This window comes from Haliotis cracherodii, unplaced genomic scaffold, assembly GCF_022045235.1.
Source record: "Haliotis cracherodii isolate W230 unplaced genomic scaffold, xgHalCrac1.p SCAF_6, whole genome shotgun sequence".
NCBI lineage: Eukaryota > Metazoa > Mollusca > Gastropoda > Lepetellida > Haliotidae > Haliotis > Haliotis cracherodii.
This window is the reverse complement of record NW_027266319.1, coordinates 29447272-29591450: the sequence shown is the minus strand read 5'-3', so window position 1 is coordinate 29591450 and position 144179 is coordinate 29447272. Positions and strand designations below refer to the sequence as shown.

At 41.6% G+C, this 144179-nt stretch overlaps 7 protein-coding genes and 2 pseudogenes across 7 annotated transcripts in view; 7 read left to right on the top strand and 2 right to left on the bottom strand.

Moving 5' to 3' along the window:
• LOC139446168 (uncharacterized) overlaps positions 1 to 1276 on the top strand; it is a 4544-nt gene extending 3268 nt beyond the window's left edge. Inside the window, exon 3 of the mRNA XM_071227471.1 lies at positions 384 to 1276. Coding sequence (XP_071083572.1) covers positions 384 to 1276 — 893 coding nt within the window. The remainder of the gene's footprint in view (positions 1 to 383) is intronic.
• A 13276-nt stretch (positions 1277 to 14552) lies between these two features.
• LOC139445598 (uncharacterized) lies at positions 14553 to 18627 on the top strand. The gene is made up of 3 exons (XM_071226758.1): positions 14553 to 14621; positions 16498 to 16654; positions 17012 to 18627. The coding sequence occupies exons 1-3, from the start codon at positions 14562 to 14564 to the stop codon at positions 17902 to 17904; spliced, it is 1110 nt and encodes a 369-aa protein (XP_071082859.1). The 5' UTR covers positions 14553 to 14561; the 3' UTR covers positions 17905 to 18627.
• Positions 18628 to 25808: 7181 nt separating this feature from the next.
• Positions 25809 to 26555, top strand: LOC139446356 (uncharacterized; annotated as a pseudogene).
• Positions 26556 to 45023: 18468 nt separating this feature from the next.
• Positions 45024 to 67373, top strand: LOC139445518 (protein rolling stone-like). Its single transcript, XM_071226660.1, has 5 exons — positions 45024 to 45975; positions 61467 to 61606; positions 62834 to 63065; positions 64198 to 64308; positions 65132 to 67373. Exons 1-5 carry the CDS (start codon positions 45939 to 45941, stop codon positions 65497 to 65499), a joined length of 888 nt encoding a protein of 295 aa, XP_071082761.1. The 5' UTR covers positions 45024 to 45938; the 3' UTR covers positions 65500 to 67373.
• Positions 67374 to 84108: 16735 nt separating this feature from the next.
• LOC139445626 (uncharacterized) lies at positions 84109 to 84788 on the bottom strand (annotated as a pseudogene).
• Positions 84789 to 86667: 1879 nt separating this feature from the next.
• Positions 86668 to 97768, top strand: LOC139446354 (antifreeze protein Maxi-like). Its single transcript, XM_071227693.1, has 2 exons — positions 86668 to 86713; positions 97203 to 97768. The coding sequence occupies exons 1-2, from the start codon at positions 86668 to 86670 to the stop codon at positions 97766 to 97768; spliced, it is 612 nt and encodes a 203-aa protein (XP_071083794.1).
• On the top strand, positions 90229 to 110214 carry LOC139445169 (protein rolling stone-like). Its single transcript, XM_071226289.1, has 5 exons — positions 90229 to 90351; positions 100969 to 101118; positions 103144 to 103381; positions 104341 to 104451; positions 108313 to 110214. The coding sequence occupies exons 2-5, from the start codon at positions 101023 to 101025 to the stop codon at positions 108687 to 108689; spliced, it is 822 nt and encodes a 273-aa protein (XP_071082390.1). The 5' UTR covers positions 90229 to 90351; positions 100969 to 101022; the 3' UTR covers positions 108690 to 110214.
• Positions 110215 to 112441: 2227 nt separating this feature from the next.
• LOC139445214 (equilibrative nucleobase transporter 1-like) lies at positions 112442 to 131450 on the bottom strand. Its single transcript, XM_071226351.1, has 10 exons — positions 130951 to 131450; positions 125316 to 125362; positions 123129 to 123205; positions 120861 to 120953; positions 119671 to 119812; positions 118633 to 118848; positions 116641 to 116742; positions 114915 to 115104; positions 114404 to 114518; positions 112442 to 112757 (listed from the first exon to the last, which is right to left on the bottom strand). Exons 1-10 carry the CDS (start codon positions 131367 to 131369, stop codon positions 112647 to 112649), a joined length of 1512 nt encoding a protein of 503 aa, XP_071082452.1. The 5' UTR covers positions 131370 to 131450; the 3' UTR covers positions 112442 to 112646.
• A 10419-nt stretch (positions 131451 to 141869) lies between these two features.
• The window catches only part of LOC139445576 (meiosis expressed gene 1 protein homolog), a 4668-nt gene continuing 2358 nt past the window's right edge, over positions 141870 to 144179 (top strand). The window contains exon 1 of the mRNA XM_071226733.1: positions 141870 to 142031. Within this exon, the coding sequence (XP_071082834.1) occupies positions 141894 to 142031 (138 nt within the window). The 5' untranslated portion in view covers positions 141870 to 141893. The remainder of the gene's footprint in view (positions 142032 to 144179) is intronic.

Genomic DNA, 144179 nt, shown 5'->3' with positions numbered 1-144179 from the left:
CTCGTCATGCGGAAGACCTGGGTTCGATTCCCCCCATGGGCACAATGTATGAAGTCCATTTCTGGCGTTCCCCGTGATATTGCTGGATTATATCTTTAAGTGGTTGAAGGCTTACTCGATCACTTCAAAACAGATAGTTAAAAATACAGGTAACCTGGCCCTACATTGAATGTTTATCTCCTTGAGCAACGACACATTCCATTGCGTTCGATGACACACTATCTGGTAACACTAAACTGGTAACACCTAGTAGCCACACGATCCTCATTTGTCGGTTCATTACACAAGGATTTGCTACATGCATGTGTGACTTATTATGCCCCGGAAGCCCCTACTGGTGAACGATACATTCGGCATGCTTTATTCAGACGTGTTTGTTGTAGACGCTGATGTCTACGATATAACAGAACAGTTCAGTGGTGGAGTGGGATGGTCGGTGCTAACGTCCAATATTGAGATTCCAAGAGCGAGCGCGGACCTGTACACTAACGATGCAATGACGAGCTTCATGATTCTATTCGAAGGTGTGACAGGAAACCAAACAGTACAAGGAAATGAGATTCGATTTCCCTTGGGTCAAGATTTTTCTTACACTCCCGGCGAGCCTCTGGACATCGTAGCACAGTTCGCCCATGGGGACGATTATAACATTAATGTAGAACGGGACTTGAGCTGGGTCTTCTTAGGTATTGATAACTACCGCATGACGCCAGTGCTAGAAATTGCAGCCAGTTTCGATCCTATTGGTCGTCGTTTTGTTCCATTTGTCAATACAACTCAAGGCAACGGCTTTACCGAAATCTCCGCTACAGTGAATCTGACGTCGCAGGAAGGTGTAGTCTTTATTCATGAAGTTGTTTATTTTGATACCAGACCCGACTACTTCAATATCTTTATCACTGATGGATTCTACATCCACCAAGAGGGTCACCCGGACATATTCCCATCGGATTTCATTGGTTTCTTTACCATTGATGAGATATATGGAAGAGGAAAAAACACAAGGTGCCGTGAGAACGCTAGCTGTTCCTTCGAATGTAATGCTGTGGGGCGGGAAATTGAGTCAGTTGTCATGCGCAACACCGGAAATGGGCGTGTCGTGGCTCCAGTCGAGGAAGTAAGCCAAGGTATGATATACTGGACATCATACAAACTTGACAACTTCACTCGGGCGGACCAGGGTAATTACACATGTACTGCCACTAGTAGGAATGGCCTGACAAAGGAACGGATGATCTATATCAATATCGAGTTGCCACCAATGGGAATGTTCTGACAAAGGAACGGATGGTCTATATCAATATCGAGTTGCCACCAATGGGAATGTTCTGACAAAGGAACGGATGATCTATATCAATATCGAGTTGCCACTAATAGGAATGGCCTGACAAAGGAATGGATGGTCTATATCAATATCGAGTTGCCACCAATGGGAATGTTCTGACAAAGGAACGGATGGCCTATATCAATATCGAGTTGCCACCAATGGGAATGTTCTGACAAAGGAACGGATGGTCTATATCAATATCGAGTTGCCACCAATGGGAATGTTCTGACAAAGGAACGGATGGTCTATATCAATATCGAGTTGCCACCAATGGAAATGTTCTGACAAAGGCATCGATTGTCGATTGAGACATCCGAGATTCGAAAGGAATGAAAATCTGAAGACGCTAAACATACAAAATGTCATTCAGTTGGCGAATTTGCAGAAGGTGGTGGGCAAGGTGGGCACGGAGAAGGTGGTGGATAGTCTCTCATACATGACGGACGACAATCCCCGATAACTCTTAAGCAAGTCTACAAAAGTTTGACAAATCTAGATTTCTTCAGTTTCTTAAAGTAAAGGTATTCCCTGGACTCTTTCTGTGATATTTTAAGATACTAGGTAACTAAATCGATTTCCTAAACAAAATTTGATTTAATTCCAGATGTGTTCTACGTTACCATACATTTGGTTGTTTGATATTGGCTGATAAATAATTTGACAGTTTTATGATTTTAGCAAATAAAGTACATATACTGCAAAAGGAGAAATGAGTTGTGTTTAAAACTTTGGACGTTTGACGAATCCTATGAGCACGTTTATGGTGCTTACAGACCACGGATCATAATTCTTGCAGATTAGGGATTCGAACACATGACCGGCTGCAGCAGATCCTGGCACGACCAAAGGCCTGAACAGTACCACACTAATTGGTGCGTTCAATGTGTTGTCATATGAATACATGTGGTATGGTCTCTATATTTAAATGATGTTCGAATAGACACCTGGTTTGGGCGATGCTAAATACTGCTCACCTTTGCGCATGTGTTCATTTGTACAACGTGTGCAACCCTGTTTTCCTGTTTCACATTCAGTAATATTCAAGCTGCATGACGGCGAAATATAAAATCGAGCCTGGGCCAGACAATTCAGTGATCGATATTATGAGCATCGTACCATGACGTCGGGGTACAATGTCACGTAATCAGTCATGTCACCGAGCCTGACCACCCGATCCATTTTGTCGCCTCTCACAACCTGCATAAGCGTCCTCTAGACCAATCCTAACCGGGAATCCCGGCTGTACCTTTGGGGTCAAGGTCAGCATTTTAAAGCAGTCTCGAAAGAGATTCTGCTAAGTTAGGACTTGTACTTTATGCACTCCTCTACGAGGGTTAATTCTGCGCGTTCCTCACGTTTATACACTCTCCAAATACATACTCAAGTGGATAAACTTACATGTACAACCATTCATTCATACACACAAACACAAACACATCCACACAGCCATATCCACCCATGCTTACATCCATACCACAACCAGTAGGTGTATCGTGAAGACATCTGACAAGAGATGGAAGTTACCGATCGATAGAGACTTCTCATCTTCCATCTGTCATGGATAACAACTTGCTTTCCACATCAAGCTGCCCAGGCCTGACCCGCGGATTGTAAACTTTGCACCGGATAAGACAACAAAGAAGGAAGAAAGAAACTCAAGAAGCCACCTTTGGTTGGAATGCTGGAATGTTCGCCCATGATGAACGAATTGACAGTTGATCTCTGGAATGAGTGATGTACGCTTGTTGACTGCAAGATAACATCGCTATGCTACAGGAGCTGATCAAACACAAACCAGATAGCACGGCGTCGGCTTTACTATCATTGACTCAACGCTCAGAAAGTTAGAACCTGGCAAGGATGGTATGACTCGTCCCACTTTCTTACACTCTGCTTCACACAGGAGGTGAAGGACCTGTTCTAGGTTTACGACCAGCTCCAGACCGTCATCAATAGGATCAACAGTGAAGTACGGCTGCTACTGCTTGGCGACTTCAATGAAAGAATGGGTACTGACCGTGAATCCTGGCCATATTATCCGGAACAATACGGAATGTGCAAGATGAATGAAGATGGACGGTTTCTCGAGCTGTGTCAGCGCCTTTGAACCCTCGGCCATCACAGCCAACCTCCACACAAGATCGGTTTGGAAACTGTTCAATCTGCTCCCCTGATGGTAAAAACCAAAACTGGAGGACGGGACAACACTGAAGTGCTTGGGGACGGGACAACACTGAAGTGCTGGAGGACGGGACAACACTGAAGTGCTGGAGGACAGGACAACACTGAAGTGCTGGGAGACAGGAAAACACTGAAGTGCTGGGAGACAGGACAACACTGAAGTGCTGGGAGACAGGACAACACTGATGTGCTGGGAGACGGGACAACACAGAAGTGCTGGAGTACAGGACAACACTGAAGTGCTGGGGGACGGGACAACACTGAAGTGCTGGAGGACGGGACAACACTGAAGTTCTGGGGGACAGGACAACACTGAAGTGCTGGGAGACAGGACAACACTGAAGTGCTGGAGGACGGGACAACACTGAAGTGCTGGGAGACAGGACAACACTGAAGTGCTGGGAGACAGGACAATACTGAAGTGCTTGGGGACGGGACAACACTGAAGTGCTGGAGGACGGGACAACACTGAAGTTCTGGGGGACAGGACAACACTGAAGTGCTGGGAGACAGGAAAACACTGAAGTGCTGGGAGACAGGACAACACTGAAGTGCTGGGAGACAGGACAACACTGATGTGCTGGGAGACGGGACAACACAGAAGTGCTGGAGTACAGGACAACACTGAAGTGCTGGGGGACGGGACAACACTGAAGTGCTGGAGGACGGGACAACACTGAAGTTCTGGGGGACAGGACAACACTGAAGTGCTGGGAGACAGGACAACACTGAAGTGCTGGAGGACGGGACAACACTGAAGTGCTGGGAGACAGGACAACACTGAAGTTCTGGGGGACGGGACAACACTGAAGTGCTGGGAGACAGGACAACACTGAAGTGCTGGAGGACGGGACAACACTGAAGTGCTGGGGGACGGGACAACCCTGAAGTTCTGGGGGACGGGACAACACTGAAGTTCTGGAGGACGGGACAACACTGAAGTGCTGGGAGACAGGACAACACTGAAGTGCTGGGAGACAGGACAACACTGAAGTGCTGGAGGACGGGACAACACTGAAGTTCTGGGGGACGGGACAACACTGAAGTTCTGGAGGACAGGACAACACTGAAGTGCTGGGAGACAGGACAACACTGAAGTGCTGGGGGACGGGACAACACTGAAGTGCTGGAGGACGGGACAACACTGAAGTGCTGGAGGACTGGACAACACTGAAGTTCTGGAGGACGGGACAACACCGAAGTGCTGGAGGACAGGACAACACTGAAGTTCTGGGGGACGAGACAACACTGAAGTGCTGGGAGACAGGACAACACTGAAGTGCTGGAGGACGGGACAACACTGAAGTTCTGGAGGACGGGACAACACTGAAGTGCTGGAGGACGGGACAACACTGAAGTTCTGGGGGACGGGACAATACTGAAGTGCTCGGAGACAGGACAACACTGAAGTGCTGGGAGACAGGACAACACTGAAGTGCTGGAGGACGGGACAACACTGAATTGCTGGGAGACAGGACAACACTGAAGTGCTGGGAGACAGGACAACACTGAAGTGCTGGAGGACGGGACAACACTGAAGGACCTCCTGTACGGCTGACTCAAGGGCACCTTGAAATACGCAAGCAAGCGGGACGGAGGTCACTGGATGTTCAGGTGGTGGGAACTAGACGAAGAGCAAAAGGCAAAAGGATACAGTTCGATAGTTTTTTTAGTTTTTTAAAAACATAAGTTAACACCTGTATATATTGAAAAGAAAATTGAGCTCTTAAACATTAAGAAAAAAATGCTGATCTCCAATCTGAATCCCTTCCCTTTGAAACAATACCTGCAACGTCATATCATCCGCTCACGTGACAATCTGGCCCAGCTTCCCGGTTCTTGCCTCCGTCATCTACAAACGTCAATAAACTATATATTAAGTATTTTATATACCGTCCTTTAATCGTCAGGTAAGGGTAGCACTTTACGACTGCTTTGAATGACCGCCACCATTACATCTGCACTTATTGGTGGTGGTTTTCTTAAAATATTAAACAGAGACCCAATATTCCGAACGTTTTAGTCTCCATCTCGTTTATGACAACCTCCGTGGAGATACAGGGAAGTAAATTGTACCCAACATGGGCCGTGTTAACAACCACTGGTTTGACAAAGCTGTTGATTTCGCTTTAGATGACCCTTGCGAAAGTTAAATATCACCATAGTTTAAAAAGACATCAATCTTAGAAAATAAATTTATGTACATCTGAGTTAATTACATAATTTCGATCGTAGACTTTCAAAATGTACTTAGTTATGTTTTGAAGCCAGTCAGAGACGTGAAATGTTTCAGTAAAGTAGTAGATGTAGCTGAAACAAAAGCTGGTCTTCATACAAAATAAAAGTCCCCCGCCCCAACCCCCACCACCCCACACACCACCTCCTCCTTTCATGAATATTAAAAGTCGGTCCCTAAGTACTGCACCAAGGTCTGCCAGATGGTCTTATTTCTGTGCAGGGTGCCAGGATCATGTGTTACCTCATCTCAGTAATACCCTACCCATGATGGAAAAGTGAGTGACTGGGTAGGATTTTACGCCGCTTTTAGCAATATCCCAGCAATATCACCGGGGGGTGACCAGATATGGGCTTCACACATTGTTGTGGAAAAGAATGCAAGAATGCTGATAATGATCGTAAATAAATGATCGTACCACACCCCATGCATGTGGTCATATGAATCGAATTTTTTAATTATCATTCAATTGGATACACGTGGCTAATTGACGGCTATTACAACCACTAAAGATATATGATTCATCCGATAACGAGGTTAAATCATATTTAATGTTATAACAAAAGCTCCCGTTGGAACATGGCGTATGGACCGACTGAAGATAACCGATAACTTTATAGCATGGACTCAATGAAGAAGAAGGGAGGTTACTTAAGTTTGCCAGTGTAAAACAAGATTTCTTTATTGTTCTTCCCCGAAATGACATTTTCGTAGTTTTGTGTAAATAAATTTAAAATGCCACTAAAAATCAAGAGTTATCTTTCGCCTGTATTGCGTTTGTCATTTGTTATTTACTTGGTGTTTTTTTTGCAAATTGTATGAAGCAGCTGTCAACAGGGATCGCACAATGCTCAGTTGGTAAATATATTATTGCAGTTGGTAAATCTTAGAAAATTCTTTGAAAGGTGGACAGTAATATCTACCACCTGATTAGTAAATAGTACAAGTCTACGACAGGCCACCTATTCTAGTTTAGGGGGCACGGGTGGCCTAGTTGTCTAAGGCGCCGCGATTCGCTGTGCAGAGTTGCGTGCCTTGGGCACGCCAGAAACCTATGATTGTGGGTTCGAATCCCGGTTCGCCCCAATTATGTTTCTAGGTTTGTCAGCACCATACCCGTGCTCGTGGGTTTCACCGAAGTGGTAAACGTCTTAGACTTCGGGCTTTCCACCCACATTAAGCTGACACACCGTGATATACCTGGAATAGTGTTAAAAGCGGCGTTAAACCTCACTCACTATTCTAGTTTAAATATTTAAACTATTGAACTAAATATTTACCAACTGGTCAGTAAAAACTATTCTGTAATGTTCCATGGTGTACATGTTTGCTGGCCACGGCTAGACGTCGACGTTACTGGCGGCAACGAAGTTCTGAACAATTTGGGCCGTGTGAGGTCTGACGTTGTCGTGTCGGGCTGCTGTTGTAGGACAGGTAGGACGACAGGATGAAGGAGCGGTTTGTTGAGCGGTTCGTTTCCATCAACGGTGATCGGTAGCGTCCTCTGCTCGCCAAAGATCCCTCCCCACACCACGACACTCCTTCCACCGAATGGTACGACCTCCTGTTGTATGCCATCAGCCCTATACAAACATAACCTGCTTTCACCAGCCGATGTGGTACGACCTCCTGTTGTATGCCATCAGCCCTATACAAACAGAACCGGCTTTCACTAGCCGATGTGGTACGACCTCCCGTGTTCACTTCTGCGACGGTAAAATTACACACTTTGTCTGCCATCAGCCGATGTTCAGCGGTCAACACGTGTCCTCTGTAGAGTCTGTATGCCATGTCATTGTCCGCAACCTCCTTGCCACTGTTTGTTGGCTAAACATATGACCCGACGCATTTGCCGCTGTTGACGACACTGTGAGGAAGCGATTGCGAAGATGTAACCAATCTCATGAAAATCAGAGGTGACTGACCTTAGTTCTCGCTACCGCTAAACAAAGATCTGAGGACAACCATTAGGAGTCACGTCAGAACGACCTTTCATCCGACCAATCAGTGCGTCGCTTACCAGAATGTGAAAGTGACAGTCGGAATGTGATTTCTAATCATGCAATCTTGAAAACTTCAACATGGGGTATTCAGAACGATAGTTACGGGTTTAACGACTGAATCTTTACAATCTAGACCATCTATTAGCCATTCCAGAATGTTTTTTGTTCAGGTTTCAAATTTGTAATCGAGGATTTGTGAAAAAAGGTTTCGAAGCGAAGTCGCCAATTTGAAAACTGTGCCATAAAGCACGAGAAAGCTGCCTTTTGATTGGTCATTCCATTGGTCGGTCAAAGTTCGCTCAAGGTCGATCTGACGTGACCCGTAATGGGATGTCCTCAGATCTTTGTTTAGCGGTAGCGAGAACTAAGATCTGATTTTAAGGAGATTGAGATGTAACGTATCGGCCTTAAAACACACACACAAAAAAACGAACAAAAACCGGTCCTCCCGGGGCGTGGCCAATCTTTGTCTTCCTGTCCAATTCTGACCCGTCTGCCTGTACCGTTGCCTCAAGGTGGTGACAGGTACACGGGGACGGGCTACGTGGGTGTGTGTTGCACCCATCTGCTTCATACCAACTGCTCGCTTGCGTTGTTCGGGTTCAAGCCGTGGCATTATTCGTGTGTTCTTTTTATCATTGAGGAGGTATGACATGACTACTGTATCCTTTGCTTAGCCTGTTCACGTGCATTTTCGTCAACCTTTCCAGCACGTGATTTACGCTTTTTCGGATTCTAGAAAAATCTGTTCCACGCACAGGTATCGCTTTCAGCATATCACTTAGCTGCGTATGGGCTATGGGTTTCCGATTGTTTGTTGTCCATCTTGTCTATTTTATCTTATAATAGTGGGATGGTCGGGTAGCCTAGAGATTAAAGCGTTCGCTTGTCACGACGAAGAAGGTTCGAATCCCAACATGGGTACAATATGTGAAGCCCATTTCTTGTGTCCCTCGCCGTGATATTGCTGAAATATTGCCTAAAGTGGCGTAAAACAATGCCATCCCATGTGGGGAATCGAACCCGGGTCTTCGGTGTGACGAGCGAACGCTTTAACCACAAGGGCTCCCCAATCCCATCCCACCCCACCCCACCCCAACCCCCTACTGAATGTCAAAAGTGAATGAAAAAGGTTATACATGACAAGTACCTTGAACAAATGTAAAATTGTGATATTAGTTACATTATTTAACAACATGATTGGTACCGGCTTCAGGCAGAAGGCGTACACAAATTCGGAAAATACACCCTTGACCCCACTAATCATCAGGGGTCACCTCTATTTTTGAGCTTAATTTGTTCATGGAACCACTTCCTGCGTGGGTTGTCGGGAAATCTACCAAGGACTGGTTACATTATGCATAAGCGACCGGAAACGTTCCGCTGAAAGCCGGAATCGAACTTCTGGCGCCCCTCCTCTGTGATATTGCTGTCACTCGTTCACTTGCTCCCCGAATCTCAGATTGTTGACACATCACAAGCAGACGACGGACAGCGGCGAGAAGGGAGAGTCCATCTCGCCACAATACCCTTAGTCAGAGACCATATATTGGTATATGATATCTGGTTCAATAAGATAGGTACATACGGGATTATATTCAATATCTCCGATAACTACAACAGATGTACCTTGATTTAGTTGAAAACCTAAGAAAATACAGTGGGTGCTGATTTAACACAAACTATGTGTGATGGAGCGCTCTCGATAAGAACAAAATCTCCAGAACACACTGGAAAAAAGTTACGTTTATACAGTCTTTGTTGTTTGTGTGTTGAAGGCCGATTGAGCAGAATCTCGTTTCTGTTACTGCTGCCAGCTAAATACGAGAGGAAAGGATGCAGGTCTAAGACGTTTACGACTTTGACGAAACCCACGCACGGGCATGGTGCTGATAAACCAAGATTCATAATCAGGGCAAATATACGATTCGAACCCACAATTAATTGTCTCTGTGTTCCAGCTAATTATGAGAGGAAAGGATGCAGGTCTAAGACGTTTACGACTCTAACGAAACTCACGCACATGGTGCTGGTAAACCAAATATCATAATCAGGGCGAATATGAGATTCGAACCAACAATCAGCGGCTTCTGGCACGACTGAAGGACGCACCTCTGCTTTGAAAATTGCGGCGCCTTATGGGTCAACCGTGCCTTCATCTATTTAAAATAAACTATACACTTCATCTTACGGAAGGACTCGAGGGAAGTTTTTAAAAGTTTCAAGTGTTCAACGAACGTTGTAATTATGACAAGACCAACATGTTAAGAAGTATTAATGAGATAGATGGTTATGATTATTCCTGGAAACGTTCACATTGATTGATTGATTGAGAAAACGTCCCTAAATTATCAGACAATAATTAGGGGTACCCACACCCTGTTGCCCCAAGATACCTAATGAAAAATCAGTAAAATCAGATCGTTTACTCCGATGATTTACGTTGACATGGAGAGATATCGTACCGGAGTGAAATATCTTATTTGAATCAGATTGCTGACTCCAGGTCTTGGTGGACGTGTGTAGCTTTGTCTTCATGTCGAATGTAGGACGGAACTTATCCATCTATCGTAATGCTATTGCAGCCATTGCGTATATTGCAATGGTATCGCATGAACTATCACAATACCATTGCGATAGATAACAGGCCCTCAATAGTCAACACAAAACGTAAAACTTTATGTACAACTTCTCATTTATAACATATCGCAACGTTTCGATGCGGATATAAATGCAGCAAGTCTAGATTTTCCACAGGTTTCGGTTACAATCTGCCATCTCAGTGGGGCTCAATTTAAATGTAGTTACTTGTTTCTTTTAAACTAATATATTCCCAGAGACTAAGCGTTCGTCTAACCTCGCAACTGAAGTGAAGGTTTACTAACTGAACATAGCGTTGATACCAGCAGCACAGCTACAGCAGAGAGCGGCGCCATCATTACGGTTCCCAGGGTAACCTTCTATGTGTTTAGGGGCTTACAACTCGACGTTATATCCGGCCATTTCATCAACTGACATTCAGCGGATCTATCCACGAAAGTTAAATAGAAAACGAATTTCAAACTTTAAAGTCGTGCATGCCACATCTACATATGACACTGATCGCATTTTGATAATAAATGTCTAAATTACCACAGGTCATCGCTGAACCGATGGCGCAAGGGGACTGTTCGCTTCTGCAGATGGTTGTAAATACTGAGTCATATCACATGATGCGAAGAAACAGTTTGCTATTTTTTTTTATTACATCGATTTCATGTTTCTGTATTCAAGAGTTTGTCGCTTTGTAAAGAAAAACAAATGTTTCGCCAGAATGTGAATACTGGCTAGGGTTTCCAGAAATAACTGGTTTATTTGAAAACTTGTTTCCTGGCGTGTAGTATCACTGTGCGTTTTTATACATAGGGTGTACAGTTGACTGAGGTTTTATAGATTTCCTAAACATTTGCTATTTCCTGCTGTAACGATTTAATACCAAAACAGACCTGTGCGTGCATATTAATTATTATACTACTGACATCTGACGTTTTTACTTTTCATATTTCGGCTCAATACAACTAAATATTTGATTTCTCCGGCTACAAAACAGCTTTAAAATAGTACTATAATATGGAAAAGTACCAAGTGTTTAAGTGCACATTTTGTTCCTCATGATTAGAATATGAGATCGTTGTTCACGTCAGTCTGTTTTGGCTGACGAGGATATACAAAAGAAAGATAAATAGCTTGTTGTAAACAGTTGTACGTGTCCGATAAATTGTCTGTCACGTTCACATTTCACATTGTTCTGTCACCACCATTTACACAGTACTTATGCACATTTTTATCAAGTTGGGTTTAAAATGAAACATCCTTGCGGATTTTGTTTTGAACTTGTACCAAATATTTCCTAATGTTTGTACCTGTGAATATGCAGTGTGTTTCTTTCCATTCTAAAACTGAACATTCTCACGGATTTGGTCACAAGTTCGAATATGTACTCATGTATCGTTTGAGGTAGTAATGTGATGTCATCTGCCAAGCCAGCAATGTTCCAGCTATGTCACGCCCACGCCCATTTCTGGTCATTAAATTGTTTCGATTCTACACAATTACTTAAATTTATTAAATAATATGAACGTTGCTGTAAGGCATACAACACTGGCCGCCAATGGCAGTTTCTTAGTTTGTACATAAATGCCAATGGAGATACCCCATTCCTACCCAAAGGGTATTGGAACGGCACAGTTCGTTCAGAATGAGTTCCTACGTCGGTTATCCAATAATTCAATTCATTGTCATCATTTTGCTGGAATGTATGTTATGGAATGAACAAACCCATCAACACAGTCATGCCTTGTACATCTTGAGGCAATTCGTTGTGCAGAGTTGCGTCCCTTGTGCGCACAATGATCCTATTATGATCATTAATCGGCACCAAAACCAAATTAAAAACATCTGTTTAGGGTGCTTTACGGGGCGATTTCCAAGGTGAAAGCAAAAGTTAACCCCAAACTCGGTTCATGCAGGACCAAATTGTGAAATCAGGGACACACAAGATCAATGAATAATCCACATCTTATATTTAAACACACAGTTTTAGGGTTACAGTCACAAAACGGGCAATATAATAGGTCAAACATGGGGCAGCAGCATTACATAACAGACCTTTTAATATAATAGTTCACTAACGAATGTCCAGAGTGTTGTCTTATATGCAGACTCTTAGACTCACTCAAAGCATTTTCAGTGAGCATTTAATACATATTCAAAGGGGCCTTTAGTCATTTGACATGCTGTCGCTGACATGGCGTACATTATGTATAAATGAATGATAAAACTGACATTATGTTATAATAATGTTATAATAATAATAATTTATGCATTTGTATAGGGAAGCATTCACTGTGCATAAGTGCTCTGTGCGCTACAATGAAACTTATAGTCAGTGGGGGTGTTTTTTGAACAGGTGGGTCTTGATGGTTTTTTGAAGCAGGAGAGTGATGAGGAAGTCTTTCTGGAGAGAGGGAGTTCATTCCACTTGGAGCTTGCTGTGTAGGCAAAGGATCGCATGCCGAATGATAATGTCTTCACGGGTGGCACTGTTAGAAGGAGCTGGTTTGGGGACTGCAGAGAGCGCACATTCTTTAAGGTGGAATCAGTTCTGTCAAGTAGGCTGGAGCTAGGTGGTTGACACATTTGTAGGCAAAGAGAAGGATTTTGTAGTCAAGACGTGCAGGTATCGGCAGCCAGTGTAGGTTCTCTAGAATCGGGGTTATATGTTCACATTTGCGGGTTCTTGTGACAATCCTTGCAACAGCATTCTGTAATAGTGACTTCTTGTCTTTGATGACGATAGCCTGTGTCCTTTCTGTCAGGTATGAAGCAAACCACTTCAGAACATTGCCTTGGATTGTACAGCCTAAGCGTGTCAGCAGGATGGAATGGTCTATTGTATCAAATGCGGCTTCAGGAATTGTATATTGTCTTTGAATTTAATTATTGTTATTATTTAATTGAAAATATTTCAGCCGTTGCTTCATACATGGACTCAAACATGAAGTAAGGACCTCTTGAGTTTAATTTACACGTTCTGATGGCCTTGGTGACAGTATGCCAACTACTAGTGGTTTTATTGCAAAAACTGCTATCAAAGAGAGAGAAAAATAAAGGGCTGAAAACCCGGAAATATTTGACAAACTACTTTAGATTCACTGTACAAAATGTGTTTTGGATGTCAACACAGACAAGACATGTTCAGCTGTAAACATGATTAGGAATGTGTTTAAATCCTAAACGGAATACATATTTGGTGTGTTCTATCTAAATGCATTTAGGGCTAAACACATGAAATGAGCTATCGTCTCACAGCCTAAATACCACATGGACACAACATTCCCATAATCTAAACATGTGCAGAATTTAAACACGTTAAAATATATAGTTAGATTTTTAAACATGTATAAATTTTAAACATGTTTAGAATCATTTGAACACGTTTAAACATGTTTCATCTTAAAACATGTTAAAACATGTTTCAAATATATACATGTTTCAATAAAGTGCGTATCATTAATCAATAAGACAAATCAATCAAATACAGATAAGATGTAATATTTATATTGAAATTAGATGTGCAAATCCAATTCACAGGCACCTGCATAACACAATATACCACTGGGGCTTACAACGCACAGTATTTACCTAATAATATGCAACTTAACCAAACCTGGTTTATATGACTTGCAAAATTGACTCTTGTGACGACAATGGTCTCCATAGCACAGGTGGTAACGTGAAGGACAATGAATCAGGAGATTGTAGGTTTCCATCCCGCCGAGGTTAAAAACCTATGTGTTCATGAATGTGTTGCTGTATGGCGTTTTCTCTTATACATGAAGCTCACAATGAATCATGATTCCCACTACCCACTCACCCCAAATTAATCCATTTACACTGCTAAAATAGCTTTAACCATCCCCACCCATCCCCACACACTCACTTCTGTATCCCCATTAAAAGCTAAAAAAAACCATAGGAGCAACCATTTTTAAATTACCTACAATGGATTTCAAGGTGGGTATGCACATTTAGACTCTAAACACGTTCAACTGTTAAACACAACCCTTAACATGTTAAGACCTAAACATGTCTAAATTATGGGACAAGGGACGTGTTTAAGTTTGTGTTTGGGATCAAAAACATATCTCATTATTACTATTATCTATAATGAAGGATATAATCATAATGATAGGAAGCAATCACGCATGCTCCGATCAGCGGTATATAACCTATTGTCTAAAGGGCAGTGCACAGACTGCACTGGAGACGCGACATGGCGGTCACAATGATCGTCCACCTAGTGTGCGCCGTACTCACCACAGCCCTCTGTAAAGTAGGTATAGTGTTTCATCTCTGTCAGCCACTTAATGTCAGTACCAGTTCTATTGCGACTTGTCATGTAGTCAACTGATTTTCTCACAAAAGTCTTCTGACACAGCGTCAAATGGGCGAACGTTTTGGCTGACAACTTACAATCCCGAAGACTAAATCTGTTTGTTGTTTAACGCCGCACTCAGCAATATTCAAGCTATATGACGACGGTCTGTAAATAATCGAGCCTGAACCAATCTAGTGATTGGCATCATGAGCATCGATTCATGCAATCGGAATACGATGACATGCATCAACCAAGTCAGCAAGCCCGACCACCCGTACCCGTTAGTCGCCTCTTACGACAAGCAATTGACGGAAAGAATGGTTTGCTGTAGACCTATTCTAGCCCCGATCTTCACACACTGGAGGTCTTCATCTATATTTCAATGGAAATAGGTAGACAACTACACAAAAAGTATATAATAAATCTCGTGACGGGGGAAAGGAGATTTATATTAAATCTCGTGACGGGATAAAGGAGATATATAAGAAATCTCGTGATGGGGGAAAGGAGATTTATAATAAATCTCGTGACGGGATAAATGAGATATATAAGAAATCTCGTGACGAGGAAAGGAGATATATAATAAAACTCGTGACGGGGAAAGGAGAAATCTGTTATAACCTTTCTTTATGTTTCAGCTATCTGTTATAACAGTTCTTTATGTTTCAACTATCTGTTGTAACGGTTCGATATGTTTCAACTATCTGTTATAATGGTTCTATATGTTTCAAATATCCGTTATAACAGTTCTATATGTTTTAGCTATCTGTTATAACGGTTCTTTATGTTTCAACTATACGTTATAACAGTTCCATATGTTTCAACTATCTGTTATAACGGTTCTTTATGTTTCAACTAAACGTTATAGCAGTTCAATGTTTCAACTATACGTTATAACAGTTTTATATGTTTGAACTACCTGTTATAACGGTTCTATATGTTTCAACAATCTGTTATAACAATCTACATGTTTCAAAATTCTGTTATAATGGTTCTAAATTCTTCAACTATACGTTATAACAGTTCTATATGTTTCAGACATCTGTTATAACAGTTCTATGTGTTTAAACTACCTGTTATAAGGGCTCTATATGTTTCAACTATCCGTTATGATGGTTTTGTTATGTTTCACCAATCGGTTATAACGGTTCTTTATGCTTCAACTATACATTATAACAGTTCGATATGTTTTAGTTGTCTGTTATAACGGTTCTACATGTTCCAACAATCTGTTATAACCGTTCTATGTTTCAACTATCTGTTATAACAGTTCTATGTTTCAGCTTTCTTTTATAACGGTTCTATGGTTCAGCTATCTGTTATAACGGTTCTATATGTTTCAGCTATCTGTTATAACAGTTCTGTATGTTTCAACTATCCCTTATAACAGTTCTATATGTTTCAGCTATCTGTTATAAGACTTCTTCATGTTTCAGCCATCTGTTATAACGGTTCTATATGCTTCAACTATACGTTATAACAGTTCTATATGTTTGAACTACCTGTTATAACAGTTCTTTATATTCCAACAATCTATTAAAACAGTTCTATATGTTTCAACTATCTGTTATAACCGTTTATGTTTCAGCTATCTGTTATAACAGTTCTATGTTTCAACTATCTGTTATAACCTTTCTATATGTTTCAGCTATCTGTTATAACACTTCTTTATGTTTCAACAATCTGTTATAACGGTTCGTTATGTTTCAATTATCAGTAAAAACGTTGCTATATGTTTCTCGCGTTAAAATTGATGGAGAAGTGCTGAACGTGGCGTTAACACAAACTCTCTCATCCCCCGGAATACATACTATGGTACCTGTGTTTTCAGGGAAATCCCACCGACCCGGGCCGGCTGAGGGTGCTCAGCATCTCAGCTGAACAGGAGGAGGGATCATTCAAGTACTCCGTCAAATACAGGAACTCGATCCAAGCAAACACTTCCTGGGAGGTCGCGCATAATGGAGGCTTGATTGGAGGTGTATTAGGTAAGATTACACTCTGAAGTACTTCTGTCGAGAGGGAGTGGGGAGTCGGGTGTAGGGGGTCTGGTGCCTAAAGGAGGCTTTACATTAACGAATATTATTATTTTTATTAGATCTGTACCCAATAAAACAGGTTAACCCGAATGTACAACTCCACACAAACAGGGTACGATGGCGCAAGGGTGACGTACAAAGTAAAATAAACTATTCACACGCTGAATTTATTACAAGCATGAGCGCCTATTTCTTCCAAAATTCCAAAAATGACATACTGAGAGATGTTTATGTTATGTAAGAACAGCGTTCGGTTGAATGATAAGAGGGTGTACATTCGTCTTTATTCAGACGTGTTTGTTGTAGACGCTGATGTCTACGATATAACAGAACAGTTCAGTGGTGGAGAGGGATGGTCGGTGCTGACGTCCAATATTGAGATTCCAAGAGCGAGCGCGGACCTGTACACTAACGATGCAATGACGAGCTTCATGATTCTATTCGAAGGGGTGACAGGGCACCAAACAGTACAAGGAAATGAGATTCGATTTCCCTTGGGTCAAGATTTTTCTTACACTCCCGGCCAGCCTCTGGACATCGTAGCACAGTTCGCCCATGGGGACGATTATAACATTAATGTAGAACGGGACTTGAGCTGGGTCTTCTTAGGTATTGATAACAACCGCATGACGCCAGTGCTAGAAATTGCAGCCAGTTTCGACCCTACTGGTCGTCGTTTTGTTCCATTTGTCAATACAACTCAAAGCAACGGCTATACCGAAGTCTCCGCTACTGTAAATCTGATGTCACAGGAAGGTGTAGTCTTTGTTCATGAAGCTATTTATTTTGATACCAGACCCGAATCCCCCAATATCTTTATCACTGATGGATTCTACATCCACCAAGAGGGTCACCCGGACATATTCCCATCGGATTTCATTGGTTTCTTTACCATTGATGAGATATATGGAAGAGGAAAAAACACAAGGTGCCGTGAGAACGCTAGCTGTTCCTTCGAATGTAATGCTATGGGGCGGGAAATTGAGTCAGTTGTCATGCGCAACGCCGGAAATGGACGTGTCGTGGCTCCAGTCGAGGAAGTAAGCCAAGGTATGGTACACTGGACATCGTACAGACTTGACAACTTCAATCGGGCCCAGCAGGGAAATTACGCGTGTACTGCCACTAATAGGAATGGCCTGACAAAGGAAAGGATATTCTCGATCGATCTAGAATTGCCACCAACGGGATTGTTCTAACATTGGAGAGGATTATCTCGATCGATCTCGGGTTGTCCATTGACACATCCGAGATTCGAAATACACGAAAACCTGATGACATGAAACATACAAAATGTATTGGAGAAATTGCAGAAGAGGCACGGAGAAAGTAGTGAGTGAGTATGGTTTTACGCCGCTTTTAGCAATATTCCCGCAATATCACGGCGGTGGAGACCAGAAATGGGCTTCACACATTGTGCCTATGTCGGGAATCGAACTCGGGACTTCGGCGTGACGAGCGAACGCTTTAACCACTAGGCTACCCAACCGCTCCCGGAGAGAGTAACGGTTAGTCTCTAATACATGATACATGCAAGATTTGACACATCTAGATTTCTTCAGTTTCTGAAAATTAAGATATTCCCTGGACTCCTTTCTAAAATACTTTAGGGGCGGTCGGGTAGCCTAGTGGTTAAAGCGTTCGCTCGTCACGCCGAAGACCCAGGTTCGATTCCCGACATGGGTACAAAGTGTGAAGCCCATTTTTGGTGTCCCCCGCCGTGATATTGCTGGAATATTGCCAAAAGCGGCGTAAAACCATACTCACTCACTAAAATACTTTAAGAGACTATGTAACCAAAGAGAATTCTTAAACAATTTTTTTCCATTCCAGACATGTTTTACCTCACCATACATTTGGTTGTTTGATATTGACTGATATGTGTTTGACAGTCTTAGTTTTTTAGCCAATAAAGTATATATATGCAAGAAGAGAAATGAGTTGTGTTTAAAACTTTGGACGTTTGCCAGTTTGACAAACCTTTCGAGCACTTATATGGTGCTTACAGACCACGGATCATAATCATTGCAAATATGGGATTTGAACACATGACCAGCTGCAGCGGGTCCCTGCACGACCAAAGGCCTGAACAGTACAACACTAATTGGTGCCTTCAATGTGTTGCCATGTGAATACATGTGGTATGGTCTGTGTTTTCAACCGATGTTCAAACATACACCTGGATGGTCATCAAGCTCAGCCAACTACACTTCTCAAAAGAAGTTTCCTTCCATAGAATTCTAGTTGAACTGTCATGGCATGTAAAATAGCCATTTAAAAAAATCAGATCCTGAAATTGTTTTCAACAGTCATATACTGTAAATCGGGAAATTAATGCGTCGCCAAAAGAATGCGATCGCTGGTCCCTAGCCCAAATTGCGACTCAATATGAATGCACCCCCCCCACCCCCCCCCCTTTCAAGCATCAGTGGATACATATCTAAACAAAACGTCCTCTGTCAGGTTTACAGGAGTATCCTCACCTTAACCGGGTTCGATTCCCGACATGGGTACAATGTGTGAAGCCCATTTCTGGTGTCCCCCGCCGTGATGTTGCTGGAATATTGCTAAAAGCGGCGTAAAACCATACTCACTCACTCACTCACCTTAATCAAACCTTACATTAATCCAATCACACACCAAATAGCCCCGCTTCTAAGCGCTGAGTAGAGTACTTCCGCTTAAACAATACAAGCGCCCTGGCTCGTGTCGGCTTTTGATGCAGTCGCAAAGAACAAAGACACCGTGTTCCGTGGGTGGCGTCTGTCTGGACTTGCAGGTGTGATCAGTGATGACATAAGTGAGTAGAACTCTTGTCTTGACCCATCTTGTACTCGTATTGTAATACAGAAACCGACTTCGACTATCTAATGACATGTCTTGGAACTGTTCCGCGGCAATAGTTATTTGCTACACTTTCCATTACTTCCTCTGCTTCTGTGTCACGTGATATGATCCGGCGAAGGGTCGGAAGAGTACACAACGAATTGCTGCACTTTGGACCAATGTATTGTCGTATAAAACATGTGGTATGGTCTCTTTATTTAAATGATATTCAAACATACACCTCTAAAATAATCAAGCACCGCCTAAGTCGTTAAGGACCACCTAATTCTTCCATGTTATTAACATGTCATGGCAAGTCTCTGCCTCTTCGCCTCATGTGATAGGATCCAGCCCGTACAACCATCTGAGGCACATGTCGATGGTATCTTAGACCTAATCAAATATCACCAATGTCGTTTGTGGCTCTTTCCAGAGACACATGGGCGTTCAGAATATAGGGAAATATAAAAAAACCGAGTGGTGCTATATATGCTGTATATATTATTTAAAGAACTACATGAAAGGAAAGCTACTTTTTCGGAATGTTTGTTTCAGCAAGACACAGAATGTCGGTTTCGATGTATCAGCATGACACGGAATGTTTGTTTAGGTGTACAGCGAAATACGGAATGTTTGTTTCATCAAGACACAGAATGTTGGTTTCCATGTATCAGCAAGACACGGAATGTTTGTTTAGGTGTGCCAGTGAAATACGGAATGTTTGTGTCAGCAAGACACAGAATGTTGGTTTCCATGTTTCAGCAAGACACAGAATGTTTGTTTAGGTGTACAGTGAAATACGGAATGTTTGTGTCAGCAAGACACAGACTGTTGGTTTCGATGTATCAGCAAGACGCGGAATGTTTGTTTAGGTGTACCAGTGAAATACGGAATGTTTGTTTCAGCAAGACACAGAATGTTGGTTTCCATGTTTCAGCAAGACACGGAATGTTTGTTTAGGTGTACCAGTGAAATACGAAATGTTTGCTTCAGCAAGACACAGAATGTTGGTTTCCATGTTTCAGCAAGACACGGAATGTTTGTTTAGGTGTGCCAGTGAAATACGGAATGTTTGCTTCAGCAAGTCACAGAATGTTGGTTTCGATGTATCAGCAAGACACAGAATGATTGTTTAGGTGTACAGTGGAATACGGAATGTTTGCTTCAGCAAGACACAGAATGTTGGTTTCGATGTATCAGCAAGACACAGAATGTTGGTTTCGATGTATCAGCATGACACGGAATGTTTGTTTAGGTGTGCCAGTGAAATACGGAATGTTTGTGTCAGCAAGACACAGAATGTTGGTTTCGATGTATCAGCAAGACACGGAATGTTTGATTAGGTGTGCCAGTGAAATACGGAATGTTTGTTTCAGCAAGACACAGAATGTTGGTTTCCTTGTTTCAGCAAGACACAGAATGTTTGATTAGGTGTGCCAGTGAAATACGGAATGTTTGTTTCAGCAAGACACAGAATGTTGGTTTCCATGTTTCAGCAAGACACAGAATGTCGGTTTCCATGTTTCAGCAAGACACAGAATGTTGGTTTCCATGTATCCAAGACACATGGTGTTTGTTTCGGTGTGCCACAATCTCTTTAAAATCAGATCTTAGTTCTGGCTACCGCTAAACAAAGATCTGAGGACATCCCATTTGGGGTCACGTCAGAACGACCTTACATCCGACCGATCAGAGCGTGGCTTACCAGATCATGAAAGTGACAGTCGGAATGTGATTTCGAATCATGCAACCTCGAAAACTGTAACACGGGGTATTCCGAACGATAGTTACGGGCTTAACGACTGAATCTATACAATCTAGACTATCTATTTGTCATTCCAGATTGTTCTTTTGTTCAGGTTTCAAATTTGTAATCGAGAATTTGTCAAAATATGTTTCGAAGCGTAGTCGCCAATTTGAAATTAGTCCCGTAAAGCACGAGAAAGCTGCCTTCTGATTGGCTAGTGTCGACTTCTTGTCAGTCATTCCATTGGTCGGTCAAAGTTCACACAAGGTCGGTCGGACGTGACCCGTAATGGGGTGTCCTCAGATCTTTGTTTAGCGATAGCAAGAACTAAGATCTGATTTGAATGAGTGAGTGAGTGAGATTTTATGCCGCTTTTAGCAATATTCCAGCAATATCACGGCAGGGGACACCAAAAATGGACCACACATTGTACCCATGTCGGGAATCGAACCCGGGTCTTCGGCGTGACGAGCGAACGCTTTAACCACTGGGCCACCCGGCCGCCCTGATTTGAATGAGATTGGGTGTCCCAGTAATACACAGAATGTCCAATTGTATTTGCGTTTGTTTCAGTAGTGTCAAATCCGGCTTTTGGTCCTGTGTCAGATTAAGGATGAGCCCCAGAAACACCATGAGAATGACACTAACTGTGGGAAGAGAATCCATTTCAAGAGAACATTTTAGAAAATATGGGGAATTCCATGTATTGGTATCGTTGTTTTGTTACAGTCAAAGCATTTTCAGTTAGCATTTATAGTTTATTCACAGAAGCCTTTAGTCATGACTGAATCATGACATTTTGTACATTATGTTTATAATGCATGATAAAACTGATATTATGTTATAAAAACATTCGGGAATTGCATATTGTCTTTGGATTTCGTATTTACTCTTCGATTGAAAGTATTGTAGGTTTCCTTTAACAGTAACTCAAACATGAAGCAACGACCTGCAGAGTTTAACCTACACGTTCTGATGACATCCGGTGATTAGTATTTTTGCAAAAGCTGCTTTCAAATACAGAAAAAACCCTGAAATATTTGACAGAGAAAAACCTTCTCATCTGTAATGCTACTATATAATCATAATAGCAGGAAGCAATGACAAGCCCCGCACAACGGCATATAACCTGTTACAAGTGGCGTGCACAGACACCACTGGAGATAGGTCACGGCAGTGACAATGATCGTCTACCTCGTGTGAGCCCTTCTCGTCACAGCCCTCTGTAAAATACCTATTACATTCTCTCTAGGTCATGTCGGGCGCTCAATGTCAGAACCTGTTTCACTGTGATTTGTTCATGCATGTTCAGGGGCGGTCGGGTAGCCTACCGGTTAAAGCGTTCGCTCGTCACGCCATTTCTGGTGTTCAACGCCGTGACATAGCTGGAATATTGCTAAAAGCGGCGTAAAATCAAACTCACTCACTCACTCATGCAAGTTCAACAGATGTTCTAACAAAAAAACTTCTTACAGTGACAAGTTAATACACAATGTACTAAATTTAGCAGCGATGAAAATAATGATAAATATAATTATCAATAACATTATGAATGCAAAGTTACTGCGAAAATATACAGTTAAACCTACAGGTAGTCCAGCCCTACATTGGAAACATAGCAATGTATGTTTATCTCCTAAAACAACGACCCAGGCCAATGTGTGCGATGACAAACAATCAGACAGGTAACACTTTGTAACCATCCGAACCTCTTTAGTGGGTTTTTCACCAGCACTGGTTACGTGCCTATGTGACCTATTCGGCCCGAAGTGATACACCGTATATGAATCCAAACAAGTTAAAGAACGTCCAATTCTTTCATGCGCCATGACAGATTAACTTTAGTCATATGAGACAATCGGACGTACGTTGTCCTTTTAAAATTAATATTATATTTGGCATTCTTTATTTATACATGTGTGTTACAGACGCTGGTGTCTACGGCATAACCGGGCAGTTCAGTGATGGAATGGGGCGATCGGTGCTGACGTCCGATTCCAAGCTTCCAACAGTGAGCGTGAAATTGTACAGTGCTGAGATGACGAGACTCGTGATTCTATTCCACGGGGTGAAAGGGTGGAAGGGAACCGACCCGTGAAGATCCGGGGTAGAATAGGTCTTCAGCAGCCCATGCTTGTCTTTAAGGGCGACTATGCTTGTCGTAAGAGGCGACTAACGCGATCGGGTAGACAGGCTCGCAGACTTGGTTGATGCATTACATAGTAGTCCAATTGCGTGGATCGATGCTCATGGTGTCAATCGCTGGATTGTCTCGTCCAGAGTTCATTATTTACAGACCGCCGTCATATAGCTGGACTATTGCTGAGTGCGGCGTTAAACAACAAACAAACAAATAAAACTAAAAGGGAACTACATGGTAGAAGACAATTGAGATACCATTTCCATTGAGTCAAGATTTACGAGCTTCCAAACATCGCAATACAGTTCGCCCATGGGGACGATTATGCCATTAATGTAGAACGAGAAAGAGACTGGGTCTTCTTATGTATTTGTAGTAGCGGGTAAGGGGTGGATGTTGGTGGGGCACACACAACACGACGCTACTCGTCAGTTCACATGACAACCATCTTTATTCCGAGAGTAGATACTAATCATATTAAACCCTGAAAATATAATGCAAACATCATAAGTATTTTTGTAGCAGAACATGGAGATTAAACACAATTACAAGACTTCATCTTATCAGCTAGCACATTAGCACTAGCATGAATAAATCCTTAAATATAAATAGCAGGTTGTAAACTATTTCTGAATAACTATATAAAATTTCCATTTGTAAATACTTTGAGAATACATTAAATTCACACAAAACATTAATTTAGAAGAATAACCATATACTAGTTATTAGTTTGAACCATATATATATAATTATGCTCCCTACTTACCACTGTGTGGCAATGAGCTTATCTCAGTGGTTCGCAGTCACGTTCAATGTTGTTTACGGTCACATCATTCTATAACAAGTTGAAATACAACCTTGACAATACTAATAATGACCATATAAAATAAGATATAAAAACAACCGATCTCCCATACATACGTTCTTATTTCATACCACGTTCAGACAGTTATAGGTTTAAGAACATGTTTAAATAATAATTTAGTTTAGTAAAGTGTATACTAGTAATGCAGTATTTAAGAAGATAACATACTGTAAAGATGCAATATGATACATTTTAGATTGAAATTAAATAAATTCTACATACAACCAACTGTAATGATAGTTGAAATACCTACTTTACTTTAACTACCAGCTAGGTTTACTTATACACTGATGCATTAATTTAACACCTCTTAAGTAATACAATATGTACAAGACCATATATACAATAGATGAAATACTAAGCCCATAGAAACTAACCTGGATAATGAAATCCTCCATACACAAACATCGAGTTCCCTGAATGTACAATGTTCAACATCCACAATCAGCAAGGGGCTGATATGAAGGAAAACGATCTAATACAAATCTAAGTGACCTCCTTGAATAATTGTGTACAACTGCCAACCGGATATGCCGGACAGAAACCTTTAAATCTACATACACAATAGATAGTAAGCTGACCACAGAAACTAAAGCAGACAGACAAAAGAAACTTGTGCAGTGTGCATACGCATGGGTCAGAACCTGGCCTGACCCAGTAAGGTGGCTATTGTTAAATGCAGGGTGCAGGGATAGGCTTATTGTATTGAGGGCTTGTATAACTCTAAAGGTTTGTTTGTAGGGTACTGTATGTAAAGTTTAAAGCTAAAATGAAACATCTAAAATATCTAACTTATATGTACAAATACTTAAAACATGACTTGGCCACATACTTCCCCTCCCCCAGAAATGACGTCCTCGTCATTTGGAAGTTCCATCCAGAATAGAAATAAAAGCCTGGGATAAACTCTCACTAATATGCTTTAAAGGTGGTGAGGTGAAATTTGGTTTAACGTCGCGTCCAAGATTATTGCACTTATATAGCGACGTAATATGCTTTAAAACACCACTAGCTGCAAGTTCCTGGATTGCTCTAGATCTTCTGTCCATAGTAGCCTCTGAACCTGTCACTCTGTGACTCATCAAGTACTCCCCTGATGTCATCCAAGAAGGCTTCTTTGAGTCTCTTCCTGAACGTCTAGGTGCAGATGCAGTTGGAAATATCGATGCAGTTGCAGCAGCAGATGTTTCGTCATCTATCCCTGAAGCGGTCTGAGCCCCAGGTTCCTCCTGTTCAGTTTCGTCCTCATCAAGTTCCTGTATTTCTTCTTCACGGGTCTCTTCTGTGTCCTGCTGTTCCTCTGACAACACTGACGAGTGACCGTCGCCACCAGAAGAAGATCCCTCTACCTCAAGAAGTTCTTGGTCGTCACCAGTCTTTGCTTGGGTAGATTCCTCATCCCTCTCTGCAGATTCTGCGTTCATCACTGTGGAGCCATGAACGTCTGCTGTATCTTGGGACGTCTGAACAGGCACTGTAAATGTTCCTATCTCCATGATATCTTCATTTCCAGTAGACATCTCTGATGTCGCGTCTTGAGTGTATGCTGGGGATAACACAGTTGATGTCCTTCGTGACACATGAGCCAGTGCTAAAAATGGCATCAATTACGACCCTATGGGTCGTCGTTTTGTTCCATTTGTCAATACAACTCAAGGGAACGGCTACACAGAAGTCCCCGCTACAGTGAATCTGACGTTACAGGAAAATGTAGCCTTTGTTCGTGAAATTGTTTATTTTGATACCAGACCCGAATATTCTAATATCTTTATCACTGACGGATTCTACGTCCACTAAGAGGGCCACTCAGGCATATTCCCATCTGATTTCATTGGCTACACCGAAGCCTGTGAATCTGACGTCACAGGAAGGAGTGTTCTTCGTTCAGGAAGTCATTTTTTACTGTACCAGCCCTGTTCCGAATATTGTTATTTTTGACGGATTCTACATCCACCAATAAGCCCACCTGGGCCCATTCCCACTGGATTTCATTGGTATATTTGCCATTTAAAACAAAATCTGCAATGAGAACACTAGCTGTTCCTTCTAGTGTAATGCTGTGGGGCCGGAAATGGAGTCAATTGTCATGCGCAAGACCGGAAATGGACGCGTCGTGGCTCCAGCCGAAGAAAAGAGTGATGATCTGGTATACTGGACATCATACAAACTTGACAACTTCACTCGGGCGGACCAGGGTAATTACACATGTACTGCCACTAGTAGGAATGGCCTGACAAAGGAAAAGGTTATCACAATTCGAGTTGTCGATTGATGTGGTGAGGTGAGGTGAAATGGGGTTTAACGTCGCGTCAAAGATTATTGCGTTTATATACCGACGTGCATGCACGTGTGTGTGTCTGCTTGTACTAGTCCGGACAGATGCCGATGTATAGTGTTAGCACACTGAGATACCATGCCGCAGTTTTAAAGTAATACCCCACTCAGACATTTTTCCCTACTCCGAGCCGACTAGTCCTTGTTTTAGCTCCTAAATGTCGAGCGCCAGACAGGGTAACAACAAGTACCGCCATATAATGTCATTTGGTATGACAAAACCTTCCGCTCTCCGGGCGGTCGCTCTACCTCTAGACCACGGATTGATACATCAGTGACTCAAAATACATGAAAATCTGAGTTTCTGAAAATGAAGAAAACAAAATTCATTTCATTCCAGATATATTCTACCTTCGGCATACATTTGGTTGTTTCATATAAACTGATGCATAGTTTGCCACTTTGACGAAACCAACGAGCACTTTAATTGTGCTTACATACCAAGGATTATAATCTGATTGCGAAATTTGGATTCAAAATGATATTCAAACATATACCTGTTAAATAATCACGCACCATCAACTACACTACACAAAAGAAGTTAAGGATCACCCGATTCTCTGCCTCTTCGCATCATGTGATATGATCCAGCCCGTACAACCACCAGAGCACATAGAGATGTCGATGGTATCAAGGACATCATAATAAATCCATAAAAAGGAATGGTGCTATTTTCCCAGGCGTACATGTTATTTAAAGAACTACCTGAAAGGAAAGCTACTTTCTGCAACATGCATTCCGCGTCTCACCGACAAATCGAAACAAGCGATACCGACACAAACATTCCATGCCTCATTGACACAGTGAACAAACATTCTTATGTCACACTGGTACAGTGAACAAACATTTTGTGTCTCACTGATACATGTAACAAACATTCCTTGTCTCACTGATACACCTACCAAACATTCCATGCCTCACTGATACAGTGAACAAACATTTCGTGTCTCACTGATACACTCAACAAACATTCCATGCCTCACTGATACAGTGAACAAACATTTCGTGTCTCACTGATACAGTGAACAAACATTTCGTGTCTCACTGATACACTTAACAAACATTCCATGTCTCAATGATACACTTAACAAACATTTCGTGTCTCACTGATACACTTAACAAACATTTCGTGTCTCACTGATACACTTAACAAACATTTCGTGTCTCACTGATACACTCAACAAAGATTCCATGTCTCAATGATACACTTAACAAGCATTCCATGTCTCACTGATACATTTAACAAACATTTCGTGTCTCACTGATACACTCAACAAACATTCCATGTCTCAATGATACACTTAACAAACATTTCGTGTCTCACTGATACACTTAACAAGCATTCCATGTCTCACTCATACACTTAACAAAGATTCCATGTCTCACTGACACAGTTAACAAACATTCGTTTCAGTGTGTCAGCAAAACAAGGAACGTTTGTGTGGGTGAGTCAGTGAGATATGGAATGTTTCTTTCTGTGTGTCATCGACACTCAAAATATTTGGTGATATTTTGTTTTACTGTTTCGATGAGAACGGAATGTTTGTTTTACTGTTTCGATGAGAACGGAATGTTTGTTTTACTGTTTCGATGAGAACGGAATGTTTGTTTTACTGTTTCGATGAGAACGGAATGTTTGTTTTGGTGAGACACAGAATGATGTTTGTATCAGTGACCCAGTGAGACACATAATACTTGTTTGAGTGTGACAGTGAGACCGAAATGTTTGTTTTGGTGTTTCGATGAGAAACGGAATGTTTGTTTTACCGAAATATACATTCCGTATACTGAGGACGCAAACACTCCACCTCTCCCTGGTTCAAAAAACTTCATATATTTGTTTGCAAGCGAACAAACACAGGTCACATCCACTACACTTTGAGCAGTAATGGTTGAAAAACGCAAGAAGCACCCGTAAAATATCCACAGAGGTTCCAATAAAAAGCACAGGGACACCCTTCCAGTAGTCTTACAATTACACCGGGGAAATTCTAGACATATTCATATTCCCAAGTAATTCATACAGCCAGACACCGGACAAAACAGTGAGTGAGTGAGTATGGTTTTACGACGCTTTTAGCAATATTCCAGCAATATCACGGCGGGAGACACCAGAAATGGGCTTCACACATTGTACCCATGTCGGGAATCGAATCCGGGTCTTCGGCGTGACGGGCGAACGCTTTAACCACTAGGCTACCCGACCGCCCCGGATAAAACAGAGTTAAATGTAAAAAGGTGGAATCGAATCTCGGGGAGTAACAATGAAAGCCAATGTTTTTAGGATTAACGAACCATGTCTATAACGTACTCCCCGATAACTAAATGACCATGTTCAGCATATGGTGAGTTGACAAAGTGTAAGAAACATGCTACCCCTTTTCTAAGGGCATTGTCAACACTGCTACTGAATCACAAAATCACAAAATAATACCGAGTGAACTGGAAACACCTATATTAGGCCAAAATTCCGAAAAGGAGACATAATAAAGTTAGTTATAGTTAAATATAATGTTATAGCGTCCTAAACGACATGTCGAGTTCGGCTTAACGGGGTTTCACTGTATTAAGATCGTCATTCCTTACACACCTGTGGCTGAGCAGCCTGTTTGAGATAACTGGTATCAAACGCGTGTCCGTTATTGGCTACTCCATGGTGATGACCTTAGGTCAGATTTTGACGGACCACTTTCCTGATTGTAACTCATTGATAAATTTCTCGTGCTTCGGTTGAATTCATTCACCTTTGTTCATGTTGAAAATGTATGGATTTAGGGTGTTAATAAATGGTATAAATAGTATTCATCATCGCCTTGATAATCCACAAATCTGACTAATTACATTACTCATGACCGTTGTGTAATGTATTAATACACCAGTATGATCATGAGAAAAGGCGAATTGTGCATCGATTCGATGCTAAAATGGCACATTTTGGGTGTGTAGCAAACAGATTACTGCAACCATTCCTGTCATATATCATTTAACTTACGTATACGTGTGAAACCATTCGTTGTGAAATTAATGGTACCTGACAGACACTCGTAAAGAACTTTTCCCACTCATGTATGCAATTGTTGTTACTGTTAATCCTCCACCTATTATATATATTCTGTACTATGTCCCTCATTCAGTCTTGTTTAACAACGGTATAAGGATCTATACCGAAACCTCGCTTCTTTTCACAGTATTAAAGAAGTTGTTATCCATAAAAATTATGTCTATCTTGTCGTGAAGAATTGTCTGTGCACGTCATGGACGTATTACTCTGTAACAATCCACGGACAGCATGACAGGCTCACGTACCAAGGTTTGGGGGATGCTAAACTCTGCTCGGCTTTGAGCATGTGTATATTTGTAGATAGTGTACAAAACTGTTTGTTGTTTGTTTGTTCTTTAACAGCATACTCAGCAATATTCCATCCATATGACGGCGGCTAGTAGAGTCTAGACCAGAAAAACCTGTGATCGATATTATGAGCAACGCCGTCGGGGTACGATGACCTGCAATCCGAAAAGTCCTGACAAGAGCCTGACCTCGCGATACCTAAAGCTGCCTCGGACGACCAGCCTGTGTTGCAGAGTATCTACACTTCCGGGATCCACAAGTTTACATCAACACATCTGTATGCAATTATGCAACGAATGTGTGAGTGAGTTGGAGGTCAAGTTGAAGTGAGAGGAAAGCCCATGATGACAGAATATGGATTCGAACCCCCGATAAGTGAATTCAGCTGCGATTAAGGGACGGGGTATACTAAGTTCGTGATCTAGACTACCCGATTTTTGTGGAAGGCTCGGTGGCTGAGTGGGTTTGATCGCTGACTTCGTGTGCTGGCGTTGTGGGATCGAATCCCTTGACTTTATACTTTACTAAGAAAATGTTATCCCAAATATAACATTTGTAACATAAGGTTACTCTTTTGTATAAACTGTTTCCTCGTTTGGGTGTGTCCCCCCCCCCCCCCCCCCCCCCCCCACCCACACACACACACCCCAATGGCGAAGGAGAGAAAGCTGTACTGACACATAAATCCATGGATGTGTAATACTTTGATCCTTATAATAGGCAAGTCTTGACAAGCGGACATTACAGGGACGCCAGTCTTTTACAGGGACAACATGTTCTTATTATGTATATAGTCTATAAATTATGATCTAAACAAATAATTATTGTCTTAGCGACCTATGCAAGTCTAAAAAGCTGACATTCATGTCCCTTACCTCATCCGCCACATCTGTTCGTATTATGTATATAGTCTATAACTTATTTAAACTAATAATTATTATGTATATAGTCTATAAATTATGATTTAAACTTATAGTTTTTGTCTTAGATACTTTTGCAAATCTAAAAAGCTGACATTCATGTCCCTTACCTTATCTGCCACATAGCGGTGATAGTTGTTTATAAACTGTCTCAGCACATTAGATTGGAAACTTGTTTGTAAACAGAGGGGCGGTCGGGTAGCCTAGTGGTTAAAGCGTTCGCTCGTCACGCCGAAGACCCGGGTTCGATTCCCGACATGGGTACAATGTGTGAAGCCCATTTCTGGTGTCCCCCGCCGTGATATTGCTGGAATATTGCTAAAAGCGTCGTAAAACCATACTCACTCATTCATTAATTGTAAACAGAGTATGTTCCATTTATCCCATTCCATATTTCAATCAAGTATTCCAATCCAGACTCCATTCCATGCTTTACTCAATGGCTTTATGCATATGCATGTGGACTCGATTCGACTAGGAGAAAACCTAAATTGCTTCTGGTGCCATTTAATTACCCCCGAGTCACGTGAAATTGTTTGCATTGATGTACAAAACATATTTTTTTTAACCATGGTGTGTAAAAGAGTGGGATTTAGACAGAGACCCCCAACCTGCCTTCCTCCTCTAACTACAGACACACTGTGAACCTGTATCACACAACAACTAGTGGTTAATGGGCAGGATACCTATGTATTTATGGCTGAGCATCTCCCCATAATTCTAACTCAAGAAGACAAACTAGAAGGTATACGTAATAACTTGACAGAAGTCTTTAAGACCATTCTTGAGAAGTACAAAACAATTGAAGACCAGTGGGGTGAAGCTGCTTGGACAGTGTATAACTATCGAGGCGATACAGGGACTCAACTCACGTGTAGCAAGCGTGAGGGCTGGTGCCATAAAACCTTCCTAGGTCTCACAGATGAGGAATATTCCCATCTTGCTGAATCAGACTGTGAACTTGTTTGTGGAAAGTGTAAGACACCTGGCAGCCCCAGTGGCCACGGTAACAGCTGGACCCATTTCCTAGGCAAAGAGGGTTCCAACTTTTGCGTCACTCCCAAACACCATGGGAGGAAGGCAGCATTTAAATCAAGAGATAAGGTCTATGACCCCATAGAGAAGGCCAGCTACAGCATCCCAGATAAAGCATCCCGCTTGGGATGCCTGAGAGGGTGCCACACCTTATTCTTGGTGACTCTTTTCTGAAAATCAGGTGACCATAATATTGTGATATGACATTAATGTTGTGTGAAATATATACAGTTGGATGTCGTCAACAGTGTAGTGCCCAGGTCACTTTCTAAGGTATGGAACATTAACAGTAACATGTATATAATTCATTAATATCACTTCTTTACTTGTTGTATATAGTGTATTTATGCAGCTACACGAGCTTGCCTAGGTGTGCTTACTTGATTTATGCATAGTGTCCCTTTCCTGAAAATGTCACAACTAATATCTTTTGGATTTTGGAATATACAAGGTATTAGTGGTACTAAACAGTCCAGTAATTTTCTCCAGTCCCTGGAATACCCTGACTTCATAGGTCACACCGAATGTTGATTTAGACAGGAGGAAGTAGAAGCTGAAATATTCAGTGATAGCTTTAAAGACTATAATATGATTTGCAACCCCAGGTTAAAAAGCTCCCATATTTGAGGTGACAGAACGAGAGGCGGTACGGCTATAATAAACGTCTTACTACGACTCATGCCCTGGTGGTTCCAATAGCAACCTACGGTTCTGAAATTTGGGGCTGTGAGCTGTTTAAATCTACTTCTGATCCATTGATAAATTGGCACAGACAACAATGTAACAGTACCTCCATCAAAGTTGCGAAGAGTCGCCTCAGCATTCCAAAAAGAAGCAGCAACATTGGTTCCCTTGGTGAATTAGGTATCTACCCATTATCTCTTTAAATCTATAACAACATGTCCAAGTACTGTGTACGTCTGGACAACATGAATGGTGGTAGACTGCTGTATGCAGATTTCCAGGAGGACAAGACACTATCAAGATCCTGGTTTTCCCACATTGAGTGTCTTCTCCACAGAGTGATACCTGAACGCCCCCATCGAAACATCACCACTCAATTTTCCAAAAGTCTGATATCAAAGTTTTAAGATCTGTATCTCGTTGAAACTGACCAGGTGCCAACCGGTGTAAACCATAAGCTGCGTCACTTGGGGCGGATAAATGGCAAACATGGATTAACAGACAATCTCACGACTGTGAAGAAAATACAAGCCACAGAAAGGCTCTTACCAAGCTCCGAGTCTACACAGCCTGGAAATTGAGAGATACTCCAACACTCCAGTTGAAAATAGATTCTGTCCGAACTATGATTGCCATTCCGTGGAGGATGAGGAACACTTCCTGTTCTCATGCCCACTGTATACAGACCTTAGGAGAAATCTCATGACACTGTTAGAAATAGGCGACCCTACCAAGGTTGATAAAACCAACCTCCTGAAACAAATCATGATCTCCTACCCCCACCCTTAGAATGGTCAAGTCTTGCTGCCAGGGCGGTATTTCACATGTTTCAGCTGAGACCAACATAAGGGCCCAAATGAGATAAGTCTGCGTTTTTGTACAATAAAAAATCTATTCTGTTAAGCATTCAACTTTTGCTTGCATTCATAGCGGTATCCCAGCTGGTATGGAATAATTCTTCGCAAATACGTGTGTACTCCACCAGCACAATAGCCACACTTTGTAACAAAACACAAATGATTTCAAATCCAACGACCTTTCAGGGCTGAAGTTTAAACGTTGAAACACTTGACTATGAACAAAACTGAAGACAAGCGGGACGTTGGCGGAAATGAAAATTAACTTTTTCCAGATCTTTAGCGTGATTTCGGAAGGAAAAAATCCAGATTGTCAAACCTGATATCTTGTTTCTTCACTTGTACAATTTCCTCTTCGCCATCTTATTTCCTATCTTTCTCCCTAGGATAATTTACCAGTATGTCTACTTCAGTAATCTGTTCTAGTACTAGGAAAACTAGGTCAGTATGACACGGACTTAAATTTCAAGTGTCACAGTATATGGGACATAAAACTGCTTGCTCAACAGGCGGATGCAATATTGGTAAAATATAGAAAATAGGCTTCTTGTTTACTTAATTTTGTCGGCAATCCAGGACGTGTTTTTTGCGACTGAATGGGTTTCCGCTGTTTTTATGAGTCTCTGAACTAACCTGAAACGCAGTTTTAAATTTTGAAGAAAAAATCTGTGCATGTTTTAGAGTGGATCATTTAAAAGAAGCATGGAACGGCGTTGTGAAATGCCGGCAGTAATCACAACGCGCAGTAAGAATCTTGTATTTCATTATCACTACTTTGGTATGTAGGTTAGCTGTGAGAAAATATCTTTATAAGGCTCCTTTTCTCTGAATATAATGCTTATTATGGATGATGGATAAAAAGTGTATTCACTATTTGTGTTGAAATTGGAATTTTATCAGTGTAGCACAGCTAGATAAACCCAATTTTGGGTGATTTAACGGAATAGAAAACAGCATCTTGAAAGCTGTCACTGATATGGGTCCAACTCAGTCTCTCTTGAACGGGCGCCGTCCAAACATGGAGTTGACTTGGAGTGTTGGTTTGGACAGTAGCGGTCGTACTGGGCTGTGCGTGATCACGTGGAGGTCAGGAGAGAAAAATGTATAAAACATTATATTCTGATATCTACTAACAATCACATAACCATGTTACGACGCGTTGGTTTAAACGAGCACAACCTAATACTAACACGAAGGAACATATGACATGTGCAACTCATACCGTTGCAATTATAGTACCATTAAGACCACAGCATATTGGTACCATCAAGGATAATGGTATACTGGTATCATCAAAAACCACGGTATACCATCGCCATCAAAGGCCACGGCATTCCAGTGTCATCAAAGACTACGGCATACCAGTGTCATCAAAGACCACGGCATACAAGTGTCATCAAAGACCACGGCATACCATTCTCATCAAAGACCACGGCAATCAAGTGTCAACAAAGACCACGTTATACCAGTGTCATCAAAGATTACGGTACACCAGTATCATCAAAGACCACGGTATAACAGTGTCATCAAAGGGTAGACATACCAGTGTCACTAACAACCACGGTATGCTAGTGTCATCAAAGACCACAGCATACTTGGTACCATTACAGACAACGTCATTCCAGTGTCAAAGACGATGCCATACTTCTCAATCCTACAAACCATCAAAGAAAAACCACAGACGGACATAAGGGCACACTATCCCCATCAGAGAGCATCAAGCATAAAGTCACCATCAGAGAGCATCAAGCATAATGACACCATCAGAAAGCATCGAGCATGTCACAATCAGAGAGCCTCAAGCATAATGGCACCATCAGAGAGCATCAAATATAATGGCACCATCAGAGAGCATCAAATAGAATGGCACCATCAGAGAGCATCGAGCATAATGGCACCTTCAGAGAGCATCAAGCATATTGTCACCATCAGAGAGCATCAAGCATAATGGCACCATCAGAAAGCATCAAGCATTATGTCACAATCAGAGTGCATCAAGCATAATGGCACCATCAGAGAGCATCAAGCATAATGGCAACATCAGAAAGCATCAAGCATAATGTAACGATGAGAGAGCATCAAGCATAATGTCACCATCAGAGAGCATCAAGCACAATGTCACCATCAGAGAGCATCGAGCATAATGGCACCATCAGAGACCATCAAGCATAATGTCACGATGAGAGAGCATCAAGCATAATGTCACCATCAGAGAACATCAAGGATAATGTCACCATCAGAGAGCATCAAGCACAATGTCACCATCAGAGAGCATCGAGCATAATGGCACCATCAGAGAGCATCAAGCATAATGTCACGATGAGAGAGCATCAAGCATAATGTCACCATCAGAGAGCATCAAGCATATAGTGTCACCATCAGAGAGCATCAAGCATAATGTAACGATGAGAGAGCCTCAAGCATAATGTCACGATGAGAGAGGATAAAGCATAATGTCACGATGAGAGAGTGTTGTCATTATCAGGGGGAGGGACATATGAGTACCAATAGAGAGCATGGTAATGGCACTATTAGAGAGCATGGTGTAGACCTAGTACCAGAGAGAATGGCATATCCCAACCAGTACAGCTGGTTGCCATGATCTGGTGTCAGATCAAATTAATTAATCCAAAATTACCAAACCTTAATATTACCTTAAAGACACAGAGGATGGTTGACTCCGTGCAGTTTATTGTTTACTGCAAGCGTTAAAAAAACAGCCAAACCACTCTTTTCTCGCCCCGATACTGATCCCAAACACCACTCCATGCCACTCCATGTTTTGCCCACTTGTGCCTACTCAGCAGGAATCAGTCAGAGCGTATATAAAGTATGTACACTGTACATGGATGCTATCTGTATTCATTTATCTTCAGTTGCTACTCGGTTATCGCTAAACCAGGTTCGTCTGACCGGCTCACATTTGGGGTAAATTCAAGCACCATCCTAGAGTGAACTAATGACGTCTTAATGCTTACGTTACCGGGCTTGAGGAAGCGTTCCCCGAAAGAGTAAATTAAGATGGCCCACGTTATCAACGAGCTTCCGTTAACATAACTACATGATTACATGCACAGCCGCTTTTAAATTATTTAACCACTATCGGAAGTATTTTCTCAATGGGTCAATATGAATTAAAACTTAACCTACTAGGCTAGCTATGGCGTGAATAGTGCTGAGTGTGGCGGAAAACATTATTCACACACTATACATGCATAACCTCACTGAGGGGAACACTCTGCTCTTTCAAAAACGTTTCACTGTACATTTTATACTGGTCTGTCACACAGACCCTGAAACAAATATATTCACTACAGCCCATGCAAGTCTATAATGTTGGCAAGTTTATATTTCTGCAGTATCTGAAAATGAAGAACGTATCTTGGTTCTCTTTTATTACATTTTATTAATATGATTTAACAACTTCTTTTTCTGTAAAATATGTTTTTTTCAGAGACCAGATGTTAATCATTACATGTAATGTGTTTTACGACACCAAAAAACAAAAACATTTATAGTGAAAAGAATATTTAAACTAAACGGAAGTTTTGTCTGGAAAACATTTATCAAACTATGTATATCATGATCACGCTAGTCCTGTCGGTATGTGGAATGCCACACTTTTCAAAGTTCGCATAAAAATATTATCGTGAAAGTATTCATAATCAGTGTCAAGTCTAGCAAATGTCCCGGCTTTAAATGTCTCAGCCTTTTTCAAGCAATCACATTGTAGTGCTGCCGTAGATGTATACAACTCAAAAGAAGTTAAGGATCACCCGATTCTTTCATAATGGTTAAGTAAGTCATGACTTAACAATACTAATTCACCAAACATGAAATACTCATCTCCTTATTCAGTGGTAATACAGTGTGGGGGAAACATAGTGTCTGGCATGCTTAACTGTGTGTGTTTGTTGTTTACAGCCAAACTCAGGAAGACAAGGTAGTGATTGATATTATGAGCAAAGTCCAACTCCGAGGAGGTACACGCTGTTAGCCAGCCGCCGAGCCTGACCAACCTATCCATTTAGTCGCGACAAGCATGACTTGCAGGGGATATATTCTAAACCCCTCGGTGTGCTGTAAACTTTGACAGAAGGGCGCATATTGTTACTGTAATTGTATCTCATTGTCCATTTTCCTATACTAAATGTGATATTAAAAAATATTTACAACCCACTTTGGAAACAACTCAAGTTGTCATTTGAAGTAAATAACAATTTTCAGTATCCACAATTTTGGATTGAAAAGCGTTCCTAAAATCGTTTATTTTGTAAAATAGTGTCCAAGGGCGTAGTTTCGGCCCTCTGATGGTAGCTCAGGGTGATGACGGATGACAAAACTCAGGGATGAAGTTTAAGACGACAGCAGCCATGTTCATTGTTGATGGTTTGGAATAAGTCGGAAAGGTACATCTTGATAATAACGTGACAGAACGCACACCGAAACCCAGTGGCCAATGTTCCCGGGTGGAGAACCGTTCTGTCACTTACCTTCTGGCTGTCTCCCTGACTGACCATGTCAGTCGCGTTTTGTAGAGCGAGGTATTACGTAACGTGTGGCAAGGTCATTGTCCCACGTGTATGTATGTACGTAAGATCCGGCGACGTAAGGAGGTGTTCATTGAAATTTATAGATAGCGCTGGAGATTAAGGGTCCTGCCTGGAGGGGCTTACGAGGGGATACGTCGAATGTTTGCTGAATAGACAAACAGACAAAGCGCATAGAATTTCGGTGCACTTGGAAACATATTGAACCAATTAGGTATTTAGATAGATGAAGTGTTAAATAAAAGTATTGAATTGGTTTGCACTATTTTAAATAAAAGTATTGAAATGGTTTGCACTATTTTAAATAAAAGTATTGAAAGGGTTTGCACTATTTTAAATAAAAGTATTGAAATGGTTTGCACTATTTTAAATAAAAGTATTGAAATGGTTTGCACTATTTTAAATAAAAGTATTGAAATGGTTTGCACTATTTTAAATAAAAGTATTGAAATGGTTTGCACTATTTTAAATAAAAGTATTGAAATGGTTTGCACTATTTTAAATAAAAGTATTGAAATGGTTTGCACTATTTTAAATAAAAGTATTGAAATGGTTTGCACTATAACAATAGCATCTGGTTTTACGCTGGTGCGTGGTAGCGAGTAACGCGACCTAATCCGGTGATCTGAGGGTGCATGTGTCCGTCCCGAGCCGACCAGGCCGCACCCTGCTGTCACACAGCCAGACCCGACAGATGTCCCCTAACACTGAAACAACATTCTTTCTTGGCAAAAGATATCCCAGCTTGATTTCTGGAATGTAAGTGATATGAATACACCTAGGTGTCCTAGCTTATACACTTTTCCTCTCAACTCTAAACTAGACAAACCAGGTCTTTTCACGTCCAAGATTTGAATATATGTATTCCAACGCAGTGAAATGACAATCGTTTCGAAGCTAGCTTAGAATACAATGAACAGTCGAACATTCGAGTCAAATGATTCTCATAAGTCGAATGTTAAGAATACATTCGAATATTGTCATACAGCCCACCTTCTGTGTCATGTCTAACCTTAGAATACAATAGAATCCAGTCAAATAACACTACATATCGGGTCTCACCTAAGAATGTATTCAAACCCTACCCAGTGACCAAGTCGATGTCCTTTCTGTGTGTGACGTATGAACACAATGCCAGCCTCTTGGAGACGTCTTCCATCGTAACTGTTGATTGGTGAGAGGAATCGGTATTCAGTAGGAAGCTCACACCACCTCTGCCACTGTTTGATCTCGGACCTCGCTTCAATAACACTGCCACAACCAGAGTCTAATTGGTAGTATTAAACCCATGTCCTGATAAGCTTGACAGGGGTGTGAGACGGCGAGGTACGGACGCCACCTGATTGAGGGATTTGTGCAATCTCCAAAGATAAACTAGATCCATCAAGAACTCAGCGCTTGTTCGTACTTGTCGCTTTCTAAGTGCCTGATTGAACGTAACCAGCAATGCAGGAGCCAATGCAGACTAACATTTAGCCCCAGATATAAAGTTATCTTATTTCAAAATATATATGAACAAAATAAAAAGTAAATGGAGTCCGGAACAATGTTTAGTTTCTGCCTCAGGCTGAGGCATCTAAACATCCAAATCATTCTCGACTTGCTAGAGCTGAAAGGGGTCTGAGTAAGGGCTGCTAGAGCTGAAAAGGGTCTGAGTAAGGGCTGCTAGAGCTGAAAAGGGTCTGAGTAAGGGCTGCTAGAGTTGAAAAAGGTCTGAGTAAGGGCTGCTAGAGCTGAAAAGGGTCTGAGTAAGGGAATGCTAGAGCTAAAAAGGGATTGAGTAAGGGCTGCTAGAGCTGAAAAGGGTCTGAGTAAGGGCTGCTAGAGCTGCAAAGGGTCTGAGTAAGGGCTGCTAGAGCTGAAAAGGGTCTGAGTAAGGAAATGCTAGAGCTGAAAAGGGTCTGAGTAAGGGCTGCTAGAGCTGAAAAGGGTCTGGGTAAGGGCTGCTAGAGTTGAAAGGGGACTGAGTAAGGGCCGCTAGAGCTGAAAAGGGTCTGAGTAAGGACCGCTAGAGCTGAAAAGGGTCTGAGCAAGGACCGCTAGAGCTGAAAAGGGTCTGAGCAAGGACCGCTAGAGCTGAAAAGGGTCTGAGTAAGGACCGCTAGAGCTGAAAAGGGTCTGAGTAAGGACCGCTAGAGCTGAAAAGGGTCTGAGCAAGGACCGCTAGATCTGAAGAGTGAAGGCGTATGGGCTGCTAGAGCTGAGATGGTGGAGGGGGTGGGGTCATGGTGGGGAAGGGGGTGGGGGTCGGATAAATGAAATGAGGTAGATTGCTTTACATCAACGTATTTGCTCTGGGATCTCAAAGAAAGACGAAATCCAACAGTAAGATATCTGAAGGTTGATCGGTTAGGGAAATGTTCAATTTTAACAAGCTCGCTGAATATTAATCAGACATCATTAACAGCCGTTCAGTCCAGGTGTACAAACGTTTGACGGATTTCAACGAGTTGGCCGAGCTGGATTGTCAGCAAAATTAGCTGTTGACTTTTCCTTTAAACAAATAAAAATGAAAAATACATTTAACCGCAACAATGAAAGCGTTGAAGGTTGTGTACCGTTTATTGTTTCTACATGTTATTCTACATGTCGTTGTTTTACGCACGCAGTCACAATCCTACACACAGAATTACCTCTCACACATCAGGCAATCTGAACTCACTAATGCGTTATACCTTTTTGACATATAATAATAAACATTTTCCAGAAGTGTGGAAATAATTTTGAAATTTGAGAACGTTATGTTATTTTTCAATACATTTCACATGTTCTCACATATTACAGTGCACATAATTCAAATATCACATTGAGTACATATTGTGTTATATGCCCTACATGTTTGTACATATTGTGTCATATGCCCTACATATTTATACATATTGTGTTGAGCAGTACACTACACAAACATTGGCGTCACTATGAGCCCGGAAACAATCCAGTAACGGTAATGAAATACCAGTTTTGGTGAGAAGATGTTTTAAACAAGTGATTTTTATCTTAACAACGAGTGTTTCAAGCATTCTTAACGCGAATTGCGTGCTGTGGAATGAGAAGGGGTTGAAAGGCTCCACTATCTCACAAGTTAGCTGACGGACGACCGAGAGCTCGAGTCCACCAAGCTGTGATAATAGGACTTTTGAGAAATAAAAATGATTCTTTGAAACTGGAAATGGGAGATTAGTTTATCCTATGGCTGAGCGACGGCTAATATGCTACATTGATTAGAGAAACGCCCGGTCTATAGCCGTGGAAAGATGCTGTGTAACCTCCTGAAGGGTTCCAGGTTGAGCAGAACAGGATTCATCTGTGTGAAAAACTAATAATTAAGGAGACCTTGACTGGCGCAGAGGAAAGTGAGTGAGTGAATTGGTGAGTGAGTGAATGGGTAAGTGAGTGAATTGGTGAGTGAGGGAGTGAATGGGTGAGTGAGTGAATGAGTGAGTGTATGGGTGAGTGAGTGGGTGAGTGAGCGAACGGGTGAGCGAACGGGTGGGCGAGTGAGCGTACGGGTGAGCGAGTGAGCTTACGGTTGAGTGAGTGAGCGTACGGGTGAGTGAGTGAATGGGTGAATGAGTGAGTGAGTGAGTGAATGAGCGAGTGAGCATTATATCAAGGTGAGTCAGATTAATTTGACAGCATACTGATACACGTTTAGCACTTTAGCAGAACACGCGAACACGGGTTCAAACCTAGAATCATTAACACTGTTGATCAGGAAATTCAACCCATTTTCTTCGAATTCTGGCATTCATAAGGGACGCAACTCTGCCTGAGATAACTGGGTCACCTGTTTCTCAATACCTAGTAGAGACCGGGTTATATGAATACATTGTCATATGTTTCTCACGCCTTAAAATAACATAAAAACAATGTAGCAAAAGAATCAGAAGGATGCTGCGCATTCGGAAAACACCAGTAACATACACATACAATGTATCTCGGAGTTTTTACATTTTATTTTTTATTGCAAACAGAGACCAATCCCAGTCTAGTGCAGCCTTGACTTTGTATTTAATCACGATTAGCAGAATTGTTGTTATCCTAACCGACCCAGGTGCCGAACCAGTAGTTCCTCATCACAAACACACACATACCGCCAGCCACATCACAGACGCAATCTGGTGTCGGAGATCACGATCTCCGGGACACATGGACCTCGTTACGGCTCAAGCCAACACCGCTAACGTTGATCGAAAGTTGAATTCCAAAATTCTTCAGATAACGTCATTGCGTGTCACTTATGTATTTCTTTTCTCTCTTCGCAAATTAATCATTTAAAAAAAACATTCCTTCAGACCAAACACTATATTCGTACCACTGACGGTCTGTTGGAGGGAAGCCCTGGCAATAAATTTAACAAAAGTACACTTGAAATATGTGGAATCTGAGGAATTATTCAGGAAAAAGCGTCACCTAATTAACGTATTTGTCTCACTACCCAAACAATTCATGATTTATTAGGAAAACTAAAATTTCCCATATTTCAGTTTCGTGACCCATAAAATGTGGCAAGATGACTTTTGATGTAAACACTGAAACGCTGTTAATCCGAACGCTACTCTTCCAAGTGAAAATATCCGGATAATCGAGGGTAATAATAAGTCCAAATGGTCTCTTGAAGTAAAAACAATGTGCTATCTTATTGACACTCCGAGCAGATATCCATGTTGGGGTGTCGGACTGATGGAGTTTCTCTGTACATCGTGTCCATATATATATAGGAATTACTGTGACAACTGTCATCACCTGTATGCAAAAGAATAAATGTATATTTAGTTATAAAGGGCTTTGATTTAATATATATGTTTCCATGAAACCATAGAGATTGTGTCGTAGGTGAAAATGTTATAGAGATGTTATTGTTTTGAAAATGACAGCAGATTAGTTATCACGTTAAAACTCAATATTTATTTAATGTATTATCAATCTGATACTAACATCGTTGTTTGTTTGTTGTTTAACGCCGCACTATTCCAGCTATATGACGGCTCTCTGTAAATAATCGAGTCTGGACCAGACAATCCAGTGATTGATATCATGAGCATCGATCCACGCAATTGTCATACGATGACATGCATCAACCAAGCCAGCGATCCTGACCACCCGATCCCTTTGGTCGCCTCTTACGAAAAGCATGGGTTGCTGAAAGACCTCTTCTAACCCGGATCTTCAAGGGGTCCTGATACTAACAATGAAGAAAGTAGGTAGCACATATGATTATTAATTCCATAGCTCCTTTCTTGCCTGTTTGAATTAAGAATGGAGGGTGGTTATATAAGTGTTTTTGTTGATAGGTATTGCCACACACCCCTAAATCCCCGCTACACACATATATCAAATAAAAAAACAGCAACAAAAAGAGGTTGCACATATTCATACATTATGTTATGCAATCCACTCCTAAACGCATTTACGTGATTAAACAGGTAAGCAGGAAAGATCCCATATAAAATGTACGCGGCTTCCCAAGTAGGGGCCTGAAGTTAGCAGCGGGTTCGTTATTCAAAGGCTGTATATTAAACTACAGTAATGTGGACAAATACACTGAAACTCATTTAATATATGACAGCAGGTTCGTCTTACATCATCATCCAAAAGCTGTTTAGTTATTCAGTACTTTTGAATAACGAAAAACAAGTCAGCCCCGGGTTCGTTATTCAGACTTGGTCTAACAAATACATTGTATAAGATACCGTATTTCCAGTGGGTTCGTTGTTCGTTATTCGTTTTTGGAATAACGAAAAACAAGCCAGCCCCGGGTTCGTTATTCAGACTTGGTCTAACAAATACATTGTATAAGATACCGTATTTCCAGTGGGTTCGTTGTTCGTTATTCGTTTTTCGAATAACGAAAAACAAGCCAGCCCCGGGTTCGTTATTCAGACTTGGTCTAACAAATACATTGTATAAGATACCGTATTTCCAGTGGGTTCGTTGTTCGTTATTCGTTTTTCGAATAACGAAAAACAAGCCAGCCCCGGGTTCGTTATTCAGACTTGGTATAACAAATACATTGTATAAGATACCGTATTTCCAGTGGGTTCGTTGTTCGTTATTCGTTTTTCGAATTTGTTATTCAAAGGCTGTATATTAAACAACTACAGTAATGTGGTCAATTACCGGGTTCGTTATTTAGTTTATGTCCAACAATTCTATTAAGTATAAGATAGTCTATGGTCTATCTCCCAACAACTGTTAAGCTATTCAGTACTTTTGAATAAGGAAAACTTACCAGCACCGGCTTCGTTATTCAGTTCATGTCTAAGAAAATATATAAATAAATGGAATAAAGAATAAAGAAAAAACGAATAACGAGTAACGAAGCCGCTGCCAACTTCAGGCCCCTTTCACAAGTCACCTTCAGGGTTACAGAGGTTGCAACGTTTTGGTTTAATCAGAAACGAAGAAAAAACCCTCGTGGTTTATTCATAGCTACCTTTGACCTCTCTTCCCTCGACTATCTATTTCTTTGTAATTATATACAGGAACCCGATATACCCACCTAATTGGGCTCCCTTTATTACCCAAACATCCCAAATTCTCCCCGTCTAATTGACGCAGTGATTCCTAGTCTCCACTTCCAACTCAGTGTTGTGATAAAGACACGTGACCTCACGAGAGTCACATGGTCCCGGGGCAAGATAATGAACCTTTGTTCTGACCAACATGTAAGTTCTGAAGGTCAATGGTATTATTTTCAAAGGAGAAGAAAGGAATATCAGCGCCATTTATTTTGAAAATACGCATATGTAAACAAATACAATCCTGGATGGAAAAATATATGAGAAGTAGAAATCCGCCCTCCTGGCTAATTTATGTCAAGAGAGATCATGAGAAACTGGGGATCGGAGACACTCGGGACAGCTGCTTTTGAAATTCAATTTGCTTTTTGATTTCCCGAACATAGTATTTGTCGATTTGAACATGTGCGTTTTTGACGCGTTCTTCACTGGAGCATAGAGTGGCGTTTGAAGAGGAGGGTTGGCAGCGAATCCTGGTCATAGCTCCGCCTGCCGCCTGGAACTCTGACCCAGAAAGAGCCTTTCCTAACATTGGGTCAGGTTTCATCGTCATATCACGGCAAGTAAACTTCAGCAGCTGATTTCTTCAAGACGTATGACTCGGGTCTCGCCAAGCGTCGCTCAGATAACACGGAGTCATTACTTGGAGCGCTCGTGGTGACAGGCAGACTTTGAGAGACAGCGTCTGGAACGGCCGGCGAAATCGCGCAGGAGGGTCAAGGTGTTGAACGACGTTTGCACAACTGTTACTGGAGACGACAGGTTTTACGTGGATTGCTATTTTTTGTTGGAGATTTAATTGAGCGTGACGTCAGGAACGCAGTTAGAGTAATCTGTGGGTTGAAGGGGAAGTTAAAGGGTAAACAGTTTTGAAAGACAATAATCAGACAATTGAGCAGCATCAACGACGGATGTGTTCATTGAAAGAAGCAACAACTTCAAAAATCGATACTCAGGCGTTTGTTTTTGAAAGTTCATATTCATCCAAATCGACTGTCATCGCAATCGTACAATCAAGGCACAGAGAGGTGATGGCAATTTTGAGGTGCTAACTTCTGCAACGACGACGTTCAATCACAACGTCTGTAACTACGACAGCGTCTCCGTCAGGACCATCGGCGTGCAGGTTCCTCCAGGTACGACACGCCCACTGTGCTGAGACGGAGGCGTGATAATCTACTACAGTGTCAGCGACTCCTACGACGACGCTACAAATAGCCAGACCAACGCCAGAGAGACCGCAAAAAGTGCCAGTGATTCGGCAACGGCAACGTCTAAATACCTGAACAACGTTTTTGCATTTCCATACGACATAAGAAAACAGCGTTCTCGGAGGTGCTAACGCTACCGTCGGGGACGGCAGTACTCAAGGCACAGACAACGTCGCAACTGCAACATTATCACGATGGCGCACGCGTCCTATGGGAGAATCAACTCCAACTGTGAGTATACGAATGCATGTCTGTTGTCCCGCCTGTCAATTGTTTCCAGAGTATCTGGTGGTATCTTATGTCCAACTGTCATCTGTTCCCAATGTATCGGGGGCTATCCTCCATCCAACTGCCGTCTACATGTCTGGACTACTGCAGTTGTATGGTTAGTTTAGACACGGATTTCCGATCCTGCACAAACATGTTTAATTAAAAAAGGTTCGTGTTTTCGCAGATGTATTTTGTTTATTATAGATCTGGAAAAGTCGTGTTCCTCTTTAACCTTTTTTTTTAACATAAATAAGTGTTCTCATGTTATCGGTTTTATCGTATTATTTCAGAATGTTTCACAATACATATTATGTTACTCCATCAGTGTTATATTCCCATGAGAAATTAGTTTTAAGTTGAACTTATGTTTTATTTACTTCACCTACTTAAAGAAAGACCCACCATAACAATAACAATATTATCACAGCAATGTTACCATACATGCATTATTCCAAGGACCAATATTGATTTAAATAATATATTCTTTATTCCCTTTGAATCTGAGAAACGTCTGTATCTTGGGGTATGCATATTTTCAACAGTCTAGCAACAACAAAACTCCGTAAAGTATTTAGTTAATTACTGATTTACGAGACCACAACACGAAAACTCGGAAATGCTAAACCTGAAGTTTTACAGCAAGTATATAAAAGGCTCCTGCTTAATTATCAACTTTTAGCCATACGGTGATTTAACTCTTCAAATGTAAGTCTTAATTACAGCATAAATGTAAGAATATCATATGAACAGTTTGCTGAAACTGATAAAGATTATGGTTTCCCCTGACAACGCAGAGATATCCAATAGCTGGCGCGCACTTGTCTCGGGACGCGATTACATAACACTGATGCCTTCTGTACAATACTTGATGTGCTTCAAAGCTCTCAAGATAAACAGTTTCCGACATGTTGAATACAAGACAACAACCGCGCAGCTCGCCTTACATATAAACTTTAATCCAAGAAGCCCGTGGGAAGTAGTCAAAACATAAATATACTGCGCCCCTCGCTGGGCGAAATGGCACAAATGTGATTGTTTGCACATGCGCGACAAGATTCTACATGGAGCATGCACGATGAAAAAAATGGCGTTTTTTTATAATTGGGCTAGTTTATACTCTTTTGCTCTTATATGTTCAAGAGTTCCCTGATTGGAAAAATAAATGTGGTTATGCCCGAAGCCCATTGTTAATAAGATGGGCGTCACTATAAGGTACACGCCATTGCGTTAGAGAAGGGTAGAACTGCTTGAAGTTGGAGGCCAATATACATGTGCTTGAAATTATCACTCATTGTTTGCTGAGTGAGATTCCATATTTTTGCGGCAGTTGGCTAACTGTTTGAACTATAAATAAATAGCCTCTAACTTCAGCTCGACATTTTCAGTTCAACACATTGGAGTACCGGTGCCTCCCATTATTAACAGAATCAGCATGTTTTTCATGCAGTGGCTAGGCTTTTATTGTGCCTGTCATGCTGATGGCGATCATCCCTTATGACAAGGGACGACTCGGACATTGTGGTATCAAAGCACGTGCATTAACGATGAAGGTACTCTTTATTTAATGTTATTTTACATTTTAACAGGCGCACTAGATTTACAAACTAGGAAGGTACTTTATAAAGTCATTTACAGAATTATTGATATAACAAAGGCATCCAATTGTCCTCAACAACTTGTTGGACCTACTAGGCCTGTTTTTTTTTTTTTATCTCAACCACCCCAACAACAAAAATAGGTACCAAATAAAATAATGATAATTTTAAGAACAAGAAATAATCAAATGAATGAATAAAATAAATTATTAAATAAAAATGATCTTAGTTAATTGACTTTTAAGAAGAATAAATAAACAAAATGGAAAACTCCTAAACGAGACCAAAGTTTAAAAGACGAATAACAAGGCCATAGAGCTTTCAAAACCACACCCGTCCCTCCACGGCCAACAGGCCCACAGTGAATTACAACTGGAGAAACGAGTAACTTACGATGCATTCTGGTAGATATTAGAACATGTTTACCTGTCCACGACTACACTGGGAAATAATTGTGTTTAGGATGTCAACACGGACTAGGCAAGGACGGCCAAGGTTCAGATCTAAACATGATTAGGAATGTGTTCAAATCCTGATTTAGGTCTAAACACATGAAATGAGCTATCGCCTCACAGCCTTAATATCATCTAATCACAATATAATGTAAATATTATCTGAATTTAAACACGTTAAAACATATTTAGATGTTAAACGTGTTTGAACATGGTTATATTTTAAACATGTTCAGAATTTAAACATGTTAAAACAAGTTTAGAATATAAACATTAGGCAATAAGTCAAATATAGATAAGATGTATGATATATATTGAAATTAGATGTGCAAATCAGATTCACAGGCACTTGCATAACAAAAATACATCCAGGACTTACAATATTAAATTGATATTAATATGTGCAACTTAACTAAACTCGGTTAATGGTGACTAGGAAAAGTGACACTTAAATTGTCAGGACAACAGTCTCCGTAGCACAGGTGGTAGCGTGAAGGACGACAAAGCCTGGGGTCGCAGGTTCGAACGCCGCCGAGGTTTAAAACTCTATGTTGATAAATGTGTTGATGTATACGTTGACAACGAAAGTATATCTGGTTACTACTATAGGTCCTGAACATTTCTAGCTCCCGCCACTCCCCCACCCCGAAATTAATCCATTCATACTGCTAAAGTAGCTTTTTAACTCCATTCCCACCCCCACACACTCACCACACCACATTTCTGCATCCCATTAAATTAAATATAGAATGCACCCCTTTTTTTAGATTACTTATAATGAATTTCAAGTGTGTGTGTGTGTGTGTGTGTGTGTGTGTGTGTGTGTGTGTGTGTGTGTGTGTGTGTGTGTGTGTGTGTGTGTGTGTGTGTGTGTGTGTGTGTTGTTTAACGCCGCACTCAGCAAAATTCCAGCTATATTAAGGCGGTATATAAAAAAGTCAAGCCTGGACCAGACATTCAGGTGATTCATATTATGACCAACCATCCACGCTGTCGGGGTGCTTTGACACGCTATCAACCAAGTCACAGAGCCTGATCACCAAACCCATTAAGTCGCTTCTAACGACCAGCATAGGTTGCTTGGGACCAATTCTAACCCGGAAACCCCACGGGCCCCCTACTAAGTCGCCTACAGGACTAGCTATGGGGTTCTGGGGACACATTCTACCCCGAACCCACACGACCAATATAATGTCGAGTGTAAGTAGAATAACCATGTATTTTATCCAAGTGCTTTACAATTCACTTCAATACTTTAATTCAGCGTATTGAGCTAAGCGTTAATATCCGTGTTCCATTCAAACGATACGTACGTGTGTGTACTTTAGATTTCAATTGCTGTAACAAACGTGAATGAGGTCATATGGGTTAAAGACCACATAGTGCATGATTGGCGTGTGTTTAAAGGAACACATTACAGGATGCTGCGATTACGCTCGTCCTTCTTCGCGAAAGTGGTTCCTGGCGAGCCGACTCTAACCGGTCTGGAGGACGATAGCCCGTCTCCTGCCGGCGACATATGGTTATGATCAGCGATCTCAATCAACCTCCTACCCCTGAATGGGCTCGCAGATAAAAAGCACGTCATGTTCGTGCGAAAATGAAATATACCGTTATGGATATATCATATCACTGACTATATTATTCAGTGTATATAACGGTCACAACTTGATAACAGCAATGACATGACTGATACAGTTAGTTTGAAAGGCTGTTGTGTTTCCTTCCCGCTTGAAGGAGAACTGTGAACATTCTCGGTACTAGATTGGTGTGAAGGTAGGTTGTTGTGTGGTTAGTGTCGCTTCGGAGGGAGATAGCGTCGATGATGTCGCAGTGCCCAGACGGACATTATCCACATGTAGGCATGGTTAATAGAAGCCAACAGCGCTCTTGGTTTCGATAAGCTGCATGGCAATATATCCACGCCCCTACACACACAAACACACACACACACACACACGCGCGCGCGCGCTCATACAAACACGTTCACGCGGCTCATAATGTACAGTAGTACTTCATGACAGCATACAGTTTACCCTTCTATCATCAGCGCGACAGCTTCACTCCACAAAATACTCGTCCAAATTCTTCTGACCATTTTGCTACTTTTTAATGAATTGTCAAATAATTAAAATTAAGGCAAATGATAAAACATTTTCTTGACAAAAATCAGAAGGAACTGATGACTTAATGTTTGTTAGTTTTCTAGTAACGCCGCACACAGCAATACCCCTGCCATATGACGGTGGTCTGCAAATAATCGAGTCATGACCAGACAATCCAGTGATTGACATCCTGAACGTCGATCTACGCAATTGGAATACGATAGCATGCATCAACCAAACCAAGTCAGAGAGCCTGACCACCCGATCCCTAGACTAACATCTAGTCTCTGAAAAGAATATATCGTACAGAAAAAAACAGTTGTTAAATAATCTAATAAAAATATGATAAAAGGGAGCCATGAGACTCTCTTCATTTTCTTGCCAAACATTATAGTCTTGCATGGGATGTATTTGATATATTTGTATCAGGGTCTGTAAGACAGACTCACCCGATCCCGTTAGTCGCCTCTCACCACAATCATGGGTTGCTGAAGGCTTATAATAAGTATGAGTCCAACCCGGCTCTTCACGGGTGGACGAGTTGATGATAATGGCTATACATCTTGTCATGTGTCATGAAGGCATCATGCAACTTCAAGCGTGTCGTCGCTGAACAAATAATTGATTACTTTTAAAAAAGAAAGAAAAAATGAAGGTTGATTAGGTCCATGAAAGTCCTGTGCTCTTAGAAGGTTGAATTTGTTAAAGACGTCAAAAAGCAAAGTATTGTTATTATGTAATAGAAAAAAATAAGTATTGTTTTAAACTAACGAGAAAGCACAATTCTCAAGGAGTTGAAATTTTAAACAAAGTTTGTATATGTTGGGACCGCCTCCGTGGTCTAGTGGTAGAGCGTCCGCCCGGAGAGCGGATAGTCCGGGGTTCGATCCCCGACCGCGTCATACCAAAAGACGTTCAACGATGGTACTTGTTGTTTCCCTGTCTGACACTCGGCATTAAGGGGCTAAAACAAGGACTGGTCAGCTCGGAGACAGTCTCCTGTGTCTCAGTGGGGTATTCATGTTAAACTGCGGCATGGTATCTCAGTGAGCTAGCACTATAAATCGGCATCAGTCCGGACTAGTACAAGCAGCCACACAAACACACACACGTACATGCACGTCGCTATATAAGTGCAAAATTCTTGGACGCGACGTTAAACCCCATTTCACCTCACCTCACCTTGTATATGTTAACAGGCAACAAACATGTATAATAGAACTCACCATTTTCATCTGAATGGTTATTAATTCATTAACATCGGTAAATTACCGTGACTAACGTTTTCAATATTTGGCCACATGGCACCGGTTGCCTCAGACTGGGTTCGAATCCATACATGAGTTCCTATTAATGGAACGTATGCAGATGATGTGAAACATGTATGAAGCGATAAAAGGAATTTGACAACAGTAATCTCATTCCTTCACTGTTTTTCCCCATTCTCTTATTAAGTGTATCAAGACTTGTATCAACCTGTCTTTCAAGATCTCGATCTCTCATTACTTTTCTTTCTTCTCTAACCGACGTTTAGTCTCAGTCTGTCTCTCTTTCCTCTCCCCTCCCTCTCCTTATCTCTTCATTTCACTCTTTCATCCCTTCTATCTCCCCCCCCCCCCCCCCCCCGCCCCTCACTGTCTCCCCTGTCTTTCCTCTCACTTTCTATATCGCCCTCCTCTCCGTCTTCCTCCTCTCTTCCTCCACCTCGCCCTCCTTGCCGCCAAATAGACTCCATCCCTCACCACACACACACGACAGAATTATTCAATGATAAGAACACGGACATTCATATTACTAGATTTTCGTATATATAACACAGAAAAAAACCTAATGTCTACAACTTACTTTAAACCCTTTAACACACACGATATCTGTAAATTAAATTGAGCATAGACCCACCATTTTCCCTGCAGCTTATACACATGACCTGTCTGACATCTCTTAATTCACTACCAAGCTTATCACACATATGAGAATTTTATCACTTGTATCTGCAATGTCGCGTGTAATCAAGGCCCTCACCCCCTTTCCTTACCCCCTCCCATCTTCCCCCCCCCCTCCCCGAACCGTATCATGATATAGTGGAAGTTGAGTCTCCATGCATGGAATGTTGAATGTAGCTTATCAGCCCGGCGTTGACTACCGTCTCGCTTTCAATGTTATCCAACTTTCCAATTCCAAAGGTTTTGTAAACTATCCTTCAAAAACATATGTGTAACTTGATAAAAAAAAGGTTGTTTATCTGTCCTACATGTGATTGTAAAACGTGAATCTCGTGCAAATCTTCCAATGTAAGATCTAACGCCGCAATCACAAATGGCAGTTCTGAAGTTTATGAGAAGATATATACCCAACCCTATTTGACTGTAATGTTCTTCAGTCTCTGAAACTGGACGACCTTCGAACCACACGCATACAACGCTTGACCTAGAAAGCTTGACAGGTTTTTAATTAATGTTCTTAAGATCCTTTTTCTGTAGCGTGTTGCACAAAACGTGAGTAGATTTTGGTTTCTCTGGCTTAAAAAATCGCCGCGACCAGTTAATGTGTTTTGCGTTTGGGCTGTGTTTATTTTTTCAAATTCTCGTCCAAACAGACAGGGAGTATATTGTGTGATAGCAACTGGGAGGAGATCTCCGACACTGATGGGTAGCTGGTCACTGTTTTATCATTTAAGTCCATTAGTCCTAAACAAAACACATTTCCAGTTAACGGAATCCCACTGAGGCTTGCCCACTAAAACATTAATGTAATATTATGCTTAGTGTGACACGAGTTCGGCTTCAGCTTTCGATACAACGTCCCTAATAGTGTTTATAGCCACAGGGGTTCTGTACCAACGTGGTCCTACAACGTATTGGGCGTATTCTACGGCGTGAGTACAGCCATTTGAGTCTTTAGGGGTATCAGTTCCATCCTGTCCCTCCCTTTCTCTCCCGTATCTCTCTCCTCCCATCTCTTCATCAACTTAAGCTCAACTTCAACTCTCTTCAAGGGAGTAAATTTTACATTTGAAACCTCACAATGCGCGTTCGGTTCCAAATCAAATTTAGCGCAGGTAAAATCTACAGGTAACCTACCTCTACATTGTAAACTATGTTTATACCTAAATATTATCTTCCGCGGTGATTTGGCCGTCAAATCGGCTGTTCCAATCAGAGGAGTTTTGTTTATTTGATAACCTCTGATTGACCAATCAGAATCGAATAATTTCCAAATTCATGGTAGAATTGGCATTTTGTCTATGAATCTTGTCTTCACTGCATGATATGACTGTCTGACTCTAAATGTGTTGTTAACAGGGCTCACCACACTCGACAGTTCGAGTAGCTCGGTGAACACAAAACCATAAAATAGATGACAAATTTTATGGATAGCAACTTCTTTTATTCTTTGAACAACGTTTCAGTGCTACTTCTTGCTCCTTCATCAGGTGAATGCTTAGTAAGTGTATACATACCACACACACACACACACACACACACACACACACACACACACACACACACACACACACACACACTCACACACACACACACACACACACACACACACATGCCTATCGAAGATTATAATGTTTAGAATTTAAACATGTTTAAGTGAAGTGCATATCAATGGGCATAAGGTGTGAAAATCAAGTTCACTAGCATTTACATAACACATATACTACCAGGACTTACAACGAACTTGGTAGATCATTAACATAACAATGTAGAAATACACCAAACTACGTTGATGGTGACTAGAAAGTGACAGTCTCCTCAGCACAGATGGAAGCACGAAGGACTACAATTTTAGATATTTGAGACATTTCCTATTTCAAACTTTACGTCATCTCCATACTAACTGGGTGTTGAACAGATTAATTTTGTTTAGACCAGCATTATTTTGTTAATTAAATTAGAGAAGATTCATAGAGTATGTAGTGTATGTAGTGTTATGTTAGAATATAAACCTTAATCCAACAGACATTGTGTAAAATCGGTAGAGCTTGTCTCGAAATACCTTAGTTTACAAATATCCATCAAGTGAGTACCTTAACTACGCCAATGCAGTTATTATTGTTGAAATTTGGAACAATTTGCAAAATGTGAGAATGATATTAAACAAAACTGAAATGAAATAAAACAATACTACGGATGATAATGAAGCTGTTACATTGTATGTAATACATTGATTTTATATTGTAGATATATTTATAAATAATTTTTTGTTTCTATTATGCTGTACTGACAATCAGAATATCAGCTCTCTGTCATTACGAACATGAACTTTCTGTAACGATGTAAGCTTACTTAAATTAGGAATTTAACGTGCGCTTTCCGACATATGCGTACATCGCGCACGGGCCCGCCAGGCCATTTGGTGTTCGGTCGTAAAGGGTATGTCCGAAAAGGTGAGGCAAACTAGGTGGGGAGACATAAAGGAGTTTGTGTATTTTTATCGGTTTAGAAATTTAGGGTTTATTGGCAGCTTGTTTGTTGTACCTTTATTTTTAAATGCGGCCAAGTGATTAGATATATGCCTAGTGCTTTAAAGGTTTGTAAGTCATGTAAGCTGGGCTCCGTCTCTTTGTATCGCAACTTGACGACGCGCATAGAGAGCCGGGACCCAGCTTACTAAACACCTTTTCCTACGTTCCACGTGACCGGAACCCAATTTGTTTTGAAGCTGTATCGTATTATCGTCTGAAAATCTGCAGTTACTCTTTAAACCAAGGAAATATGTCGTTTGTCCTTTTTACACACAGACCTTGTTACCTACAGTGCTCACTTTCCGATTTATAATCATTTGATGTTAACTGAGAGCGGGAGTGTCCTACATCCACAAGATCCAGCAACTCAAAAAAGGACCCGGATGAAATTCAATGCTGCATTTCCAGTTTAAAGTTTTTTAACAACCCTGTTGCGTTATAATCATTCCTCAGGCTAAAGAACGCGTAGAACTAATCCGACATTAATCTTCAACAGATGGTAAACTTCCGACCGAATTTATTTCTTCTTCTGTAGCCATTCATAAAATACATGAACCAACACGGACGAGGCTCGACCCTCGTGACCGACTTGTTACATAAGTTTCTCCGGTGCTTGTCGGTCGGAGAGCAATGTCAGAAGAAGCCTGGCAGTATGAGAACACAGAATACCGGAATGTTTGACTTCATATTTTCTTGGTTCGGTGTTATGCCTAGCTTCCTAAAGTATTTAGTTAATTTAAGGTTAGGGAGACTGTGCAAGGTTAATAGTGAGTTGTTGACGGGAATGGCACCTTCTACTGGTTATCTTCAGATTGTAGACAAAACCCTTCATGCCAATACATTCCATCCTATCCAAATCTGGAGTTCATTCTAGATACCAATGTCATCAAAGTGTCAGTTGAGGTAGTCATCGAGAGCTCAGTCCAGTCGCTGCTTAATGTCAGTCCTAAATGGTAGTTAGGACTCTGGTGTTCTGTGCACGAAGGGAATTCCACTGTGACGTATTCAGGTCACGTGTTACTCAAAGTATTCCAGCCTTTGGATATCGAGGATGAGACTTCGTACAGTCTATTCCAGAATGAACGCTCCCACGTAATCCACAAGTGGAAATAGTCGTGGACATTTATGGAAATACATGTAGAGTTCACAGCACACAAGTTTGGAATGGGCGTTCTTTTCACCGTCTTTCGAGTGAGTGAGTTGGGTTTAACGCCGCTTTGAACAGTATTTCAGTTATACCACGACGCGTCAGCTTAATGAGTAAAGTCTGAAACGATGCAGGTGTTTGGTGAAAGCCACGAGCACGGGTATAGTGCTGGAAAACGTGGAGGTATAATCGTCATCTGTGATTGGCAACCACGATTACAGGTTTCTAGCACACCTAAAGGACTCAGCTATGCATAACGAGCAGCGCCTTTGTTAGAGAAACGCAAAAGATATTATTTGGATAGAAACAAACGACTCCATACAATTGAAAAGGAACCCCTTGGAATGGGACATTCAGAACCAGTGGAAAACCTAGACTTGCTTCATTAGGGCTATGTTATTACAGTCAGGGCTCGACGGAAGGGAAAATATTAAGGTTCAGGGATTGTGAGACAGACAATGTCTTTGACAACTGGACCACAAGTAAATTCAGGTTTTATAACAAATGCACGTTCAGGCTGTATATCATCTGCATGCACATTCAGGCTCTATAACAACTGCATACACATTCAGGCTCTATAACAACTGCATGCACACTCAGGCTCTATAACACGTACATGCACATTCAGGCTCTATAACAACTGCATGCACACTCAGGCTCTATAACTCGTTCATGCACATTCAGGCTCTATAACAGGTACATGCACATTCTGCCTCTATAACACCATACATGCACATTCCAGCTCTATAACAGGTACATGCACATTCTGCCTCTATAACACGTTCATGCACATTCTGCCTCTACAACACGTACATGCACGTTCAGGCTCTATAGCATCTGCATGCACATACAGGCTCTATAACACGTACATGCACATTCAGGCTCTATAACAACTGCATGCACACTCAGGCTCTATAACACGTACATGCACATTCAGGCTCTATAACAACTGCATGCACACTCAGGCTCTATAACTCGTTCATGCACATTCAGGCTCTATAACAGGTACATGCACATTCTGCCTCTATAACACCATACATGCACATTCCAGCTCTATAACAGGTACATGCACATTCTGCCTCTATAACACGTTCATGCACATTCTGCCTCTACAACACGTACATGCACGTTCAGGCTCTATAGCATCTGCATGCACATACAGGCTCTATAACACGTACATGCACATTCAGGCTCTATAACAACTGCATGCACACTCAGGCTCTATAACACGTACATGCACATTCAGGCTCTATAACAACTGCATGCACACTCAGGCTCTATAACACGTTCATGCACATTCAGGCTCTATAACACGTTCATGCACATTCAGGCTCTATAACACGTACATGTACATTCAGGCTCTATAACAACTGCATGCACATTCAGGCTCTATAACACGTTGATGCACATTCAGGCTCTATAACACGTTCATGCACATTCAGGCTCTATAACACGTTCATGCACATTCAGGCTCTATAACACGTACATGCACATTCAGGCTCTATAACAACTGCATGCACATTCAGGCTCTATAACAGGTACATGCACATTCAGGCTCTACAACAACTGCATGCACATTCAAGCTCTATAACACGTTCATGCACATTCTGCCTCTATAACACGTACATGCACATTCAGGCTCTATAGCAACTGCATGCACACTCAGGCTCTATAACACGTACATGCACATTCAGGCTCTATAACAACTGCATGCACACTCAGGCTCTAGAACACGTACATGCACATTCAGGCTCTATAACAACTGCATGCACACTCAGGCTCTAGAACACGTACATGCACATTCAGGCTCTATAACAACTGCATGCACACTCAGGCTCTATAACACGTACATGCACATTCAGGCTCTATAACACGTACATGCACATTCAGGCTCTATAACATGTACAGGCACATTCAGGCTCTATAACAACTGCATGCACACTCAGGCTCTATAACAGGTACATGCACATTCAGGCTCTATAACAACTGCATGCACACTCAGGCTCTAGAACACGTACATGCACATTCAGGCTCTATAACAACTGCATGCACACTCAGGCTCTATAACAGGTACATGCACATTCAGGCTCTACAACAACTGCATGCACATTCAGGCTCTATAACAGGTACATGCACATTCAGGCTCTATAACAACAGCATGCACACTCAGGCTCTAGAACACGTACATGCTCATTCAGGCTCTATAACAACTGCATGCACACTCAGGCTCTATAACAGGTACATGCACATTCAGGCTCGATAGCACGTACATGCACATTCAGGCTCTATAACAACTGCATGCACACTCAGGCTCTATAACAGGTACATGCACATTCAGGCTCGATAGCACGTACATGCACATTCAGGCTGTATAACAACTGCATGCACATTCAGGCTCCATAACAACTACATGTAGATTCCGCAACTTTGCAGGGTGTTTTCGAAATTGCATCTACGATCAATTCCACATTTGTTGAATGGCAATCGTAGTTAGATGTCAGATTTCAGTGTCGACATTCGCCAAAACAATGACACGGTGCCACGACTGGCGCCGCCGTCGATGACCTTCCCTCCTCATAGCATCCGACATATTTCTGACACGTCTGTCAACCGCTATCATCTTTCCCGAGACCTTCAACAGATAGGTCACGCTGTTTTCTCCCCATCTTGATTAACAACAAACATTGCGTGTGTTTATAATCGCCACATTCCTTGTGAACTCCGTGACCCCTGACAATACATATCCCATGATGCTCTTCTTGTCCATCTGCGTCAAACATGTCAAGCACCAGTACATGCTTGTAACCTCAGCGCCCCCTAACGGCAAAGCATGGATGCAACAGCACCGAGTACAATTAATTTACGCCATGGCTAATAATTTTCAGTGTATACTTTCAGTGCGATTAAACGATATCCTTTTCAAGTTCGTTGTGAGCTGATACCCAAAATTTCGTAACCGAATATTAATTTAATAACCTGTTAAGATCGTAGGCAGTGTGTGGCACATATCTGTGCTGCACGTGCATTAAGTTTAATGAGAGGAACAGGACGCAGGGTCCTTTCCTTTTGAAGTACATAAAGTATATGTGCGCATGTGCAACAGGAAGGGGATAGTTGTGGCATGCAGCTGTGTGCACCGGTGTGCATCAACGTCTGGTGATCAGGTCACGTGGTCAGGTCACGTGGTGCCAGGGACGTGACAGATGTACATGGAGTGTCAGGTTCTCATATGATGAAGGGAGCTAAGTCACAACATCTGGATGCCATGTTGGGCATTAATGCCGTGTCGTGTATGATAAAACAATATCTCCCAGCAAGCTATGTCCCATCAACCTGCGGCAGCTGTGGCAGTGTGTTCACTAAAAACAAGTACGATGAATCAAACAGCTGTCCAAATATCTCTTAGAAAATTGATCACAATTTATTTAAGTGGCTATATGCCTTTGTCACAGGGCGCATAGCATTCTCACAACTCCAAATTCAAACCGTCTCAACATATCGATAGAGTGAGTTTGGTTTAACGCCAAATTAGTTATATGACGGCCTGTCAGATTGACTTTGGGGAAAGTCCGAGGTGATACAGGTCTTAGTGAAACCCACGTGCACTGCTATAGTGCAGTAACACCTTAAATCATAATCAGGGAGAATCTTAAATTCAAATGTTTATTCAGCAAGGTTACGTAGGCCATCGGCCCATGTCACAGCAGTTGTACAGCTGCCATTATTGTAATTCAAATTTACATCAGCAGTTTTGTCCTTAATCGCATAGACTTTTAAATATACATAGCCAAATTTCTTATGATATTACATTTATCACTTGAGATCAAGACACTGAATTTAGGTTATGAGGGCAGTACATAGTAGTTTCTTGGAATGTACTGTTCACGCAATTCGGCATGCACCGTGCATACAAACAAGACATGATACCCATCCTCAACGAAACCTTTTTACAAACATTGCAAAACCTTTCATTTCTTGGAACATTTGCATATCTTTTAGTCTCATTTTTTAGTTGGTGAGAACTACATCTAAACTTTGCTAAAGCTACACGAAACTTGTGATTTGACATATACCAATTATTATACTCTTGACACACAATAGATTTTTACATAGAGTAATTGAATGTTTTTGCACCATGTGGCAAGGATGCATGCCATTCTTGCTGATAAATACATTTTGCTTTTATCAAAAATTCTGATAAAAATGACTGAATACTGCCAATGCTTTGATTATCCCTAACATAGCCAAATCCCAATTTTAAAAATACATTTCTTAACTTTGAAGCCCAATTGCTTTTCTAATTTTGAATTCGAACCTGGTTCCTGGTACGCCTAAGGGGCTCAACTCTGAATAAGGAATTGCGGCGCCTCAGACGGCTGTTCAGCCTGTGCCCCTTATTATCAATATAATAACGTTAACTAGGACTTCATTTTCACATCAGAATTAATACTTGTATCATTATTTGATTCATACAATTAGAAGCAGAATATTTAGACTATATTTATTTAAAATCTCTGTTTGATTTTCTCATTATTATAAGTATTAATACTTTTATAAGTGTACTTGTTGTCTATGAGCAGAATATTTTAAATATATTCCAGAAAACTTACATTCCCTGTCTGTGTAATAATCAGCAGTGGGCCAATTTATGATTCATGCAATTAGAAGCAGATTATTTTGAATAGAGTTAATAAACAATCCAAAAAAGATTTAATTACCTCATTAATCAATAGATGAACACTACATTATACACTTGTACACATGTAAGGAATATACCATAGGAAATATATGTGATAAATATTTAGAATGTTTTCGACAATCATCAATAATATCCTTGTTTTAAAACGTCTTTTGCTTTAACATGACGTAGAAACGTGACTTCAGCGTGAATGCTTAGAGGGGATTCTGTTCAGAGAAATGCTTCCAAGACATTCAATGGCCAACACCTGATAGATTGCAGCGTTTTTGTCCCAACAACAGACTGTCCAGTGTTCGGCTGTTGTTGTATCAGGCAGCCGTGACTCCGACACAAGGCACGATTCACATACTCAGAATCAACCCCTCCCTTCTCTACTTTAATATTATTCAGATGTGTAACCACGGGTGAAAAAACATGCAATATTCAAACCACGAGAACACACTATTCTAAAAAAATATGTTCATATATATATACACAGACCTTAAACGAAACAAGCACGCCGGAAACAGCGTAGAAATATTGCTGAAGATGCGGAGTTTTTCATTTCTCGTTTGGTTCAACTTAGTGATTTTTCATTCGTTATCCTGGTAAATGAATTAAAATATTTAACTTCACTGCTGTGGAAATACACTCAAATGAAAATTTAAATTCTTTTTCACAAAAAACAATGTATCCAAAGAAGACATGAGTGAAATCTTGTGTAGCGAAATCTAGTCTTTATCAGTAGCTTAGGTGATGATACCTCGTGACAAGACTAAACAAATAGTCTCCGCGTGTGTCTGTTTCGCATATTGTTTTTGCAGTCGAACAACATGTTCTTTACAAAGCGGTAAGTCTTTGTCGGTATCGAGCCCGGGGCGTTACGTCCTGGTACAACACTGGATAAATTCCGGTTAAACTCTTGCTCGCAATGAACGTCCACTGTCTTAATGAGTGCGTTATTCCAAACGACATTGGTGACACAAGGTCTACTGTTTCAGCGTCAAGCGAGAAGGAAGTACCGTCATGGCGGCAGATCGATGAAGCGACCTTGACCTGTGGGCAGAGAATAAGGGAACAGTTCCGGATCAGGAACTTCTTCTTAGGCCATGACAGTCCTGGAATGTTTGGGAGGCCCCAGGTGAGACGGTCAAGACTTTTCAAAATGATAGGTACCGAGTGAGCGAGGGAATGAGTGAGGATGTGAGTGGGCGGATGGGTATGTGGGATTTGAGTGAGTGAGTGAAAATTTCACAGAGAGTTTCGTAGGAAAACACTTTGGTTTACCGCGGACCATAAGACATTATTTAAGTCCGTGATTAAACACGCGAACACGGGTAACATGGTGGTGACAAAAACCGAGAATCATAAACAGTGCTAATCTGGAATTCCAATCCACGGATTCTGGCACGCATAAGGGACGCAACTCTGCACAACAAATTGCGGTGCCTGAGGGAACTGTGTCATCTGTTTTCCGATGCCTGATAGAGACTACATTGTTGTATGTTTCTCACACTTTAAAATAACAAAAAAATGTAGCAAAAGAACTAGCAGGACGTTGCGCGTGAGTGAGTGGACCCTTCGAAGCAACGATCCTCGGCAGGCGATCAGCCTGAATGCCGTGATATCTGGAAAACTGTTCAAAGCGGCGTTAAGCCAAACTCACTCACAGAGCCTGAACTTCTCTTCCTGATATATTCACATGTGACCATCAGCATGCTGTATTGGGGGTCTATTCTGGCCAGGTTTTCTCACATTGTTGCTTCCCAGCCCCTTCACACCAAACTAATCAAGGATAAATTTCCTAAAAACTTAAATGAAATATTTTTTCCTCAGAGAAAAAATATCCTGTCTCTAGTAACCGCACCCCCCCCCCCCCCCCCCCCCCCCCCCCTAAGAATATTAAAAGGTGGACCCTAAGAAGTGTTTATACATATAATTACTCATGTAAACAAAAAGTAACACACTACTTGATTTCAGTGTCCCCTTACGGTTTTTATAGGAAATGTTCACTATAAAGTGTAACCATGTCAAGACTCCACTGACCCGATACCTTATGGCTGCACCATGCCGTGCTCGTAAGTAGCCTACGTGTGAGACCTGCCGCCAAGTCCACATGCCGTCATATAACTGAAATACTGTTCAAAGCGACGTTAATCCCTACTCACTCCCTCACTCCCGTGTACAGCTGTGGACTTCTAGTATTCAACTTTTAAAACACCGGGAACATACGATACACTCGCACAACGCTATACTGTTGTCATTCGGAGGAACTCGGGAAAGTGGCTTCCACGATATGTTGTTGTAATGCTATATGAATTACGTACGACGTAGGAAGGTTCCATCATGTTTCTCTGATTGTTTCCAGTGTGGTCCATCCGTCAGCTACCTGATCTGGCGACTGATCTGGGCTGTATATCACGTCACCGCCATCTCAACATCAGGTTTCCTCACGCAATTTTACGCCACTCGAGAAGAAAACAGGATTAAATGGTTTATTTTTCTGACAAATTGGTGTTATTTGATCCTCACGTGCTCCGCCATCTTGGATCTGATAGTCTCTCTACATTTCTACGTCAACAAACAGAGCTTCCTCAAAGGTGAGTCTAGGTGATTCCAAGGGAATAGTATTTGGTTTGGGGCTGACTACATAGTGTTGTGATGGTATTCACTTCATCAACGGCTACTGAAACAGGTGCACCACTGCTGACAGGGCCACTCTCGCGAGGTTTGCCATTGAAACATGCTGCTCTTACTACTAATACTACTACTGCTGCTAACACCTCAACCACTATTACTACTGCTACTACTATTTCTACTGTTGCTTCTACCACTGCTACTACTATTGTTGCTACTACTACTATCTCCTAAGCTACAAACACTACTACTGCTCACCTGCTGCTACTTCTACGACTACTTCTACTGTTGTTACTGCTGCTACTGCTATTACTACTACTACATCTGCTCCTACTGCCACTACTACACGGCGTGATGGGGTAGCCTAGTGGTTAAAGCGTTTGTTCGTCCCGACAAATGCCCAGGTTCGATTTCTCATGGGTAAATTGTAATTTACTGGTGTCCCCCGCTGCGATATTGCTGGAATATTGCCAAAAGCGGCGTAAAACCATACTCACTACTACTACTACTACTACTACTACTACTACTACTAATACTACTAATACTAATACTACTAATACTACTAATACTAATACTACTAATACTGACACTACTGTAACTACTACGAGTATTACTACTACCATTGATCCGGGTAGAGAATAAGTCTTCATCAACCCATGCTTGCAATAAAAGGCGACTATGCTTTTCCTAATAGGACTAACGGGATCGGGTGGTCAGGCTCGCTGACTTGGTTGATGCATGTCATCGTATCCAAATTGCGTGGATCGATGCTCATGATGTCAAATACTGGATCGTCTGGACCAGACTTGATTATTTACAGATAGCAGTCACATAGCAGGAATATTGTTGGGTGAGGCATTACACAACAAACAAACAATTAAACTACCATCACTACCACTGTTCTACAGAACACAATACGTCCTATGAACACCATGTATGCCATTTCAACATTACAATGGTGATTAGGTGGCCACAATGGAGTGGCCCTAAGTGATGCATTGATAAGGTATTGACAAACCAAGGATAATATACGGGACGAATCTGGGATTTCGAACCCAGCGGATAGTGTTAATCAACACCATTGACTTGTTCCAGGGGCGGAAGCACCGATGCCATGGTACTGCAAGATATTATGGGTACAGGCCAACATCAGCAACGCTATCGGGATCGAGATAAGCCTGGTGTACTGGCTTCTACTCCACGACTGTAAGTTTATTTACATAGGTCGCTGTACTTCCCATGTAAACAATGAAAATATGGAGCTTAAACTTGTAACAGATCATTTGATCACATCACAATCCACCGCTACCCAAATTCCAAGACTACCCTCGACTATAGGAACTTGGGAAGTGCAGTCGCACATGATTGCACTTTTTAATTGATTTAAATTTTTATTTTGTGTTTATATGGTGACCCTTTTATACAGTGAACAAGCATTGGTACTGGTGTGCAGATTTAGGCGACAAAAAATATTTAAGTTGTATCTCGTAAATATCTTTGCATCTCGTAGATGAAACGTGACCACGTACAGTAGTCGGGTGTATACCGGCCCTAGTAGTGCATAGCAAAGGGACGGAATGTGTATGACGATTAACAGGAACAGAGATGTCCCTTCGTCTTCAGGCCATACCGTACATCACTACGGCAAGCGTGTGGTCAAGTGTTTGCTGGTCAAGTGTTTGCGGGTCATGCCTAAGAAGTTTCCACCATGCCTTTTTTTATTAATTTGGTAGTCACTATATGGCTGGAGTTATGCTGACGCGACGTTAAATTTTAACTAACACACTTAATTTCTTAGTCTGTCTTACAGACCCTGATACAAATATATCAGCTACAGCCCATGCAAGTCTATAATGTTTGGCAAGTCTAGATTACTGCAGTATCAGGAAAATGAAGAGAATCACTGGGCTCCCTTTTTATTATATTTTTATTAAGATAACTGAACAACTGTTTTTTTTGTACGATATGTTCATTTCAGAGACTATATGTTAGTCTATTAATTTCTTAAAAAACTCAATTTTGTTTGCAGTCAGCAACAACTTCCACGGCTACCGCATCCTCCCCTTCCTCACCCACGGCATGAACGTCATCTACATTCTCCTCAACCTCATGGTGACGGCCATGCCGGTGCGACTTCTTCATTTCTACCAGCCTGCCGTCTTCGGCATCGTGTACGTTATCTTCAGTGTTGTCTACACTGTCTGCGGCGGCAGCAACGACATGGACGAGCCCTATATCTACTCCATCCTCGACTGGAACAGCTCGGGGACGTTTGCAGCAATACTCACAAGCGGAGCTGTCGTGGGGGCCATGTTTGTCCATGTTGTTATTTACTTCATTCATCTTCTGAGAGTTTTCATGTTTAGATGTTCGAGATCAGATGAAGTGATGGTTTGAAACAAGTGTACGTTTATTGCTGTTTGTATTTATTTGTTTTGTAAATAGCTTCAAGTTGTTAAGAGGTCATTAGTGATGTTTTTTGTATTGATGACGATAAGGTCAAGACTTCTAACGTATACGTATTGTTGGGCCGAGGTCACATGAAAACTCCGACTGAAGTATGAAATATTTGTCGAAGACATGCTTCGGTTAGTTTAATCAGGGCGCTGAGTGGATTTCGTCATATACAAATTTAAAATCAAATGAAGTTTTTAAGTTGATAAATTCAAGCTTGACTTAGGTCTCAAAATGATTGAGATCAATGCAATACATCCTCAAAATAGCTTTTGTAAGTGTAAGTGTATATAGTCAATAGTACATTAATTATCATACGCTGGACAAAATAACTTTTTAAATTGTTTTATCTTTAAAAATAAGACAAGAGACCCATGCCTGTGATATATATGTTCAAGATGCGGCGTCTCTTTTCCTACGCTTATGACAAGATCTACGAGAATGTTATTTCAAAACCGTCGCTGAATGCCTAGGTCGGTGTCTTCAATAAGCCGATACTTCTGTAGAAAAATCCCTTTATAACCACGTGATCCAAATGTAAAGGTCATTGCTAATATCTACACGATTGATGTGTTTACAATGGTAACGTCTTCTTATACTTCCATCAAAGTCAAATTGAATCAGAAATTCTCACTTATTTGATTACTTCTGAATTTCTTTGATGTGATATCGATTACAGCGTTTAACATCACTCCGAATCACACGATATAAATCAAAGCGATCCGCCTTACCCAAAGAAGAGGCACCTGTTTCATGTTCTGTTGGTTATTATGGCAAATAATGAAGTTAGTGTCTAGCTTGCAGCTTTTACAGATTCTATTTCGTTCGGTTAATTGTAAATCATGGCAGTATTAGTGTTGTAAATCAAACGAAAGGATTTCAAAAGGTTCTTGTTTCTAAGAAATTTACAAGATCCATTTCTACTAGATCACGTTCCGTCACTATAACGCTGGCTCTATTTCACTGGCGATTTATTCAAGGAAACATTACGTCTGTATTCATGTTTTAATCATTGGTATAAATTGGCCACAAATCGTTTTGTTGCTTCTTGTCACCGCCTGACCACGTTTTTTCATTCCGTTTCCATTTGCTAAATAATCTCACAAATACGTTTGATTCCTATTGTATTTTTTAAATAAGCACTTAAATAATTTCTCTCAGAAGCAACACCTAAATCAGTTCGAATGTCAACTTTCGCGATGTCGTGTTTTTTTCAGAATTGCAGAAAACAATAGAAACTAGAGCAGTCGACTAATCTGCTCAGTCACTTTAAAAGGTGATTAGAAACAAACAAAAAAGATATTGATAATTAGGCCTTGTGTTCCAAATCATAATTCAGTGTTAGTACAATCTATGGTGGTAGTTACCAGGGCAACTATTATACAACATTCCTTCAATATAATTCCACCTTGTGTGTTGGGTAAAGTCAGTTTATTGAAGGGTTCGGTGTGCTAACACGAAGTGTGCCGATGTCTGGGATTCGAAATACCACCACCAACGGCAATGTATTGAAAGACGTATCATATTCATAATCTGGCCCGAAAAATGGATTTTTTTGCGTGAGGAATGAGTTACGATCAACATACCAACATACCGGTACTTCCTTTACGACCGCCTCCGTGATGTAGCGGTAGAGCGTCCGCCCGGAGAGCGGAAGGTTAAAAGACGTTAAAAGATGGTACTTGTTGTAACCGGGGTATTCGTGTTATACTGCGGCATGGAATCTCAGTGGAACTATAAACTCGGCATTATTCGGCAGTAGTACAAACACACACACACACACACACACACACACACACACACACACACACGTGCACGTCGCTGTATATGTGCAATAATCTTGAACGCTACATAAAACCCCATTTCACATCCACTCTCTATACTTCGTTTTCGGATCACGAAATTTCACAACTTGAATTATTTCTTCCAGCCAAGTAATTTCAGTTCATAAATAAAATTTCACCGTATATCAGTCGGGGAAGGGAGGTAACTCGGTGACTTGTCATAATATTTTTTTTCATATTCTGTCATTTTTTTTTCTATGTTCAACAAACCGAAAATACATTTGACTAATCCATACAATAAACATATATATGATATTCATTTCGACCACCCACACTATAATGTGGAGTAACTAACTCTGTAAACCACGCAAAAGCGAAGGAAGGCACACAGACGCACGGGGTATATTTGCGGGACCAATTTTCCACGACATTATATAGACCTGACGGATGTATATATATTTATGTATTACAGTGTAAATATTGATTTCACCCGATGTATCGTGTATTTAACCGTCCGGTGTTTTGTAGAAAGAGCTTTTCATGACTCATTTTTTGTGGAGAATATTATAGTCTTAAAAATCTACTTCTTAGGAAATACAACATATACACCCTCCATCATCCACTGGGTTGTAGCTCCATTGTATAATCATACCCTTGATCCATTCGTGGCCCTAATCGTTTATTAGTCCGATTCGAATGACACGATGCTAAAAATAGCTATTCAATCAAATATGCGAGAGATTATGTGGGAGTTACATGTAAAACTCATATAAAGAAAGTTGAAGATTCTGACGTCACTTCCTAAATGAAGCTACCGAAGCGATGATGTCATGTTTATTTGTCCTTATATGGAACGAGGGCAGAAGTCTCTGCATATAATCGAGGATGCGAAAAAAGGGGACACGCATTATTTGGGTATATACATAGAATATTGATCTTTAGCTCAATGCTGCCTCTGACTCTCAGGGCCTCGTTGTGGGCGGTGAGGTAGACTAGTGGTTAAAGTGTTCGCTCGTCACGCCGAAAAACCCGGGTTCGATTCCCGACATGGGTACAATGTGTGAAGCCCATTTCTGGTGTCTACCCGACAGCCCCCTGTTTGATGTAGAACAGTTTTTGTAAAACATCAGAGGGACAAACAACGGGTTGATAGAATGAACGTCTGGATTTCTTCAGTTCAGAAAATAAAGAGATTCTTTGAAAGGATATTCGATTTTTTTTCAAATTTGACCAAAATGGCCACAACATTCACATGAAGTTGTTCTGCGTATTTAGACATGAGGTCAAACACAACAATGTCATTTTGTCACACAGTCATCAGTCTTGTAATGCGAGGAAATGTTTACTGCTACAATCGTTTTTTTTCTACTTCGAGTTAAAGTTGTTGATGCGTTTTCATTCTGTGTCAGTATATCATATATTTAAGGAAATCTTAAAATATTTAAATTGCAGAGACATGTTAATCTATACCCCCAGATCCCAAATTCAGCTTTTACGATACTTGGGTGCCATTGTTTCCCCGTGCATGTAGAAAGAATGACTGTACATAGTATGTCTTCATCTTCATTTACCTGTTCTGACGATTTTTGTTAATCAAAATGATTGAAATAAAACACTTTATACATATTTGAAATAGACACTGTGTTTTCTTCCCGATAATCTTCAAATTCACCCCGTACACTGACGACAAAGACCGTGATTGCCAATATTGTGGATGCATTTAACTTAACATCTTTGTCTATATTTGTTCTTATCACTACAAGTTACTGACGCCTTCGCCAACTGAAAGAAGCACCCTTAAAATCTGACGCCCGCGCCCACACTTGTGACTTGATTGCGCTCAGCTAAACTACGATATGATCTGCCTGGTAAAAGAAAGTAAACACTTGAACATTGGAGTGAGTTAGTGAGTGAGTTGGGTTTAACGCCAACTCGCAGCGCCTTAGACGACTGAGCCACCCGTGACCCCCCCTCCCACCTCTCTTGAACATTGGATTTGACCAACACATTACAATCGTTATCAAAGCGTTACTAGGTTGTAAACAGTCACCGAAACACATACTTAGGTCCAAAACGCACCTAGATTTGATACCCGTATCAAATACATCACCATCGAATAACCATTTCTTGTTTGTTACATTTAACCACATGGGTGTATACTATCTTTTGACCCGCAGTATAGTATTGATAAATGGAAGTCATAGGCTGAACATGATTAGGGAGTCAATGTTACACATATTCAGCAATAGGAGGGATGTTGTGTTTTCATCAAGGGAAAAAAGAGGACGAAGGCAACAAACAAGGTGACGTGATAACTGAAGAATGCGGGGACAGGTCACGTCGTTGTATGCACCATTGCATCTATTCATGTGAGAGCTTTTTAAAAAAACTAGTGTTGCGTGAAATGGTACTCTAGTTTATTAAGACAACTACACCCAACCTCGGAAGATGACGAAGCACATATTCTGACATAAACAGGAATAGGCGGGACAATGACAGTCATGCAATCAACCAATTCCAAGTCACTGAGCCGCCCATTCGGTCCATTTAATCGCCTCTAACGACAGGCATAGGTTGCTGGGGATCTATATTCCTACCCGGAATCAACACGGACTAACCTGACTGGGTAGGTAGAGAGGATTATTATATCTTATAAGCTTAGATAATATTTTATTAGCTTAGAAGGTTACACATCTACAAAGTAAAATTGATCCTAATTTGCCACGTGACCTCCTTGGCCATGCAACAATGCAGTTTGGTGTGCAAAATGTCGGAATCGGGTACGAAAACGAAATATGAATTGAAACAGCAAAACGGTGTGAAAAAATTATATGCACATGTACAACGGGATAAGGGCGGAAAGGGGAAGACGAACTAAATTCATTTAAACAAGCCTAAATAGCTATTATCCCAGGAAGCATAATAGCAATACAAGAGTAACGGTAGCTGCCGTCCCTGTCCACAGCTAATACCCCGCTGTGTTTGTGCGCCGGGGTACTCGGCGAAGTCGTGAAATATATTCGAAACAAGCCTGACGGTATACACTGCGTCCCGCTAGATTAGGCATTTATTTTTGTTTCATATTGTCGTCTATGTTTTATCAAGTGCCTGTGTACAAAATATTGATTTATCTATCATGTACAACGTCAACAATGGACCCGTGAAGATCCGGGGTAGAATAGGTCTTCAGCAACCCATGCTTGTCGTAAAAGGCGACTATGCTTGTCGAAAGAGGCGACTAACGGGATCGGGTGGTCAGGCTCGCCGACTTGGTTGATGCATGTCATCTTATCCCAATTGCGTGTATAGATGCTCATGATGTCAATCATTGAGTTATCTGGTCGAGACTCGAGTATTTACACACCGCCGTCATATAGCTGGAAAATGTCTAAATGTTCGGCGTTAAACAACAAACAAACAAACAACAATGTCGTATTAATGAGTGTAGTTAATCCTGAGGCACCCTCAACGAGAGTGAATGAGTGAGTGAGTGAGTATGGTTTCACGATGTTTTTTAAATATTCCTGTAAAATCTCGGGACACCAGTAATGACCTTGTGGGGAATTGAACCTGGGCCTTAGGCGTGACGAGCGAACGTTATAACTACTATGCAACCCAACCGACCTTTCTACGATAGGGAGTATTGCGAGACAACCTGGAATGATACTGATAGTCCTTGGGGCTATCGAACAAATATCGAAATAAACGAAGTTATACAATGCCGATACTGGACCCTAGCGATAAGGTTTCTGGCGAGACCATCACGTTACTTCGTCTTAAGCCATGTATCGAGTTAAGCCAGTTCCAGTTAACAAGTGTCCCTACGTGCTACTGTTAACAGTAACTGGGTGTTGGTATATATGTTGTAGTCAACCTGAAATGGATGAGTGAGTGGGTTTAACGCCACATTCGCGTGAATATGGGATGAAATCCCAAAGTGAAGCAACTCCTAGACCATTTCTACTTCCGAGAAATCCACGAGCACTGGTAAGGTGCTGACAAACCTAGGGTCCATTCGTGACCAACTCGTGTTATTCCGGGACACGCCGAATAGCGACTCGTACCCCTCTCGTGGAAAGGGGCGAGTGGTGATGAATGACGTAGGGTCATGATGGTATTCGAACCAAACGAATGACCACAAGAAAAGACCATCTCTAAGATGTGTCTCAAATTTGTATGGAACGGCGCACACGCCGTCCACCACTAGTTTGTCTGTTTTAGAATCGAACATTATCGAGTGTGATTTCTCATAAACGTACTGTCGGAAATGCTAGAAAAAATGCCTTTTGGCTCCATTTAAAAAATACGAACCACAGAGCTACGTATATAGTATATATCAAAATATGTCAAATCTACCTAATCTGGCATATGCTAACCTGACACTGAGTAGCCTAAAAGCTACTTTTACAGTGTGGTACGTGTAACAAGATGATAAAGAAATATTCGTGTCTCGTAATGCATGTATGAAACGGTCCGTAGCTAGAGGTTATTACCTAACACTTGTCCCGAGATGATGATCTCACACCGGCCCGTGCATTCTCACGTTGCAAATGTCACTTGCCTTGTACTTTACTGGCTTCTTATTCGGGCTAATTTTCTCCTTGAGTGGATCTTTCGCTTCAGATGGTCTGAAGTCGACATTGCACGATGTCAGATACTCCATCTTCCCGAGGCAAGGGAGTTAACTGACTTTAAAAGTCCAGTTTCCACCCTTGCCGAACTAGGCTGGAATTCCTGGGCTCGATCGTAGCGCCACCGGTGGCTATTACGAGTTATGTCCTTTCTATGCCTCTCCTATTGACCAATCAGATTCAACCTCTCGTATCACTTGCATTTGTTTCAAACAAAACGGTGGCGCCCAGTCAAAACGATCTGATCGATAATCAAGATCTATATTGTGATAAAACGAGTCTTACATCGCAAACTGCATGAAATCAGGTGAGCACCTTGATTAAAAACATGAAAAGATTTAGAAAATATCTGTTGACAACGGGTTAGCAGGGCAAATGCTTTGCAAATCCTGCAGTCGACCTGAATCTTCATGACACTCTACGAACCGGATTTCGATTTCGGTGCGCGATTTTGATTGGACTATGCATAGACTCGTTAGTCCAGCCAAAATGTAACTCCATAATACCAGCCTAGTTCGGCAAGGGTGGAAACTGGACTTTTATAGTCAGTTAACTCACTTGCCTCGGGAAGATGCAGATACTCCTGCATGGTCACCTTCAGACTTCTATTGCTTAGTCCTTCCCCCGGACGTTATATGATAATTGGCGTTATGAACACATCACCATTCATTTCTTAATTCATTCATAATCACCAGTTTTTCCTTTTCGCCTCAATAAGCCCCAGGTCAGGGGTTGCGGCGTGCAAATCAATGACACGATTACATGGGTGTTTTTCGTCCATCTGACACATGTAGGCACATGTAATCGGTGGAATGATTCTTAGACACCCATGTGTCATCAAGGTAAATGATCTAGAGTCTGGGATGGTGAGGGGATAAAGTGGCCTTGTAGACAGGATGGAATATTTCCCCCTGGAAACTGTGCAGTGTATCATGGCGCACTGTTGACAAAACAAATGAAGCGTCTAGAATTTTCTCCAACGGACTGTTTTTTTAACTAGATGTTTTATGAAGATCACATTATTTTTAGTATAACGGAATGGCATGCGCAAAATTCTATAGTACTTTTCAGAATTCCTTCATTGAATAAATCGGAATTTGCTGTTTTCGTTCCAATTTTCTCATCCTGTAAAAATTGGCGATAGGATTCCCTGTGACTGAAATACTTCACACCACAGGTGGGTAGATCGATATTTCAATACCAGCAATCTATGAAACATCCCATATATTCTTTCAGCGAAATATTTTTCTAGTATTTCGGACTATTATTTTATTTAGTGTACGATTAAGGACATGTTTACGACTTCACGTATTTTTTCCGTTTGAAACCAAAAAGTTCAACCGGAATTGTTTTACTTAAATCACGACTTTGTTTATTTGCATCTGCAGCCGGTGCGTGAACATATATTCATGGGAGAGAAGGTCCCCCTTGTGGGGCGTGATTTAATACAGTGTGAGTCGGATTCATCGACAATGCAGCTTATATCAGAGATGGATGGACGTTTGTGTGTGAGTGAGTGACTTGGTAGTTTAACGCTACTTTGAGCTCACGATTCAAGCTAACCACCTAGACACGTTCTTCATCCACACGAGGTAGGTATGTTAAGTTCGAGCATTGACGAGGAATAATTTATTCACATCTGAACCACCATTGTTACCGAGGTTCGTATAGAACACATTCAGACAGTCGTCACATAATGGACTACTCGGATTGTGAATGGACGTTTTCATGACTTCACGCTCTACAAAATTTATTCGGGGCTCGTTTCACGAAGCAATGGTAGCCCTACGAATGTCGTGGATGTAACTTACTTTTATTGTCGACATTAATTTGAAATCAAAGCGTTTCTATAACCATGGTCTTGAACTCAGAACCACGGATCACTGATAATGTGACATTTCCAAAAGCACTTTTACATACTTTTAGCTGTTGTCCCTTTGAAATGATGAGGTCTCCTGCATTGTGTTAAATCATATTTAGATCTGTAAGTTAGGCGAAAACTATGGAAGCCTGTCATAGTGTTAACGTCATATTTAGATCTGTAAGTTAGGCGAAAACTATGGAAGCCTGTCATAGTGTTAACGTCATATTTAGATCTGTAAGTTAGGCGAAAACTATGGAAGCCTGTCATAGTGTTAACGTCATATTTAGATCTGTAAGTTAGACGAAAACTATGGAATCCTGTCATAGTGTTAACGTCATATTTAGATCTGTAAGTTAGGCGAAAACTATGGAAGCCTGTCATAGTGTTAACGTCATATTTAGATCTGTAAGTTAGGCGAAAACTATGGAAGCCTGTCATAGTGTTAACGTCACATTTAGATCTGTAAGTTAGGCGTAAATTATGGAAGCCTGTCATAGCGTTAACGTCATATTTAGATCTGTAAGTTAGGCGAAAATTATGGAAGCCTGTCATAGTGTTAACGTCATATTTAGATCTGTAAGTTAGGCGAAAACTATGGAAGCCTGTCATAGTTCGTTTTGAGTCCAAATCGAACAGTAAGACGCTAAATATTGCTATGGCGACCAATGGGTCTAAGACGTTTATCATAATTGAATTGTATAATACGCCCTAGATAATCGAGGATGTTTTGGAGCAGAGGTCGGTGTATACTGGCTACCAGACTTTTCGGTTAAACGTGGCTTATGATGTGTTGATGTATGGCGCGATGGGGTAGCCTAGTGGTTAATGCGTTTGCTCGTAACGCCGAAGACCCAGGTCAGATTCCTCACATGGTAACAATGTGTGATGCCAATTTCTGGCGTCCCAATATCGTGGTAGTGCTGGATTATTAATAAAAACGGCCTAAAATCAAATGTACTCACTCTAAGATGCATGGAGGTATCAGCTTATACAGAATATTGACGTTGCAGTCATTGCCTTACACTTGTTCTACAGACAGTTCTTTTTATTACCAGGGTACGTTATAATGAGCGCCGATATAAATGACCCAACACGTCAAAGACAAATCAGGTTTTAATAGCATGCACTGTTCCGCTGCTAAGTCTATGACAAACGTCCACCCGTAAAACATGTATTAAGAACACCGCCCCTTGGAACAGGATCGTACCAACTACCGCTCCAAGAGATATCGCCGAGCTTAAACCTGGGTTTTTGTTCCAGTCCAGAAACTTATAGATATAGTGGTCATTCTGGTCATTTGTGCCCCCAGCCAAGACGTACACTGCGTTGAAAATAGCGTACACGATGCCGTAGATGACCACGTGGTAGAAATGCAGCAGCCGCACCGGCACAGCTGTCACCAGGAGGTTGAGCACGACGTAGATGAGGTTGGCGCCGTGGGTGAAGAAGGTTATGTAATTGTAACCTTGGAAACCTACTTCATCTGGAAACAAACACAGTTCTTATTACTTGAACCCTACTTACAGAACAGCGGATTATATACGTTTCTTTTGTTTATTGATTGTTGTTAAGGGGAAACACGGGTGGCCCAGTCGTCTCGGGCACGCCAGAAACCTATGAATGTGGATTCGAATCCCGGTTCGCCCCGATTATAATTCTAGGTTTCTCAGTGCCCGTGCTCGTAGGTTTCAACGAAGTGGTAAAAGTCTGAGACCTGCATCACTTCGGGCTTTCCTCCCACATTAAGCTGACACGCCGTGATATAAATGGAATACTGTTAAAAGCGGCGTTAAACCGAACTCACTCACTCACTGATTGTTGTTTAACGCCGCACTCAGTGATAATCCACCTTTAAGACGACGGTATGTAAATAATTGCGCTTGGACCGGACAAACCAGTGATTGACATCATAGGCTTCGACCAAGGTCATCAGGATACGATGACACGCCATCACCAAGCCACAGAGCCTGAACGTCCGATCCATCAAGTTGCCTCTTACGACCAGCATGGGTTGGGGAGGACCTGCTCTGGCCCGATGATGAATAGTTTTGGGATATTTTGTTGTTGTGAAGATTGAGCACATGACTTCATAAAGATGCCCCCTAAATGTATAATGATCACTTACCTTTTTCATATGTATGGTTACAATGGTTGAAGCCAGTGATACAAGCAGAATGATGCTACATACGGAGTAAAACCTGGCAATGGTCTTCTCGACAAGTAGCTCTCCTGTGAGATGAGGGTGATAATAGTTCAACCATTTTCTCATTCTCGTCGTAAGAGTTAGACAAAATATAGATCGGATGGTCACATTCAGTGATTGCGTGTCACCGTGACGGGAAGCCGTGGATTGGTGCTCCTATTGTCAGTCACTGTTTTTTTCCTGACATTATTTAAAGTTCGCCGTGATATTGCTGGAACGTGTTGGCATGTGATCCTGTGTTCAGCGCAAAGGTCACAAACCAGGCGAAGTTAATCGACCTTGGTTGCGGAGAGGAGTTGGATGGGTGACGTATTCGATTCCTGAGAGTTTCTCGCGCTTCGGTCCTTTGTTCACCCAGCAGTGAATGGGTACCCGGCAGGATGAGATGGTAACATGACTAACCTACTATAGCATCAGATGTCCATCAATTTCGCCCCGGCGTCCTATGTCACATCGTATCGGATTGAAGATTCTGACCATGCATGTTATCATTCTACTCAGCAGCTGCTCTGATCAAACTATCTGATCCAACGCTTCTAAACTCTACCTACTTTGTGTCCATGTACCATACTCCAAGGTTATCGGGAAATATGTTGATTTGCCAAATGCATTTGTATCCTCTTTTAGACATCTCGACTGGCTGCCACAATCTTTGATTTTATCGAAATTCTTTTTTAAAAAGTCCGAAAAGTCTTGTTTTGTTTTGAAGAAAACATTATTTTGGCTGACAGTGTTAATTAAAAAACTATCTGATTTTGCAGTCTGTTGTAGCTGAAAAAACTATCTGGTCACAATACAAAATGTTAGTGATATACATAATTCCGAAATAGGCTTTGCAATAATTTGAGCTAAATTTCAGTTGAAAAGTGTTAGGCAGACAGCCTTTATTTCTATACCGGAAGTGACATAATCCAAAAAATGGAAGTACAACTAACTAAGTTACAAAGTAAGCTAGAGACATAATACTTTCTCCTTTGAAGTTCTAACACTGCCATCACCTGTTTACCGTAACCACAAGTGACATGATCCAAACCGGAAGAACTAAACATTTTGTAACGAACTACGCAAGAACCATGAGAAGTCCGTTTTAAAGTTTTAATTAAGTGAAGATTTGTTTTCCGAAACCGGAAATGATACTTTTTATCAGAAATTCAGATAGAACCAGGCGACTTTCAGATTTATGTTTTTAATGCAGAAGGACAGTATTTTCTGAAACCGGAAATTCAAACACTAATGGCTTTGTGGCAATACGATCTACAATCATGGGACTTTCAGGTTTATAATAAGTTTTTTTTCAAAACCGACAAACAATTTACTCTGCGGTTTATGATTCCAATTAAGTATACATGTTTTCAGAATGTATTTGTTTCTAGTTCTAAGTGTTCTGACAGAAGGTATACGTTGACTCTCCTTTAAGAACAGGCCTTATAACAGACCGTTGTTATCAGTTGCAGATAAAACTAAAAATGCATCCTTCTGCATAATTATAACCCAGATTGTCAGAAAGGCTATATTCCTGGCGGCAAACCCGGGTACTCTGCCAATGTCATTCAACAGACTGAGAGGCGCCGAGAACAATAGGGAGTCGAACAACTTGGTGTTTGAGATACAAGCGTGAAAAGCGATTATGATTATGATTATGATTATGATTATTGCTGACACTATATTGCACCTGGCATACTCACAGTCGTGTATCAACACCCAATACAGCAGGCTGACAAGAAACGCCATGGAGTTGGAGATGTTGGCAAGTACCCACAATGCTTTGCAATACCACGGCATGGGTGCTTCCGCTCCTGATGTGTAAAAATGTAAAGTCACTTAATGTGTCAAACATATTTACTATAGAATGTAAACATGAAAAAGTAACCTGGGTTATCTACCTGAAACTAGTCTCAGTTTAAATTAAATTGATGCGATAAATCATTCAGTGGATGTGAGAGAACACTTTGGAGATGTGGCACTGTAACACTGAAGGGAGACTTGTTGATATAGTACCAGTACCAGTTGAGGCACAGATACCCAGTCGTCTGGGCCCCGCAATTCGCTGTGCAGAGTTGCGTTCCTTAGGCGTACCAGGAGCCTAGGATCGTTGGTTCGAATACCCGCGCGCCGGTTCGCCATCCGTGGTTTGTCAGCAACATATCCGTGCTCTTGGCTTCGGGGGACGATGGCACTTAATCATGTTGGTCACACAGTGTAACCACCTGGTGATCCATGTAGTAGACTCCTTATGTCACTTCAACCGTTGTAGTAGTGTCAGTTGTTGTCGCAGTTACAACAATGTAAAACAGTAGTAGGAGTAGTTGTAGAAATCGTAGTAGTAGTTGGATCATGGTCACGGTTGCAGTAGTAGAAGTGATTGTGGTACTAGTATTAATAATAATTGAAGTCGCTATAGTTGTAGTCGTCACAGTTGGAGTCGTGACATGAGTAGCGATAGTTGTAGTCGCGATAATCGCAGTCGTGGTAGTTGTGGTGATAGAAGCAGTCGTGATAAATGTAATCGTGATAGTTATAGGTGTGACAGTTGTAGTCGTGACAGTTGTAGCCGAGATAGTTGTAGTCGTGACGGATGTAGTCGTGACAGTTGTAGCCGTGACGGATGTAGTTTTGACAGTTGTAGTCTCGACAGTTGTAGCCACAATAATTGTAGTCGTGACAGTTGTAGTCGTGATAGTTGTAGCCGTGACAGTTGTAGTTTTGACATTTGTAGTCTCGACAGTTGTAGCCACAATAGTTGTAGTCTTGACAGTGGTAGCCGTGATAGCTGTAGTCGTGATAGCTGTAGCCACAATAGTTGAAACCGTGACAGTTTTAGTCGTGACAGTTGTAGCCACAATAGTTGTAGTCGTGACAGTTGTAGCTGAGATAGTTGTAGTCGTGATAGTTGTAGCCGAGATAGTTGAAGTCGTGATAGTTGTAGTCCTGACAGTAGTAGCCGTGATAGTTGTAGTCGTGACAGTTGTGGGCACAATTGTTGTAGTCGTGACAGTTGTAGCCGTGACAGTTGTAGTCATGACGGTTGTAGCCTCGATAGTTGTAGAATGTGCAGCTGTAGCCGTGATAGTCTTTGTCGCAGTGGAATAGGTTGTAGTCGTGATAGTCGCAGTCGTGAAGTTATAGTCATGGTAGTCGTTGTCGGAGTGGAGTAAATAGTAGTCGCTAATGCCTCACCTCGGAGATCCTGCTTCCTGCAGATGTAGAAGTAGACAGAGATGGCGAAGTCGGCGACGCCAGCGAGTGCGAGGACGATGTAGCTACATATTGTCAGGTACACAAGTATCTTTACCCTATTTGCTTCGTTGTCGACTGTAAACCGAGTTAAATACCCACTGAGGCCGAGGATACCGATATGGTACCCCGCCCACACCGCCCGCCATACCAGGTACAACGCGGAGGGGCCGGCCTTCCACTGAAATGGAAGAAGGTTAGACATCTAAGTATGTGAAATATGGTTAAATAGTCCAAGTCCACTGAGATACCATGCCACAATTTATCAGGGATACCTCATTAAAAAACTGTTTACTGACTTCGAGTCGAAAAGTCTTTGTTTCATCCCCTTAATGCTGAGCGCCAGGCAGGGTAGCAACGTCTTATAACGTCATTTGGTATGACGCGGTTAGGGGATTCATGTTTCTATTCACCAATTAACCAAAAATATCGACCCGAAGTTTTTGTGTTTCTTTTTTTATTATAAATAAGACCACATAAAATTTTGAGCTGAACATTTTGCAAAGATTAAGTTTCACACAGCATAAAGTTCATATTCCAATATGGTTTGGGGGTGAGGGTGTACGCATGCCCCCTCCCTGAAACCCTCTAGATTTAGACCTGGAGATCTGCCGCCAACCAGCCTCCTACAGGATTACTTGAGTAACCTGAGTAATGACCCACGAGTACTCGAGTATTTTTTCCAACCTGTTTCAACCCTAATTCGAAATTACTTCGTTATGTCCGAAAAAGGTTGTAAATTACCTACTTCTGATCTGGCGAAGGTGCCTGGACACGGGTGTTGTAGAAAGAAGTGGCTGGCTTGAAACTCCTCCTTGATTCTTTGACTAAAGGCTGACGTCATCGTCAGTGGTCCCTGGCCCAGGCGGATCCTAAATGATAGGAGTGAGTGAGTGAGTGATTAGTGTCTTACGCCGCATCAGCAGTCTTGCGGTTCTCCGCTGCGACTTAATGATGAGGACTACGACCAATAACCTTTCAATGGCTATCTCGTAGTAATAATAATTATAATAATAATAATAATAATGATAATAATAATAATACTGATAAACCTGATCTTGTCCTTTTTGATAAATCCAATGAAATCATTTATATCATTGATATCATTCTGTCCCCTTTGACACTAATGCGATTGACAAGATCGAGGAAAAACATGGCAAATATGCAGACCTCGCTTTCGAAATGTCACGCTTGCATCCCAAGTACCAAGTTGTCCAACTCGTCATTGTTCTCGGTGCTTTAGGTTTGGTACCTCCCAATCTGTTGACTGACATTGGGAGCGCTCCCGGGTTTGCTACCAGGAATACAGCCCTTCTGACAATCTGGGTAATGCAGAAGGCTGCAGTGTTGGGGAGTCTTCACATTCTCCGAAAAGTTATGGGTGGGTTTGACTAGGCAGCACTTCCTGGGAGAAGTCCCAGTCGCTGTCTGGGCTGCGTGTAGAGAGGCAGGACCCCTTAGCTGATGATGAGCCTAACCAGCCTGACCTGTGTCAGGGTCACCCAAATCCTCCTTGCTGCATTCATTTATTTTAATCTGTACATGATATTAATAATGGTGTTATGATGCACGCCCCTCCGTGGTGGGCCTATATAGGGGGAATTAATCCCCTGAACCAACCGTACATTACGCAGTTAGGGCTACCCACGGAGCTGGTTAACGCTGGGTTACAGAACGCAACAAAGAAAATAATCTTTCAACTTCGCAGCCCAGTCAAACCAACGAAACCGGAGTTGGGATTTGCCCCAGGTCGAGGTACAGAACCCACCCAAGAATATCTTGGACGCACCAGCTGAAGTCCACACTTATTGAGTGTGCGAAAGCGACGGGATGGCCAGAAATACCACGAATAAATGACAAATTAGTGGCGCAGCATTGGGACAAAACCATGCCAATGTATGCATACCTGACAGAACACAATATTCGTGACCAGCTCCGGCGACTAAAGCTGTACATGCGACGTGAACCTGGTGAGCTAACTGCCATTAATCGTCAGGCGCCTTTGAATCAACCCTCAGTTCCATCAGTTACAGACCCGTAATCGCAAATGAACGTTTGCATTATTCTCCCTAAATTACTTGATGAAGTTGTCACTAATGACCCACACATGGGCTCACCTGAAATTCCTGATTGTGGCCTCGATTTCGGTCCCTCGTCTGTCAATGATCGTTCTGATGATCCCTTGTATATTTTGCCATTCTATAATCAAATCTGTGATTTACCGATTGAGAAACAGAGGCCAATTAAACAATTTCACCAATCGTTTCCACTCTTAATGCGGACTGTTCTTTGCATGATATTAACTGTTGCGTGTATGCTGCTGCTCGAACACTGGGGAACTCCGATCCATACTGTTTCCAAAGACAATGAACCACGAAAAGGTCATAAAAAAAATACAAAAAAACGAAAAAACGGGTTCCAAGTGAAACAAAATTAAACAAGGAAAGATACATGTATATCCTGGATAGAATTTTGCTTGAAATTACGTTCCTCGGCGCAATCAATGTAAAACCAAAATACAAGGCAACAAAAAGAAGCGTATGAATCAGGATCTTGATTTTCTGACGGAAAAGTTAAAGGTTTGGACAGAAAGAAGAAGAAAGTGGGACAAGAAAATGTCATCAAACAAAACAAACTGTTCGAATAAAATGATAAACAGGCAATTAAATGCAACCAATGACAGTGATGAGAACAGAACAACCATGGATTCCAGTGAAAGGTTTGGAAACATTTGTGGTCTCTACCCGGCAAATACAACCCCGAGGAACCAGGGGTAGAGGATTACAATAATAATGTACATCACAAATTTTATTGTGTTTCATTACACCTGATTGTCTGAAAAATGCACAGTCACGTAATTAAAAAGTCCAAATCTAATACGGCGCCAGGGCCTGATGGTATTCGAAACTGGTTTTGGAAACTGTTCCCATGTGTCCAAACACCATTACTTCACTGTTTAAAATCTGTTGCGGATACAGGGGATGTTCCGCCTTGGTTGTGCAAATGTCGAGCAATACTTTTTTCCAAAAAAGCTCTTATTTATTATATTATACCCTTGTTTTAGCCACTTAATGCGGAGCGCCAGGCGGGGTAACTACATATACCATCTTTTAACGTCTTTTGACGCGAACGGGGAACCCCAGACCTTCCGCTTTCCGGGCAGACGCTCGACCACGGAGGCAGTCCCATTGACATCAAAAGATACCAGCCAACCATCAACCGTGACTTGGGATCATATCTGCTGAGTGATTGATTTAAATGGTTTATTTCACTATCTCTCAATCTTATTATCACCCTATTATTAATTATTCCGGCTGCCATCCGTTTGTCCATTGCTCATTACCAGTCGGTGCTAATTAACCCATGCCTTCCAATTGTCTATTGCTTATAACCAACCAGTGCTGATCTTTGTCTTTGTCCATTGCTACTTACCAATTAGCGCTATTAACTTCCCTGACCGCCTCCGTGGTCTAGTGGTAGAGCGTCCGCCCGGAGAGCGGAAGGTCCGGGGTTCGATCCCCGGCCGCGTCATACCAAAAGACGTTAAAAGATGGTACTTGTTGTTACCCTGTCTGGCGCTCGGCATTAAGGGGCTAAAACAAGGACTGGTCGGCTCGGAGTCAGTCTACTGTGTCTGAGTGGGGTACTCATGTTAAACTGCGGCATGTGAGCTAGCACTATAAATCGGCATCAGTCCTGACTAGTACAAGCAGCCACACAAACACACACACGTACATGCACGTCGCTATATAAGTGCAATAATCTTGGACGCGACGTTAAACCCCATTTCACCTCACCTCACCTATTAACTTCCCTTGTAAAGTGTTGTTATCTTATCACTTACGTGTGGATATGTATGCTCTCTGCTTCCTAGCATTCATTCACCCGATGAAGGAGTAAACCCGTAGTTATTTTGTGTGTCACCAATTACGTCGAACATTACTGTAGACATTGTTAATCTTTTCTGTCAGAATGTAGTAAAATCGACCCTTTCCATAACTCCTTGGATATCGCGTATGACCAGATTTTAGATATTTGTCATCTTGTTTGTCTCCATTCTACTGAGTGTGTACCTTTGACTTACTTAACTGTGACTGTAGGCTTTCGTATTCCACCACGCCTCCTGACTCCGCACTCAACTGTGGGAAATCACCAGTGTTGGTCGCCTACATGTTAAGTTACATGACCCACTTACCTGACTTGTAATTTAGTATTTACATAGACCCTCTCTATTATGGGTCTCACAATGGATATTCCGGGGTGGATGGAGTGGGCATTTAATGCATTATTTTCAGCCAACAATTGATTCTTTAGCAGTTTGTTTTGAACAAATCATTTTCTGCTGAAGAGACACTTACAAAGCCAGCCCTTGGAACACGCACGCACACACACACACGCGCACGTACGCACGCACGCACTCACGCACTCACGCACGCACTCACACATAACAACATAATCACTGAGGACAAAATATACGTCGACTGTTTAATGACAGGCTGTGTATTATAAACACACAAACAACAACTGGAAGATCCACTGGAAGTTTTTCTTTCACAATTCCCACGACCCCAATAGACATACCACATCACAGATATATACTATTATTGTCGTACTGACGCATTACAGAGCCACTGGTCATGTAGGTAATTATAGGTAAACCTGACAGCACTGGGAGGTACTAGACACTATAGAAATACAGTACGCGGTTTTACCTGAAAGGGTCAGTGTTTTTGTTATACAGGCGGCAGAACCGAACTTTATTTACGCTCAGGTCGGGATCATCGGTATATGAGGTACAAATTTGGAAACAGTAAACACATAAGATGGCGGGGTGGTTTACATGGGAGATTTTACAGTTTTCATTGTGACATTACAGAATGAACAGAGTTTCTAAATAACATTTACATTTTTACAATTAAAAAGTTCTTTAAATTTAAACATATTTGTGTTTTTAGCATATGAAATTGGAATATAAATTTCGCGTTGGGGTTTACAAAAAGGTCAAACAAAAATATAATTGAATTCATCACCAACACGTTCGTTCTATGTCAGGGATTTTGTGCCACCCACCTAGTTCAATAGGTAAATGGTGACATGATGTTCTAAACAGAGAGAGTTTAATAGCCAACGAGAGAGGGATAACTAATAAATACTTTTCAAGGACGAGTTCAGTTTTAAATATGCGATATGTGATACCTTTAGAAGAATGTGTAATCTCTGCATTCCATGTTTGAGTTGCTATATCAGATAATCTTAACGAAAGGATTTACGGATATTAGGAAGAACTGCTTGTTGACTTAACCAATAGAAACTGAAACCCGTCTCATTGAAAATACTTTAAAAACATTTTATCAATTATTACAGCTATTGTTTGTACATATTTCATTATGTAACATTTGATATAGAATTCTTGATAACTTTTGTTCTTTGCCAGATGAGACCTAAGCCCAAAACATAACCTTTCAAAATTTGATAGAATTAATTAAAGGTACTCTTCCAAGTTCTCCATACAACATGTAAAAAGGTGTACTTTAGAATAATAGGAAACAATATACATGTATCATAGATTTTGAAATAATCTTACCGTGGATTCCTACACAGGGACTTGGGTGGATTCACAAAATGAGTCCCGCTTTGGACGTTCTGCCCAAATGCCTTTGTCACACCTTGAATGGTTCTTCTCATCGAGGTCACTGGATCGGGTACAGCTGTCCGTCACACGTCACAATATCGTCAAGAGTGTGTGTGAGTGTGTATTGTGATCATTAAATTTCTCAGGTTCCCCAAAAGGAGGGATCAGCTGGACCGAGGGAGTACATGTACTGCTAAATATACAAAGTGTGTAGTTAACTAGTAATGATATGTATGGGTGATCTGAAAGTAACTCTGTCTTGAAATGTTTGAAAAAACGACTTGATGATTTCAATGTTGTGAGGGTTCTGATTGAAAACAAAATATATAGTTGCGGCCGATGCGTATAGTTCTCCTGGGGGGATCGACGAGTATACTAGTATATAATAGGGCTGGGGTATTTCCAGAGAAAACTGTCCCGGGGTTTAAGAAAAACATAAATTGTATGTCTTGAATTAGTTACAGGAAAGCACAATCATAATACCTATGTGTGTCGTATCCCGCATTGTAAAAAATCGTTCTGTGTGTGTATGTTGATAGAGATATTGCTCAAATTGAAGATGAAGAATAATTAGGGTCGCCTTATGTTTAAAATAGTTCCATACACAATTTCGAAGTTCGATTAATTTAGATCAGTTTGGGGGTAAGCGATCCAAGCCTCAAGAGTTTCAATTTTTAGGGCACAATACCTTGTTCAGAGAAATATGAGATCATAAGTCAATTTGAAAAGGCGTACGAATTAGAAGTTCAAACGAAATTATTTGAATTCATTTCTGGAAAGCGAATACTCATTCATTAAAAAGTAAATGATCAGGAAAATGAATAATATTAAAAAGGAAGAACAACGACTGCATCATCTGATGGAGACATCCACAAGTCGCTGCCTGAGTACTATGATGTTCTGTTGACCAACATACATAGAACATTCATAGAACATACATAGAACATACATAGAGCACACATAGAACACACATAGGACGACTACATATTTAGGAAGCGAAATGAAGACGTTGTCAAACATCTCTCTCTGGGAACAGAAGCATATAACAGACGATGACCAAGTGGACTGGATTCATCTTTCTGAAATGCTGCACTTCTAACGTCCTTGAGATAGTCACGTCGGTTGCATGGAATGGATAACTGTTTCATTATCGAGTGTGTTCATCGTGTGTGTTACGTCTATACACCTGTAACCGCCACGTGACCGGGCGACAGCATTTGTGCAAACAAACGCTATCGGCACATGCCTTGTTCAACCATGAATCCAATGTTTTGAATCCATTGGAACATTCTTGAATGTCGGCTGCAGGCAATGGTTCCCCTAGTGTAGAATCTGGCAGATTAAGCAACTGCAATTCATCGTGACTGGGATTGTGGGTTCGAATCCCGGTTCGCCCCGATTATGTTTCTAGGTTTGTCAGCACCATACCCGTGCTGGTGGATTTCACCGAAGTGGTAAACGTCCTAGACCTGCATCACTTCGGGCTTTCCTCCCACATTAAGCTGACACGCCGTGATATGACTGGAATACTGTAAAAAGCGGCGTTAAACCCAACTCACTCACTCACTCATCGTGACTGGAAGCAGTTACCCCTTGATCGTATCAGAAGACACACTCAGGGAATTAGATCACACACAGTCTCTGAAAATATTTTAACATTTTGATAGAAACAAACAGCTACAGTTTGAACCTGTCGATGGTCCAAAGTTGCTGCATGTAGAGCTATTGCATTGCAGGAAGGGTTGGTCTGAAGAAAAGAGAATATGGTTCAGGGACTGTGTGACAGACCACGGGGGAATGAGGAGGAAGGTAGGGGCTGTCATCCGGGCACCTGGCGGTTACAGTCGCTACTGTGTTTAAGGATTTGGATTGTATTTATGGGATTACAATGAACGTTTTCGGGCAGCAATGATATATATACCCGATCAACAACTTTTCCGATACGGAGTATGATAATATACGATAGTAAAGAACAATAACGAACGAAGCATGGTTTATTACACGATTAAACATTGTTCTCTCATGACGTCATTTCTGGAGATTCGAACATGCGCTCGCAACTTGATGACGTCGTAATTTCTATCACGTAATTTTTGAGAGGGAAGTGTCTAGTGTAGCTGGCTGTGGGCGAACGGTCGCATTCAAAAGTAGGAGCGATATAACAATCTGTTTGGGGATAAAAAGGTACTTAGCATGGACAGGAAAGTTTTGAGAATATTTGGGAAATACCAAACGTAACCCCCCCTGTTTGTAAAATTGACACTGCCGAGGTCGGATTATTTTCAGGGACTCGTCATTATTTGCCGGGTTTATTCTCCCTGCAGTGTTTTATTGTACGATGATCAACTGCCGCTCGTCGCTTATTTTCTAAAACATACTCAAGTCCGAAGAGACATTGGACTGTGCACTGGACTCATCAGAATTAGATAGTGATTCATATACACCTGCTCACGATAAAGTCGGAATCTTCTCTCTTCTTCTCTGAAGAGCCCCATTACACCTCACCCTAAATGTGAATGGTCTCATTGGAAACTACAAGAGGCCTTTCACATCAGATCTACCAGCCAACCATCAACCGTGACTAGGGATCATATCTGCCTAGTGCTTGGAACTTACTGATTCAAATAATCTGTTTCGCCATCTATCTGTCTTATTATTATCCTATAATTAATTAATCCGGCTGACTTCCGTTTGTCCACTGCTAATTACAAATCGGTTCCAACAAATTAGCGCTAATTAACTATTGGCATCCCTTGTTAAGTTTCCAGTTGTTCCAGTGTTGGTCGCCTACATATTAAGTTACATGACCCACTTACCTGACTTGTAATTTAGTATTTACATGGGTCGTCTCTATTATGAGCCTCACATTGGATATTCAGGGACTGAAATGGCGACGTTTCGTTATAAATTCTTATACCGTTCTCGCTTAATAACGCCATAAAGATCCATACCGAAACGTCGCCATTGCAGTAAGATAACGAACTTGTTACCTATCAATTATATCTACTTTGTCATCCAACTTCTTAGAAATGCCTATCAAACAATGTATTATGGTGTACTGACACATCACAGAACCAATGGTCATGTAGACAATTATAGGTAATCCTAGGCTTACGTGGAGCGTTGTATGTCCAAAGCAAGCACTGGGAGGTACTTGACACTATAGAAATTGGCGGTTTTTCCTAAACGGTTCAGTGGAGTCAGACAGCGATATAGGTTTGGAATAATATTAATATTACCCTGGTTATGTGCATATACACTGGGGCTTGGGGTTATTCACTGAACGAGTCATGCTTTTGGCACAAAATTATATTAATAAACCGCAAGGCCAGGGGGTATTCGGATATCTGCCACAAGAAACAATGCATGGAAACGAGTGAGTGAATGTTGTTTTAAACACCATCTGAAATATCTCGACTATATGACGGTGCGCTCCTGTAAAGCTTTGTAAATGATGATGAGTTTTATTAGACAAACCAGTGGTTGATAACATGAGCAGCAGCCAAAGCAATATACGGGAAACGCAATGCGACCACCCGATCTTCATTCTGGTCGGTTATTTCGACACGCATGAGACACTGGGATTGAACTTGAGGTTTAGGAAGACCGGAGCGGGAAGGTTTAATGTTGGGTTAGACTAGGGTTTAAGAGAGGCCGGAGCGGGGAGGTTTAATGTTGGGTTAGACTAGGGTTTAAGGGAGGCCGGAGCGGGAAGGTTTAATGTTGGGTTTTACTAGGGTTTAAGGGAGGCCGGAGCGGGGAGGTTTAATGTTGGGTTAGACTAGGGTTTAAGGGAGGCCGGAGCGGGGAGGTTTAATGTTGGGTTAGACTAGGGTTTAAGGGACGCCGGAGCGGGGAGGTTTAATGTTGGGTTAAACTAAGGTTTAAGGGAGGCCGCAGCGGGAAGGTTTAATGTTGGGTTATACTAGGGTTTAAGGGACGCCGGAGCGGGGAGGTTTAATGTTGGGTTAGACTAGGGTTTAAGGGAGGCCGGAGCGGGGAGGTTTAATATTGGGTTAGACTAGGGTTTAAGGGAGGCCGGAGCGAGGAGGTTTAATGTTGGGTTATACTAGGGTTTAAGGGAGGCCGGAGCGGGGAGGTTTAATGTTGGGTTAGACTAGGGTTTAAGGGAGACCGGAGCGGGGAGGTTAAATGCTGGGTTAGACTAGGGTTTAAGGGAGGCCGGAGCGGGAAGGTTTAATGTTGGGTTAGACTAGGGTTTAAGGGAGGCCGGAGCGGGAAGGTTTAATGTTGGGTTAGACTAGGGTTTAAGGGAGGCCGGAGCGGGGAGGTTTAATATTGGGTTAGACTAGGGTTTAAGGGAGGCCGGAGCGAGGAGGTTTAATGTTGGGTTATACTAGGGTTTAAGGGAGGCCGGAGCGGGGAGGTTTAATGTTGGGTTAGACTAGGGTTTAAGGGAGACCGGAGCGGGGAGGTTAAATGCTGGGTTAGACTAGGGTTTAAGGGAGGCCGGAGCGGGAAGGTTTAATGTTGGGTTAGACTAGGGTTTAAGGGAGGCCGGAGCGGGAAGGTTTAATGTTGGGTTAGATAAGGGTTTAAGAGAGGCCGGAGCGGGGAGGTTTAATGTTGGGTTAGACTAGGGTTTAAGGGAGGCCGGAGCGGGGAGGTTTAATGTTGGGTTAGACTAGGGTTTAAGGGAGGCCGGAGCGGGGAGGTTTAATGTTGGGTTATACTAGGGTTTAAGGGAGGCCGGAGCGGGGAGGTTTAATGTTGGGTTAGACTAGGGTTTAAGGGAGACCGGAGCGGGGAGATTAAATGCTGGGTTAGACTAGGGTTTAAGGGAGGCTGGAGCGGGAAGGTTTAATGTTGGGTTATACTAGGGTTTAAAGGAGGCCGGAGCGGGAAGGTTTAATGCTGGGTTAGACTAGGGTTTAAGGGAGGCCGGAGCGGGAAGGTATATTGTTGGGTTAGACTAGGGTTTAAGGGAGGCCGGAGCGTGGAGGTTTAATGTTGGGTTAGACTAGGGTTTAAGGGAGGCCGGAGCGGGGAGGTTTAATGACGGTTATGTAGGGGTTAAGACGGGCTGAAGTGAGGAGCGTAAACGTAGAGTAATGATATATTTAATACATATCGGACTGCGTCCGTGTAAAATAAGCAAAATGGCGGAGGCAACTTTCGAGAACCGGAACGTTTTATAAGGCGTTTGGATTATTGCAGTATTTACGTTGTGTAGAGCCTCAGTGGAAGTACAGTGTCGATCGCCACGTCGTCTCTACAACGTGATCTGTCAACGGAACAATAGCGTTCTGCCTCAATGCTTTCATCACACCCAGAGTACTTCAACTCATCTGGGGCAGCGGGCCGCTACACGGCATTACATCGTCAACGGGGTGTGTGAGTGAACTGTCTATTGGCGTACATCCAATGTTTCAGGTTCCCAAAAAGGAGGGATAAGCTGGACCAAGGAGTACTGCTATATAAACAAAGTAAGTAGTTAACTTGTAACGAGATGTACAGGTGATCTGAAAACATCTCTGTCTTGAAATGTTTGAAAAAATGACTTGATGATTTCGATGTTGTGAGGGTTTCGATTGAAAACTAAATATATAGCTGCGGCTGATGGCTGATGCGTATAGTTCTCCTTGAGGAGGTATAATAGGGCTGGGGTATTTCCAGAGAAAACTGTCACGAGGTTAAAGAAAAATATAAATTGTATGTCTTGAATTAGCGACAGGAAAAGCATGTTACACTTGTTTCTGGAATACCGAATAGTAAATAGTCGGAATGTGGTGTATGTTGATGGGGAATTAGCTCAAATTGAAGACGAAGAATATTTACTAATAGAAATAAGTTGAGTTGAAATTACCTCAAGTAAATTTATAATTACCCCACAACTACGACAAGTCCAGTACAGCAAACAGAAGTATGTGGATGTACATAGTGGAGCTAACAGTATAGGTGTAAACATATACAGTATATACATGTAGATATGGCAATGGACAACAATTGGCAAATGAAGAGTCAATGCCGTTGGCAGGTACTTAGACATGATTTTCGACACCACCCAGGTAAAGATTGATTAAGGCTATAAATATCATAATATGAATGATGATAGTGTTGGACAGTGCACTATTTACTACCGTTACACACTTAGATTACAGTATGCATGAGAAGCAGTCTAGATTTCCACATCGTTTTATACGTGTATCTAAATACATTCTGCCAGGACTACTGTCAAACTATTCCCAATCAGACATTTCGTACCTATCTCTTGACACCAACAGCGGGTACCCGGGTGGGGTCGGGTAATAGGGGTGTGGGTACCCGGGTAGTAAAATTGGACTCGTCCCAGCCCTAAATAATACTACTGTATATAAAGAGTCAACTTGTCACGTCAGTATTTTGTTACACAGCAGTGAGATAGAGGACAGCCAGTATTCATTATATTGAGAAGGTTTCTGATCATATTCAAATATAACCGTAATGAATAAAAGGATGCACCGTGTACGGGTATGTGTACTCTAAGGTCTGTTGTCATGTGAGATATGCAGCTGTGGTGTTAGAATTGTTTGGTGTTGCACAACAGGTATACACACAAAATCAACAGATTGAAATTCAGTAGTCTAGGTTAACTTTCATTTCATCCGCTATTATCAATATGTTGCATGATAGTCCTTGTATTTAGGTTGATTGCACAGGTCTGTGTCACAGGTCTGAGTCACAGGTCTGGTTCATTTTAGGTTTAAGGGTATTAAGGCTGTTTGGGTTGATCTATTTTCATGTCATTGTCTTTTGTGCCTTATTAACCAACCAACCAACCAACCAACCAACCAACCAAACAAACAAACAAACAAACAAACAAACAAACAATCACCAGCAGACGCGCGGTATCCTCAGCAAAGTCAATAATAGCACGTGCTGGGTCAATAACTGGGTCAGTTTGGGGACAGCTTCCGTGTTGATATTATTTACAACTGCGTTTGCTATTTCCTTTCCATAATGTTTCGGTTTTTCAGAGGGATGTTTGAAATTTTAATTTGCTTACCTGCAGTACTGACTATGGTTGTATTGCTACTATTTAAAGTGAGAAAACATAATTGGACACTGGATATCCGAGTACATATGGGAAAATTCAGCAATATCAAATTCATAAAAACACGGAAGGCACACCCATGAAGATAGGACATACTGAACTAAACTGGAATCTTAAGAAGTAACTTTACGATTGTCTTCATCTATCCTAAGTCTTTGAATGACATTTAGAAGTGATAAGTATAATGAAGAACATAAATGGATGTCAACTTCTTTATTATGAGGAAACACACGTTTCGGATTATATGCATACTCCTTCATCGGGTGAATGAATGCTATGAGGCAGAGAGCATATTTAATATATGCACATGTAAGGACAACAAAAGTAATAAGATAACAAAAGATGGAAACTAACAAGGAAGGCCACCAGATGATTGGCGCTGATAGGTGATTAGCACTAGACAATGGACGCCAACTCTTTACAGTAATTAGCGCATCTGTGACCATTAAACAATTCTTAATGGATTCAAATTCTTAATGCGAAATGTAAAACTCAATTGTGGTACGAATCTGGAGACCGTTTAATATTGACAAAACATATCGAGTCCACGATTTACGTATACGACCATGAACGGCAGCCGAAATAATTCAGTCGTGATCAGTAGAACTGAGTTGTTTTCCAACCGCCAAGTTTCAATTCGTTGTCATTGTCAGAGATGATAACCAACCAATGTAACCTGGGACGGCGTGGTCAGAAGTCTTGCAGCCTCCTCCAAGAACGAATCGGCATGCTTGGTGTTGAACGTTGTTAATACCTCTGAATTCTCTTATACCCCATATCGCAGATCCAAGTGAAAGAATGGGTTGGACAAGATTATTATATAAGGCATTAAATACGTCATCAGCCACTCGCACGACAGTCTTGAATTTACTGATTAAAACGCACCAATGCCCTGTAGGCCGATTTTAACAGTTCTTTCGTTGTGTAGTTAAAGTCAAAATTTTCGTGGAACCATGGTCCTAGATATCCGGAGCCTTTAGAATAGTTGATGACGTCATTTCCAAAGGTGAAGACGACGTCAGAGTTCTGAAGATTAATGGTCGAATTGGCCACACCCAATTTACCTATTAGTTTTCAAGATATTCGAGAGTCTTGTGTTTTGTACTTGCCCAGCAAACGCTGTTGGTCTGTAGCTTGGAAGGAACATTTCAATTCTTTCTTTTTACACTGCAACCACTGGCGTTCAGAAACACTTGACAAATCCCACAAGCACTGGCGTTCAGAAACACATGACAAATCCCACAACCACTGGAGTTCAGAAACACATGACAAATCCCACAAGCACTGGCGTTCAGGAACACTTGACAAATCCCACAAGCACTGGAGTTCAGAAACACATGACAAATCCCACAAGCACTGGCGTTCAGGAACACTTGACAAATCCCACAAGCACTGGCGTTCAGGAACACATGACAAATCCCACAAGCACTGGCGTTCAGAAACACTTGACAAATCCCACAAGCACTGGCGCTCATCACACCAAAAGGGTTTCTAAAAGGATTTACAATTTCGGTTATTCTTTCTGCTGGTGTTAGTAGGCCCGACTGTCTAATTCAATTGTGACTTCATAAAGGACAAGAAATCATCATAGGCCTCATTAACATCCCTCTGATTATCCAATTCTGCTTCAATGCTACTACTAATTTCCTGTAATTTAACCGCTGAACCCCCACCTTGTAAAAATAGGTCTGTTATCCTATCTTATCTATATCGTTTTGGCCTCGCTGGTGCACCTCCAACTTCCGCAGAGCACTCTGTATGACTGTGAGAGACTGTGAAATATCTCATGAGAGAACTGAATTGCCAGGTGTGTTGTCTGGGCAATTGGACTGAGCGACTGAATATGGTTTAACGCCGCTTTAAGCAATATTCCAGCAATATCACGGCGGAGGACACCAGAAATGAGCTTCACACATTAACATAGCTATATGCTCTCTGTTTGTACTTCTGCCTATCTACAGTGTTCAGAATTTTACCACCGTCTGTGCTGAATGTCATACGTCTGGGACAACAGAGATCTGCACGATTGTACTTCTGCATTTATGATAACTCAATAATCATGTTAAGAACATTCATGTTTATCGATTCTTTCTAAGAAGCGGTAATATTCATGAACTCCAAAATGAAGACAACGTTAGGACACTCAAGGACAACGCATAGTTTGCGTTGCAACAGCTGCTAATGTGTATCGTACTTACACGCGTGTGTTGTATTGAGCGCAATGCACTGTGCCCAGTATAGATCATTGTATATCGCAGTAACGTACCTGGCATGCTTTTTTGTCATATTTGTTATTCTTCTTATAACGCCTCCTGTAAAAATTACGTATGAACAATTGTACTCCCAAACAAACTTTCGTGTACCCACAGACACTATTGCTTACGGGCTCCGCCAAGAGGACCATAGAATATTATAGAAATGAATTGCGTGTTTTATATTGAAATAACTGTTTTGTATAAATGCCATTGTATAGTGGAGGGAATGTAGAGTCAAGACCTTGAAGTGCATGTGTAGAATAGACATAATATATCAATGTATGTATGCAGCAAGCTGCAGTCCCGGGATGACGACCGTGCGATACTTACACTTTTTAAAAAAAAGAAACGCTCAGGTAGATTTTTAGTAAATTTATTGTACCTTATAAAGTCGTTATATTTAATTTAATATCACAGATACAAATATGAAATTTGGGAGCGCGATAGTCATATGTTGTCGTTGTACAAAGACATTGAAAACTGTTCATAGTCATGTCACATAAGGCCACAAGGTTGCGCTGAACTCAGTATCTCGTGTGACCGCCCCGGGCAGCAATCGCGGCTCTGCACCTCCTCGACACTGACTGGATAAGTGTACGAGTTCTGTCTTGCGGAATTCTGCGCCATTCTGCTTGAAACGCCTTGGTCAGTTATGGGAGTGTCTGCGGCGTGTTCCGACGTTGACGTACACGTCGATCGAACTCATCCCAGAGGTGTTCGATTGGGTTGAGATCTGGAGATCTCAACGGGCAGGGCAAAACGTTGATGTTTGCATTATGAAGGTAGTCTACCGTGAGACGAGTTTTGTGCGGTCGGGCGTTGTCCTGTTGAAACAGCACCCTCTGGCGGTCAATGATTGGAAGAAGGTGAGGTTGAAGAATCTGATTCATGTAGCGATTTGCTGTCAAATTTCCCTGAACCACAACCAAGTCAGATCTCGTGGTGTAGGATATGGCCCAGACACCATGATACTACCGCCACCGAAATTTTCGAATTCACGTACACAATGTGAGACAAAACGCTCATTTCGACGACGATAAACACGTTGTCTTCCACCTCGCTGCCGAAGAAGAAATCGTGGTTCATCGCCAAACCACACTCCAAATTCCAAGGCTGTAAGATATGAAACCAACGCAAGTGTCGCTGTCGATGGATCTGTTGCAAAACACGGACGATAACTGGTTTTCTGGGTCGGATTCCAGCCTCGCGAAGATGGTTTCTGGCAGTCTTGTCCGATATCCTCCTCAAACCAGGGATGCGATGTCCGATTTCGTTTAAATTTTGAATATTGACATGTTATGGGACTCCGAACTCAGCAAAATAGGTTTTTATTTTACCGGGTCAATGGAATGGGGGCCTCTGATTGATCCTTTAAGAACTCTACCCTATTTCATAAAATCTTCAGATGAAAAATAAAGGTTGCGATTATGTCTTCCAATGCTTACGTTTGGATACTCAAGTTAACATTATCATACGTCCCACAGGAAAGTTCTAGTTAGCTTAAGTTTTGTCCATACATGCAAAATGGCCGAAAGGCTTATGTGACGTATTGCCATCCGTCTTTGCATGGCGTACTTCAACCGTCATGCGAAATCTACACAATCCAATACGATTTATTCATGAACTATGTTGAAAGATAGCATGTATAGCTCACCTGGTACGAAGTTCCGCGGGGAGCTATGTCGTGGTGGTAAGTTTCAACCAAACTTGGCAGGAAGCTTCCACAAGGAGTGAAGAATAAAAAAAGCTGCAAATGGAGTGCCTGAGTGGGCCGAGTAGAGTTCAATTGATGACAGGAAAAGGGGTGTTCCAGGTGCCCAATTGCAAAGCTAAAAATTGCCCGCCAGAGGTCGTGATCGTGAGGACAGGTCGTTGACCAATGTCGGGGTAGCCTGTGTTATAAATAGATCAACGTTGAGGGCAATGTTGGAAACTTTTGAATGAGTCGGCTACAGTAGGCCTGAAGTGAAGCGTGTGATATAAATACCTGTAGTGAAGACAGTTATTATTATTGACAGTGACTTCATGCCCATTGAAGGATGGAAGGAGTATTTGTCTGGTATTTATTTTAATCCAAAATACCCCGTCTCCTTTCCTGGACCCACTAAACTCTATCATACTGTGAATAAGGAGGGAACATTTGATATCGGATTACATCGCATTTAGACTTGACTTACGTCCCAAGATGCCTATTCGCTTAAGAGGCCTTTGAAGCATAGGTTCAAGCGGAACTGAGTGCTGGCTAAAGGTTTGAATGCTCGATGGGATATTGGCTTAGCAGACGTGTCTAACATAGCTTCGGATAATGATAGTGTCAAGGACTTGTTAATAGCAATCAATATTTTTTCAAGATGTCTATGGGAGGGAGCCATGAAAAAAAGACTCCCGAATCTGTGGTCAAAGCCAAGAAGAACATATTTACAACAGCGCGTTTTGCCAAAGATCATCAAGTCGGATAAAGGCCGTGAATTTAATAACAACAAAGGTATCACCTTTTATGTCACCCAGAATGAAACAAAAGCGGCCTATGCTGAGCGTGTGATTCGCACCCTCAACACAACTATATACAGATAGTTCACATACGAGCAAGCGTATCATTACATGGATGTACTACAAGATGTGGTTAAAGACTATAATCACAGACCGCACAGATTACTAAATGAAAGAACACCATCAGACATGAACTAGAGCAATGAAGCCTTAGTATGGAAAGAACAATACACTGACACATTAATCAAACCTGTCAAATCTAAGGTTTTGACTAAAGTTAAGGTAAAGGCTAAACCTATCAAGAAACACTTTAAGTTAAGAGTTGGTGATCAAGTGAAACTGTCTCATCTTAGACATACTTTTCAAAGAGACTGCAGCAGCAGCAGCAGGTAAACAGTTATATACCACATCGCAGCAGCAGTAGCAAGTAAACAGTTATCTACCACCACCACCGCAGCAGCAGCAGTAGCAAGTAAACAATTATTTTCTACTACCGCAGCAGCAGCAGTAGCAAGTAAACAATTATCTACCACCATCGCAGCAGCAGCAGCAGCAAGTAAACAGTTATCTACCACCACCACCACCGCAGCAGCAGCAGCAGTAGCAAGTAAACAGTTATCTACTACTACCGCAGCAGCAGCAGTAGCAAGTAAACAGTTATCTACCACCATCGCAGCAGCAGCAAGTAAACAGTTATCTACCACTACCACAGCAGCAGCAGCAAGTAAACAGTTATCTACTACTACCGCAGCAGCAGCAGCAGTAGCAAGTAAACAGTTATCTACCACCACCACCGCAGCAGCAGCAGCAGTAGCAAGTAAACAGTTATCTACTACCACCGCAGCAGCAGCAGTAGCAAGTAAACAGTTATCTACCAGCAACACCGCAGCAGAAGCAGTAGCAAGTAAACAGTTATCTACTACTACCGCAGCAGCAGCAGTAGCAAGTAAACAGTTATCTACCACTACCGCAGCAGCAGCAAGTAAACAGTTATCTACCACTACCACAGCAGCAGCAAGTAAACAGTTATCTACCACTACCGCAGCAGCAGCAGCAAGTAAATAGTTATTTACCGCAGCAGCAGCAAATTAGCAACAGCTGTCCGCTGCCATCACTACAACCAGTGCCACAGGTACCACCACAAGTACCACAACAAACGGAACGAGAGACATTTAAGTATTCACTTCCATCACATGCTGTCATTGTAGTGCCAAGTGGATGTGACAAGACCATGTTGATGTACAATATACTCTTGAATGGATACATAAAACCAACACCCATCAACATCATACGGTGTTATACAGAATGGCAGCCACTGTATGAATCAGTCAGTAAAACATTACCCCATGTGAAGTTTGTAAAAGGTATTCCCTATAATCTGCAAGATTGTTTTGATGCACGAATTAACAATGTGCTTATTCTTGATGATCATATGGCCGAGGCCAAGGATGACAAACGCATCTCTCAACTGTTTACACGTACTTCTCACCACAAGAATGTGATGATCTTCCTATTGTTACAAAACCTCTTCACCAGAGGCAGAGGCACGTGACATTGCCTTGAAGTCCCATCAGGTCACCTTATTCAGTTCACCTGTGGATCGACATCAAGTCAACTTATTTGCCAGAAGGATATACCCCAATACCACCGATCGTTTTGTGTCAGTCTAAGAAGCTTCTGTCCACAAACCTTATGGAACCTTACCATTGACTTAAAACTAACTACCCCTGAAACTGAAACATTACATCTAAATATTCTGGAGGAGCATCAGCCTATAAAAGGGCAGCTAGTTCAGGAATCTTTTAACAATTTTTTCCGTGTGCGAAATACGCATCAGTCGGAAAGCGCACGTTAAATCTCCAAAGTAAGTAAGTAAGTAAGGAATCTTTTTAATTGGTCAACAACCTCCCACCTGTGCACATCGTCGCTAAGTCTAAGTGCACTCTAAGTCTAAGCAAAACTCTGTTAATGGACTATTCCATCAACGCACCACCATCTACCAATGGTCTGCTCCAATATGATTCGACCGAAAAGTCGCATCAGCTGATCTGGTATATGTCCATGTATTGTGGTAGGGTTTCTATAATATATATACACATTGAACGATAAAATATATATACACATTGAACGATAATATATATAGACATTGAACGATAATATATAAATATACACATTGAACGAAATCGCACAATAACTACATTTTAATCAACCAACTTTCCGTTGCTATGGCATTAGGGTAGTAGCGGAGAAGAGGTTGCCATGCAGAGTATCGTAAAATGTTACCTTTGTACTGCAGTAAGTTCGATAGAAATCTGTTAAATCGGTCAGGGGTCATAAACCCTTTTAATTAACCTGCATATAGCAACCAGGTTGTAGAGATGGATGATTAGTCATTTGCACATCTACACAACGTAACGATCAATTAAATCTGTGAAATTTCATGAATTTTCGATAAATGTTATTTCATGGTGAAAATTCTAAATGTAAAATATAAATATTGTCTGTCACTTCAACTCTTAATGTAAACGTTATTTACATTCAGGGTAATTTTTACATTACATTTACATTTTACATTTTGACAAGGGATAACCCGCAACCCTTAATGTATTATTTTCACATTGAGAGTATTTTTTTACGTTAAGGGTTGTAACATTGCATGCGTTATCCCGGGCCTTATGATTAACCTTTAGCTTGGTCGTATTTCTCTGGCCCACGTTCACATCCGCCTAATGTCTAAACACTGATGTCCTCGCACCTGTAGGTCGACACGGCGTGAACACCAAGGAACAAAACACGCGGAATCAGTGGCAACCTGTTCAATAACAGTTTATGACGAGGATAATTGATGAATGTGTTCACGCACAGCTGAGACCCATTTACAAGTATAAACTAAAACATCATTAATGTCATCATCATCGTCATCATCATCGTCATCATCTTCATCGTCGTCATCGTCATCGTCGTCATCATCATCACCACCACCACCACCATCATCATCATCATCGTCTTCGTCGTCGTCGTCATCGTCATCACCACCACCACCACCACCACCCCCATCATCATCATCATCATCATCATCATCGATATCACAATTGTCATCATCGTCATTCTTATACTTATATAAGCTGAAATGACACGTGAAATAGGCCTGTTTGGGGGCAATACGATATGCATGAATTGGCTATTTCCTCTACAATCTATTGATTGTATGACCTTGCGTGAGGCATGGACTACTGATGTATCTCACAACTCTCGCCAAATCCATGGCAACGGGTAATAAGAGCACTGTTAATGTCCTCAAAATAATTATTGATTAAACATATCGTACCATATTTGTCGCGAGGTATCAACACGACATCAGTAAGAACGATTCGGCTGCCATAACCTCCTGACAAACCGCTGGACTGTTTACATTGTGGAAGCAGGTATGCTACATGTACTTGTGGTCTTGTGTAAGGCGACACTGGCTTATAGTACGAGCTGGTAGGTTTACTCCACGATCGGTTTAGCAAATGAAAACCGACAGTTGACAAAACAGAAGTGTGTATTTATCTTGATAGTCGAAGAAGAAACTTTACGTCATACTGACTGACCGTGAAAACACCGACAGCCTTGTCGTGCTCACCACACCGAATACGTTGATTGATATTTATTGTTTCCCTTTAGGAGCAGTGTCTTGATGGCGACTGACTGTTCAGTAATAGGATGTACAGCCACCACTTCATGAATGCAGTTACGAAGATTCATAATGATCAAGGCCTCAGGATTCTGGTGTCCCCCGCCGTGATATTGCTGGAATATTGCTAAAAGCGGCGTAAAACCATACTCACTCACTCACTCACTCAAGGCATCAGTAAAGCTTTCAAAACGTTTTATGGTAGTCAGACGTGGAGGAGATTTCCAAACTTGACGATCAGTGACAACAATGATGTCCGATACATTTCCCTTTTTTGACTTGTACCGCATGTTTCCATGATGTTGTTTTTCAGGTGAACAATTGACTTGCCTTTGCATGTTTTTGTGATCGGTGCCACAGGTGGGACAGGGTATCGGAATCGTGCTTTTAGCAGATATTTCTTATGAATATGTAAGGGTTTGTCGCTTTTTATTCACATATTCTATCCATTTTAGGAATAGAACCACGACCGTCCACGTGACGAGCGAAAGCTTTAACTACTAGACTACGCCATCGCCCCTTATCCCAATAGAGCTGTATAACTTTTTCCATTTTTCGTCATACATTAATTGACATGTACGTATTTCAGCGTCTGTGATTTACCTCCGCCAGTACTTGCCTTGTCTGACCATCGCCCAGTACCATGACGGTGTCCTGTGGTCAGAGGTTCAAGGACGAGTTCCAAGTTCGGAACTTTCTACTGGGCTATGACTACCCGGGAACGTTCGCAAGGTCAGAGGTAGGTTTCCACAGCAATAGCAAATTTACGTATTGGAGAAAACACGCTTACGAGGTTTTGGTAGACAGAGCATGCCCTGGGGAGAGGGAAAAACCAATGGGGCTAGGCCCCCGCAATTTTTCCCGACCCCCAGGGCATGCTCTGTCTACCAAAACCGAGGGAAAGTGTTTTTCCATGCTTATAAACCGAAAAAAGAAACTTAAAACAACATTTAGCAACATTTTTATGTTTCGAACATACTTTCCATGAACCTTAGGAAACGCGCGTAAAATATCTGTTGCTGGCGTACGGATCTTGAAAAGGACATTCTAAAAGCCAGTGTGGCTCAATACCTCTGTAGCCTCGTGGTACACTCACTGGGCTACAGATATGAAGGTTGCGAGTTCGATCCTTAGGAATATAAAGAAAACATTTGTCATTTGATTTTACATTTCATTACATGTTACAATCCCTATATATAATATCCCTGGGATATTATATAAAATCCCAGGGACATTTCAACGTCCCTGTTTATGAGATTTAACCCGACTGGAAAGTAAAACCTCACAATAGGTCTCAATACCTATAGAAAGAAGTCTCTTACTTAATAGTGATCCCAATGAATAGGTTTACAAAACTGCATAAACATCGTTAATCGTGAGTGAGTCGGGTTTAACGCCGCTTTTTTTAACAGTATTCCAGTTATATCGCGGCGTGTCAGCTTAATGTGGGTGGAAAGCCCGAAGTGATGCAGGTCTAGGACGTTAACCACTTCTGTGAAACCCACTAGCACGGGTATGGTGCCGATAAACCTAGAAACATAATCGGGGCGAACCGGGATTCGAAACCACAATCATAGGTTTCTGGCGTGCCCAAGGGACGCAACTCTGCACAGCGAATCGCGGCGCCTTAGACGACTGGGCCACCCGTGCCCCCTAATCGAGTTTGAGGCTTAACGTTAACTCTACCCTGACATTTCAGAATCCTGTTTTCTGATTGGTTGGCTCATCGGTTATCTCTCGTTAGACCATGATTGTGCTGACGGTTTCATCATCGCGAAAGAAAGGATCTGTTTGTAAGCTCTTTTTCCTCACACACGATCGCAAGGTTCTTTAAAAAAAGGATTCAAACGGTTCTATATATCGTGCTGTGGACCCTACAATATTCCTACAATATTGCATATAAATGCGGTCCTACATTTGAACAGAACGTCCGACGAACAAAAGAAACAAATTAAGACAAAATAGTAAAGAAAAATATCGGAGCCCACAGAATGTTTTTGTGTGCGCCCCAATCTCCAGTTTTTTAAATAAATAAATAAATGAATGTCGTTTTTCCCAGGCCGGTGAATCATGTTTTGCATGCATCAACCCTTGTCTAACTTAGTAAATGTATGTTTTCCAAATCCGGGGCCTTGCACTTACGCGATCGGTTTCGAATGAAATACGTTCGAGAAAGTCAAAAGTTTAAATTTTCTTTCTTTCTTAAAAATATTACTACATTACGTTTACTTAAGACAAGCGTAATGAAAAATTGCATTGTGCTTTAGTATCATATTACACATAATCCCAATCACGCTGTGAAGAAAACATACAAAAACACAATAGGTAATATTCCTTGATGGCAAGATGTTAACATGACGTCATAGTGTGTCCTAAATACATCCTATCTCGGGTATGACGTCATCTCACGAAGGAGTTCCGCCCAGAGAGCGGAAGGTCCGGGGTTCGATCCCCGGCCGCGTCATACCAAAACACGTTAAAAGATGGTACTTGTTGTTACCCTGTCTGGCATTAAGGGGCTAAAACAAGGACTGGTCGGCTCGGAGTCAGTATACTGTGTCTGCGTGGGGGTATTCATGTTAATCTGCGGCATGGTATCTCAGTGAGCTAGCATTATGAATCGACATCAGTCTGGACTTGTACGAGCACACACACATGCACTTCGCTATATAAGTGAAATAATCTTGGACGCGACGTTAACCCCATTTCACCTCACCTAAAAGCGGCGTAAAACACAATTCATTCTCTCACTGATTACTTTCAGTGGAAACGTGGCCCCTCTGTGCTGTACCTGGTCTGGAGGGCTATATGGTTTCTCTACCACGTGGCAATATTCGGTCTCAGGGCCTACCTGACTCGATTTCTCGCCAGCAGCGTTCAGAACCAGCCAAAATTTCTCATATTCCTCACCACGTGGGCCTACATGCTTCTTGTGGTGACCAACACCGTCGACTTCATCATCACTTTGTACTACTTCATCACCAGCAGGAAGGAACTCCAAGGTAAACTGCCGGGCAAAAGAAAGTATACACCCATGTTTGATGTTGGCGATAAATGAAACAAACAAGAAATGGCTAATCGATGGTGATGCAACGACCTTTTATCCGTAGATTTTTAAGCATTGTTAAGAAATGACTTTTTCAACTAAAATTTCGTATATGCACTTGAATCCTTTTTAACCATCTGGGGCAACACGTGGTACATGAGAATCAAGTTATATTATGTATATATTTGTTATACCATGGCAATATGGTGATATAATACAAAAATATCCTCCATCCCCAGTCTGACAATTTTGAACTTTCTTGGCTGGCCTTGTCATTCATGACAACACATATGGAACGACTTTCACATGTCCTACTTCACGGGAGTACACTGACGTCATTTAGGCAGCGCGTATACCGTAAGCGGTACCGTTAAATACCCTTGACATTCAATATTTGAACTCAAGACAGTAGGTACAAGTCAGCTTATGGATAGTGAGTCCATCCTCCACCCGTCAGTCGGAGATAGTACAGCGACATAACATGACCAAACCCAACTCTCGCTCTCTGGTTACCGTCTCCGTTGTCTAATGGTAGAGCGTCTGCCTGTAGAGCGGAAGGTCGGGGGTTCGATCCCCGGCAGCGTCATACCAAAAGAAGTAAACAGATGGCACTTTATGTTGCCCTGCCCGACTCTCGGGATTAAGGGGGCAAAACAAGGATTTGTCAGTCATGCTATCTCAATGCACCAGCTCTATAAAACACCGCATTATTCCGGATGGTACAAACACACACGTGCATGCACGTCGATATATAAGTGCAATAATCTTGAACGCGACGTTAAACCTCATCTCACCTCACCTCACTCTCAGTCATTCAATGCGCTGTTGTTTCTTCTATACATTTACACAGTAAATTTTACTACTGATTCTGTCACCATCTTGTGTAACAGTTCCTTGTTTGTATTTATTGAGCAGGAATGAAAGGGGTTAATCCGTGGTACAACAAAGTATTGTGGGTACTGTCCAACCTGACCAACACCTCGGCGTTTGTGGTCAGCCTGATGTACTGGGTGCTGATCTACGACAGTGAGTATACCACACTGTTACGTCAAATCCAACACCCTCAGGGCAAAGGTATACAGTGTATACCATCTCAACACTGTTAAGTCCTACACCCTCAGGGCAAAGGTACATAGTGTATACCATCTCCACACTGTTAAGTTAAGTCCTATATCCTCAGGGATAAGGTATACAGTGTATATCATCTCCACACTGTTAAGTCAAGTCCTATATCCTCAGTGCAAAGATATACAGTGTATATCATCTCCTCACTGTTAAGTCCTATATCCCCAGTGCAAAGGTATGTAGTGTATACCATCTCTTCACTGTTAAGTTAAGTTACACCCTCAGTGATAAAGTATACAGTGTATATCATCTCCTCACTGTTAAGTCCTATATCCCCAGTGCAAAGGTATGTACTGTATACCATCTCTTCACTGTTAAGTTAAGTTACACCCTCAGTGATAAAGTATACAGTGTATATCATCTCCGCACTGTTAAGTCAAGTCCTACACCTTCAGGGCAAAGGTACATAGTGTATACCATCTCCACACTGTTAAGTTAAGTCCTATATCCTCAGGGATAAGGTATACAGTGTTTATCATCTCCACACTGTTAAGTCAAGTCCTATATCCCCAGTGCAAAGATATACAGTGTATATCATCTCCTCACTGTTAAGTCCTATATCCCCAGTGCAAAGGTATTTAGTGTATACCATCTCTTCACTGTTAAGTTAAGTTACACCCTCAGGAATAAGGTATATAGTGTATATCATGTCCACACTGTTACGTTAAGTTACACCCTCAGGAATAAGGTATACAGTGTATATCATCTCCACCCTGTTAAGTCATGTCCTATATCCTCAGGGCAAAGGTATACAGTGTATATCATCTCCACACTGTTAATTCAAGTCCTATATTCTCAGTGCAAAGATATATAGCGTAAATCATCTCCACACTTTTATTCGTACACCCTCAGGGCAAAGGTTTATAGTGTATATCATCTCCACACTGTTAAGTCAAGTCCTACACCCTCAGTGATAAGGTATACAATGTATACCATCTCCACACTGTTAAGTCCTACACCCTCAGGACAAAGGTATATAGTGTATACCATCTCCACACTGTTAAGTCAAGTCCTACATCCGCAGCGCAAAGATATACAGTGTATACCATCTCCACACTGTTAAGTCAAGTCCTATATCCTCAGTGATAAGGGATACAGTGCATACCATCTTCTCACTGTTAAGTCAAGTCCTACATCCGCTGCGCAAAGATATACACTGTATACCATCACCATCACACTACTGAGCTTAATTCCTACATCCGGGGCGGTCGGGTAGCCAAGTGGTTAAAGCGTTCGCTCGTCACGCCGAAGACACGGATTCGATTCCCGACATGGGTACAATGTGTGAAGCCCATTTCTGGTGTCCCCCGCCGTGATATTGCTAGAATATTGCTAAAAGCGGCGTAAAACCATACTCAGTCACTCACTCCTACATCCCCAGACTTTGGCAGCGCTGCAATTTGCTGTGCAGAGTTGCGTCCCTTACGCATTGACTTCTTAAATATGTTCCTGTGTTTGTCAGGACTAACTCATCAGCCTCAGGTAACGACAAGCATGGGGTACTGGAACCTATTATAGTCCGGAATATCCAAGGGGGCTAATTCTATCCCAGTTTCTTGACATAGTTGAGAGCAAGTTAAACTTGTTTTAACAGAATTTGAGGATTTTACTTCTATACCTTGATTTTATATACCATTGTCGTTTCTATAATATACTACTCACAAGATGTTAATGAATACCCCGTCCCTTATTATTACCATAGTTGATATTCTGCGTGATATAATACTCAAGAGAAGTTAAAGAACACCCGATATGCTTATGTGACTATAGTTAATAACATCTCATGTGCATAACACAATGCAACGTGGCCATAATAAATGACTATATGATAAGAAGTTCAATGACTATTCAAGTCAAGTCTCTTCGTGAACCGTTGATTGATGTGAATCATATCTTGACAACTCTATTCCTAAACGGACACATGTTTGGACATAGCCCTAGACGTCAGTCGTCAGTTTCACCAGTCGCAATGTCTCCTGTTGAGTGTTAGTTGTTGTCTGTCCCTATTAGAATACATGTACATGTAATCCCATTCGATAAATATGGCTTCTGTGGAGTGAGTGAGTGAGTTGGGTTTAACGCCGCTTTTAACATTATTCCAGTCATATTACGGCGTGTCAGCTTAATGTGGGAGGAGAGCCCGAAGTGATGCAGGTCTCAGACGTTTACCACTTCGGAGAAACCCACGAGCACGGGTATGGTGCTGACAAACCTAGAAACATAATCGGTGCGAACCGGGATTCGAACCCACAATCATAGGTTCCTGGCGTGCCCAGGGGACGCAACTCTGCACAGCGAATCGCGGCGCCTTAGACGACTGGGCCACCCATGCCCCCGGCTTCTGTGGAGGTCAGAGGTCAAAGTTGTGTAAGTATGGCCTGTCAACCAGCGAAACGTAAGCGACACGCAGTTACAGCACGCGAAAAAAAGGGAAATTTGTCTGTTTAAAGAAAAACACCCGTCAGCAAGTTTAGAAACCATAGACATAGTGTATCATGTAGGAAATGTTTGAAACGTGTATGAATAAAGATTGAGTGGATGTATCGGTTTGCTCTGTCATCTGTCATGAGTTGCATAATTGAAGGAAAGTAACTCTTCCAGTAAGAAGCTGGTTTCAGTTATACGGAAATTCGTTTATACGGACGAATTGTGAAATGACGCAAGTGTCCGTATAAACGAGGCACGACTGTAATATCAACAAACTTAAAGAAAGAAGCGAACATAACGAGTTTCTTCGGCTGTAGATAGACAATGTGCATGTGCAGTTGTGGACAAAGAACTGATGTGGGCGGGGTTTTGTGTGGTTCCGAGGTGGGCGGTGATGACAATCAGGATTCAGCTAAAAGGTTTAATGGCCTCTTTAAGGCCCTTTATACAGAGTCCATTATACCTTTGGCTGTATCGGAGAATGGTCATTGAGAATATACCAAATATAGACATTGTTGTCTGCGTCAGAGTGAGTGCTCTCACTCTAGACTGCTTGTGCATTAAGGTACCGGAAAACACAAATACTGTTCTTCGCCATGTCACACACCTATGGTAAAAGGTTTGATGAAAATAAAATCCTTTCCTCACTGCTGATATCATTTAAATCATTCGAAACTGCTTGTTCTAATTTCCGGAATGACACGATTGCTACAAATGCTAATGTCGGTTTCCGTTCATTATAGAATCTGAGCATATACGTGTTTGTAACTCCTTTATCCAGTGTAATATATCTCCACTCTGTTATGATAAATACCCTGGACTCATTCGTCTCCATAGCATCGTTTTGAGTCCGATTCGTATTGCACGACGCTAAAAATAGCCGTCCAATAAATTTAAGACCCGTGAAGATCCGGGGTAGGTCTTCAGAAACCCACTAACGGGATCGGGTGGTAAGGCTCAATGACTTGGTTGATGCATGTCATTGTATCCCAATTGCGTGGATCGATGCTCATGATGTCAATCACTTGATTGTCTGGTCCAGACTCGATTATTTACAGACCGCCGTCATATAGCTGGGATGTTGATGAGTGCGGCGTTAAACAACAAACTAACAAACCAACCAATAAATTTACTCTCCTGAGCGGGTGGGGAATCAGGTGACAGGTTCGAGAATGGAGCGATGAAGGTGGTGTCGTCACTTCCGAAACTATAAACAATGGTGGCGACTTGGTCAGGAGTATGTATCATAATGGAGATATAATATCCTGGTTCATCAAGTATGGTATCATAGTTTTATTCAACCAAATAACAACCCCAGTGATACTTTATTCCCAGATGCCAAGGGTTTCCAAGGTTACGATTACATCAGCGTGTTCACCCACGGCGCCAACCTCATCTACGTCGTGCTCAACCTCCTGGTGACGGCTGTGCCGGTGCGGCTGCTGCATTTCTACCAACCATTTATTTTAGCCATTACCTACGGCATCTTCAGCGCCACCTACGTATTGGCAGGTGGCACCAATGATGTGGACGAGCCCTACATCTACAGCGTCCAAAATTGGAGGAACAGTCCAGGTATCAGCGCGGGGTTGTCCCTCGGTGCCGCTATTGCTGCTATCTTCTTACATTGGTTTGTGTACTTCATACACCTGTTCAGGGTATGTGTTGCGCAGACATGTACCCGGAATGCATCAGTCGCAGATCTGGTCTAGATGGGTTGTGAAGTTCACATTCTCAGAAAAATGTCAATTCTACTGTGATATCAGAGATGTCTATTTAACCACCGCACATTCATGGACGTTTTAAATATAAGTAATCTGTGGCAGGGTTATTTTGTATAACATTAAACTGGTTCAATGATGACTGGGGTAAAAAATGAATTAATTTTGCAATTGCATGACCCCTACTGTGTTTTAAATGTCAATTTGTTGTATCTGATGCCTTAAATGCCCATCAGCAGTTTTGTATTATTATGGCTTCAAACAAATATTTTATTGTGCATAGCAATATGTGGCACTTCTAATCGTCTACTAATATCAATTTTGTTACACTTCATATAAACGCTTTCAGGGATGCGCAGCAGACATGTATCTAGTAAGCAATTTATCACAGATATGAAGGTCTAGATGTATATCATATGATGTTATATTATTTGCTTGACTCGAAAGCATATGTATAAAAATATAATCGATCCACCACCTGCAAAAACTAAACAGTTTTTGTATGTAATCAAGTATATACATACTATTTATATTGACCTGTTTGGATGACAATGACTTATTTGCGACATATGATGTTGAATGGAAGAAGAAACATACATGTGTTCTTGTTCAAGAATAACCAGTTATTATGATTCACAGCATGTCAAATAAACAATAAAGCGCGTTACTTTTCCCCATTTTGTTCCAGATATTTTTTCACGAAACATCTTGTGACATAAACTTTCTTACCATCCTAAACATTAGCTTTCCCCCGTCACCTTTATCATTACCTCTCCCCCGTCACCCTTATCATTAGCTTTTCCCCCGTCACCCTTACCATTACCTCTCCCCCGTCACCCTGATCATTAACTTTCCCCGTCACCCTTATCATTAGCTTTCGCCCGTCACCCTTATCAATAGCTTTCTCTCTTTACCCCCTTGGTGAAGCACCAAACACCCCGAGGAACGTTCACGAGAAGCAGCCAATCAGGGGCACTAAGATTCAGTGATCAGCATCTGTTACTCCTACAACATGGAACTCTCCATCATGCTCCAAGCATCCAAGAGCAGTTTTCACCTGGCTTTTAGTGTTATGTAATTGCATATTACAAATATAATGTGTTTGCTTGCATTGTGTCAATGGGGCAGTCCCCACAAAAAGTACCATTTCATTCGAGTTTATATTTTCAGATAAATGCTGTGTGTATCAGAAATTTCATAACTAACTGCATAACAAAATAAAACAAAACACACACTGATATTAGTTAAATACATATATTTATCGAGGTAGATATTGAAATTCTGGATGTCACCATAACATGAACAAAACAATACATTCATATATGTCATCTATCATAAGCACCATGCATTCCAAGGAATTTAAAGCGTATGGTGGGACACTTTCGCTCGTCATCCCCAACACACAGGTTCCCTTTTCAACATGGGTAGTTTGTTTGTGGAACCTATTCTTGGCTCGCTGCCGTTGTTAGGGAGCATCCATTTGATTTAATATATTAATTAATTAATTTTGTTTATATTTATTTTTTAATTTATAAAAATTTATATATATATATATATTTTTTTTTTTTATTATTATTTTTTTTTTTTTGGGGGGGGGCATGTTTCTGAACAAACTTCGTTTAATTAGAAATTAGTATGCTCCATTAGCCTGCATAGTACTTTCAGCGTCGTACTCACTCACTCATCTGTACATCCTGGCTGTATAAAATAAAAAAATGTGATGGCAAATAAACACATATAATTAAGACAGTTTGGTTATATTCTTTTGATTTACAGTTCTCAACAGACATTGACAAAACGGTGATTGATATTATGAGCCACGATTCACGCCGTCAGGGTACGACGACACTCTATCAACCAGGTCACCGAACCTGATCACCTGCTCCAGTAAGTCGCCTTTACGACAAGCATAGGTTGTTGTAGACCAACTCTAACACAGAATACCCAGGAAACAGTAGGAGTGAGTGAGTTGGATTATATTTTTGAATAACTGTAATACTGTTTAAAGCGGCGTTAACCCAACTCACTCACTCAATTCATATTAATACCGTTAATCGGTCTTGCCATGACATATTTACTACAGTAATAAGAAGGAATCGGTGTTTTTTAACTTTTTTTAAGTAGCATATTGCAGTTGCATAATCCGCCTTCCCAGCAGCCGTACAAGTGAGTGAGTATGGTTTTACGCCGCTTTTAGCAATATTCCAGCAATATTATTCCGACGGTGACACCAGAAATGGGCTTCACACATTGTACCCATGTCGGGAATCGAACCCGGGTCTTCGGCGTGACGAGCGAACGCTTTAACCACTAGGCTACCCGACCGTCCCGAGAAGAAGTATAAACACCCCGACCGCCCTGAGAAGCAGTATAAACACCCCGACCGCCCCGAGAAGAAGTATAAACACCCCGACCGCCCCGAGAAGCAGTATAAACACAGGCGTACAATGGTGACAGGACACGGATCATAATCGGTGCAATTCTGAACTAGAACAGACAATCAACATACAATCAGTTATTTCTGGATATCAAACCATTTCCCGAAGAAACAAAACCGTCTGACCACACATGCAATATGCACGTCGCTCACATTCCGTGGCCATCCCTCCACCACTAACATCACTTCGTATTTAAAACCTTCGTCTTCGCTTCTTCAATAAAGGTGACGTTTTTCACGGTAGGACAACGATCCTTCAGACACAAAATCCTTTAATACTTCAACCAGCTGCGATTACCATATTCCCTTAACAGTTCATCGGTCGATTTCAGTTTTTGTACGGCGCTACAAGATAAGGTGTGTCCGTCAGTCAGTTGACAAGCTTTGAGGCGGTCTTGAACAAAAAAGGTAGACTAAGTGGTTTCTTGGGGCCGCCATCTTGTTTTCCAAAATCCGTTTTCGTTTTCGATCAGGAAAATAACCCAAACGTATTTGGAGGTAAGACATTAGGGAAGATACTGATTTATAGATTTAACAATTGTTTTCAGTCATAGCCAATCGGAGATTTATACATGGGTTGTAAATCCAACAGCGCACATTGTCGGACTTTTCAAACGGGGCAGCACGTCGACCTCACTGGTGACATACAGAAAAACCCTGATCATATTAATCGATGGATGGAAGAGGGGATACGGTAACTGCAGTAAACATGTGACCATTCTTGAGTATTACAGTTCGATGACACTGAGGTATTAGTTGAGAATGGTTTTATGACTTAAAATGAATAATGGTTCCACACGAGACTTTTATATATTCATTAGCAATATCACACTGGTGGGACAATGCAGTATTAAAGAAGTTGTTATCCATAAATTGTGTCTACTTTGTCAATAGAAATGGGCTTCACACATTATACACGTGGGGAATAGAATCCGGGTCTTCAGCGTGACAAGCGAGCGCTTTAACCACTAGGCTACCCCATCCCAACTCGTAACAAGGTCGCATCAGGTGAACTTTGACCGCCCAATCAAAATGAATGATGAGTGGATGCTTGAGCCAATTAGAAATCAGGTTTCTACAACGATTCGACTTCAATGTTTTTTACCCCCCAGATTAGGAGATTTCGATCTGGGCAAATGAAAACTTCATAGAACACAAATATACCCGAGACAGTGTTGGAGCCATGGCAATTGCAACTACAGTATTATTTTGGAAAAATATTCACAAAAATGTTTTAATTCGGGATTATTATCGGACTTTCGGATTTCACTGAATATATGTATTTTCGAGATACTGCTGCTGGTATTGATCTAATGCGTTTCCAGAAAGGAGTTGCGCAAACGCAAATTATTCGCATTTATCTAACAATTCTATCTTTAGTTGTGATCACCCCTCCTTTTGGAAAAAGTTGTATCCGCGCTTTTTGCCATAACAGAAAGGGGGGACATGATACACTGGATACTCTAGGATGGGTCTACAAGACTTGATAAGATCCATTGCATCCCATGAGATCATATTTTGTCGTAGTGTCTCCTTGACCGCGAAGACCGAGCACACGACACGTATTGATAGAGGGGATGTACCAAGGTGAAGGCGGCCATTCCCGCAAGGAACTTGTTCACCTGGAAAAGAAACATTATCACGATACATTGAATGAGTCACACATCCAGGTAGGTTTCTTTAACATTTGTTTGTTGTTTAACGTCGCACTCAGCAATATACAGTAAACTACGGTTATAACGAACATGCTAATAACGAACTGACGGATATAACGAACTACTTTTTTGGTCCCGACTATTTGCTTTAGTTATGCTGTATATATGCTTATAACGAACTACGGTTAAAACGAACTAAAATTAGTAGTCCCTTTGAGTTCGTTATAACCGTACTTTACTGTACCAGCTATATGATGGTGGAATGAACATACATTTGTCTGGCCCTGACAATCCAGTGATTGATATTATAAGCAGCAATCCAACCCGCCGGCTACATCGACGCGCAATCAACCGAGCCCCGGATTCGGATCGCCCACTCCGTGCACGTATAGACGTTCACCAAACTGGTGAAAACCACGGGCACAGTTTTTTGCTGACAAATTAGAAACATAATGAGGGCGAATCGGGATTCGAACCCACAACCCTCAGCTTACGCCTAAGCCTTACGGATTTAATTGAGAAATCAATATAAATGTTTGTTTATTTGTTTGTTGTTAAATGCCGCACACAGCAATATTCCAGCTATATCACTGCAGTCTGTAAATAATCGTGTTGGATGTTTTCACATAGTGACGCTGGAAACTCATGCATGTCTCATTAAAATTAACCATCCAGAAACATATATAAATATATATATGGTAGGTGGTCAGTCATTTTGTTTGTTTGTTTGTTGTTTAAAGCCACACTCAGCCATAATCCAACTATGTGGTGGTAGTCTGAAAATAATCGAGTCTTGGTCGAGATCAAGAGAATCGATCCACGCAATTGGGATACGATGACATGCATCTACCAAGTCAGCGAGCCTGACCACCCGATCCTGTATTTTTGGCATAGACATATTATGACATGGAAATCTTCTCAAAAGACTCTAATATATTAATTCATTAAAATGGATGCTTAAGTAAATTCCAATATTCACCCTTGGTTGTATAATTCAGAATGTTCAATAAACTCATAGCATATGATGCTATGTAACTACAATACGGAACAGCTAGTCTCGTCTGTAGAAAGAATATTGATCGATCATTCTTTACAGTCCTGGAAAGGTTCAATATTGTCGAGTTCTCGAGGTATCTATTTTAAATTACTTAAAGAAATGTCATTATTTGAAAAGTATCTCTATCTACAAAAATCTGTTTATTATCCGCTCTTAAAATTTCGTACCAATAACCACAATTTACCAGTCGAGACTGGCCGCTGGAATAATGTACCAAGAGAACAACGTCTATGTTCACTCTATAACTCTCCGTCAATAGCTGGTGAATTCCACTATATATTTCGATATCAAGCTTTTGATAAACAAAGACTTTCACAATTTTTTATCTTGGTCAAATGTGTTCATTAAAATGTCTTTTATCAAGAACTTAACTAAACGAGCTTGTTAGCGTCTATGAAAATATGCATTATTTGTATTGAATTCTAAGCCTTAATGCACACAGCCTTCTTGTTGTACCTATTATATCAAATTATTTTTTATTTTATTACTGTTTATATGCTCTTGTCCCAGCGTCGGTGGTCTATGGAGAAATAAAGCATTTGAATCTGAATGTTACCGTGTTGAAGTCACTGTACTGCGTCCAAATAAACATGGCATACTGGAGAAAGGCAAGTGCACCTGCACTAATCAGAGATGCGCTGTAGAGGATTCCGAATTGTTCAAGTGGAAATCTGAAATACAAGAAGACGACTCGGGGTTACTTTGTTAGAACTTTGAAATTACCTCTAGTTTATTTGTTGTTTTTAGGACTAAAAACGTCCTACATCTGGCGCTGGTCGTCAGTTCTTAAAAACAGAACAGTCTCAGCTGAAATGTTGTAATTTTACTGAAAGAACTAATACAAGAGCTTGGTACATCTGGGTGAATACATTCGGAATCTAGTGAAAATCAGACGTTTCATGTTATTTGTACTTAATTCCAAAATAAATACACGTTATTACAAATTAGTATGAAAGGGGACATGTTGTTTTGAAATCTTATATCATTGTTTTTTTAACAAATTTGAATTAATGTCGTCATGAATGGAGGAACACGATGGGCGGTAATGCGTTTGGTGAGATACCTACACGGCGATGAGGAATGACGATGCAGTAGCGTAGAGGAACGCCCTAAACACCATGACGGCGATGAACGTCACATACAACACACTTTCTTCTGGAGACAACATTAACAGCGACACGAGCACTGCACTTATTGACGTCATCGTGAGGGGTACAACCGATGCCCTTATCTTTCCTCGAAGTGGCCTCAGGTCATCTGAAACAAGTAACATTCGTCACCACTCGTCACTTACTGACGTCATCTCGCCATCACTTTCATTTACCAATATCATTCGGCATCACTCGTCACTTACTGGTATAATTCGTCATCAACAGTAAATTACTGTTATCATTCAGCATCATTCATCACTTACCGATATCGTTCATCATCAGTCGTCACTTACTGGTATAATTCGTCATCAACAGTAAAATACTGTTATCATTCAGCATCATTCGTCACTTACCGATATCGTTCATCATCAGTCGTCACTTACTGGTATAATTCGTCATCAACAGTAAATTACTGTTATCATTCAGCATCATTCATCACTTACCGATATCGTTCATCATCAGTCGTCACTTACTGGTATAATTCGTCATCAACAGTAAAATACTGTTATCATTCAGCATCATTCGTCACTTACCGATATCGTTCATCATCAGTCGTCACTTACTGGTATAATTCGTCATCAACAGTAAATTACTGTTATCATTCAGCATCATTCATCACTTACCGATATCGTTCATCATCAGTCGTCACTTACTGGTATAATTCGTCATCAACAGTAAAATACTGTTATCATTCAGCATCATTCGTCACTTACCGATATCGTTCATCATCAGTCGTCACTTACTGGTATAATTCGTCATCAACAGTAAATTACTGTTATCATTCAGCATCATTCGTCACTTACCGATATCGTTCATCATCAGTCGTCACTTACTGGTATAATTCGTCATCAACAGTAAATTACTGTTATCATTCGGCATCATTCGTCACTTACCGATATCGTTCATCATCAGTCGTCACTTACTGGTATAATTCGTCATCAACAGTAAATTACTGTTATCATTCGGCACCCCTCGTCACTTACCGATATCATACGTCATCGCTCGTCATTTAACGATTTCATTCGGCATCACCTGTCACGGCATTATTCGGGTCACGAAAAAATAGTCAGAGTGAAACGGTGAAAGACTTGTAAAAAAAAATTATTCAATAACATGCGCACATACTTAATGTCCACTGTTTTTAGTCTTCATTCTCTGTGTTCAAAGAATGTTTTATCCAATTCAAAGTGTATAGCTTATTTCTGCTAAGGTGTAAAATGTATTTTACCCAAAGCCGACGTATTAAACGACATGACTTGATGGAGAGCTTGTCAAAGAGATTTTACGGGAATATACAACGTTATGATCCATTTTCGGAAATCTAGGCTCCCTTCGACTTTGAGATTGCGTAAGACCACAGAGGAGATTTTACTGAATTAGACTTATCACATCCTTCACATCGGGAAATAAAGTACCTGCATCTACATTTGCGGGATCATCTTCCCGAGACAAGGGCGTTAACAGACTATAAATGTCCAGTTTCCACCCTTGACGAACTATGGAGCATCTTAAACATATCTGTGTCTCTCAGGGCATATACCATTCAACTTTTCATTTGGACATTTCGGAATATCAAGAAATATCAGGAAGCCCCAGTCCAAAGTTGAATAGTATATAAACATACCGCGTTCCCAAACCTCACCTCTGTAGAACCTCTTCGCGCCGTCGAAGACGAGTCCCGCCAACCAGGCGACGATGATGGCGGGCATGAGGGAGTAGAGGTGCACGTTGGTGTAGTAGCTCACTGCAACATCAATGACAACCATAGTACACCGTCGGTCATTCAGATCAAGCCAGTATGGTGACGTCATACTATTGTTGCAGTTGATTCTGAGCCAGAATTCACTCGCCGTTCTGAACAAACTTCAAAAACTACAGGTCATCATGCAAAATGTTAAGAAATTATATATCAAGCATAACATGGTTTAAATCGGAGAAATCACTGGAATTGGATGGTTCTGGGAGTAGAATCAGTCAGCCCCTTCCAGAATCAACAGAACATCATGACTTCTCCATTATGTAATATACACGAGTTGGATGTTTTCACATAGTGACGGTGGAAACTTATGTATGTCTCATTAAAATGAACCAGCCAGTCATTTTGTTTGTTTATTGTTTAAAGCCACACTCAGCCATAATCCAGCTATGCGGTGTTGATCTGTAAATAATCGAGTCTTGGCCATGCTCGAGATCAAGAGCATGGATCCACACAATTGGGATACGATGACATGCATCAACCAAGTCAGCGAGTCTGACCACCCGATCCCGTTAGTCGCCTCTTATAACAAGCGTGGGTTGCTGAAGACCTATTCTTATCAGGATCTTCATGGAGATGTCATTGAATTTCATTACCCAATGGGACACATACAGAGAATATCTGTTCAAAACTTTGGAAAGATTCGTAGAATCTACATGAGTGTGAGTGAGTATGGTTTTACGCCGCTTTTAGCAATATTCCAGCAATATCACAGCGGGGGACACCAGAAATGAGCTTCACACATTGTACCCATGTCGGGAATCGAACCCGGGTCTTAGGCGTGACGAGCGAACGCTTTAACCACTAGGCTACCCGACAACCCCAGAATCTACATGAAGATGAAGGCGACATGAAAGTCTAGGTTTAGATATTATAATTATTATTATCAACTCAAAATGACGTAATTCATCTAAACCTGAAAACCAAGTTTGTACACTTAGAATCGAGAGCTGTAATCTGATTGTTCAGGATGTTTTTTGGTTATTTCATTCATAATAAAGAGTCTGACGTAATTTGGTTGGCCAGAACACTCTACACTGTTGGCGTGTACGGAGAAACGTAATACATACGTAACCCTGAAGGACGAACTTACAGCACATGAGAGATCCGACAGTGAAGAACGAACTAATGCACGTGAGAGACGCGAAAGTGAAAAACAAAACTGCCGAGCAAAATAAAATAAAAAACATTTCTCGACCATCGAGTAACCCGTCCTCGACCATCGAGTAACAATTTCTCGACCATCGAGTAACCCGCCTCGACCATCGAGTAATCCGTCCTCGACCATCGAGTAACCCGTTCTCGACCATCGAGTAACCCGTCCTCGTCCATCGAGTAACCCGCCTCGACCATCGAGTAACCAGTCCTCGACCATCGAGTAACCCGTCCTCCACCATCGAGTAACCCGTCCTCGACCATCGAGTAACCCGTTCTCGACCATCGAGTAACCCGTTCTCGACCATCGAGTAATCCGTCCTCGACCATCGAGTAACCCGTTCTCGACCATCGAGTAACCCGCCTCGACCATCGAGTAATCCGTCCTCGACCATCGAGTAACCCGTTCTCGACCATCGAGTAATCCGTCCTCGACCATCGAGTAACCCGTCCTCGTCCATCGAGTAACCCGCCTCGACCATCGAGTAATCCGTCCTCGACCATCGAGTAACCCGTTCTCGACCATCGAGTAACCCGTCCTCGTCCATCGAGTAACCCGCCTCGACCATCGAGTAACCCGTCCTCGACCATCGAGTAACCCGCCTCGACCATCGAGTAACCCGTTCTCGACCATCGAGTTACTCGTTCTCGTTTGTCTCAGTCTAAGCCACCATCAAACATGGGCGTATACTTTCTTTTGCTCGGCAGTTGAGATCGTGTTACCTTTCTCCCTGTCCCTGTTCAGCACGTGATTTAGCCAGGAGTTGAGTGAGGAGACGAAGTAGGTGAAGTGGAGGAAGAGGATACTGAACCAGACGAGGTGGAAGATGAAGATGGGGGACATGATGGACTCCTTGACGTTGGTCTGGCTCTGGGACGCTTCAATACTCAGCTCCTTCTCCGTCACCTCCTGCTCCTCGTTGGCGTTCACCTCGTCGTCTGGAGTGAGTGAGTGAGTGAGTGAGTGAGTGTGGTTTTACGCTGTGTGAAGCATTATAACAGCAATATCACGCCGGGGGTCACCAGAAACGGGCTGATGACATTTTAACATGTGGCCACAAGGCGACACTACCGCCTCCGTCGTCTGGAGCACGATGGAGGGAGCGTGTAAGACTGCATACCACTATGACTGCGACTTTTACAAGGATACTGCACGTTTTATGGCGACGTGCCATCACGGAGTATTGCCAGTTTTATCGTTCTAGCCCACTGAGAAACTAGTACAATGCTGTAAAAAAAAACCAAAAAAAACACACACACAAAAAACAAAAAACATGGACACCCCACTCACAGTTTAATAACTCCAAGCAAACCTGTACTTGTTTTATCCCCCTGATCGCCAGACAGGCTAACATCATGTAAATCTTTCAACGTCTTTTGGTATGACCATTGGCGCGGCCGGGGATGAAAGCACCGAACTCTCCTGGCAGAGGCTCTATCCACAAGACCATAGTGGGTGAGTGATGTATTACGCCGCTATTAGCTATTTCAGCAATATCACGGCGGGGGACACCAGAAATGAGCTTCACACACTGTACCCATGTCAGGAATCGAGCCCGGGTCTTCGGCGTGACGAGCGAACGCTTTAACCACTTGGCTACACAACCGCCCCACAAGACCACAGAGGCGGTCAAGAATGATGATGATGATAATGATGATGATGATGATGATGATACCTGGTGGTATTCGTATTTGGTAGTGCAACTAATACACACACAGCCCTCCCCCAAGGATATCAAAATTAAATGGTTAAGCCCTTACCGGGGTCGCCTTTCTTGTAGGGTTTGTGTTTCTTGATGAACCAGCGGGGGTAGATGATGAAAGTGCTGACGAGAACGGTGACGTTGAGGCCGGTAAGGAACAGGAAGCAGTTCTTGCGGGAGATGCCATTGTCAAACGCTATCTGGAACACAGGACCTCGCCCTTCATTTAACTTTATACTAATAAACACAGATACAGGTATATCTGAGGTCAACTTAACCTTAGGGGAAACCTGCAGGCACCCGTATGATGCTACCACACCAATTGTCATAGAGGTCTAACACTACGACCACGAATATCCCGAATCAGTCCGAATCGGAATATTTCGAAATTCGTGATGATTCGGCCAATAATGCAAACTTTCGTGGGGAATCGGTAGGAGGTACGAAGCAGTTACGACAAACATACGACGGATTTACGGAAACTCGTGGCTAATCGGGTTGAAAAAAATATGATGAATGCCAGATTCATGTACGGATCATGCACGAATTGTAGGAATCACCTATGACTAAGCTACGAATATGCAAAATGCTTGTACGAATGCATGACGATCGCAAAGAATAAAATACGATTAATACGACGTATTTACGAGTAGTTTGCGAAAATCGGTACTTTTCTTGACACTTCGGCATGTTCTTGTGTCCCGAAAGGCCGGCCAACCCATCATTTCCACCATGGAAGTTCAACGGAGACCACGTGTTGCTCTGGTCCTGGTCTTTGGGGGATCGTGTTGTTCTTACTTAATCATTACACGATTCGTAGTTGACTCGGGACATTCGTGGCTGTTTCGGGATGTTTTTGGGTTGAGGACAAGACATTTTGGGAGCCACGAATCGCTAAGAATAGCCAAGAATGCAAAGAAACTAATACGAAGCTGTTACGGAACATAAGAATTAATTACGATACTGCCACGAAATTGCATTTTGGGAACCCTTCCACGAAAGTTTTTGACAAACAAAAACTTTCTCGCAGATTCGACGAACTCCCACGAACTGTTCGAATGTTTGGGAATTAAATAAGATTCATTTAAGAACTTCAAAAATGATTGAGATTCGGGGTGATTCGGGATATTCGTGGTCGTAGTGAAATGGGGCCATTAGTGAGTGAACGAGTGAATGAGAGAGTGAGTCTATCCCTCTTAGCAATCCCATCTACCCTGCGTCGCCCTAGAATTCTGATGGAAGCTGTACCTTGACAACCAGAAGGACACCGGCTGAGGCATCGAAGGCTCCGTTGAGCAAACCAACAACCGCAGAACTGTGCCTGGGAAACAGGTTGGAGATCTGACAAAGAAAACAGAGCTGTGACAGTATCTTAACTAGGGACAGTGTGACAGCACACAGAATTACACATAGAGTGAAACCTTTTAGACCGTATTTAATTGAAATTGAATGTACGATAATTTTATGAATGATGTTCTTTGTAAACAAGTTTTTAGTAGACGATCCTGTTCATATGGCGTCTGGAATAAGCCTCCCATATTGTTCCCGACTGAGGAATCGAGTTTTTCTAGGGAGGGGTAAATATTTTAATGACTATTATGAGCAATGTCGGGTCGCCAACAGCGGTATGCCCCCAAGCAGTGATATTCCCTTACCTGTGTCTGGTCGCCATCAGCGGTATGCCTCCAGGCAGTGATATCCCTTACCTGTGTACTGGTCACCAACCGCGGAATGCCTCCAAGCAGTGATATGCCCTTACCTATGTCTGTTCGCCAACAGCGGTATGCCCCCAATCAGTGATATTCCCTTACCTGTGTACTGGTCACCAACAGCGGTATGCCTCCAAGCAGTGATATTCAATTACCTGTGTACTGGTCACCAACAGCAGTATGCCTCCAAGCAGTGATATCCCCTTATCTGTGTACTGGTCACCAACAGCGGTATGCCTCCAAGCAGTGATATTCCCTTACCTGTGTACTGGTCACCAACAGCGGTATGCCTCCAAGCAGTGATATTCCCTCACCTGTGTACTGGTCACCAACAGCGGTATGCCTCCAAGCAGTGATATTCCATTACCTGTGTACTGGTCACCAACAGCAGTATGCCTTCAAGCAGTGATATTCCCTTATCTGTGTACTGGTCACCAACAGCGGTATGCCTCCAAGCAGTGATATTCCCTTACCTGTGTACTGGTCACCAACAGCGGTATGCCTCCAAGCAGTGATATTCCCTCACCTGTGTACTGGTCACCAACAGCGGTATGCCTCTAATTGCAAGCAGTGATATTCCCTTACCTGTACACTGGTCACCAACAGCAGTATGGATCCAAGCAGTGATATTCCCTCACCTGTGTACTGGTCACCAACAGCGGTATGTCTCCAAGCAGTGATATTCCCTACCTGTTTACTGGTCACCAACAGCGGTATGCCTTCAAGCAGTGATATTCCCTCACATGTGTACTGGTCACCAACAGCAGTATGCCTTCAAGCAGTGCTATTCCCTCACCTATGTACTGGTCACCAACAGCAGTATGCCTTCAAGCAGTGCTATTCCCTCACCTGTGTACTGGTCACCAACAGCAGTATGCCTCCAAGCAGTGATATCCCCTTATCTGTGTACTGGTCACCAACAGCGGTATGCCTCCAAGCAGTGATATTCCCTTACCTGTGTACTGGTCACCAACAGCGGTATGCCTCCAAGCAGTGATATTCCCTCACCTGTGTACTGGTCACCAACAGCGGTATGCCTCCAAGCAGTGATATTCCATTACCTGTGTACTGGTCACCAACAGCAGTATGCCTTCAAGCAGTGATATTCCCTTATCTGTGTACTGGTCACCAACAGCGGTATGCCTCCAAGCAGTGATATTCCCTTACCTGTGTACTGGTCACCAACAGCGGTATGCCTCCAAGCAGTGATATTCCCTCACCTGTGTACTGGTCACCAACAGCGGTATGCCTCTAATTGCAAGCAGTGATATTCCCTTACCTGTACACTGGTCACCAACAGCAGTATGGATCCAAGCAGTGATATTCCCTCACCTGTGTACTGGTCACCAACAGCGGTATGTCTCCAAGCAGTGATATTCCCTACCTGTTTACTGGTCACCAACAGCGGTATGCCTTCAAGCAGTGATATTCCCTCACATGTGTACTGGTCACCAACAGCAGTATGCCTTCAAGCAGTGCTATTCCCTCACCTATGTACTGGTCACCAACAGCAGTATGCCTTCAAGCAGTGCTATTCCCTCACCTGTGTACTGGTCACCAACAGCGGTATGCCTCCAAGCAGTGATATTCCATTACCTGTGTACTGGTCACCAACAGCGGTATGCCTCCAAGCAGTGATATTCCCTCACCTGTGTACTGGTCACCAACAGCGGTATGCCTCCAAACAGTGATATTCCCTCACCTGTGTACTGGTCACCAACAGCGGTATGCCTCCAAGCAGTGATATTCCCTACCTGTGTACTGGTCACCAACAGCGGTATGCCTCCAAGCAGTGATATTCCCTTACCTGTGTACTGGTTACCAACAGCGGTATGCCACCTATACCTAGCAGCGTGAGACCAGGGAAGACAAGCCAGGGCAGTTCTGACAATAGAACAGAGCAGTTGAGTTGAAATAATTCAGTCATTTTATTATAAAAGTACACTGATTAATTACTGGACATTTTTAAATTTTGGTTCAGTACAGACGCACGCACACATACACACACACACAAACGTGAAAACATACATAGACTGAACGGCTCCTCGTTTCAGAGAAAACATGTTTGGTTTGAAGCAGTAAATTTACCTTTAACAAAGATCAACGAATAGATACTGGGGTAACCTTGATCTGATCAATGTACAGAGAGTACTGCCAGCTGCAACACTGTTCAGGAGCTCTTGTGCATGAGCAGATGTAACAGTGTAGTATCTAATGAAACACTATAATTAGTGAGTGAGTTTGGTTTTACGCCGTTTTTAGCAATATTCCAGCAATATCCCTGCGGGGTACATCAGAAATAGGCCTCACACATTGTACCCATGTCGGTAATCAAACCCGGGTCTTCAGAATGACGACCAAACGCTTTAACCACTAGGCAACTCGACCACTCCAACAAATGATATATTTGTAGTGAACAAAAGGCATATTAGAGTCATTGTTAGATTACCTGATCGATCGTTACACATGAGGGGAATCGAACCCAGGCCTTCTGAGTGCTAGGGTACCCCCACCGCCCCAAAGAAATACAATAAACCGTTATACATAGTCTATAAGCTGACATAACAATGTGAATATACAGTTGATATAACACAGTGATATAACACTGATATAACATATTGCATAAGCTGAAAAAAAACTATGTATAGTGAGTGAGTGAGGTTTTATGGCGCTTTGAACAGTATTCAAGTTATATCATGGCGTGTCAGCTTGCATCTTCCCGAGGCAAGAGAGTTAACTGACTATAAAAGTCCACTTTCAACCCTTGCCGAACAAGGCTGGACTAACGAGCCTAAGCATGGTGCACGTAATCGCATAACGAACTGGGCCCACTTGCACAAAGCGATCTTAGTGCTAAGACTATCGTAAGCCTATGTTTAAGTATGGGAGTTACGATCATCTAAGTGCTAAGGTTACTTTGTGGACATCCGGTTGGTAAACAACATGGATTCAAACGTGTAGATTTCGGTCGACTGCAGGATTTGCAAAGCATATGTACCGTCAACTGGGCGTCGACAGATATTTTGACAATCTTTTGATGTTTTTAATGAAGGTGCTTAAGTGATTTGATGTGCTTCGCGGGCTAAGATCCATTTTATTACAATTTATAGATAGCAACGCGTTAAATCGCAAAGAACAATGAAGAACGAAGCGTGGTTTATTTCAGGATAAAACACTGTTCTATCATGACGTCATTTCTGGAGATTCGAACATGCGCTCGAAACTTGATGACGTCGTTTATTGGACGACCTTTTTTTAAGAAGGGAGTGTCAAGTGAGTTGTTCCCCATAGATGTAGCTTGGCAACCCAGATAAACTCGAAAACTGAACGATCGCATCCTAACGCAGTAGAGATATTTAGAGATAAGGTACAGGTAATCGACATTAAGATTGTGAGAATATGCGGGAAATACCACCTGTGCCTAAAATGGACTTGTCCGACATTGCCGAGGTCAGATTTTATTGAGGGAGTCGTCATTATTTAAATACGGATAAATGTCGTTAAAGAATTTACACTTTATCATCGTCCTTTAAGTGGATGTACATAATGTTGATATCTTCATAAGCAATAAACGACTCGTGGTCGTTGTTTATCGTACAATAATGCACTGTAGGGAGAATTAACCACACGGTGCTGCGCCCCTCGTGGTTCTTTCTTTCTTAAGTAGATTTTGATTATCGATCAGATCGTCTTGACTGGGCGCCGCCATTTTGTTTGAACAAATGCATGGGATATGTGAGATGGAATCTGATTGGTCCATAGGAGGGACATAGAAAGTAATAGCCTCGGGTGGCGCGCCAATCCTGCCTGGAAATTCCAGCCTTCGGCAAGGATGGAAGCTGGAGTTTAATAGCCAGTTAACGCCCTTGCCATAAAACAGTGTGTCAGCCGAAATAACACAGTGTATAAGCTGCTGTAGAATAGTGGACAAGCTGATATTACAGTGCAGAAGCTGTTATTATTCAATACATAAGCTGCTATAACATATGCCTACCTTTGCTCTCAAATGCCAGCAAGAGGGATCCCGACATAAACAGAACTCTGAAACAGATACCAAGTTGAATCAGTCTCATTAAAATCAGATCTTAGTTCTCGCTACCGCTAAACAAAGTTTGAGGACATCTCGTTACGGGTCAGGTCAGAACGATTTTAATGAGATTGAAGTTGGATAAACCCTTACATAAACAAACATAACACTAGGGTAACTAAACTCTAATGTGTCTATCCAGGCTTACTAAACATGTCTATCAAGGACAACTAAAAATGTCTATCAAGGACAACTAAACATGGCTATCCAGGGCAACTAAACATGTCCTCTATCCAGGGCAAATAAACATGTCTATCCAGCCTAACTAAACATGGCTATCCAGGGCACATAACATGTCTATCCAGGCTAACTAAACATGGCTATCCAGGGCAACTAAACATGTCCATCCAGGCTAACTAAACATGTCTATCCAGGGCAACTAAACATGTCCATCCAGGGCAACTAAACATGTCCATCCAGGGTAACTAAACATGGCTATACAGGGCAACTAAACATGTCTATACAGGCTAACTAAACATACCTATCCAGGCTACCTAAACACTAGCATGTCTATCCAGGATATCTTTTCCTGCAAGTCTAACCTGAGTAACTATTCAATTCGGTTTATTTCGTAAGTGTAGGCCATCGGCCCATAGTTACATTTGTATTACAATGGAGGTGATGTACACAAATCATATTGTTCTGACAATAATGTTCCACGAAGTAACATCGCTTGATAGATATAGATAGCTAGACGTTTAATTAATTTACAATCAGTTAATGATATTAAAATTGTGTCGGATATTTACAATATTTCTGTGGTAAGTGATCCACCAGTAACTTGTTATAACCGGAGCAAACTAACAAGAAATGAAACTCGTCCTCCACGTACCCAGCATTACAAACACAACATTGTCTTCTGTTACGTGGGATATCAGCATATCTCCCAGTTTCAACACACAGCTGGTGCGAAAATCATCTAAACCGAGCAAGCACCACTCTCAATTTACTGACGGTCACACAGCTAAGATACAACTCTGTACCAAACGATACATTGAATAGAGAATAAGAGAAATATTTACTACCCTTTTCCAGAAGACTATGCCAATCCTGTTCATAACTACATTTCAGACGCGACATAAGTTCCGACAAAACGAATGAGGATGACTTTTACACTGGTTTTCCCATACAGAGCCAAAACCCAAACCGAACAATAAAGATTTACATTTTGAAACCCAATTAATTTTACCATTACTTTCTGCCTGAAGCATCATATAATAACATTTCTTTGGAAAGCGACAATCGGACATACTCAATAACCTTATCCAATAACCAATAACTCTTTTGTATGCATAAAGATATAATGGATAACGCCCACATTCACCTGAATAACTTAAAACCAACATGTCTATCCAGGGCAACTAAACACACAATATTTACAGCATTTATTACAACAGATTGAGCGACATACTTTATGATACATTAAATATTACTTCAGAAAATACCTTCACGAAAGATATCATCTGCAAATAAGAACATTTATCATATAAGGGGTAGGTTTCTCGGCAGGATAAAGCCAACGGATAAAAACGATATCCGTTGGGGTCATATGCGGATAGAGATGCAAATATCAAAGGTCAAGTAGGGACTACTTTCACTGTTTATAAACGAACATGGCGTCGCCCTTGTCATTCAAGGCTCGCTAAATACAATGTTTATTCCTAATGCAGGATATTTACCATCCCCAAACACACTTGCGTGATAACCTCTATGTATTAAGCTAACACATATAGAAACTCCTCTAATTTCTAAGTTGTTCGGGCGGTCGGGTAGCGTCGTGGTTAAAGCGTTTGCTCGTCACGCCGATGGCATGGGTTTGATTCTCCACACGATTACACTGTGCAAATAGAACAGAAAAGAGATGACTATGTGAAACCAATTTCTGGTGTCTTTCGCCGTCATATTGTTAGATGTCGCTACAAGTGGCGTTAACCTAACTAAAGTATTCACGGAAATGAAAAAAAAACCTGTTTTTTGTATCTCAGATTTTAAATAAATGCAGTTAATATACAAAATATATAAATATTCAAACAACTGAATTAGAACTAATTGGGCCTTGGCACAAATGCAGCGTATCAAAGGTTTTATGTCTTTTTACACGTAAAAGTGTGTAAAAATATGAACAAAACAGACTTTTGTGAAACTGAGCATAACCAGGTGTTAGTAGATCAAGGTGAATGTCCATGACCTTTGACACCTTGACGACAGGTGAAAACAGGTGCTTGAAACCCACGTGCATGTGATTTGTCAGTGGTTAGTGATTTGTGAGTGGCATTGTGGGATAGTGAATCATCGTCAAAATATCAGAACGTAAAAGTAACATATTCCCTTCTCAAACAACAACTTACATGTCATTATCATTATGTACATAAACATAGCTGTTTTCCTGGCTTATTTGCATAATGCCTATAGCCTGTTTCTGCCATGTCAATTTGGACTTAGTTTTATTTTTGAATGTTGAAAGTGCCTACAAATTACCTCCTGTAAAGTACATTTTGTATTGAGCACTGAGATAAACTAGCAAATCCAGACAAGTACTTTTCCAGTTGTTTTGTTATTTCGTATTTACATCTACGTAATGCTTTGTGTCGATTATTAAATCCATCAAAACGGGGTTTTTTCATTTCCATGAGCACTTGCTTTTGATTCACTCAAAGACTTCAGCAAGATACAATAAAGACATACTTTTAAACGCAGGACGGAGTAACTAACACCCAATGATAAATGACCTTCTTGCAACAAACGCCTTAACATCGTGCAAACAAAGATGTCATGTCCCGTGTCGGATTGTCAGGCGAGATCGCTACATAAATATTTGCCTGGCCATCACTGAAAGACCTGTTTGCCTGAAACGTCAAATATGTGATAATCCGGGTGTAATTTATCACAAGTTGACCTTACCTCTACCCTTGCCTTTTATACGTTGTTATTCAAGGTCGTGTTATTAGCTGATGGAATGAGTTTAACAATACTTCATTTATATCAAGGCGTCTCGTTTTATTATGGGAGGACTGCCCAAAGAAGACGTTTACCACATGGTGAGATCCACAAGAACGTGTATGTTGCTGACGAACCAATGTTCATAATCACATGAGTCCAGGGTACGTACCCATGATCATCAGATCCTTGCATACCCTGCCCCTCCCTTTTCCACCAGGATATAAAATGGTCGATCCTCAGTATTTATCCAGTGGCCTAATACACGGCGTAAGTCCAAGAAGACGGATCTTGTGTGCAGCCATGCATACATGTACTCAGTAATGTCAATGTGACGTAATAACTCGGAAAGTTGAAGACAATGCATTAAAAGTCAATCTACACGGACGCGATGATAACATGACCGACAGAACGACCTTGCCCTATAACATGACTGTCATACGACTTTTAAAGTTGGTTAGGAGTCTGCTGTCCTCCGAAAGGTGTCAGATAAGAGACTTAGCTCTGGTAACATGGAAGGCAAACCGCTTCATCAGAACCCACATGCACATCGCGATCTTAACGCTACAACTATTTATAACAAGCGCGGATACAGCTCTTTGGTAAAGAAGGGTCTCATTGGCAATTCGCGTACAGTAATTTTGTTAAACACATACCACCAGATTAGTAAGTTATGATGTTTTCTACCTTCATTATGGTCTAGTGGTAGAGCGTCCGCCCGGAGAGCGGAAGGTCCGGGGTTCGGTCCCCGGCCGCGTCATACCAAAAGACGTTAAAAGATGGTACTTGTTGTTACCCTGTCTGGCGCTCGGCATTAAGGGGCTAAAGCAAGGACTGGTCGGCTCGGAGTCAGTATACTGTGTCTGAGTGGGGTATTCATGTTAATCGTCACGATATGGCTGAAATATTGCCGATGTGACGTAAAGCATTAACTCACTCACTATTCATGTTAAACTGCGGCATGGTATCTCAGTGGACTAGCGCTATAAATCGGCATCAGTCCGGACTAGTACAAGCAGCCACACAGACACACACACACACACACACACACACGTCGCTATATAAGTGCAATAATCTTGGACGCGACGTTAAACCCAATTTCACCACACCTCACCTCACCTCCACCTTCATTATTACCTGCCTGGTCACCCTTACAATTTACGAATTTATAATCGTTAAGGAGATTGAAACCCACCACTGGATCATGTATGTGTAAACCTATGTTAAAGTGTAGGAGTTACTCTAGTCTTAGCGCTGAGGTCCTTCTGCACAAGTCGGCTCTGGCGTAACCTGTCCTGTGAGACGGTGGGGGTCAGCACCGGTCTACATGATACCCGCCATGGTTATTGAATGGGTGGGTGATTCTAACCGTCCCTTAAACGTTCCAATTATGTCGGGTAATAAGAATTCGAACATTATTTTTTTTATATAAAAACTAGGCTTGTTGTGTTTCGTGTTATATTTTCGAAATCTGAAAATTCGATTTCAATTAAAATCATAACGGTTGAAATGACGAAAAGATATCAAGAATTGTTAAATGACGCCACGTAAATGTTAGAATGGTATTTCAGCTATACCATGGCATGTCAAACTAGTGTTTCAGTTATATAACAGCATGTCATAAGAGTATTTCAGTTATATCATGGCAGGTTGAAGGAGTATTTCAGTTATATCATGGCAGGTTGAAGGAGTATTTCAGTTATATCATGGCATAATAGAATAATAGTATTTCAGCTTTACACGGCATGTTATAATAGCATTTCAACTATATCCCGGCATGTCAGAATAGGTTGTATTTTGGCTACATTACGGCCTGTCAACTCAGGTAGGTAACCCAAAGTGAAACAGAGTTGGGAAATCAACCGAAACAGCTTCACTCTTCACCATGGCAGAATGGAGATAGAAATGGCGTGTTTCAGTTTAAGAGCTGTGCAACGTGGAGATTTGGTGCTACATTTAACAGGTCAAAAATATGCAGGTAACACAGTTCTTCGTTGAAAACACGTCGACCCACCAATCTCGTTATCTTGTTTTATCGTGAAAAGGTGTGCCCGAAACCTGGTTGCGGTTGTGAGTGAACTTGCTTTTTAAGGACTTGCCAATACCACCGACGCACAATCCAAACTTTACCAGAAAACAGTCAAACCTAAAGTCTCGTGAAAGCTGTCATGAAGCCAGCTTGTTCCAATTCATGGATACGTTCTAGTCTACTTCGGTTTATTTTGGACGCGTTTGTGTATTACCTTGGGGACATGTAATATACATATAATATACATATATTATACTGTTCCCATATATCAATCCCACTTCGGTGAAACCTACGAGCACGGGTATGGTGCTGACAAACCTAGAAACATATTCGGGGCGAACCGTGATTCGAACCAACAGTCATAGATTTCTGGCGTGCCCAATATACGCAACTCTGCACAGCGAATCGCGGCGCCTTAGAGACTGGGGCCCCCGTGCCCGTCCCCACCCCCCCCCCACCACACCCCCCCCCCCCCCCCCCCCCCCCCCCCCCACCCCCCCCCCCCCCCCCCCCCCCCCCCCCCCCCCCCCCCCAAGGAGTAAAATGACGGTGAGTTTAACTTAAAAGAGATCTTACATGGACAATATCCTGGTGATACGTGTTCCGTATTTAAAGTTGATATGACCTGTCAAGAGCGACGTCAGTGCACCTGCGCTGGAGGCGATGGTGAATACGAGATCAAACTCGCTATCCTGTGCATGGCAGACGACACCCGTGTCCTGAATGCCGCCATCTTTGAAAATCCAGGAATCATTGACCCCACTGTGTCCTGAAGAATTGTTAGGATCGTTATCACACAAATCGGCATATATTCCATCATATTTCAGAATATACACGAGGGAAGCCCATCCATACATTACGCCACAAAACAACAGGCATTCGAAGAAAACCCATGCCAGGTATAACACACGTTTCCATAAAGGTAGTAGCTGTGATCTGTCCGTTTTCAAGAGACTCAGCGTCTCTGTGCTGTCGATGGTGCTGCATGAGTCCATGCTTGTAGAATCCGGTTCAGTGGATAAAATGTGTCACAGTCATAGTTCAGAATACTTCACGACGTGAGTTGAAATGCAAAGATCGTATTCACTGCCACGCGGAACCTGTCGCTAAACAGACGGTCAGCTGTTTGCTTATCGTAGTTCTAGAGCCAACTGTACTATCGAGATTGATGTGACCTATATCCCGGGTTGAAAGGTTTTCGTATTAGCGTAACGTATTGCTAATCGCGCTGTTGCCTGGGATAAGCGCCTCTAGGGGAACTCACAATCACTTACGCAACACGCTATTCATGTTAAACTGCGGCATTGTATCTCAGTGTGCTAGCACTATAAGTCGGCATCAGTCCGGACTAATACAAGCATCCACACACACATAGAAGGGGGCATTAATGGGATCACGTGTAGCAAAGTATGTTACAGCCCTGACACCAATCCCAACTCAACTCTATGTCACAGAGTGACTTAACTGCACTCTGGACAACGCAATGTTAAAGAATTGTAGCTTCTGAACAACAACCCTTTTTGTACAGTATCGTTTAGGAAATCTGAACTATTTTAACATAATGTAATCCATGCGTAACGGCGGTCAGTTGAACCATTGTCTAACACAGCATTTCACATTATGACATTTATAGCCTTAATCCATTTTCCCCGGGCCGTGTCTGTAATCACATCCATAAGCCCCATGTCAAGGGCAACGCTATTGTCTCTTTGTCTGTCTATTGTTGTCCAATAGTGTGTATATATATGTTTACATCTTTACTGTGACAGAGTTTGATGATGCGATACAACATAGAAAAGGCACAGCACCTGGTCTTGACACAACCAGTTACGAGATATTGAAAAACCTACCTGATCAAACCAAAGGCTTACTCACTGAGTTGTATAACACGATATGGTCCAAAGGAGAAGTCCCAAAAGCATGGAAACATGCTGCGGTTATCCCGCTGCTAAAGCAAGGGAAAGAAGAAGCCCTACCAAACTCTTATCGACCGATCTCACTCACCTGAAACATGTGCAAAGCCATGGAAGCCATGGTTACAAAAAGGCTCATGCATCATCTTGAAACTGGCAATCACATAAAACCTGACCAAAGTGGCTTCAGGAAGGGACACTCGTGTCTAGATCATATTCTAAGACTGGAAAATGAAATAAAAAAAGCCCAATCAAACAGACAATACCTAGCCGCAGTATTTCTGGACTTCAGCAAAGCCTTCGATATGGTATGGCATGACGGACTCCTCTCAAAACTATCACAAAATGGAGTTGAAGGGAACATGGCAAACTTCATAGACAGCTTCCTGCAAGACAGGTCGCTATCAGTTAAACTAGGGAACAATCGATAGGATCCTATGGCACTGGACAATGGCACGCCACAAGGCAGCATCATAAGCCCAACCCTGTTTAATATCATGATCAATGATCTTTTTGACCATGTCAACTCTCCTACCCAAACTTCTAAGTTCGCTGATGACGGAGCAATATGGGTAAAGCACAGAGATATCTCACAAATCAGAAAAAAACTCCAGTCAGCCCTGGACGGAGTAGATCAATGGTGCAATAAATGGGGATTCACCCTTTCAAGTGAAAAAACGGTTGGAGTTCTATTCAAACGCCGGGGGAAAGATGCTATGATACCCCGTGTCTCCATAAAAGGCAAACCTATCAAATTCGAAAAATCTGCAATATTTCTTGGAGTTATTCTTGATCAACACCTCACTTGGCGCAAGCATATAGAATATGTGGAAAACAGATGTCAAAAAGACCTGAACGTATTACGGGCAATTTCAGGCACATCTTGGGGCACATCGAGGGACACTCAGCTGGACCTCTACAAAGCTCTTATCAGATCAAAAATTGACTATGGTTGTGAGGCTTTTCACTCAGCATCAAATACTGTCTTGAGGCGCCTAGACAGAATACAATACAAAGCCCTAATGCTGGCCACAGGCGCAGCGACAGGCACCTCACTAGAAGCACTACAAGTAGAAACGGGTGAACTCCCATTGAAACTAAGAAGAGAGCAGGCAATATTATCGTTCTGGGGACGAACATCAAACCCTTTGGTTAAAAAGATATGGCAAGACAAAAACGCTCGAGATGAAGCCCTAGCTCGAAAAAATCCCTCACTAAAGCCATCTGGGATATTAGTACGTGAACTCATTCGAAGTCACAATTGCGATGACATTCAGCCTCCAGAAAGTCACTACAAAGGGTTACACCCTCCCTGGACTTTACAAACTCCCAAAGTTGACACTGCTTTAACATCAGAAGTCACTAAAAGAGAAAACCCAACCCTACTACGATCAGTAGCTATCACTAAAATTCAAAACTACCTGGGACAGCTGGGCCCATATATACACTGATGGATCCAAGAATCCTATCAACAACAGTGCTGGTTACGGGATCCATATCCACAGCTCCAAACCCCAAGCACATTCAGTTCGCTTGCCTGATGGTCAGTCAGTATTCACGGCTGAATTGGAGGCAATTCATCATGCACTCAAACTCATACCGGAACTCCCGGAAGCAAAGGCAGTCGTCCTATCAGACTCGCTAAGTGCACTTCAGGCCATCAGTGGGAGAAACTCAAACTCCAGGCCAAACACGGTCAACAATATTCTATACGAATATACAAAACTATCGGACCAAGGGCAACAGGTGGAGCTGTGTTGGATCCCCTCTCACATAGATATTCATGGAAATGAAAAAGCAGACTCACTGGCGAAGCTAGCTCTAGACAAAGCGGATATACAGCCTATTCCCTTTAGTAAACTAGAGATAAAAAGCAAAATCAAAGCCTCCATAGCAAAAAGATGGCAAGCCCAATGGGACGCAAGTAAGATCGGCAGATGGCTATACAAAATTCAACCCAAGGTCCAACAAAAGCCAAACTCATACTCAAATGAAAGCATAATTGAAACTGCTATCTCACGCCTCAGACTTTGTCACAAAAAGCACTATGACAAGGTTTGTTCATCTTGCAATCAGGCTGAAACCATTGACCACCTGTTACTAGAATGTCAAGACCATGCCCCAGCCCGGGCTAGGTTAAAACAAGAATTGCAGTTAGATCCGCTATCTGTCATAGATCTCCTAAAGCCAAGAGATGCAATAGCGAAGGCCAAACTAACTCTATTTCTCAGAGATGGACAGCTGCTCGAACGTATATAAACAGAGCAGCCAAGAATGAAAATGAAATCATATCAATATAAAAAAATAGAAATCATATCAATGCAAAAACAGAAATTATGTGAACACCGAAATCACAATAGATATGTGAACCCTTCTCACACACAGGAGTCCCAAAGAGGGACAGGTCAGCCGAAATTGCCTAGGCAGAAGGCGACCTCTTAAACACCTAATGCAACAACAACAACTGTTAGTTAGTCTGGTATTCCGACAGCACCTGTATGTACAGCCGCGAGTAGGATACGCCTGCTTGCTGGACTTCACTTGTACTTGTTGAGCTGGAATCTCCGCTCGACATATTTCTAATTGTATTTTGTTGACGTAGCTTGTCTTTTGGGTGACGTAGCTTGTCTTTTGGGTGTACTACTTAATTGGGGGAATTAGCGGTAGCAGCGGTCACGACTGGCTATCACATTGAATGACAGAGAAGGATGTTGTGTTGGTGACGTTTATTGGTGGAAGCAGAGTGAAGTTTACACAGAAGTACATTTAATTGTAATGGCACGATAATATATTTAAGAGGTTGAGTCATATTCATCTAATTGCATACATATGATTATAACAATTCAATACGTGTACAACACGTACGATCATAATAATACAATCGGCATACAACCGATAATAACATGACTGTAAAGATGTACAATATATTTGTTTAACGGGTGGTTATTAAAAGGCATTAATTACGCAAAAATATGTCTGGTAGAAAACAGTAGAAAAACAGTCACGCGTGGATATTCTGAGAGACAATATAAATACATGTCGGCCGACTCAGTTTTCAATGTTACTAAGTTGCAGGCAAATCATTGCTATGAGTATGTGTCACTGAATGTAGGAACGTACATGTTATTGACATTGGTACACATACTCATATTGGGATGTTGCCGTGCAACTAGTATACTACTATACAAAAATATACATTCGCGAGAGGAAGTATTGTCTGGATATTAAGTCAATGATAATTTTCACAACGCTACGATATAGCCGAAATAGATCTAACCTACACATCTATTTATGCAGTTTAAATGCAATAGGAGTGGTGGAGGAAACGAATCCTTCCATGGCTTGCAAATACCAAGGTCGTCGCAAAATGCATTTTTAAAAAATTAAGCACAATGAGTTAAAATTAGTTTCAGAGATCACGTTTGGGGGAACAAACTTCAGCGATAATATTAGGTTACAAGACAAGGAGTATCACAACTTATAATTATATTTCCCGTTATGCAAAGCAGTCTATACATGCAAAAAAATATTGTGTGAAATTTATTTGTATGATAATCCAGAAATTGCAATTACATTGACATATTTCAATAGTAAGACTATAATATTAACTTGGTATTTATATAGCGCTAGTTTCCAGACTGACTGCTTAAAAGCGCTCTTGTGTGTCTTCAGATGTTTTTTTGAAACTGTAAAGTTCACTGAGCATTCTGAGTTATTTGGGCAGGGCGTTCCAAGGAAGAGGACCAGCCCTTGCAAAGCAGCAATCCCCGTAGGAGATTGTTCTTGATGGTGGCACTTCAAGCAACGATTGATCACAAGATCGTAAGGTTCTTGTTGGCTGGTATTGTATAATGAGATCCTCCAGGTAGCTTGGAGCAAGACCATGCTGTGCCTTGAACATATATACCCCCTGACTTCACATTTGCTCCCCTGTTCAACAGATGATTCAGCAAACAATGCCCCACATCATTATTTCATGTGTCGTGCAATATCAAAATCTAATTCACCGATCTGTAGTTATTCTAGATGATTTTCTCAATAAACTCCCATCAAAATATCAAATGCAGCAAATTATGCACGCACGCACGCACACGGCGTAAAACTAGTAAACTGGCATAACGTGATAAAAAGATCTACTTACACTGAGACGATTCTGGCGACCCTGGATCCAAAATGAAATGTTATTTGTCCATTTATAAAAGCGAATGCACTACACGCACTGGAGGCGACGACAAACACCAGATCCATGCGCTGCTCCTGAACGGCACAATACACGTCATGGAAGCCGCCATAATGCAAAATTTGAGACTGATTTCCGACTGTCGCTAGAAATGAATCATTGACAGAAATCTTCACGTCACACAAATCGAGGTAGATCTCTTCCGTTTTGAATATATACACTAAGGACGCCCATCCACATGGTAGTCCAGAAAACAATAAACACTCCAGCGTTGACCATACCAGAAACAATACCGCCTTCCATAGTGGTACGTTGTCGTAACGACTTTGTGGCTTGTCGCAAATGTTTACAAGAAAAGAAGACTCCATCAGAATGTACTTGGTATTCGTGGCCAAACCTTGCACATATTTTCGATATAGCCACTAGTCTGGTCATGCAGGTCTGCGTTTTACAAACAAGCTACTGGTACTACTCTTGTTTTGTAAAGGGTACATTATATCCCAGGACGAGCCAGCCAGTGTGTCGATGTCGTGTGGTTGTCAATTTCAAAACACTGTTTGGGGTTAACCTACAATCCTGCACGTGCAGCATTCACATTTTCCAATGATATCATCTGTCCAGGAAGATCACTTAAAAGAGCCTGTGAAAAATGTAAAGTCCGTGTTTTTTGTTTTTTGTTCTTTCAAATGGATGCGTAAGTTTGGTTTTAACGCCGCTTCGGACACAACTTCAGCAATCTCACGGCGTGTCAACTAAATGTCAGGGGAAAGTCTATAGTGAAGCAGGTCGTATCTTTCATATAATGTGTGTTTGTTTATTTGTTTGTTGTTTAACGGAACACTCAGCAATATCCCAAATATATGACGGCGGCCTGTAAATAATCGATTCTGGACCAGACAAAGTAGTGGTTGATAATACGAACATCGTTCCATTCCGTTAAGGTACGGGTAACACACAGTCAGCCAAGTCATCGAGCCTACCTGCTCCATTTGGTCGGTTCTTACAACAAACATATGTTACTGGAGACATATTTTAGCACGGAATTTCCACGGAGACTCTCATAAGAAACAATTTATATGATAAACGGCTTATTAGAACATATGACAATAAGATAACGGTCGGGACCATGGATGATGAGTGAGTGAGTGAGTAAGTTGTGTTTAACGCCGCTTTTAACAGTATTCCAGTTATATCACGGCGTGTCAGCTTAATGTGGGAGGAAAGCCCGAAGTGATGCAGGTCTCTGACGTTTACCACTTCGGTGAAACCCACGAGCACGGGTATGGTGCTGACAATCCTAGAAACATAATCGGGGCGCAACGGGATTCGAACCCACAATCATAGGGTTCTGGCCTTAGACGACTGGGCCACCTGTGCTTATAAAAAATGGCGTCCCCCCAGTAAAGACGATCTGACGATAATCAAGATCTATATTGTAATAAAATGAGTCTTGCTTCACGAAGGGTGCTTCCTTGTCGTTGCATATTGACCTCGTGAAAAGTATTAATTCGCTTTATCCTTTAAACCATCCCCTTGTTTCATTACGGTAACTAGGCTGCGAATCGTGAAACGTTAGTACCAGACGCCATCTTGTTTTCTAGCAGACGAGTTAAAATTCATCACATCACGTCAATTCTGATCATGCGACGAGTCAATATTCGAGGTCAGTGTCAGTCATTTGATTTAGGGTTCAACATTCAAAATGTATTGTTTCGTCGCGTTGTACGAATTAACCGGTCGGTCAGACCACCTTAGGGGTCGGGTCCTCGGGTCTTTGATGTCGCATACTGACCTCGTCAAAAGTAATTACTCTGTATTTGTATAGTACTTGTTGCTAGTCTGCTAGTCAACATGCAAGACTCGTTTAAAATGGCCCTAAAACATTAATTCCGTAAGTTTAATTAATCATTAATCCCTCTTCCTCTGTGACTGTATTCACTTGTTGGGGTTCGATCCCCGTCCAGTCAAGTTCATCCTTATTGTAGGTCATCGGCCCGTGTACTAATATATGTATATATTAAATTTCTTGAGCAATAATGAAACATGTTTTGTGTACATCTAAGTATGGATATATAAAAATACAGAAACATATACAAGATACGATGATGAGGTATTTCTGACAGTTCTTGGACATAAAGCCTGTTTAATTAATTTAAATCTATTACCTGTTGTTGTCAATGTTAATCTGCTGCTTATCATAACATGTCATGCATATCACTCATCACTTGGTTGTTGTCACTCCAGCTTGATATTACGGTGTAAGAGTCTACATCGAAACATTGCTATATGAAATAAACCAGAAGTAGATATCAATAAAGTTGTGCGTTATCTTAATTACTCGTCAACATTAAGAATGCCCAACAAACAGTTAACTCTTTAAATATTTAGCGGCACGTCCCGCAAGCAGACCGTGCAGGTATTAGAGTAGCTGGCCTTAGATCATTCTAAGAAGCTCCTTGACAGCGCGTGACACCTTCGTTACACTCCCGATATAGAGAGCTCCGCAAACGTGTATCACTGTGAGGAGCTTAATATCAACCAATCACAGCATGAATCGGTGTGTGGCGTATATCGCCAGGCAACAAAGAAAACAAACGGTCTTAAATATTTATTGAAAACGAGTATTCCATCTGAACAGCCGTTTACACAGGTAGGTGAATAATGGATCTCTGACTAGTTTCATCTAAGTAATAGATATGTTATCAATTCATGAAGAATTCTTAATACTGACGATAACTAGCCGAGTGAACCGTGAACAGGAAAACACGTTTTCATTTGTTATATTCAGAAGTGAAATTTCAAAGGATCGTTTCCGATTCGGTTCTTATTTCTCAGAGGTATTAATCACAAATATCTGCGACAGGCATTGTGCTAGAACTTACCCCAGCTGCCATGGTAGTAATTCATGGGTGTGAAGGGACAACAAAATTTGCTAAAAAAATCGGAAATGCCCCCTTCCCCCCTCTCCCTCGATTTACCCCCGAAGTAATATGTAAATAGATGATTTATTTCGCTTGTTTTCATCTGGACTAGGCCTGTTTGAGTTTGTCTTTGTGACAAAGACAACTTGATCATAAACTGTATGAGGTAAAAGGAATGTATGTCACAACTAAGTTTGAGATATAGATCTGGGTGAGGTAACAGGCATCTCATAACAGGCATTTGTGAAACACAGTACGAAGGAAGGTTCATTTGGCATTTGGGTTTGCATATTTTTGGGCCCATATTTTAAAACAAGATAAATCTGTAATTTGCTTTGATAAATGACTGCAGATGATACAGAGAATATCATGTAAAATTCAAAATAAGGATTTTCTAAGTCGACACAATTTATGGATAACAACTTCTTTATTTACAGAAAAGAAGACGTTTCGGTATAGATCCTTGTTGTCAAGCAAGTATATGATAACATCAGACTTACGCTACCATGTATATGATAAATTAAGACTTACACTTAATGCACTCAATGGGAGGGCCTGGTGGTTAAAGCATTTGCTCGTCATGCGGAAGACCCGCATTCGATTCCCCACATGGGTACAATGTTTAAAGCTTATTTTCTGGTGCTCCCTCCCGTGCTATTGCTGGAATATTGCTAAAAGTGGCGTAAAACCATACTCACTCACTTACACTGTGACGGTGCATTTGATAAATTAAGACTTACACTGCATGATAAATATATCATGCCCATTAGGTTCCATATACTTGGAGTATATAATAGTAATTTTTTTTATAATTATAAAGAAATAAGAATCTCATTTTTGTTGTTCATATTCCAGGGATCATTCATGTGTGTGCCTGAGTTATCATTCAACAACGTTTATCAGTTATCATTCAGCCACTTTTATCAGTTATTCAACTATACTGAGAGGCAATAAAAACACACACCAGTCAAAATCATGCGATTGTGATAATATCCCACATAATATCACATAAAAAGATCATAAAATGTGAAATGGAGATCAATCCTGACAAAATGACGTTGTTTTTCTCAGATTTTAATGCAAACCAATGACTGAAGAGCATCTCAAAAAGAGGAGGTATGAAATCAAAGTTCAAAGTTCTAAAACATGTATGCCCACCTTGGGCGACAATGCATGTCTGAAGTCTGTTAGGCATTGATAAGCACAGTCTTCGAATAAACACCTGTGGAATGGCCCTCCATTGCAACTGCAAAGCTTGAGTTAACTCAGCGACAGTCTGTGGTGGATGCAACTGACATCGAACCCCACGGCCATGCGTGTTCCACAATTGTTCAATTTGATTCAAAGCCGGCGAACAAGAGGGCCAATTTAACACCTGAACATTGTTTTGTTGCAAGAAATTCCGGGTCACGCGAGCTGTATGAGGTTGGGCATTATCATGTTGGAACACCAGTTCGTTAACACCACGTCGACGTCCTCTCAGCAACCGAAAGAGCACTGGCTGCAACACTGTGTCAATGTAACGCTGGGTGTCGAGATGTCCATGAATCACAACCAAGTCAGAGCGAGAGTTGGCATTAATTGCACCCCACACCATGACACCTCTACCTCCAAATCGATCATGTTCAGTAACGCAGTTTCGAGCTAAACGTTCATGGTTCCGTCTGTATACACGGGTGTGGCCATCTGGGAAACTGACGTTGAAGCGTGATTCATCTGAAGAGATGACATCTCTCCATTGCCTGGGAGCAAGAAGACCACCTTCAGTTGCCCAACGTTGACGTGCAAGACGGTGTGCGTGAGTCAAGATCTGGTCACGATAGGGTCGACGGTTCCGGATGTTTCGGGCAGCAAGGCGATGTCAGACCGTGCGATCACTGATTGGTCGTCCCCTTGTTCCCATCATGCCAATGGCAGTCTGTCGTGCTGTTCTGACGCGATCCCAAAGGTGACTCACAATGATGAGTTGGTCCTGCCTCCGTGACGTCACAGGTGGCGTTCCTGGTCGAGGAGGGTCGGCAACACTCCCAGTTGTACTGTGACGATGCTGCAGTCGGACAACAGTTGATTGATGGACACTGAAGTGTACAGCAACATTTCTCGGCGTGTGACCAGCTCCCACCATCCCTATGGCTTGGTTCCTCTGCGCGTTGCTTAACTGTGGCATTGTGAATATGCATGATACCCTGCCCGCACTGTTTTTTTTATATAGCCCAAGTTCCCACTTTGCATGCGCATGACATTTTTCCGATCTTCCTGACTTCCCACATTTCACCTTCATGGTTGTGTTTTAGTCGTCAAGCCACTGCGTTCATGGCAGTTGGGATTCAAACTCAAACATTTGATGTTCGACATTGTTCTGTATACCCCTTTACTTCATGTCAAGTTGTCAGACACACGGACACAGATAACGCCGACTTTTAGCATGATAATAGGTGTGCGTTTTTAATGCCTCTCAGTATATGTTTATTGTTTCAGAATTATTGCCCACTGTGATCTGTGACAATGACGGAGACTTCACCACAGCCCAAGTCCATGGTGCGGGGAAAGAAGTGGAGCGAGGAGGTGGAGGAGGCTTACCGATTCCAGCTGGCAGGGTACCGGGACGCAGCCGAATACAAAATAGTCCACAACACTGACCACGTGAGTTTCTCATCAGGGACAACAGGTGGCCCAGTTGTCTAAGGCACCACAACTTGCTGTTCAGAGTTGTGTCCCTTAACTGTGCCAGGATCTTATGGTCGGGAGTTTGAATTTCAGATTTGCCTTGATTATGACCTAATGACCTAATGACCTGTCAGCTCCGTACTGGTGCTTGTGGGTGTCACCTCAATGGTAAACCTCTCTGACCTGCATGACCTGAGAACTTCCCTCAACATTAAGTTGACACGCCATGATATCACTGTGACAATGTTCAAAGTGGCTATATTATAAAGGGCAAGAAAAGTCAACATAGCAACTTTTCAGATTTTAATACTCTAGGGCATACTTATTCACATATGCTTGACCAAAATTAACATTGATAAATGGGAATAGTGTAAAACAGACGCTCAAAAATGACAGGCGAAATCATCCCTCAAACAAACAAGTCTGCCACTAAGGGGAATCCCCTTACTGGAGTTAAAACAGGTTCCCTGTATCGGGTAGCCTAGTGGTTAAAGCGTTCGCTCGTCACGCCGAATACCCAGGTTCGATTCCCGACATGGGTACAATGTGTGAAGCCCATTTCTGGTGTCCCCCCCCCCCCCCCGTGATATTGCTGGAATATTGCTAAAAGCGGCTTTAAACCATACTCACTCACTCACTCCTATCTGCTCATCCATTTGATTGCCATGTCAACAACTTATGTCACCTTTGTAACAACACTGAAGATGTTTATTCGGGGGATTAATCGCTGACAGGCATTTCTTGAGTGGAATAGTGAAGTCTCCTTGTGCCTACAGTGACAAATGCCTACAGTGTTATATATGCATCTTTATGCATCAGTGACTGTCTCAGCTACTTCCTTCAACTTTGAAATAAAGTGGTATAGACCTTCATTTAATTGTAGAAAAATGCCTACACAAACAAAACACATTAACACATTTTTCTTCTTTGGAAATTGACTGGTTGTTTCTTTAAAACTTTATAATAACAATACAATATTGTATCATAATTATTGATATAGTTATTTATCATTTAACTAAAGCATTTATCCATGACATAAGCTTATGACATAAAAACATGTATGTCATACCCCAATGACATAAGTATGCAAATTAGATATGCAAATTAGATAACCGGAAGTGGGACTTTTTTCGCCAGTGCACGTGAGTAGGTGTTTACAAACAACATGGATACCTTTGATGTTGGAGACATTATTTCAATTATTCTGCAAAAGTCTGTTCAAGTATTTTGTTTAAAATAATCCGAGGAACTCTTTTTCTCAGCGAAGGAATATGCCATAAAGGAGTTAAGAGGTTGTTTATTTTGGTTTACACGGCTATGGAAAACATGTATCACTACGCACGATCTATACGTAAGATTTCCACAAGTTGCTGATGTTAATGTTTAATGCAATTATTCCTTAATTGGGAAGCAAAAATGTGAAAATGATAAATAGAATTCATCACGAGTGTTTTTTAATATGGGAAATATCAATCTCATCCCGTTAATCGGTATTTGCCTCGCCAAAGGCTCGGCAAATACCGATTAACTAAGACTCGGTTGATATTTCCCATATTAAAAAACACTCGTGATGAATCCTCTATATATATCCTATAGTTATATAGTGTATTATAGTTATTGATGTATTGATATATAGAGAATCTCACCAAAGTGTCTTTTGATATCGAATATATCAACACGAGTTGATACGTCTGTTGTGTATAATACGCACAGACTTTTCTTCTGTATCATATTAGGCTGTCAGTATGAACCACAATATTAACGATCTCTCAACTCTGTTTTTTTTTCTTACCAAAACTATATTCTAATAAGATCCCCCTTTTCTATTTTTGAGAGCGCCCTGGGCGCTTATTACATCGAATATGGTAGTTCACTTGGCACAGGTGATCCATAATTAATCCAAGCTAATTGTAGGGTATTTTCTAATTATTTTGAAAAAATTTAAATTAATAATTGACATTGGCTAACTAAAACTGAACCGTCTGCTTTTGTATCATTAACAGATTAAGTAGTGGATTCCTGGAATAAGTAAATGATATCTTATGAAGTTTCACACATTTGATGGAATTCTGTGTAACAGTGGCAGGAGTAATAATGACATGTTTAAATGTGTGAGTTCATTTT

Excerpts from the sequence above, each read along its gene's own strand:
- LOC139445598 (XM_071226758.1), top strand. The coding sequence starts at position 14,562 with ATGGCGGTCACAATGATCGTCCACCTAGTGTGCGCCGTACTCACCACA. Across the intron at positions 14,622-16,497 it reads TCACCACAGCCCTCTGTAAA|GGAAATCCCACCGACCCGGG; the intron begins GTAGGTATAGTG and ends CTGTGTTTTCAG. Across the intron at positions 16,655-17,011 it reads CTTGATTGGAGGTGTATTAG|ACGCTGATGTCTACGATATA; the intron begins GTAAGATTACAC and ends TGTTTGTTGTAG.
- LOC139445518 (XM_071226660.1), top strand. The coding sequence starts at position 45,939 with ATGGCGCACGCGTCCTATGGGAGAATCAACTCCAACT. Across the intron at positions 61,607-62,833 it reads GAATGTTTGGGAGGCCCCAG|TGTGGTCCATCCGTCAGCTA; the intron begins GTGAGACGGTCA and ends GATTGTTTCCAG. Across the intron at positions 64,309-65,131 it reads CTGGCTTCTACTCCACGACT|TCAGCAACAACTTCCACGGC; the intron begins GTAAGTTTATTT and ends TTTTGTTTGCAG.
- LOC139445169 (XM_071226289.1), top strand. The coding sequence starts at position 101,023 with ATGACGGTGTCCTGTGGTCAGAGGTTCAAGGACGAGTTCCAAGTTCGG. Across the intron at positions 101,119-103,143 it reads GAACGTTCGCAAGGTCAGAG|TGGAAACGTGGCCCCTCTGT; the intron begins GTAGGTTTCCAC and ends GATTACTTTCAG. Across the intron at positions 103,382-104,340 it reads CAGCAGGAAGGAACTCCAAG|GAATGAAAGGGGTTAATCCG; the intron begins GTAAACTGCCGG and ends TTTATTGAGCAG.
- LOC139445214 (XM_071226351.1), bottom strand. The coding sequence starts at position 131,369 with ATGGACTCATGCAGCACCATCGACAGCACAGAGACGCTGAGTCTCTTG. Across the intron at positions 120,954-123,128 it reads TGTTGGTAACCAGTACACAG|ATCTCCAACCTGTTTCCCAG; the intron begins GTAAGGGAATAT and ends TTTCTTTGTCAG. Across the intron at positions 114,519-114,914 it reads TCGTCATTCCTCATCGCCGT|ATTTCCACTTGAACAATTCG; the intron begins GTAGGTATCTCA and ends CTTGTATTTCAG.
- LOC139446354 (XM_071227693.1), top strand. The coding sequence starts at position 86,668 with ATGGTTCAGGGACTGTGTGACAGACCACGGGGGAATGAGGAGGAAG. Across the intron at positions 86,714-97,202 it reads ACGGGGGAATGAGGAGGAAG|CAGCAGCAGTAGCAAGTAAA; the intron begins GTAGGGGCTGTC and ends CTACTACCGCAG.